Source organism: Schistocerca americana, chromosome 2, assembly GCF_021461395.2.
Source record: "Schistocerca americana isolate TAMUIC-IGC-003095 chromosome 2, iqSchAmer2.1, whole genome shotgun sequence".
NCBI classification, from domain to species: Eukaryota; Metazoa; Arthropoda; class Insecta; order Orthoptera; family Acrididae; genus Schistocerca; species Schistocerca americana.
In genome coordinates, this window is record NC_060120.1 from 674,025,704 (window position 1) to 674,137,766 (window position 112,063).

The window sequence follows — 112,063 nt, forward strand, 5'->3', positions numbered from 1 at the left end:
TTGAAAAGGGAATTAATGTCCAGGGAGAAAAAAGTTAAATCTTTGATGTGTGCTAACAACAAATTAATTCTATCAGAGACAGCAAAGGACTTGGATGAGCAGCTAAGTAGAATGGATAGTGTAATAAAAAGTTGTTCTAACATAAACATCAATAGAAGTGAAACTACAGTAATGAAATGTAGCTGAATTAAATCATTTGATGCTGAGGGAATTAGATTAAGAAATGAGACACTAAAAGAAGTAGAAGAGTTTTCCTATTTGGGCAGCAAACTACTGACCATGGCCAAAGTGAAGTATAAAAGTGCACCACGAAGGAATTACCCAAATGGGGCAGAAACTGGTTGATGCACTGATCATGTACAGACAAACAAATGATTACAATTTCAAGAAAATTGGATGATTTGTTCAAAAGATAGAGATTCAAAAATTGAGCAAGTCAACTCAGTGACATGATGGTCTAGACCTGTGGCCCAAGTGCAAGCCGTTTTTCAGTTTTTTTAATGTCCTCCTGAGAGATAGCATGCCAAATTATTTTCAATTGGTACGTTAGATTGTCAAAATCCCAAACTGGTTGGAGGGCCCTGTCCATAGCGCTACAAACATTCTCAAATAGTGAGAGATCTGGAGATCTTGCTGGCCAGGCTAGGGTTTGACAAGCATGAAGGCAAGTAGTAGAAATGCTCACTATGTATGGATGGGCATTATCTTGCTAAAATGTAAGCCCAAGTTGACTTACCAGGAAGGGTAACACAACAGGGTGTAGAATATCATCTATGCACTGCTGAACTGTAAGGGTGCTGTGGATGACAACAAAAGAAGTTCTGCTATGAAATGAAATGGCACCTCAGAACATCACTCGTGGCTGTCAGGCCATAGGGCAGGTGACAGTTAGGTTGGTATCCCACCACTGTCCAGAGTGTCTCCAGACACATCTTCTCTGGTCACAGGGGCTCAGTTTGAAGTGTGATGCATCAGTGGAGATAATTCTACTCCAGTATAAGAGATTCCAGACCAAATGTGCCTGACACCATTGGGAATGGGCTTGTTGGTGTACAGAGCTCAATGGTAGTCAGCATGACATGCACTGTGAGCTCAGCCCCCTTTCTGTGAGCACCTTATTAATGATCTTTATGATGACTGAAGCTGCAGTTGCATGTTGGATAGCTGATAATGGTGAATCTGGGGCTTTGATTGTCTATTTGATGACTGTTTGGCCCTCATCTTCTGTCATCTCTCTAGGTCGACCGCTTCCTTCTTGACACTGTGTTCACCCATTCCTGTCAACATCGTTGTGTGGACATCATTCTCATTCAAATGATGAGCAATTTACCAACCACTCCAACTGCCTTCTTTGAGCCCAACCACACATCCTCTCTTAAAAACTGACACTTGTGTATATTGTTCAGACACCTGTCTGTGAGGCATAGTTACTGTCTGACTGAATACAAGGAATGAAATTTGTAAAGACTTTATGGCCCAGTATTGACATTTCCCTGTTTACTATCCTTGGCAGATGCATGGTGAAAATGTGCTGCACCATCTTGCATTCATCCATCGCTGCCAAAATTTACAGTTTTGCAATTTCCTTCAATACTAGTACAAATATCAATTTGTGGCCAGTTTGCATATCTTCTTCATGGTGCATTGCTCTTTTTGTGTTAAAATGTATAAATTAAAGTGTTAGGCAGTCTTCTCTGTAGGTATTTGTCTGGAGTGTAGTGATATATGGAAGTCAAAACATGAATAATAAGTATTTCAGGCAAGAAGAAAATAGAAGCTTTTGGAATGTGCTGTAACAATGTTGAAAATTAGATAGGTAGACTGAATAACTAATGAGGAGGTACTGAATCTCACTGAGGAGAAAGAAATTTATGGCATTATTCCACTTAAAGAAGGGGTTGGTTAGCGAGACACATACTGTAACAAACGAATCATCAGTTTGTGAATGGAAGAAATTGTGTGTGTGTGTGTGTGTGTGTGTGTGTGTGTGTGTGTGTGTTGGTGGGGGGGGGGGGGGGGGGGGTTAAGCATTCTAGAGGGAGAAAATGGCCAGAATTCAGTAAGCAGGGCCAAATGTATGTAGGTTGCAGTAGCTATGGAGAGATGGAGAAGCTTACACAGGGTAGACCAGCATGGAGAACTGCATCAAAGCATCATCAGACTGAATACAAAAAACAACAACAACAACAAGAACTTGAGCAAAAATTACCTTACAAGGTCAAGTTACTTTAATTTGAAATCTGTCAATATTATAGACAAAAACCATTACCATCAAGACATTAAAACCCTGCAGGGAGCAGGGTCAAAACATATTGACCATTATGCCACAGAAAGCAATTTACGAAGGTAGTGCTAATATTTGCAAGATCTTGACGTTAGATTAGATTAGATTAGATTTACTTTCATTCCAATTGATCCGTAGTGAGGAGGTCCTCCAGGATGTGGAACATGTCAGAAAAACAACAATACATGACAAATATTTAAACTAAAACAAATAAGCTAATGTACCATTCCACAGGTCCCAAGTGGAATGATCGTCATTTTTTAATGAACACTAAGAGTCATTTTACAAATACTATTGCACTGAATTTAAAATAAAAAAGTTTTATATTTATTTATAAGGTAAGAAACATGTAATACAACTACTGTAATACTTATTTACAATGAACACATTACTGCACTGAAATGGTGCAGAAGTTAGATTATACTTACACACACACACACACACACACACACACACACACACACACACACACACAAATTTTCAGTGAACACATTACTGCACTGAAATTGTGCAGAAGTTATGTTGTACTTATATACAAATCAGTTGGTTTTCCTCAGAAATTCATCAATGGAGTAGAAGGAGTTGGCCACCAATAAATCCTTTAGGCTTCTCTTAAACTGAATTTCATTGGTTGTTAAGCTTTTTAGGACTGGACACTGGAATGTATCCTAATTAGACCCCACAAGCATCACTAAAATGTATTAAGGGTTCACTCTCCCATTCTTGGTAAAGCAGTCTGCTCTCACATAATACCATATTTTAATTTTCTATTGCTTCCAATACTTTGCCCCATTCTATAAAAGCATGAGATAAATTTTTAGATGATATGTTGTTATTAATATATCACATTCCTGTTGCATTATAATCTTACCTGTGTTACATGTAATTGTGTTCGTACTATGAGGCATGATACTACAGTTTGATTTTAACCTAGTTAATCCTCACAGTTGACTGATTTGATTAAAAAGAATGACTTCATGAACACCAGATATTCTAGAAATTTTTTGTTTATAGTAAAGTGATAGTACAGTTTGCTTCTGTGGATATCTGAAAGTTGATTTTTAAGACAACTGGTTTTGGAAGTATGCTATAATGTATCAGTGAAGCTTCTCACTATTAAGACAACTAGATTTTTTGTTTTAATACTATAAAAAGGAACCAGGAGATCCACTTGTTTCTCAGCCACAGTTTGTCAGTGGCTATTCGTGCAGACAGACCGCTTGTTGGTTGTCATGCCCACATAGAACATATCACAGTGGTTGCAACCTAGCTTTTAGATCACATGACTGGTGGACCACCCGGTTGCTGAGCACGCTGCCCTACATGACATCCTTCATTTCAATGGCTGCTACGCAGCCTGTGCCATATGGATACTTCTCACCAACACCAGCTATTCTGAACTGCGCAGGTGGGAAATTTCCCTGTGATATATCCTACGTTCCCACAAGCCTCCTGGCCTCAACCTTCAGAAGTCCTTGTCCTCACTCATCCAACCCCTTTCCTGTCCCCATTCCAACACTACACAGCCCTCATTCCACCATTGCACCCTGTCTTTTTACTTGTCCCCTTTTCCACTAACCTGCCCCCCCCCTCCCCCCAGCCCACCATCTTGCATGTGTGTGTGTGTGTGTGTGTGTGTGTGTGTGTGTGTGTGTGTGTGTGTATCTTTTTGATGAAGGGCTTACTGGCTGAAAGCTTTTTTTGCGACAGTCTTTTTGTTGTGCCTATCTGTGACTCAGCATGTCTGCTATATGGTGAGTGGCAACTTTTCATTTCATAATATTGTTACATTCCATCCTGGATTTTCCATTCTAGATTTTTTGTTTTCTTGATGTTACAAAGTGTTACATCCTAAAACTATTAAACACACTGAGGCTATTGTAACAGATGTACTGTTTACTTGAATGGCTTGTAAAAATAGTTTTGTAAATATGAAAACATGACAGGTAAAGGAATGTATTCATAACAACATTTTTATTAAATCATACAATAAATTTTCTTTGTACTTTTCAATTAATGCTTCAAATTTGATTGTAGATTTGAAAGTATACTTAACTTATAAGATATTGTATATAGTAGGTTCCATCCATACTACATTATTCTTTTTGATATATTGTATATAAAAAGATATACAAATAAAGCAACACTTCATGAAACTATCATCACAGACAGAACATTTTATTGCATAAATATTATTGCCTATCCTAGTTTCTAAGTTATTAAATAAATAAAATTGGATTTCAGTCATCATTTAACTCTGTAGCAAGGGCTTCCAATTTTTCTTCAAGTAATTTTGTCATGTCAGGCTCTGACTGGAGAATTTTTGTTGCATCTTGCAACAGAGTCATTGCTTCTCCCATGATTTCCTAAGAGCAATAAAACAGAAGTCAGGTTACAGTGTTACCAAACTACAAATGAAAAGTAAACACATATGCAAAACATTAAACTGGAATTAATTTTCATACAGTCATTAATGGAACATTGTCAGATTGGCAACATGTCAAACATACCTTTTCAGCAAGTCAAGACAAAACATAAAGCAGCATAAATTACAGGAATGTGTCAAAGTTAATTGAGAGGAGGATCAATATTGAGTCAGGAGGGACAAACAAAACTTCTGAGGGGCTAAGGATTTTTGTGGAAATGCTAACAACAGTGTTGCTGGGCTTATTTTGACTCTGTATTTAGTGGGATGTTGAAAGGGAGTCTAGGGGCTGTAGCAAGGGGAAGAGATCAACTAGGCAGGGTCTGGGGACCATGAGGGGTTGACAAGGAGGAACACTGTGGGTAGGCTAGTAGGCAGCAGGTGCAGAATCCCTTGCACTCCAGCATCTAGAGGAGCATTTCAGGCATCACCTCCACAAGTTAAGCAGCCTGCTAATTTCCTATTGCTGCCTTGGGGCACCACTACCCTACACTGCAGTCCTGTTGGTACTGTAATCCAGATGCAGTATGATGGCTGACAGATGGTGTAATGGCCACATTGTTGCAATGTAATAAAATGGAGTGGAGTAATACGGAATAGCAAATTTATTGTGCATTTCACAATAGACATAGAGTCACCAATGTAGGAAGAGTCGGCCACAGTACAGTAGGAACTATTTCCAGTCATATACAACATGTGTAGCATAATGTACACTTTATTCTCAAGAACAACTTTACATACGTCTCCAGTGAATACTAGTATAGAATGAACTGTATTTCCTCTCACTCTGTCCAAACATCACCCACACTGCACCATCCAGAGACACTCAAGTCTCACACAGAGGTTGATATCACTACATGTTGATGGGATATTCTGTAAAGGACCTTGTATTGCTCAGCTTCTCCAAAAGTATTCTTATTCTCATATACTGATACATTACTGCCATTAATACCAACAGTATCACAGAATAAGCTTTGATCATTCATCTAATCTCTGTATTCTCTTATTCATCATGTTCCATAGAGACTATCATGATGATGAACTTTTAAAGATGTGGAATGAGACAACATATACATCATCAAAGTGAAACAGCTGTTAAGAACTATAGTAATGGCAAACCATCATTAAACTACTACAAACTATATGTGCTTACTCAAACTAAATTTAAACTTGCAAACTTAAAAGGAATGCTGCTACTTGGAAAAGGTAAACCTATCACTGCTGATAATCTCCTATTAAAAGCCTAAAATCTTTAATGAAAAACAGCAACAGAGGTGCGATCAAAGCAGAGTGCTGTCACTGAACTGGAAAACCAGACCATCATAGATATTCATAGGCACTTGCAGAATGTTTGTGCAGATCTGGCAGTGAAGGAAAACACAGTGAGTCATTGGGTAAGGCACCCATCATCATCACAACAAGATCATGCAATCCTGTCTGATTTCTCATGTGTGGACGGCTGCAAACAGCTGTGACTCATGCAGTGTTGGAACATGCAGATACTCTCATTTGAGGTGATCAATAGGATCAAAATCAAACACCTTGCTGCTCAATTGGATGTCCCTGTTGGTAGTGCCGACAGCCTCATCCACAAGTTGGGGTGCTCAAAGGTGTGGACCTATTAGGTTCCTCCCCACCTAACGGAAGATCATAAAGAGCAATGTGGTGCCATTTGTGCAGAGTTGCTTGTGCGTTAAAAGTCTGATTGTGACAATTTTTTGTTAAGCATCATCACAGGTCACTGAAACATGGGTTCATCAATTTGAACCAAAAATAAAATGGTAATTCATGGAGTAGTGTCACAACACCTCTCCTCCAAAGAAAAAGTTCAAAGCTGCACCCTCAGTTGGTAAAGTCATGGTGACTGTCTTCTGGGACTCTGAAGTGTATTGTGCTATCCTTAGGAAATTGAAGAAATGGCTTCAGCATGTTCATCACCACAAAAATTCTAATTAACTTCTTCTTCTCTGTGACAAAGCAAGGCCTCACACAAGTCTGTGCACTGAAGAGCAGCTCACAAAACTTCATTGAATTGTTCTTCCTCATCTGCCCACAGCCCAGATCTTGCACCTTCCAACTTCCAACTTGCATCTGTTTGGCACAATAAAGGATGTGCTCCACATGAGGCAGTATTTGGATGACAGGGAGGTTACTGATGCCGCAAGACATTGGCTCTGATGTCGACCAGTAGAGTGGTACCATGTGGGCATACAGGCTCTCCATGTAATGTGGCACAAGCCTGTCACATTGAATGGAGATTATATTGAAAAATATGGTTTTGTGGTCAAAAGAGTGGGGAATAATATGGTGTAATGGAATCCTGAATAAAACCAACCTGCTTTCTGAAAAAAGAAAAATATGTTTTGCTTTACTTGCTGAACAATCCTCATAGATAATCAGATAATTTGTAGAGGAAGTGGCTCTGGAGGCATGGGCTTAGTTTCTCTTGTTGCAGCCCTTGAGGAAGAATGGGCTGCTATTCCTCTATTAAAGGCAAAGGGTGGACACATCCCATAGAATGTCCACTGTTGATCAGATAGCATATAGTCATTGTGTACATCATTATACAACTAAAACTGATTTTTGATTTGGGACATCAGTCTTATGACTGGTTTGATGTAACCAGCCATGACTTCCTCTTCTGTGTCAAATTTTTCATCTCAGAGTAGCACATCCACCAAAATTCCTCATTATTTGCTGGATGTGTTCCAATCTCTACTCGTCCCTTACAGATTTTGCCCTCTATGTCAAACATGTTAGGACTGATGGCCTCAGAAGTTAAGTCCCATAGTGCTCAGAGCCATTTGAAGCATTTTTTTTTTTCAAACATGTTTCATCATCCTGTTCTTTCTTGTCAGTATCTTCTACATGTAGCTATCCTCACCAATTCTGAAGAAAATAACCTCATTTCTTATCTTGTTAATTCACCTATTTTGCAGCAACCTTTCATATTCTCACACCTCAAGCACTTCAGACTGGCTGGCCTTGGCAGCCAGAGTCAGTGGTCATGTGTGTGTGAGTTGCATTTGTGTGTGTTTTCTTTGTCTGTTTGAGAAGAAGGCCTTGTGGCCAAAAGCTTCCATGTTTAGTAGTCTTTTTGTTGTGCCTGTCTGTGACTCTGCATCTTTGCTATATGGTGAGTAGCAATCAGTCCTTTTCCAATATTGAAGCTGTTTAAAAAAGGGGTTTCAAGAGCTATGTTGATTTTTGGGTTGCTCAGGTAAAGTGTAGCCCAGGGTCAGTATACCACCAGATGAATATGAGAAACATTCCAAAACTGTCCTCCAATTTGTAAGTGCTATCAACTTTTAGCCACCTAACACTGCACAAAGGTAATCCTTGTCATACCAGTTTCTCACAATATTGTGCAGCATACCAATTGGAATGGGAGAGTTCATAGTTCTGTGACTGCATGTGGCAAGGCATTCACACAGACTTTGAAAAGGTCCATATTCTGAAAAATGCATTTTCTTGAATTTCATACCTTTTTCCCTCTACTTTTGTGCAGAGAATGGTATTTTTTCCCTCGAGATTAAGTACAAATGTAAACACCTACAATATAACATGGCTGTTTTCTTTTGAGTATACTACAATAGCTGCTGTGTAAAACTGAATGCAAATCAACAAGGCATCATAGGTTTCTTTTTCCACAGATCAATGGTAAAGTACTGTTGTGCATAAAGGTGAGGGAGTGTCCTTTGGGAATTTAGGAAAGATCACTGGAATGTATACTGCTGCTACATTTATGTGTTGGGAATTTGTGATGGAATCCTTGTGCCATGGAGAGAGAGAGAGAGAGAGAGAGAGAGAGAGAGAGAGAGAGAGAGAGAGAGAGAGAGGTCCCTTCCTGCAGCTCAGTGAGGCCTGAATGAGGAAGACATTATTGCTGCATCATTGTGTAAAGGTTCATATCCATCACATTTGCAGATCAGCACCGAAACTGTAGCCACAACAAGTAATGAAATAATTTTGCATAAACGGAGTGACAATGAGAAAACCAGATTCATGCAGATGGTCAATGCTAAATCTGCAGTTTAGTGGGGTTGCAGACATTGATTGCTAGAAATATAAGAGAATTCAGTAATGAATATAAAATCTGTAGCCAGATTCCAGGAGGAGGTATGTGGTCCCTCTTGTCCCCCTTACAGACACCTATGGCCTTAACCCTCTCCACCTTGCCAGATGGACTCCCCACCACTGGCCACAACATCTCCTCTAGAGGCACACGACTGACTCTCCCTTTGGACCCTTGGCCAATGACCTTGCAGTTCAGCAGCTATAAAGGAACAAACTAGACATGAGCCCAACACTTTGCCTGAAGGTAACAAGGGAAATTTGTTGAAATGTTGTGAAAATGCAATAAGATGATGTCACAACTGCAGATAACCTGAGAAGATTTCATCTCTCAGAGTAAGCTTACTTAATTCAAACAAGGCCATTCTGCAGATGAAGCTGATATGTGACTTAATATGTACCAACATACCAAACCAAAATTTCATTGCTGTCAAATGTACTTGCTGTGCCAGATTGAGAGCTTTATACCTTGACCTCATATTCCCTCAATTACCATATTAAGTCTGAGTGAATTCTGTTACATTTGACTCACAAAGAAAAGTCACTAATAGTTAAGGATACTGAACATTGGTTGTCCATGTCATAGTACAGTGTTTCAAATATTCCTCTAGAGAGGGAGAAATAATTTTATTAATACAGTGTCCAACAGCTTGAAATTAAGGGTATTTGCAACAGTGTCAGTACTTTCAACTTGTTTGTGGATTCAATTTTGTTGTACATCTCTTACTAAGCACTAGGGCCTCTGACTTTGTTTTTTGTACAGAAAATCTATTCGTAGTGGTGAATATGAACCATCTTTTTCTGTATATTGGAATGATGACAATGAAGCTTTGTGCCAGACTGGAACTCGAACCTCGATTTCCCACTTCAGATGAGCAGTTACCTTAACTGCTTCGGCCATTCAAGCACAAATTCCAGCCAGACCAAAACTTCCATATGTCATCATCCATGTGTCACAACTTGCATTCATACAATGAGGAATGAAGCAATGATCCTTTGGACATGCACGTATGTACAAAAGATCATTTCTTTGTACTTCTTAATAACAAGGCACTGCTGTTTCATATTTATTCACCAATTCCAGGCCCCTAACTGTCAACAAATACAGCCTTCCCAGACAGGAATATACATAACATACAAATGCAGGTCATGACATGTCAATGGCAACATATCTGGTCTGGGCAGGATTCATGCTTGGATGGCCAAGCATGTATGTATGTATGTAAAGCAGTTAAGGTGACCGCTCTTGTAAAGCAGGCAATCTGGGTTTGAGTCCTGGTCTGACACAAAGTTTCACTGCCCTCATTCCAACTTACAGCTGTATATTGTGTCTATTGATGGCTATAGTCACTGCAGGGTCTTTGAACATGCGTACTTGTCCAAAGGAACATTGCTTTGTACTTCTTAATAACACGGGCACTAATGTTTTGCATTACTTTTTTGTGTACAAAGGTGTCCTTCATTACCTGTACTAATTTTGCAATAATACAATATTAGCTTACATCTGTATAGATGTCCCTGTGCGTTCATTCAGCCATTTAATCATTCACAGATCATGCTCTGTAAATCATGTGAAATTAGTCAAGTTATGCTGAGTGTTCAGGCTCCTTCTGTAAAGTATACTAACCACAAATTATGACTAGGGATAATTTACTCACACTAGTTATTATGAGAAATAGAAATGCCTTTACTTTTAAAAATGCCACTGCTCTGGCTCTTAAACTAATCAGATGCTGTTTTAGGTGATATTTAAAATAAGCAATTTATGTTACTTACAACAGAATATTATTCGCTGTCTACATACTGGCAAGGTCAAGATCTGTTTAATGCAACCATTACAGCTCATCAGAATTTACAGGCCTGAATCCCAATGTTCTGATAAATAGTAAAATGAGTGGCTAATAAAGTATTCTTCTACTTTGTTATTGAATTTTTGGAGATTTTTCAGTCTCTTGCCTGATCTCTATCAGCAACTTCCTATTAACTTTTGCACCAGAACATAAAACTCACATTCCAAACTCTAGATTGGGATGCTTAGAAATTATTTTTAACTCTAGTATTGTGGGTGTGAAATACATAGTTCATCTAAGGGGAGTTAGAACGGAATTTTTTTTTCACATTTTCAGATTTTTATTTTGTTACAAAATTTGCAATTTTCTGAATGAAATGACATATATATTACTTATAAACTCATATAGGAAGTATTTTATTTTATTTTTTTAAATATAATCTACACCAGTTGAAAATGTTAAAATTTTTACGTGCATTACTTCAAGATCTAATAAAATTGGTATTTTTTTTATATAGAAGGCTGTGGATTGTTGTGTTATAAAGGTCATGTCCAGAAGAGGATGGTCACTAGGTTGAAGAAGTTGAAATAAAGTTTGAGAGACAAGAAACTTTCTGATGGTAAAATCATAAGAGGCAGGCTGACAGACAAAATGATAGACGAAGTACAGCAGTGTTATGGGATGGCCATTAGAAATAATACTGGGAATTTATTGAAAATGAAGCAGGCAGTATGGGCTACCTTCTTCCACAGACTGTCAAATGATGAAAAACCAGTATACCAATTAATGGTGCAATTACTGCAATACCCAGTACTCAAACAGGAAGCCATAAACATTCCATCCCAGCAGCAGTCATGGATATCATAAAACCTATTTACAGAGACCTGGCAAATCCTGAATTACTGAAGAAGTGTCTGCATGGTCAAACTCAAAATCCCAATGAGTCATTCAATAATCTTTTATGGACTCGCTTACCAAAAAATGTTTTTGTTGGAATGAAGACACTAAAGTGAGGGGTCAGTGATGCTGTTATTGCTTTTAGTGATGGAAACACTGGTAGGGGGAAAGTGCTACAGCATATGGGAATTAATCCTGGAGAAACTGCATTAGAGAACTTCAACAGATGGACAAGATTTGCATTGATAAAGCAGATTATGCAGCACAGTTGGCCACTAAGGAGCCCAGAAAGAAGAAAAGAAGAAAAAACTTGGAAAAATATCAAGATAATGATATACAGTATGGTGCAGGGTGTTTCTGAGTGACTAAAAATAAAAAATTAAGCATATGTTAATGAGTTACAGTGTTTTGAAACTTTAGAAGCCGTTCCTGAAAATTTACATTTTCTGTTGCATTTTCCCCCTAAATCTCAGAAACCACTTTGAGTAGAATATTCAAATTTTTAGGTAGTAATAACATACATATCCTGAGTCTGCGGAACTTAAAAAAGAACATAATGTTATGTATAATTGAAATTATTTAGGATAATGTACAAAAAAGTACACAACATTTCAACCATGTAATCAAATAATTGTATTTCCAAAAGGAGTGGCTGAAGCATAATGATTGTAGTTCAGTAGACCCAGAACATAAAGTTTAATGTCCTGTAAAAGTTTCATGTCAATGGCTACAGTGGTTCCTGAAATATAGGGAAGCCAAGTCACTAAATTTAACATTGTTGGGATAGGGTGTTCCAACTCCCCTTAAATTAACTCCTGTTATTAACCAGAATTACCATCAGGGAGAATGTTTGTTGAAAGACATGTGCAAGAACTCTTAACTCTCTGAAGAGACTTTTGCAAGATGTTTGGTTATTTGCTTTACAGAATACTCTTGGCACATACTTCTATATGGTAAATGCCTAATTGATCTTAAATGCATTGTCCCAGAAGATTATGCAAATCATCCCATCAGCAGGTGAACATAGTGAGACACATTTCTAACAAAGGGAACTCCCCATCACTCCCCCCCCCCCCTCCCCCCCGCCCCTTCCCCTGATTTAGTGGTAAAATGGCCCAGTGGATAGCTCACCAAAAACTGAACACAGATCAAGCAAGAAAACAGGAAGAGGGTCTACTGAACCACGAAAAAGAAGAAGAAGAAGAAGAAGAAGAAAAAGAAGAGGAGAGACAGTAAACTGTCAAAGCTCAAGATGTGCAACATCGTGCGAGTTGCAAGAATCATGGTGTTGTGGTTGTGTGATCATGGTGATGGACTACACAGCAGGAGATCTGTGTTCAAATCTCCCTCGTGCCCCCTTTCTCCCCCCTCCCCATCATAAAATTATCTTCCACACTCCATCTCACAAAATTATGAACTTTCAGTTTGGTCATTGATGTATCTTTTCTCCTCCTGTAGTCTTGGCAATTGGCGTATTATACAACATCATGATCACATAACCACGATGCCATTGCAATTTAAACTCGATGAATGTTGCATTTTCACTGTTTCGATTTTGGTTCTTTTTGCAGGGTTCAGTACACTTTCTTCCTGTTTTCATGCATGATCTGTGATCAGTTTTTGAAGGATAATGCACTGGACCATTTTACCGCTAAATCTGAGAGGGGTGAGATAGGGAGTTTCCCTTATAAGAACAAAGTAGCCACAACTGAGGTTATTGGCTAACTTATTCAGGTGCTGGTGCCACATCAAATCATTGTCTATGTGTGTGCCTAGGAATTAGACACACGGAGTCTCATCCAGAATGTATTGATTGATCTCTATTTATGGTACCTGCAAGTCAGTTTTAATGATTTAGTTTCTGATATGTACATGTGTATGATAAGGATAATTTAACTACTGATATTTCATTTTTCTTTTAAGTTTCAGATTTTGTAAGACTCCCTTTGTCTTTATGGATTATACTGTATGAGTGCCCTTTGATACATGTGCTGCTTCTAAGCTGAAAACAATTTCTTTGTCAGTATTAATTCCAAGTGTATTCAAACATATTGCCCTAAAGAAAGCATTGGTAATTTCTGGGACTGAATAAATGCTCTTGCCTGAAGCAATGAGACTGAGACTATGCTATGTGTGGTCTGAGTAATTGTATATGGAGTCCGAGAAGTTCCTGTACCCCTCTTCCCTTTATACAATTGGGGAAACAGTTGTTTCATTGTTATCCCTGCTTTAAAGCCTATTCAAAGCATTATAGTCAGTACTGTATTATTTTCAATATTGCATTGCTTCAGTTGTGAAATTATAACTAAGGTGAGCAGACATAGTCCAATGGTGTGTGTGTGTGTGTGTGTGTGTGTGTGTGTGTGTGTGTGTGTGTGTGTGTGTTTCTTGAGGGGGGGGGGGGGGGAAGAGGAGGAGGGGTGCACTAATTTCCGCAGATAATGGAGAAAATGATGAAAACAATAAGTGGATTTAGAGATTGTTATGGTAAAGTTCTGCTTCATAAAGCAACTCTGCTTGATTGGGAGAAACTTGCATTTACTTCAGACAGGGTCAGAGGCAGTCATATGGCATTTTTTCACTTTGACAGTTACACTAATATATGTTAATGTGTTATGTATACTGGCACAGTGGTAAAATCAACACTAGGGTTGCGTGTTTTCCATTTTACATATGGACTTTACATGTGGGGTATTTCAGTCTGTAGTTATTATTGTTGTGCGTAACTCTCATTGTGGTTGCTATCATGTACTGCTCCCTCCTGCACCACCACCTACACAGAAAAATTATTACCTTCAAGAAATTTACAGTGGCTATGGACCTGCACATAGATAATGTGGAAACTCATGAAGTATGTGTAACAATGTTTCTACTTAAAAAACAAAAACTTAAAAAAGAAAAACAACTCCTAGATCTTACAGTCCATGACATGTAACTAAACTGACTGCAGGGGTATTAAAATGTGAAGAAGACTCCATGGGGAAAACTGGAATATTGCGAAGTAACTGTACACTTTTTTAGATCCTTAAAAGAAATTGTGGCAGTGCCACATACGACAAAGATAACATGTGATGGCAGAAGTTGGATGCTGCTATCACAATTTACATTTTCAACAATCATGCTTCATCCTGGGGTAGTGCTTCACCAGACAGTGCATTCCAGCACCACAGAATACATCGCTCCCACAGTCACAGCCATCCACAGGATAAAGAGGAGTGTCCCCGGGACACCATGCGCCAGAAGCGAGAATGCTACCGCAAGACCACGAGCTGCTTTTTAATAATCACCTGTTAGGGCATCAACAATTTGCTTATTTGCTTGTCTATTTGTATAACGTCTGCTACATCTCAGATCTTGGCTTATTGGTTAATTCATTTGAACTTGTGCATTATGCTAGTGATTGTTTCACACCAGTCTTCACAGCCAGTTTCTCTTTGTTATTTACCAAAGAGTGCTTCTCATGGTCACAATATCCCTGTCCAAGCATGGTTTGTGTAAGTAGCTCCACACCGTACTCATTCCTGAGCACTGCTATTGTTTAAATAAAGCTATACCATGACAATACAATATTAAAGTTGGAATACCAAATGATGATGTTTCTTTGAAATATAAACACATGAAGACAGATATAATTTCAAATTTTAGGCATCAGTTCTGGGGTGTCAAGCAAAACAATAGGTCCTGTTCTACAAGGGACTATTTAGGGCTAAATGAGATTCCAAAAACAACTTATGATAAATTAGTGGTAAACATATTGTATGTGCTGTATGTACCTGAGCTGCAGACTTTGTGATTTTGTCAGCATTGAAGTCTCTCTTAGCTTGAACCACCATGGCAGCTTGTAGCTCATACAGCAGTATACCCCTCAAGCGTGACATCCCTGGTTCCAGAACATCAGCAACTTCAAGCAATTCATTGCATAATTCCACTTTTCTGTTCACTTGTTCATCTGTTAAATCTGAAAATTGCAGAAACATCTATATTATAAAAGCAATATATACATTGTTCAGAAGCTCATGACAAACCAGCTGACTATTTATACAGGATGTTTCACAACTGCTGTTACAGGCTACCAGGAATAAAGTTTTGATAGAGAACCCAACTCCAGAAATGTGTCATTTGGGTATAAAATACACTCGAAGATCAGATCACTTTCATATCTCCTATTTCACAACAGGATACATAATGGTAAGGCTATAAAACACGTGTATCAAGACTGTTTCCTGATTGCCTCAGTCTTTCACATTCCATTTTCATTTAACTACAACAACCTGTTACACTCGCATCTAGGGGAATTCACTGTGGAGCTCCTTGTTTGCACTGAGGATAGTGTTTGCACATTGGGGTTTGTGAACTGTGTGTGTGAAAGCATGCATCACAGATACACATTTTGCAACAGATAGCTTGGTCACCACATGGACCAACTTACGCAGAGCACACAGGTCAGAGCTGATTGTCTCCTCTGTGCACATACTGCAAAGTAGGAGATATGAAAGTGATTCAATTTCAGAACTTATTTTCCATACATTTCAGGCCTTCAAAACTTTATCTACTAAGACCTCTCTACAGTGGTGGCTTGTGACTATACATACTGTGTGTTCACAAATTTTTAGATTCAGATAAATAAGAAAGCACAAAATTAATAGTGTCTGCTGAATAACAGTTATGCTTATCAACATATTTATACACCTACAGCCACTGCCAATAATAATAATAATATTAGTAATAGTAGTAGTGGTAGTAGTAGTAGTAGTAGTAGTAGTAGTAGTAGTGAAAGGATTGTTTTTGTGGAATTTTGTTGTTTTGTGCATAATTAAGTACAGTTTGAGTTAAGATCAAAATAAGATAAAGCTTTTGCTACTCTCTGTTTCACATTTTTGTGTTAGTGGGAGGTTTTGTGCTTTTTTCATTTTTACACACAAATGTACAAGATCCGCAACACATGTATTAGTTAACAAATTAATTTCTGTGCTAAAAATTACACATTCTTATGTTGCACCCACACAACAACTTAATCTTATTATACATTACTTTGTTAAATGCTCGCTTGTAGTCATGCTTATTTGATTTTGTCATTTTCTTAGTCAACAGATCTGGTCTGGGTGGCCCTAGTTCCTTTGCGGCTAATGTTTCCTGGTAATTTTCTTTTCCGTTAGCATTTAAAACAGAGTTCATGTTGACACCACACACATAAGCCAATTCCAGCAAAGTAAACAACCAACTCCAAACACAAACTGCCGTTTGTGGAAATTATTACAGTCAAGTAGTACTGTCTACCTACACGGCCACTTGACTAGAACACAAATGAGCAGCTGAGAACCATATGGACCAAAAGCAGAGCGTCTTAGATCTCATATTTAACTGAATATCAAAGAACTCAGTAAGACTTCTTTTCGTGAATGTTTATATACATACAGGTTAACCTGACCCACCATAAGATCAACAGACGTCAGAAGCACGAGTAATGGCTACAGCCTCACAATCGACGATGACGTGCTTTATAGTTCACTGCACCTCAAATGGATTACTGTATGATAAAATCAAAAATTTAATGCAATATCTAGAGCCCAGCAAAACAGTTTTTCTATCAGTACCGTAAACTAGGTCTACTTTGGGACTGGTGAGGTAAAATTAGGACAGTGACAATTTTGTTTTAAATTTCCTGCTGCTGCAACTTGTGAGATACATTGTTGCTTCTGAGGCCTCTACAGTCTTTGTTCATTGCTGTCATCTACTGGCTGTCTCCAAAAATTTCCATATACAACCTTGCTTTGTGTCATTTTTGACTTCTTGCAAGTTCGCCGCAAACTTTCACATACGCAATTGGAACGACAGTTGGACCACGATAGAAAGGTAAATATAACAAATCGTACATGCTTTAGCTACAATTTCTGTGAATATAGAATAAAAAATTCTATAATTAGTATCTAGTTTGGCTGCTTTTGTCACTAATGAGATTTTCATGGGGCAACTTTGGAACTGTCCCAAAGTTAGCCCACAGATACGTTTTAACTGATTTTGATTATCTCTTTTGTTTTAGGAGCCATCAAAGTATGGTTCAGAAATATAAACGAGCCCTTGGGTCAAGGGTATACAGAAATTATACCGAGGAAGTCTCCAGGAGGTTGTTTAATGCAATTAAAGCGAAAATCCTGATGTACCGGAAGGCGTCTCAAAAGTACGGCATTCCAAAAAAAAACACTTCTACTAAAAAAATAAAGGAATTGGGGAACAGTTGGCAGGCATTGTGTATTTACAAAGTCAGAAGAGGAGCAGTTTGTTTCCCATCTGATAGCTTTATCAAGTTTTGGATTCCCCATGTGGACTTTCGACCTCCGTTACGGTAAAGGCTTACCTTAACAGATGCGGCAGGAAGGAAGCCAGGTTTAAAAACAACTTTCCTGGAATAGACCGGGCAAGGCAATTTATGCAAAGGCACAAAGCTATTTTGAAGCACAGGGCTGCAAAAAACATTTCGGATGCAAGAGCAGCAAACGACGAAGAAATTGTGAATTCATTCTTTGACAATTTGGAGAAAGAGACGGAAAGTGTTTTCCCCTGGGAATAAGTGTAACTGTGATGAAACTAATTTGGTTGGTGATCTAGGGTGTTCAAAAATAATTACTAAAAGGGGAACAAAGTACCCAGAAAACAAATGGAACTCATCAAAAGTGTGTATCTCCTTAATGGTATGTGGTAATGTAGTGAGAACACTTTCCCTCTTTACATAAATTACAAGGCCAACAAATTGTGGGATACATGGATGGAAAATGGGCCATGTATAACAGATCCAAGAGTGGGTGTTTTGACAGTGAGTGCTTTGAGGATTGGTTTACTCAGTTACTCCCACCTATTTTGAAATGACAAGATGATGTTAAGCTTATTATAGACGACGGCCTGAGCTACAGCTGTGTAAAGAGTACCGACAACATAAAATTCGTTGCATTGCCACCGAATGCAACCCATCTTCTGCAACCACTTGATGTTGCGTGCTTTTGACCTTTGAAAGCAAAGTGGCGGAAGATCCTTGGGATGGAAGTGGGCAGCAGGTGCAGCTCTGTCCCCGAGAACCAATTCCCCACCTTGCTTAACAAGCTGTGGAAATGCGTGACCTCAAGAGGGGATAACTTGAAAGCAGGCTTCCAGAAAGCTGGCATCTACCGCTTGAATCCCCAAATAGTGCTGTAAAGGCTTCCATCATTCACAATGGTCCGGGAAACAAAACTCACTTCAGTCATCAGTGACACCTTTATGGATCACCTCGTGCAGAAGAGAAATGAAGCAACTGAGAAGCGTCAAATGGTGAGGCATAGAAGGGTAAATTTCCTGCAGCAAAGAGCATTTCTGCAGAAGGCGTTCTTGCTGCCAGGATGAACGACCCAACCACTTCATGAGTAAAAACTAAAACTGCACAGAGTGCTCCTCACCTGACAAAGACAATAATAAACGAAGAGGATACAGACAGTGACACTGATGAGAGCTCGTCTTCTGTACCTTATACAGAATTAGATGACTGTGTAGGATGTTCTGGATGAGGAAGATGGATCTGAAGACACTGAAGAGTCTGCACCAATCTGCTTCGTTATGCCCCACGGGAACCAAACAGAGATGTGTGTGAGGGGATGTATATAATTGCTACATACAGAAGAAGACTGTATCCAGGACGAGTTACAAAAGGAACAATGATGGGTTATATGGTGTCCGCCATGGGAAAATGTGGAAACTAGTGGAAAAGCCCAAGAAAGATGCTCTGCAATATGCTGCGGAGGACGTTATCCGAATCATCAGCCCGCCGGAGCAAGTTGGTCGTCGGGGTATTTTTTATGTAAAGGAGTAAGGACTGTATGAAATGGACTGAATTTTATCAGATGTCTGTTTTTAGTTTTTGATTTGCAATTTTTTTTCATGATTTTGTATCTGTTCACAGTTTCTTAAACGTGTTAATGAGTTAAATCTATTATATATATTTTTAAAAATTTCTGTGTTCCTAATTACTTTTATGTCATTGTAGTGGAGCCAATACTGGTCAAAATAAAGAGTAGGCAATCTGACATTAGGATAGTTATTTTTATGTATTGACTGCAGCCTGAAAAATGACTAGTCCCAATGTAACCCCAACCGATGGGATAAAATTGTGACAAAATCAGGTGGGGCTCAATTGGCAAGGAACAGTTACACAACAAAATTCCTTTCTCATTCTAAAAGAGGAAGGTTAAATCTATCAAACTACCGATAACTTACATTTAGTCATTTAATGCACTATACGTTTTCAGTTAACAATCCGTCACAAAGTAGCCCATGTTTGCGGTATAACTAGGACAAATACTGATGTCTGATCTAATTTTATTACACAGTGAGGAATGTGCTACCGTCTAACGCATTGGTTTTCAAACTGGATTGGGAGGTCGAAGGAGGGGGGCGCCCGCCCCCCACCCTACAAGGTAGGTGTGGGGAGGTATTACAGGGGGCGCGGCCCGAGCGAGCGGTGCCAACGCACTATGTTATTAAAAAAGTAGCTATTTAATTAAACAAGTAGCTATTTAATCAAGACAAATGTGTTAGTAGTTACGACGAAATGTCTACTGGGTAGCCAGTATTTGCTATGTATTCCGAGATTCATTTTCGTCTTCGATCACCAGCCCGGTAGTAAACGCAGTAACTGACATCAGCCAATCCGATCGGTGGAGTACGTAGCGAACGAGTTCAGCTGAAGTGCGAAAACTTGGCCGATCGTTGAACATCAGCTCGATTCCTAACACTTTGTGCCAACTGTCTTCTGTATAGGATTTCTCGAGTTGTTCAGTCAGTATTGATCAAGCAAGTAGTTTAGTCGTGTGTGCTTCTGATGTGATAGTGAACTGTAGACATGTAATGTTATTTGTTTCTTTATTTCGTCATGCGTTTGTCGGAGAAATGCAAATACAGTGATGCTTACATTAAATACCGTTTTGTTGCTGTACAAGATAATGGCGTTGACCAGCCGCAATGTGTTTTTATTAAGAAGCAGTGGTTTTTATTAAGAAGCAGTGGCGGCCGGTTGGCTTCAGATTAATGGGGCGCAACGTCTGACCAAACAATCGCATGCTACATTTTCTCTCTTCAAAACGTTTCTTGAACGGGGAATATTTAGCATTTAGTGTATTAGCAAGTGACGTGATTTAAAGCTTCATCCAACAAAACTTTTTACTCTGAAACTAAAATATAAAAATTTACTCACAAATATATAGTTTTAAGTATTTTCTGCAGGCAAGACAGTAATTTATGGAATAACAAACATTACAACGACGTTTTTACCTAAATTAATAGTTTTTGTAGACGAAGTCAATTCCGCTTTCCTTCGCTTGAGTAAAATGGCCAATTCCAAGTTCATTGAAATTATGGAAACCCAAAAGTGTTTTTTCTATAGATCAAGTAGCTAACGCACTCAGTCTCTCTTCTTTCATTGTATTTCTTGTGAAAGTCTTTGATTCTTTTCAGTGTGGAGAAAACATCTCTCGCTTTCCGCTGTTGTCATTGGTATTGTACAAATAATTCGTAATACTTTCACTGATTTCGGTAAAACAGCTTCTAAATTATTCCCGCAGATACAGTTCAGAAGTGTTAAAGCTGCGTTTGCGGTTTGGAAATCACTTATACTCTATATGACTGTCAATTCCTGTCCCAGTTCATTTTCGTTCAGGCCAAATAATCTAACTGTTGCCTGAAATTCTTTGTCAGGGAATAACAGCTTGTTTTGGAAACAAACTGTGTTGGAGTAACATAGCTGCTGACAAGTGATTGTTAAATGCGCTCGTCAATATTAGCCTTAATCTTCCTTTGCAACAGTTCTGTGTGAGTCTACAAAGCGGAAACGTTTTGGGCTGGCGATATCTTCTTTTGCATTTACCCCAATGATGATCAAGATCAAGAGAATTTCTCGTCAGTTGTTTCGGTGACTTGAAATCAGAAATATCTCTATGTTGCAGCTGATTAAACAAAATGTCGCAGTGAGGCAGGATCTTACTGAAAAACTCAAGCAAAAAGAGAAACTCTTGGTTCTTGTTGAGAAGTTTCCAAAGTCCAGCTGCTTTCCTGGTTGTCGAGTAGTCGTTGCTGTCATCGTCCTCATTGATCCCAAGACACTCAGCTGTTTCTTTCTTGTAATTAAATACGGTGTTTACACATCGCGTTTTAAACTTCCATCTTGTGTCAGCATTGCTTTTACTCTAGCCTGCACCCCATTGTGCCCGCCACTCACAACTGAAGCTCCATCATACCGCTGAGCTATTAGTTTTTCTGGAGAGTCGGCTATCTTTAATCTTTTAAGTTCGTTGAACACTTCACTACTTATTCCCGCATCTGTATGAACTTTGGTGTCACATTTATGAACCATTTATATAATTCCCTTTTACATTCATATTGAACAATAAATACGAGCTGAGACAAGGTTGCACAATCTGTCGTTTCATCAACTTCAATTGCGCCTTAATCCATTTACGATATTTCTTTACAAATCACCTCACGGCAAACAGCATAAATACAGTCCAGCGGCTCTTCCTGATTTGTTTTGGAAAGCCCCAACAATACGCAATAACTGTTTTTCTTCAATATGTTCCTTCAATGTGGGATTCAGTTCTGCCTTCAGGTTGACCAAACCCCGCAAATTGCAAGGATTCTCTGAAGTATCCGTTTCGTCATGTCCTCTTAGTGCAAGTTCAAACTTCACGCAGAACCGATACAGTCGATCGACTTGCTAAGGATGTAACGAGTCTTAGAAACATCTTCGTTAAACTTCCTGGCAGATTAAAACTGTGTGCCCGACCGAGACTCGAACTGGGGACCTTTGCCTCTCGCGGGCAAGTGCTCTCCCATCTGAGTTACCGAAGCACGACTCACGCCCGGTACTCACAGCTTTACTTCTGCCAGTACCTCGTCTCCTACCTTCCAAACTTTACAGAAGCTCTCCTGCGAACCTTGCAGAACTAGCACTCCTGAAAGAAAGGATATTGCGGAGACATGGCTTAACCACAGCCTGGAGGATGTTTCCAGAATGAGATTTCCACTCTGCAGCGGAGTGTGCGCTGATATGGAACTTCCTGGCAGATTAAAACTGTGTGCCGCACCGAGACTCGAACTCGGGACCTTTGCCGGAGCACTTGCCCGCGAAAGGCAAAGGTCCCGAGTTCGAGTCTCGGTCGGGCACACAGTTTTAATCTGCCAGGAAGAATAATAAAAGCTTACCTAACTGACAGAACCTGCATCATACATGTAGGAAAAGAAAAATCTGAAGCTTTCACCCCACAAGCAGGGGTACGCCAAGGACGAATACTATCGGCCTTACTCTACACATCATATACCGTCGACATCCCCACTGTTAGGACACTAACCGAAAGCGTAGGTCTGTATGCAGTCGATACAGCATACTGGTGCACAAAACTGAAAACAAACACTGTCCAACGGAAGACGTATGACTACCTCACACGACTAGAGCAATGGATGACCAAATGGAGAATTCGCCCTAACCCCAACAAAACACAAACAGTTCTTTTCAAACACAGACATCTGACAATAAAACGAAACAAGATGACAACAAGACGACAACGACATCCGACTAACACTATGGAACACGCCACTCTCACTAAATAACTCAGCCAGATACCTTGGAGTATATCTATACCGACACCTGAACTGGAAAACATACCTGAATCACCTTCTAAACAACACACGACTACGACAAAACTTAATAAGACTGGTGCAAGGACGCTTCCACGGCCGCAGCTATGAAACAGTCCTACATGAGTATAAAACGTTCATAAGACCAATACTGGAATATGCAGTCGTCCCACTCGGAGGAATACAGGCCCACGTAGCGGAAAACTCTACAAAACAGAAAAAAGACTAATACGTAGCATCACCAAGCTAACCCCCACAACCTCCAGCAATGAAGTATACACAGGCATAGAACCACTACAAACCAGAGTGGCCCAACCATGGGTGACATACTCCACACCAGGCCGGACATGGAGGAATTGGAGGAGAAAACAGGAAACCTAAGTATAAATACATTCGACCCTCACGCACAGTAGCCCAAAACACAGCCAAAACATTCCCTGACCTCATCCCAATCCTGCAACCCCTAATTGCAAACACAACAACACCAACTCACCTTGACGAAAGAATAACAAATTAACCACAAACACTCATGCACGCACACACAACAGACCACCACAAGAAACACAAACAATCTAAACAGCACCAAACACCGTACACCCCCTCTCAAGATAAATCAACAATCAAAAACGTACCGACCGAGCGAGGTGACGCAGTGGTTATTACACTGGACTCGCATTCGGGAGGACGACGGTTCAATCCCGCGTCCGGCCACCGTGATTTAGGTTTTCCGTGATTTCCAGGCTGTAGCGCCTAGAACCGCTCGGTCACTCCGGCCGGCGTTAGTTAGGTTTAAGTAGTTCTAAGTTCTAGAGGACTGATGATCTCAGAAGTTCAGTCCCATAGTGCTAAGAGCCATTTGAACCATTTTGTTGCCTCATCGTGCAGTATTGATCTTGTGGCAGTTCATGAATGCACTCCTGTTTAAGATACATTGAAGCTCCAAAGAAACTGGTATAGGAATGCGTATCCAGAGATATGTAAACAGGAAGAATGCGGCACTGCGGTCGGCAACGCCTATATAAGACAACAAGTGTCTGGCGCAGTTGTTAGATCGGTTATTGCTGCTACAATGACAGGTTATCAAGGTTGAAGTGAGTTTGAACGCTGTCTTATAGTCGGTGCACGAGCAATGGGACACAGCATCTCCGAGGTAGCGATGAAGTGGGGATTTTTCCGTACGACCATATCACGCGTGTACCGTGAATATCAGGAATACGGTAAAACATCAAATCTGCGAGATCGCTGCGGCCAGAAAAAGATCCAGCAAGAACGGGACCAACAACAACTGAAGAGTCTCGTTCAACGCGACAGAAGTGCAACCGCTTCGCAAATTGCTGCAAATGCTGGGTCATCAACAAATGTCAGCGCGCGAATCATTCAACGAAACATAATCTATATGGGATTTCGGAGCCGAAGACCCACTCGTGTACCTATGGTGATTGCACGACACAAAGCTTTACGCCTCGCCTGGGCCCTTCATCACCGACATTGGACTGTTGATGATTGGAAACACGTTGCCTGGTCGGACGAGTTTCGTTTCAAATTGTATCAGCGGATGGACGTGTACGGGTATGAAGACAACCTCATGAAACTAAGGACCCTGCATGTTAGCAGGGGACTGTTCAGGGTGGTGGAGGCTCGGTAATGGTGTAAGACGTGTGCAGTTGGAGTGACAAGGGACGCCTGATAAGTCTAGATACGACTCTGACGGATGACACGTACGTAAGCAGCCTGTCTGTTCACCTTCATCCACTCATGTCAATTGTGCATTCTGACGGACTTGGGCAATTCCAGCAGGATAATGCGACACCCCACACTTCCAGAATGGTTACAGAGTGGCTCCAGAAACTCTCTTGTGGGTTTAAACACTTCCACTGGTCACCAAACTCCCCAGACATGAACATTGTTGAGCATGTCTGGAATGCGTAGAACGTGTTGTTCAGAAGGGGTCACCTCTCCGTACTGTTACGAATTTGTGGACAGCCCTGCAGGATTCATTGTGTCAATTCCCTCCAGCACTACTTCAGAAATTAGCCGAGTCCATGCCACGTCGTGTTGCGGCGCTTCTGCGTGCTCGCGGGGGCCCTTACACGATATCAGACATGTGTACCAGTTTCTTTGGCTCTTCAGTGTATGACAGTGCATCGAAATTGGGGCTCCAATAATGGCTTCACGAATCCGTGCAGTATTTACACTGTAGTAGTAACACCGTAGTGACGAGAGAGAAATTAATACATACGTATTTCTCCGTTCATAACCTCCCTCTCCACAATAAGTCTTTACTAATTTCCCTTTTCAACCCCCCCCCCCCCCTCCCCCCAAACACAATGAGATAATAGGTCGCATTTTCAGGTGCTTGCTGTAGTTACAACTGCATTATTACTATGAAGGTGGATTGAAGTGGAGTGTCTATATTTTTAGCGGTAGAGTAGCGCGACAAGCAAAAGTTTGGGAACCCATGATGTAGCGGGATTTATGCTAAGTAAACGAGAATAAAAGTCTGCTTCAGTGTGCCTTACACTTGTAGTTGAGTGGTGAGGGCTAGCTATTCATGGTGTGATTCGTGCACGTTGTTCATCGAATCTGTATGTACACTCCTGGAAATGGAAAAAAGAACACATTGACACCGGTGTGTCAGACCCACCATACTTGCTCCGGACACTGCGAGAGGGCTGTACAAGCAATGATCACACGCACGGCACAGCGGACACACCAGGAACCGCGGTGTTGGCCGTCGAATGGCGCTAGCTGCGCAGCATTTGTGCACCGCCGCCGTCAGTGTCAGCCATTTTGCCGTGGCATACGGAGCTCCATCGCAGTGGACGTGAACCGTATGTGCAGTTGACGGACTTTGAGCGAGGGCGTATAGTGGGCATGCGGGAGGCCGGGTGGACGTACCGCCGAATTGCTCAACACGTGGGGCGTGAGGTCTCCACAGTACATCGATGTTGTCGCCAGTGGTCGGCGGAAGGTGCACGTGCCCGTCGACCTGGGACCGGACCGCAGCGACGCACGGATGCACGCCAAGAGCGTAGGATCCTACGCAGTGCCGTAGGGGACCGCACCGCCACTTCCCAGCAAATTAGGGACACCGTTGCTCCTGGGGTATCGGCGAGGACCATTCGCAACCGTCTCCATGAAGCTGGGCTACGGTCCCGCACACCGTTAGGCCGTCTTCCGCTCACGCCCCAACATCGTGCAGCCCGCCTCCAGTGGTGTCGCGACAGGCGTGAATGGAGGGACGAATGGAGACGTGTCGTCTTCAGCGATGAGAGTCGCTTCTGCCTTGGTGCCAATGATGGTCGTATGCGTGTTTGGCGCCGTGCAGGTGAGCGCCACAATCAGGACTGCATACGACCGAGGCACACAGGGCCAACACCCGGCATCATGGTGTGGGGAGCGATCTCCTACACTGGCCGTACACCACTGGTGATCGTCGAGGGGACACTGAATAGTGCACGGTACATCTAAGCCGTCATAGAACCCATCGTTCTACCATTCCTAGACCGGCAAGGGAACTTGCTGTTCCAACAGGACAATGCACGTCCGCATGTATCCCGTGCCACCCAACGTGCTCTAGAAGGTGTAAGTCAACTACCCTGGCCAGCAAGATCTCCGGATCTGTCCCCCATTGAGCATGTTTGGGACTGGATGAAGCGTCGTCTCACGCGGTCTGCACGTCCAGCACGAACGCTGGTCCAACTGAGGCGCCAGGTGGAAATGGCATGGCAAGCCGTTCCACAGGACTACATCCAGCATCTCTACGATCGTCTCCATGGGAGAATAGCAGCCTGCATTGCTGCGAAAGGTGGATATACACTGTACTAGTGCCGACATTGTGCATGCTCTGTTGCCTGTGTCTATGTGCCTGTGGTTCTGTCAGTGTGATCATGTGATGTATCTGACCCCAGGAATGTGTCAATAAAGTTTCCCCTTCCTGGGACAATGAATTCACGGTATTCTTATTTCAATTTCCAGGAGTGTATTTGGCCCATAAGGCAACTACGTCAAGCCGGTTGCGCACGTGCAAAAGCTCCTTAAAACGTGCACAACTGAAGGTGTACTCGCGACCCTGATGCCAAGTTTCACAGAATCTAGAGGAATACCAACGTAGCATAGCGCGATCGATTTAGTGCTGTGTACCGGCCGTTGTGGCCAAGCGGTTCTAGGCGCTTCAGTCTGGAACCTCGCGACCGCTACGGTCGCAGGTTCGAATCCTGCCTCTGGCATGGATGTGTGTGATGTCCTTAGGTTCGTTAGGTTTAAGTAGTTCTAAGTTCTAGGGGACTGATGACCTCAGATATTAAGTCCCATAGTGCTCAGAGCCACTTGAACTTGAATTTAGTGCTATGTATTTCAGATTACCGAATCTACGTCACGTTGTTGCCGCATCTACGAGGGTCGGTCAAAAAGTAATGCCTCCCATTTTTTTTCTACTTAAAGAAATTAAGTTAAGTGAAAAATTTGAATTTGGCGCCATTCCTCAAACCTTCTTCTGCAATCCACTGCAGTAGTAACTTTCTGTGTCAACAGGTGGCAGCACAGCAGAAGTTTGTAAGATGGCCGACATCGATGTTCGTTTGAGACAGCGTTGTGAGATTGAATTCTTGAATGCAGAAGGTGAAACGCCCATACGCATTCATGAAAGACTGAAGAAGGTGTATGGTGTTGTGACAGTGGATGTCAGCACTGTTAGACGATGGGTTCGTCGTTGTAAGGAAGCTGAAGGGCAAACACCGTTGACTGACGAAAAGCGGAGCGGCAGGCCGGTGAGTGCAGTGACTCCACACAACATTCTGCAAGTTGATGACATCATTCGTGGTGACCGTCGGGTGACTGCAGATGAAGTGTGTCGCATTATTTCTCTTAGTAAAGGCAGTGTGATCACGATTATTAAACAATTGGGGTACTCAAAAGTTTGTGCACGGTGGGTTCCAAGAATGTTAACCAATCAGAATAAAGAGGCAAGGAAAACAATAGCCTCCCAACACTTGCAGCGCTTCCGTTTGGAGGGAGATGAGTTTCTGAAAAAAATTGTGACCGGGGACGAAACATGGGTGCATTTTTTTGAACCCGAATCAAAGAGGCAGTCAATGGAGTGGCGTCACACAAGCTCGCCGAGGAAGAAAAAATTCAAAACTGTGCGATCGGCAGGGAAAGTTATGGCAACAGTTTTCTGGGATACAGAGGGTGTGATTCTGGTTGATTGTTTGGAGCAGGGATGCACAATAAATTCTGTTCAATACGTCACAACCCTCAACAAACTTAAAGCACGTCTTCAGCGAGTTCGCCCAACAAAATCAATGGCAGATGTTCTTCTTTTGCATGACAATGCAAGACCACACACCAGTCGTCACACCTCTGACGAGATTGTCAAAATTGGATGGGAAGTTTTGCCTCATCCCCCATACAGCCCTGACCTGGCACCATCAGACTTCCATCTGTTCGGGCCACTAAAAGAAGCTCATCGTGGGATTCATTTTGAAGATGAGGAGGCCGTCAAAACATCCGTGCGTCAATGGCTTAGGAAGCAGAGCTGTGATTTTTACCGTGCTGGGATACATGCCCTTGTTCAAAGATGGACCAAAACTGTAGAGATGGGCGGAGATTACATTGAAAAATGACAAAATGATCCTCAATGTTGTGGTTTTCAACCTATGTAATTGCATTTAAATTTCCTGACAATTAAACGTAGAAAAAAAATAGGAGGCATTACTTTTTGACTGACCCTCGTATATTACGTTTAATAGCATCCAAAGAAAAATAACCAACAAATCCTCAAGGTGTCAGAAGTTGGGGTGTTCACGTACACTTGCGCTCTTACACAACAGCTGCCACTGCCTTTCTACGACCCCTAGAAATCTATAATAGGAGTTTTGCAGCATCCTGTGTAGGTATTTCCAACACTTGGCACTTGTAATTCATTAACTGTTTGTTGATTTTAAATCTTTGGTAGCCAACTTGCATGTTTTTACTGTACTGATAAGCATTATTCAATAGATGTAGTAAAATACTCGTTGTATAAATTGGCTAATGCTGAGATAAAAAATTAAAAAATGGAACTTCTGAGTAAATTTCATCTTATTGTGGCATCTCGTAAATTAATTCGAATCTAATATGACAATACTTAGTAGAGTACTTTGATATTCAAGCCAAACGAAAGGCTGAAGACAGATTTACTGTGGACATCCATCCCGCGGAACAGTGACAGCAGTATTGCTTGGGGGTGAAGGAAAAGAGCTGAATTTCCACTGGACAAACTCCCGTAACTGATAACTTGTGAATTTGCAATGAAGAATGTACCACATTAAGATTTGTGTCCAACCAACATCAAACTGCTTGTGCAGAAAGAAAATATGGAGGTTTCATAGAAATGTAAAAGACCTTGCAAACATTTCCTGCAAAAATTTTCTAAGGAATTCTCAGCAAAGTATTTTGAAAAATGGAAGTTAAGGTCAGAAATAAATATTTAATTTTTATTGATAATAGCAAATAGCAACTTACTGCAACAACTTATGTTCATGGGAGTTAATCAGTATTACAGCTGCATTATACACTCCTGGAAATGGAAAAAAGAACACATTGACACCGGTGTGTCAGACCCACCATACTTGCTCCGGACACTGCGAGAGGGCTGTACAAGCAATGATCACACGCACGGCACAGCGGACACACCAGGAACCGCGGTGTTGGCCGTCGAATGGCGCTAGCTGCGCAGCGTTTGTGCACCGCCGCCGTCAGTGTCAGCCAGTTTGCCGTGGCATACGGAGCTCCATCGCAGTCTTTAACACTGGTAGCATGCCGCGACAGCGTGGACGTGAACCGTATGTGCAGTTGACGGACTTTGAGCGAGGGCGTATAGTGGGCATGCGGGAGGCCGGGTGGACGTACCGCCGAATTGCTCAACACGTGGGGCGTGAGGTCTCCACAGTACATCGATGTTGTCGCCAGTGGTCGGCGGAAGGTGCACGTGCCCGTCGACGTGGGACCGGACCGCAGCGACGCACGGATGCACGCCGAGACCGTAGGATCCTACGCAGTGCCGTAGGGGACCGCACCGCCACTTCCCAGCAAATTAGGGACACTGTTGCTCCTGGGGTATCGGCGAGGACCATTCGCAACCGTCTCCATGAAGCTGGGCTACGGTCCCGCACACCGTTAGGCCGTCTTCCGCTCACGCCCCAACATCGTGCAGCCCGCCTCCAGTGGTGTCGCGACAGGCGTGAATGGAGGGACGAATGGAGACGTGTCGTCTTCAGCGATGAGAGTCGCTTCTGCCTTGGTGCCAATGATGGTCGTATGCGTGTTTGGCGCCGTGCAGGTGAGCGCCACAATCAGGACTGCATACGACCGAGGCACACAGGGCCAACACTCGGCATCATAGTGTGGGGAGCGATCTCCTACACTGGCCGTACACCATCGGTGATCGTCGAGGGGACACTGAATAGTGCACGGTACATCCAAACCGTCATCGAACCCATCGTTCTACCATTCCTAGACCGGGAAGGGAACTTGCTGTTCCAACAGGACAATGCACGTCCGCATGTATCCCGTGCCACCCAACGTGCTCTAGAAGGTGTAAGTCAACTACCCTGGCCAGCAAGATCTCCGGATCTGTCCCCCATTGAGCATGTTTGGGACTGGATGAAGCGTCGTCTCACGCGGTCTGCACGTCCAGCACGAACGCTGGTCCAACTGAGGCGCCAGGTGGAAATGGCATGGCAAGCCGTTCCACAGGACTACATCCAGCATCTCTACGATCGTCTCCATGGGAGAATAGCAGCCTGCATTGCTGCGAAAGGCGGATATACACTGTACTAGTGCCGACATTGTGCATGCTCTGTTGCCTGTGTCTATGTGCCTGCGGTTCTGTCAGTGTGATCATGTGATGTATCTGACCCCAGGAATGTGTCAATAAAGTTTCCCCTTCCTGGGACAATGAATTCACGGTGTTCTTATTTCAATTTCCAGGAGTGTATGTATTGTTCTGATTAGCCGAGAGGTCTAAGGCGCTGCAGTCATGGACTGTGCGACTGGTCCCGGCGGAGGTTCGAGTCCTCCCTCGGGCATGGGTGTGTGTGTTTGTCCTTAGGTTAGTTAGGTTTTTTAGTAGTTCTAAGCTCTAGGGGACTGATGACCTAAGATATTAAGTCCCATAGTGCTCAGATCTATTTGAACCATTTTTTTTAACATTATAACATTACGGCGGACTATCTCATCCGTTCATGCTTGATGTCTTCCCCAGCGTCAATGACATCTTCTGGCAGGATAATTGTCCATGTCTCAAGGTGGTTTGAGGAGCATGATAGCGAAATCACATTGATGTCTTGGTTACCAAATTCGCCTGACCTGAACCTGATGGAACACATCAAGAACGCTATTGTGTGTCAGATACTTGCCTACAGACCAATGCCCAGTAGTTTATGGGAATGTCTGTTGACGTCTAATGCCACGCAGAGTCGCTGTTGTACTGCGTTGCAAAGATGGATCAATACGCTGTTAAGAAGATGGTCATAATGTCGTCGCTCATCAGTGTCTGTATCAGTACATCATAAGAGAAAACCTGTACATCTTATTAAAATGTTGTGATGGTATAACAACAATCCAAAAATAAAAACAGCTGGCTGAAACCTTAAGTTGATAGCAGTGAAAGTTTTGGGGAACATTTAAGCGTATATGGAAAGGATAGGCAAATGGGATATTAAGGTGGTGTATTTGTCGCAATAGATAAAAAACTCAGATCTACTGAGATAGAAATTGAAGCTGCGTGTGAGATTTTTCGGACAAGACTCAGTGTCAGGGGATGGCATAAAATAATAATTGGGTCCTTCTTTCATCTCCTGAAGTTACAGAAAACTTTAGGGAAAACTTCAGTTCACATGTGCGGAAGCTCCTCAGATATACTGTAATAACTTGTAGAGACTTTAATCATTCAACAATTAATCGGGAAAATTACTGTTTTGTTAGTTGTGGACCTGATAAGACACTCTGTGAAACATTACTAAAGGCCTTCTCTGAAAACTACCTAGAGCTAGTAGTTAGGAACATCGCTCATGATGGGAATATATTGGATCTAACGGCAACAAACAGATCTGACCTCTCTGAGGATGACCGAGCGAGGTGGCGCAGTGGTTAGCACACTGGACTCGCATTCGGGAGGACGACGGTTCAATCCCGTCTCCAGCCATCCTGATTTAGGTTTTCCGTGATTTCCCTAAATCGATTCAAGCAAATGCCGGGATGGTTCCTTTGAAAGGGCACGGCCGATTTCCTTCCCCATCCTTCCCTAACCCGAGCTTGCGCTCCGTCTCTAATGACCTCGTTGTCGACGGGACGTTAAACACCACTAACCTAAGACCTCTCTGAGGATGTCCACATCTAAACTGCTATCAGTGACCATGTCGCGGTTGTGGCAACAATGATTAACAAAGTACGAAGGACACTAAAACAAGCAGAAAGTTCAGTAAACTAGATAAAAAGTCAGTAATATCATATCCCAATGAGGAACTTGAAACTTTCAGCACAGGGAAACAGCATGTAGAGAAACTATGGCTCAAGCTTAAAAGAATAGTTGATCACTCACTGGATAGATATGTACCCAGTAGAACAGCCCATGATGAGAGAGAATCTGCATAGTACATAGTCACTGTAAAGAAACTTCTAAAGTTAGATAATACTGCATAATACACTCCTGGAAATGGAAAAAAGAACACATTGACACCGGTGTGTCAGACCCACCATACTTGCTCCGGACACTGCGAGAGGGCTGTACAAGCAATGATCACACGCACGGCACAGCGGACACACCAGGAACCGCGGTGTTGGCCGTCGAATGGCGCTTGCTGCGCAGCATTTGTGCACCGCCGCCGTCAGTGTCAGCCAGTTTGCCGTGGCATACGGAGCTCCATCGCAGTCTTTAACACTGGTAGCATGCCGCGACAGCGTGGACGTGAACCGTATGTGCAGTTGACGGACTTTGAGCGAGGGCGTATAGTGGGCATGCGGGAGGCCGGGTGGACGTACCGCCGAATTGCTCAACACGTGGGGCGTGAGGTCTCCACAGTACATCGATGTTGTCGCCAGTGGTCGGCGGAAGGTGCACGTGCCCGTCGACCTGGGACCGGACCGCAGCGACGCACGGATGCACGCCAAGACCGTAGGATCCTACCCAGTGCCGTAGGGGACCGCACCGCCACTTCCCAGCAAATTAGGGACACTGTTGCTCCTGGGGTATCGGCGAGGACCATTCGCAACCGTCTCCATGAAGCTGGGCTACGGTCCCGCACACCGTTAGGCCGTCTTCCGCTCACGCCCCAACATCGTGCAGCCCGCCTCCAGTGGTGTCGCGACAGGCGTGAATGGAGGGACGAATGGAGACGTGTCGTCTTCAGCGATGAGAGTCGCTTCTCCCTTGGTGCCAATGATGGTCGTATGCGTGTTTGGCGCCGTGCAGGTGAGCGCCACAATCAGGACTGCATACGACCGAGGCACACAGGGCCAACACCCGGCATCATGGTGTGGGGAGCGATTTCCTACACTGGCCGTACACCACTGGTGATCGTCGAGGGGACACTGAATAGTGCACGGTACATCCAAACCGTCATCGAACCCATCGTTCTACCATTCCTAGACCGGCAAGGGAACTTGCTGTTCCAACAGGACAATGCACGTCCGCATGTATCCCGTGCCACCCAACGTGCTCTAGAAGGTGTAAGTCAACTACCCTGGCCAGCAAGATCTCCGGATCTGTCCCCCATTGAGCATGTTTGGGGCTGGATGAAGCGTCGTCTCACGCGGTCTGCACGTCCAGCACGAACGCTGGTCCAACTGAGGCGCCAGGTGGAAATGGCATGGCAAGCCGTTCCACAGGACTACATCCAGCATCTCTACGATCGTCTCCATGGGAGAATAGCAGCCTGCATTGCTGCGAAAGGTGGATATACACTGTACTAGTGCCGACATTGTGCATGCTCTGTTGCCTGTGTCTATGTGCCTGTGGTTCTGTCAGTGTGATCATGTGATGTATCTGACCCCAGGAATGTGTCAATAAAGTTTCCCCTTCCTGGGACAATGAATTCACGGTGTTCTTATTTCAATTTCCAGGAGTGTAGGTGTAAAACAAAGCGTAGGGCTATAGATAAAGAGATGCTGAATGGAAAGCGTTTGGGTGTCAAGAGAGCCATGTGTGATGCCTTCAGTGACTACCGTAGCAGAATATTGCAAAACGATCTTCCACAGAACCCAAACAAATTCTGGTCGTATGTAAAGGCAGTTAGTGACACCAAAGTTAGTGTCCAGTCTCTAGCGCATGAGACGGGAACTGAAACTGAGGGCATCAAAGCAAAGCAATAGCTGAACTGTTTAACTCGGTTTTCAAATGTTTCTGTACAAAGGAAAACCCAGGAAAATTGCCCCAATTTAATACTCGTAACACTGAAAAGGTGTCTGATGTAATTGTTAGTGTCAGTGGTATTGAGAAACAGCTGAAATCGTTAAAATGAACGAAGCTGCAGAGCCCAATGGAATCCCTGCTAGATTCTATACAGGATTTGCGGCTGAGTTAGCTACTCTTATGACTATAATCTGTCGTAGGTCCCTCGAACCAAACTCGTGTACAGTTCTTGACGAAAACTACAGGTCACACCTGTTTACAAAAAAGGGTAATAGAAGTGAACCACAAAACTGCCGCCTAGTATCCTTGACATCTATTTGTTGTAGAATCTTGGCACGTATTCTGCGGACAAACATAATTAGGTATCTCGAACAGAGTAACCTCCGCCATGACAACCAGCATGGATTCAAAAAACGTCGATCATGTGAAATCCAACTCGCACTTTTCCCAGATGACGTACTGAAATCTTTGGATCAAATCAGGCAGGTAGCTGCAGTATTTCTTGATCTTCGATAAGCATTTGACTCAGCGCCACATCTATGCTAATAGCCAGAGTACTCTAATGTGGGGTAGAATTGAAATTTGTGGCTAGACTGAGGACTTTTTGGAGGGACGACACAGCATGTTTTCTTTGATGGAGAGTCATCGCCAGATGTAGAAGTAACTTCGGGTATGCTCCAGGGAAGTCTGTTGGGACCCTTGCCTTTCATGTTGTAGGGAATATTGATAGTAACCTCAGACTTTCTGCAGATGATGTAGTTATCTGTAATGAAGTACTGTCTGAAAGAAGCTGCATAAATATTCAGTCAGATCTCGATAAGATTTCAAAGTGATACAAAGATTGGCAACTTCCTTTAAAGGTTCAGAAATATAAAAGTGTGCACTTCTCGAAACGAAAAAAAATATAGTATCTTATAACATCAATGAGTCGCTGTTGGAATAGGCCAGCTGATACAAAATACCTGTGTGTAACACTTCGTAGGCATATGAAATGGAATAGTCACATGGGCTCAGTAGTGGGTAAAGCTGGTGGTAGACTTTGGTTTATACATGGGAGGTGCAATTAGTCTACAAAGGAGACTGCTTTCAAATCACTCGTGCTACCTAACCGAGAACATTGCTAAATGGCGTGGGACACATACCAGATCGGACTATCAGGGGATATTGGTTTGTTGAAGCCGTGGGAGAGTGTCACTGGGATATTGAAGAAACTGAACTGGAAGACTTTTGAAGACAGACGTAAACTATCCCGAGAAAGGCTGTTAACAAAGTTTCAAGAAACGGCTTTAAATGAAGGCCCTAGGAATACACTACATCCAGGCGCTTCAGTCCGGAACCGCGCGACTGCTACGGTCGCAGGTTTCGAATCCTGCCTCGGGAATGTATGTGTGTGATGTCCTTAGGTTAGTTAGGTTTAAGTAGTTCTAAGTTCTAGGGGAGTGATGACGTCAGATGTTAAGTCCCATAGTGCTCAGAGCCATTTGAACCCTTTGAATACACTACAAGCCACATAATCGGTCAGACATGGATCGTGAGGATAAGATTAGAATAATTACTGCACGCACTGAGGCGATGACTCATACCTCCCGCGCTCTACACGTGAATGTAACGGGAAGAAACCGTAATAACTGCTACAACGGAGCGTACCGTCAGCCATACATTTCAACGTGGTTTGCGGAGTATAATTGCAGACGTTGTCGTAGATACAAGGTTAAGTAATTTCTCAATAATTACTTAGAACAAATGTTTTCAATTGGTAACTGAATCCCTCCCTGCCAAACGCGGTTCATACTGAGGCGATATGGTGTGCGATACGACACATGATTCGACCTGTGGTACGATGCTGAACCAGCCTGCACTGGCGGGCGCATGGAAATGTATCGTAACACCAAAATATACTTGATGTAGAGTAATGAAATTTCGAGAATACATTAGTCTAATATTTTTTAAGTGATTAACAGTCCAAGATTACAGTTAATGTACGCGCGGGTACATCAACCGCCAAAATGTTGAATGCAGTCATGAAAACGTGCATGCATCGTTTTGTACAAGTGCCAGATGGGATGGAGTTCCATGTCTGTTGCGCTTGGTCGGTCAATACAGGGACGGTTAATGCTGTTTGTGGATGATGCTGGAGTTGTCGTCCGGTGATGTCCCACATGTGCTCGATTGGAGACAGTTGTTGTGATCGAGCAGACCAAGGCAAAATGTCGACAACCTGTAGAACATGATGGCTTACAGCAACGGTATACGGGCGAGCATTAACCTGTAGGAAAACATCCCCTGAAATTTTGTTCATGAATGGCAGCACAATAGGTCGAATGGCCAGACTGAGGTACAAATTTGCAGTCAGGGTGCGCGGGATAACAATGAGAGTGCTCCCGCTGTCATACGAAAGCGCACCCCACATCATAGCTCCAGATGTAGGTCCATTATGCCTAGCACGCACATACAGGGTGTTTCAAAAATGACCGGTATATTTGAAACGGCAATAAAAACTAAACGAGCAGCGATAGAAATACACCGTTTGTTGCAATATGCTTGGGACAACAGTACATTTTCAGGCGGACAAACATTCGAAATTACAGTAGTTACAATTTTCATCAACAGATGGTGCTGCAAGTGATGTGAAAGATATAGAAGACAACGCAGTCTGTGGGTGCGCCATTCTGTACGTCGTCTTTCTGCTGTAAGCGTGTGCTGTTCACAACGTGCAAGTGTGCTGTAGACAACATGGTTTATTCCTTAGAACAGAGGATTTTTCTGGTGTTGGAATTCCACCGCCTAGAACACAGTGTTGTTGCAACAAGACGAAGTTTTCAACGGAGGTTTAATGTAACCAAAGGACCGAAAAGCGATACAATAAAGGATCTGTTTGAAAAATTTCAACGGACTGGGAACGTGACGGATGAACGTGCTGGAAAGGTAGGGCGACCGCGTACGGCAACCACAGAGGGCAACGCGCAGCTAGTGCAGCAGGTGATCCAACAGCGGCCTGGGGTTTCCGTTCGCCGTATTGCAGCTGCGGTCCAAATGACGCCAACGTCCACGTATCGTCTCATGCGCCAGAGTTTACACCTCTATCCATACAAAATTCAAACGCGGCAACCCCTCAGCGCCGCTACCATTGCTGCACGAGAGACATTCGCTAACGATATAGTGCACAGGATTGATGACAGCGATATGCATGTGGGCAGCATTTGGTTTACTGACGAAGCTTATTTTTACCTGGACGGCTTCGTCAATAAACAGAACTGGCGCATATGGGGAACCGAAAAGGCCCATGTTGCAGTCCCATCGTCCCTGTATCCTCAAAAAGTACTGGTCTGGGCCGCCATTTCTTCCAAAGGAATCATTGGCCCATTTTTCAGATCCGAAACGATTACTGCATCACGCTATCTGGACATTCCTCGTGAATTTGTGGCGGTACAAACTGCCTTAGACGACACTGCGAACACCTCGTGGTTTATGCAAGATGGTGCCCGGCCACATCGCACGGCTAGCGTCTTTAATTTCCTGAATGAATATTTCGATGATCGTGTGATTGCTTTGGGCTATCCGAAGCATACAGGAGGCGGCGTGGATTGGCCTCCCTATTCGCCAGACATGAACCCCTGTGACTTCTTTCTGTGGGGACACTTGAAAGACCAGGTGTACCGCCAGAATCCAGAAACAATTGAACAGCTGAAGCAGTACATCTCATCTGCATGTGAAGCCATTTCGCCAGACACGTTGTCAAAGGTTTCGGGTAATTTCATTCAGAGACTACGCCATATTATTGCTACGCATGGTGGATATGTGGAAAATATCGTACTATAGAGTTTCCCAGACCGCAGCGCCATCTGTTGTTGAAAATTGTAACTACTGTAATTTCGAAAGTTTGTCTGCCTGAAAATGTTCTGTTGTCCCAAGCATATTGCAACAAACGGTGTATTTCTATCGCTGCTCGTTAATTTTTATTGCCGTTTCAAATATACCGGTCATTTTTGAAACACCCTGTATGTTGGCTGCAGGTACTCAACTGACTTTTTTCTAACCATCACTGGCACCGAGGCAGAACGAGCTTTAATCAGATAACACAACAGACCTCCACGCTGCCCTGCTCTCGCATTATACCACTAATGTCGCAAATAGTAGTGATTTGTGATGAGTGGAATGCATGCCACAGGGCGTTTGGCTCGGAGCTGTCCGTGACGTAACAGATTTCTAACAGTTCGTTATGTCACTGTAGTGCCAACTACTGCTCAAACCGCTGCTACAAATGCTGCTGCAGATGCAGTAACGATGAGCCAGAGCCGTACGTCGAACACGATGATCGCCCCTCTCAGTAGTGCCACGTGGCTGTCCGCAGCCCGAGCTTCTTGCGACTGCTCGTTCTCGTGATCACCGCTGCCAGCAATCATACGCGGTGACTACGTTCCTTCTAAGTCTTTCTGCATTATCACAGAAGGAACATCCGGCTTCTCGAAGCTCTATTACACGACCTCGTTCAAACTCAGTTTTATTTTTTATTTTATCGTATAGCTAGGGCTCCCCGTCGGGCAGACCGTTCACCGGGTGCCGGTCTTTCAATTTGAGGCCACTTCGGCGACCTGCAGTCGATGAGGATGATAGGATGATGATGAGGACAGCAAAACACCCAGTCCATGGGCGGAGAAAATTCCCCGACCCAGCCGGGAATCGAACTCGGGCCCAGAGGACTGACAATCCGTCACGCTGACCATTCAGCTAGTGGGGGCGGACTTCAATCTCAGTGAGGTGTTGTAGAGGCGTCTTGACTAGTATCAACTCACCACCTCCAATCTCAAAGACAACTAACGTTCACGACAGTTACAGCGTGTATTTAAAGCAAACTTAACCTGCACCTCTAGCGTCTCTCTTATCCGACTGGAGCGAAATTTGAATAGACACCATCTTTCATATGTAGAAATACACCTATCAGCTTTCGTTTATATCGCTCAACTCTTTGGTGTTGCGATTTTCTTGCCGTCAGTTTAGTTGAAGCGACTTGACTGATTCACAACGGAATGACAGCGATTTCACACCAGCACCTGTTTCCGTCACATCACCCGGCACAATACAGAGTGCTGATCCTTCCACACCACTTGTGTCGTACGATACACGGCTAGGGAAATTTAGTCGTCCGATGTGCCTAAAAAATTGTTTCATATGGATGAAACAAAGCTACGTCTGTCGCTGTAGCTAGTTTCTCCTGAAACTGTTACTTTTCGCGGGAAAAATAATAAAAACCAAGTTATTTTTCGTGCGTGTTCTCTGCTATTCTTATGAGTCGATGATTTATTAACTTACGCGTTGTTAAGCTTGAGGCGTTGTATACGAGCTGGTATGAAAGTTTGAAGAACTAGTTTGAAATGAATAACTGGAGATTTTCCTTAGCCCCTACGCGTCGCTCCCGCAGGGATCACGAAGACAAGGCTAGGCAACCACAGCGTTCACAGAAGTACTGTAGCAGTATTCTTCCCGCGCTCCACGCGCAATGTGAACGGGAAGGAGCCGTAGCATGTGGTACAATTCTAAGTACCTTCTGCTCTGCACCTCACAGTAGTTTTCAGAATGTGTATGTAGATGAAGACCTATATAAACATTATGATGCTCTCTGACGACCAAATTATTTTAGCCGGCCGTTGTGGCCGAGCGTTTCTCGGAGCTTCAGTCCGGAACTGCGCTGCTGCTACGGTCGCAGGTTCGAATCCTGCCTCGGGCATGGATGTGTGTGATGTCCTTAGGTTAGTTAGGTTTAAGTAGTTCTAAGTCTAGGGGAATGATGACCTCAGACGTTAAGTCCCATAGTGCTAAGAGCCGTTTTTGAACCAAATAATTTTACAAGAGACCGAGGACAATCTGTCCTAGTCCAGATATGCGAAGACTATACAATTTTAACACTTGTCACAGAAAGATTAAGATTGTGGTTTAAAAAGGAAAATATCTGTTACGTTCCAATGGTCATGCTTCGTAAGTTTCGACTTTCATCTTAGATCGCGATCTAAGCTACCAGCCTGAAAATTTCATACCGATTAAATCAAATAGGTAGCGGATTATGTGTGTTACAATACACTGTACCCTAGACAACAAACTGCAGAAATAAAAAAAATGAAATTTTTTTAGGGGCGTTTGTCTTGATACACGGCTGAGAGCTTTTGGACATTACGAAAGCTAGAGGAAACGCATTTGGAGGGAACTGAAATGAAATTTATGAGATACACGGCAGGTTGCTGTCTGAGGCGTGTGATGAGGAAAGAAGACGTCAGAACTGAGCTGGGAGCCTATACAGTTAATGAATTAATAAGATATAATTATTCGAGTAAAAATTAATTTTTAATACACCATGTTTTTAAATCTGAGTAAAAGTATTAAAAAATTCTCCTTGCCACATAGAGATTCCTTACACCACACAGGCAGTCCGGAAAATTTGTGATTGTGAATTTTTAATAGCTATGAAAATACTTGTAACATAAAAAACGAAATATGTGGGGCGCATGTAGTATTTAACTGAGGTATGACGAATTCATTTCCTTTACCCTACGTTTTTTATTTTAACTTTTGCAAGTATTTTCATAACTATTAAGAATTCGACAAACTGCCTATTGGCTTCTGTCTCGGGTTCTTCGGCCGACGTTCATCTAATGATTTTTCTGACGTTTCGCCAGCACGAGTGGCTGGCATTGTCAAAGCTTCACCCTCCATTGCCGGTGGTGAACTGGAGGCGAGCTCGCGGCCGCGGACTACGTATATATACCTGGCGCGCCAACGTCCGAGGGCTTCTCCGCGGTCATTTCCGGTGCGGTTCTCCTCTTGCTACCTGCGACGGTCGTTCGCTGCAGTACGGGAAGCCGGGATCCGTTTACCTTAAGGCTTTCCTCTTTCTTGTTGAAACTGTTCGCGTGTTTTTGGATTTCTACAGCTTCTCTGAACAAGCGCGTGTGATAGTGCTTGTCTACAGCCAGAACTTCCGTGTCGGCGAATTTTATTACGTGGTCGGTCTCATTCAGTGCGTGCTCTGCCACGGCCGATTTCTCCACCTGCCCCAACCTGCAATGTCGCTTATGCTCTTTGATCCTGGTGTTAATTGATCGTCCAGTCATTCCGACATAAACTTTTCCGCATGTGCATGGTATACGGTATATTCCCGACATTGCAAGTGGGTCTCTTTTCTCCTTCGCCGATCTAAGACACTCTTTGATCTTCCTTGTCGGTTTGAAAATCTTTCAACAAGAAAGAGGAAAGCCTTAAGGTAAACGGATCCTGGCTTCCCGTACTGCAGCGAACGACCATCGCAGGTGGCAAGAGGAGAACCGCACCGGAAATGACCGCGGAGAAGCCCTCGGACGTTGGCGCGCCATGTACATATAGTCTGCGGCCGCGAGCTCGGCTCCAGTTCACCACCGGCAATGGAGGGTGAAGCTTTGACAATGCCAGCCACTCGTGCTGGCGAAACGTCAGAAAAATCATTAGATGAACGTCGGCCGAAGAACCCGAGACAGAAGCCAATAGGCAGTTTGTCAACAAGTGGCCACGAAAGCCTTAACAATTTTGTATTAAGAATTCACTATCACAAATTTTCAGGACTATCTGGACTCAGATGGAAATCTGTTGAGTTAGTAGAAACTATTTCATATTTTTCAGTTCGATTTAAAACTGTGATATACTAAACTTTATTTTTATTTAAATAATTATTTATGGTTGCTTGCTCTTGTGTGCGTGAAGTTTTCAATGAGTTTTAGAAATTAGGAGCAGATTATGCGAGAAACATGTGTTAAAATTTAGGTTTATTTCAATATCTTTTCACCTAATAAATCTGAAGCACAATAGCGCTATACCCACCTACTATTAACATACGTCAGCCTTTTTAATTGTTATTTTCCAAAAATAAAATAAATAAGAAAGCAAAATTAATTTTATCTGAGCTTTTAATTATTTATTCTTTTGTCATCAGTCTTCTGACTGCTCCCGTGTACGCCTTACATGCCAATATCTGCCTGACCATGATGTAATCTGACTGGAATATTCCAATATCTCCTTTCCAAGTATACCTCCTCCTCATTTTGTGATCCTTGGACAGAGTTTTCTCTATTACCATCTGGAATTTATTGCGGAATTCAATTAATCTTTCCCTCCTCTCGTTCCTACCAAGCTCATATACTCATATACTCATTCCGTTCCTTACAACAGCATTCCTATCCCTCATGATTATTAAATTTTTAACTTCCTCTGCACACTGAGTTACGCGATCATTGTCTTCACATGCTTTCTCCATCTCTTCATCCTCTCCTTGCGACGTCAGTATCTTATACCTGAACTACCGTCGTCAGTGTTGGTCTGCTGCCATTTCTGAAGAGAACAACCCTATCTCTGAACTGTTCACAGTAACTCATTCTTTGCTCTACTTTCCTTTTCATAATGAATCCTAGTCCCATAATACAGTTTTCCGTTGTTGTTGATGGCTCTAAATGGCTCTGAGTACTATGGGACTCAACTGCTGTGGTCATCAGTCCCCTAGAACTTAGAACTACTTAAACCTAACTAACCTAAGGACAACACACACATCCATGCCCGAGGCAGGATTCGAACCTGCGACCGTAGCAGTCGCACGGTTCCGGACTGCGCGCCTAGAACCGCGAGACCACCGCGGCCGGCGTTGTTGTTGATTTTGCCCTGTACTCGTCTGACCAGTAATCCTTATGTTCTATCAATTTCGCTTCACTGACTCGCACAATATCCAGATTGAGCGTTAGCATTTCCCTTTCCAGATTTTCTAGCTTCCCCACCACGTTCAAACTCGACTCGTAGAACATCATCCTTTCGCTGATTATTCAATTTTTTTCTAATGGACACCCTCCTATTGACAGTCTCCTCCCAGAGATCCGAATGTGCAACTAGTCCTGAATCTTTGGCCAATGAAGAGATCATCGAGACACTTTTTCAATCACAGGCTACATGTCCTGCGTATACACATTACATGTCTAATGCAGTGGTTCCCATTCCCTTCTGCATACTCTTGCCGTTGATGATGGCTGATTCTTCGATCTTTTTAGGGGCAGTTTCACACCTCAAAGGCAAGAGAGTGCACTGAACCTCTGTCCGCTCCTCTGCCCTCTTTGATACCCCTCGTTGGTAGGATGAGGGTGCCTTCTTATGCTGGAAGTCTTTGGCTGTCACTGCTGACGGTTCTTATCCAAGTGGCGAGGATGGAACGCGGGTTGCAGTACGTTTTGATTACTAGACAAAGACACTACTGTGACCCTTTTTATGAGATTTTTATTTCAGTACTACGTTTATACCTGCAGCTTTGCCCTTGCACATGTACTTCACGTATACTGCAAATATATCCTCATCCCCCTCTCACAGTTCATGTTCTTCTTTCTCTCTTTCTGCCCATCTGCTCCCCGCCTCTCTCTCTCTCTCTCTCTCTCTGTCCATCTTCTCCTCCCCCTCTCTTTGTCCCTCTCCTCCTCTCTCTCTCTCTGTCTATATCCTTCTGTCTCCCTCTCTTTCTCTATCCATCTTCTCCTCCACCTCCTCCCTCTCTCTGTCTGTCTATCTCCTCCTGTCTCCCTTTCTTTCTCTATCCATCTCCTCCTCCTCCTCCCTCTCTCTCTCTGTCCATACCCTCCCACCTCTATCTGTCCATACCCTCCCATCTCTATCTGTCCATCGCGTCCTCTGCCTGTCTCAGTCCACCTCATCCTCTACCTCCCTCTATCCATTTCTCCTTCCATCTCTCTCTGCTTGACTGCGCCCTTTCACATTTATACCAGTGAAATGCATTTAGACACTAACTGCATTCATGCTGATCGTGCAGGGCTGTCAAAATGTCAGGTGTTACCAAACTTTTTTACCCCACACCTATCCCTTCTGAACATACTGACAACAAAACGAGTCGACATTGCAGTATTATCCAGTTCTGAGCTCTGTTTAAAATTTCAAATCCCTAACTGATCGCCGGCCGAAGTGGCCGAGCGGTTCTAGGCGCAACTGCCTGGAACCGCGCGACCGCAACGGTCGCGGGTTCGAATCCTGCCTCGGGCATGGATGTGTGTGACGTCCTAAGGTTAGTTAGGTTTAAGTAGTTGTAAGTTCTAGGGGACTGATGACCTCAGATGTTAAGTCCCATAGTGCTCAGAGCCATTTGAACCCTAACTCATCGAGAACTTAGTTTAAAATCGACTGCAAAATTTGTACCGAACAGACCGAATTAATAAATACATGGTAAAAAGAGAGTAAACAGCTAGTTTGTATCGACAGCATGCGAGAAGAGAGAGTAGCAAAACAAGTACTCAGCTATAAGCCAGAATGAAACGAAATCGTAGAAGACCATAGAAGAGATATTTATGCTGAAAATGGAACAGGTGTGGGTCCCTAATCTTCGAAAAGGAGAAGGAGAAGAATAATTGGCGTCACATCGCGACAGGTGTCTTCCGGTCAGCAACACAACAGACAAGCACTTACCGGCTAGAGAATAACCAGGAGAGTTGCCGTACATCTGCGACAGTGCGTACTTGACCTCGAGCACGTGTCCGTTCTTGGGATGCAGCGCGCCAGAGTACTTGTTGAGGAAGTCCTCCAGTGGATCCGGCCGCGTCTTGTCGAGCGCGTCGATCTCTTGGCGGATGGCGTCGTTGCCCCAGGCGATCTGCCGGCCGGGTATGGAGTGGCCACAGCTCTCGCACTTCCAGACGGCGGTCGAGTCCAGCGGCTGCGTGGAGACGATCTTGTTGGTGGAGTCACGGTCGGCGGCGCGGCAGCGGGAGCAGCTGATGGCGCCCACGTAGACGCCCAGCTCGGTGGGGTCGGCGCAGCGCGCGCACGTGCAGTCGAAGCATTTGGAGGTGCGCAGGTGCGCGCGCCGCGCCAGCGTTCCCCACAGCGTCTGCGTGTAGGTGGCGCTGATGACCTCCCCCTTCTTGATGGGCACCGTGGCCAGCACGGCGATGCGGAAGTCGGGCCCCTCGAACACGTGCCTGGTGTTGGGCCGGCAGTCGTGCGACAGCATGGAGGCGGCCGCGTACAGGCCGCGCGCGCGCACCTCGCCCTCCTCGCGCCGCACGTCGAACGCGTTCGTGTCCAAGATGGCGGCCACGCGCAGCACCGCCTCGTCGTCGAACTGCGACAGGCCCAGCGCGTCGCGCACGAAGCCCACCACGTTGTTGCGGAAGATGGTGTACAGCGTCGTGTTGCGGCGCTCGTCCAGGTGCGACTGCAGCGTCAGCAGCGTCTTGTACTTCTCGGGGTCGCTGTCCTTGAGCAGCAGGCAGCGCAGTGGCGCGATGGCGCAGTAGGCGGATTCCTGTGGGCACACAGGCAAATTAGCTGCGGGTAGAAGAAGGGGTATGACACACACCTCCTTCCCCGTACAACCCCCCCCCCCCCCTTCCTGTCACACTCAACCCCCGCTATCCGAAAAAGCCATTTGATTAGACGGGTTTCTAATTTTACACGTATCACTTTCCAAATTTCACTGATAACTTTCGGAGAATAAGGCAGCATAAAAACTAAGAGTCTCGAAAATGGGAAGGGATTTTAGACATTGCAAACAGTGTTTAGCACAGGACAGCAAAGGATACTTTTAAGTCACTTTCCTGGCGGTAACACATGTCGATGGGCTTGCTGTATAACAAACGGCGAACAGCATTCCAGGTAGACAACAACAATTTGTGAATCCACTTATAAAATGTAATATTAGCACCTGTTTCGATAGCTTAAATGAACTTACATTCGATAATCTAACCATGCAGGCTCATAAAATCCGTACAATTTGTGTAAAAATTCCTTAGATCGTCGATGAGCAGCGACCACCTGATATTTCAAAGAATATCTTACGCGCCACGGCGCAGAATAGGAATTGTTCATAAATTGTATCGAAAGAGATATTTTATGTTTCTTATTTTTTTGACAGCTGAAGAATTGTAATCCTCTTCTGTTACCACAGTCCTGATATATTTTTTAAAGACGGCGGACGCGTATTTGGCGTGGTCCGCAATCACTAATTAGTTATTATAAAATATTACTACTGTTAGCAATACTGACTAAGGTAATTAAATTGGTTATTGTGCTCTCAAATGCTGTAGTGCCTGCTTATTACTTGAAGTATTTCTACGCTATCCATCTCCTATTAATGGCAACAGGAATAACGGTGTTTTTATAGTTTTCATACAGCTACCAGGGGCCGACTGCACGTCGGCAAACGTCGTAGTTAAGGCAGAAAGCGCATTACCATTTACCTTGTTTGTGATTTAAATCCAATTTCTTTTAACGTGTGGTGTAGTACAGCAAAGAAAATTTCCAGCTCTGTCTGGTTCCTTAGATTTCTCTGTTCGTAGTTGCTATGTCTCGGTCGTGATCGAACATAATCACGACACAAATAAATTAAATGGCAATGCGAACTCTTTTCTTGATCTTGAGAACGCTACGCCTTCTGCAAACGATTTCAAGTGACATATAAACTATCACATACAGTACTTAATTTTTTTTGAAAAGTCTTTGCTCTTCTCGCCAAGAAGTGGTGCAAAACTCACAACAGATTTCTGAATCTTCACAAGAGAATAATAATTTAATCAAAATATAAACATTAAAAAAACACTACAAAAACCATGCAGGCCACAGGATGTTGACTAAGGCAAGACAGAAAAGGAAAGACCCACCATATGCAAAAATGAAGACAAAGTGCAACACTGGTTTTCCGAACCTACACGCAAACGACTGAAAGAAACAGCACCCCATCACCTTTGGCCCTGTGTTTACAATTGCAGTAATACTAATAGTGCAGACTTTGATTTTACATTGTACCAGATGAGTACCCGTCGTTGACAGGTTACGTTTTTATTCCAGTTTTCTTAGTCCCTTTGCTCTTTCTCCCTTCTCTGTCCATCTGCTCCTTCCCCCTTTCTGTCTTGTCCTCCCCAATTCTCTCTCCACATTTACACCCCCCCCCCCCAAAACCACGAAAATCAGGTTGCTTGTTCTTCTCTGCACAGTATTTTCTTCCAGGTAAAAAGCTGTGTGCTTACCAAATTGGGTTGAAACCGTATACGCACATACCATATATATTTCACAATTATTTAACGCATTTCACACATATTTATACTCATATTCCATCGCATCTCTAGGGACTTTTCTCGTGACGCTTCTTTTTCACGCAGCTCTACGTTTATGTCATCATATCTCTTGAACTATGTGTTGTACAATGATACAATTTTGCATGTGCATCCAGTGTCATACGTGCACATCTCTGCGGTATGTTTTGGAATAGGGTTGTTAGTACACGAGTCTGAGGCAGCAGTTTTACTGCAACAACACCGAAAATGAAGTAAGCGATAAACTTTTTATTCATATCATTTTGTTGGTTGTGAGCGACAAAAAGACTCGTAACGGTTTGAAATTATGCTGACGGGAAAAAAAATATCAAGGCCAAAAAATAATTAAAGTAGAGTAATTAAATATTGGGAATACATCTATCAGGTAACATATATAAATGATTAACATTGCAAGATCATAGGATAAACAATTGCAAATGTGAAATGTTGGTACATTAATAACCGGTATAACCACCAGATTGTTGAATGCAAGCACACAAACAAGTATGCACTGTGGTGTAAGTTGCTGGATGTCAGTTTGCGGGATGGAGTCCCATGCCTGTTGCACTTGTTCGGTCAATACAGGGGCGGTTAATGCTGTTTGTGGATGACGCTGGAGTTGTCGTCCAATGACGTCCCATACGTGCTCGGTTGGAGACAGATCTGTTGTTCGAGCAGCCAAGGCCACATGTCGACACTCTGTAGACCACGTTGGGTTACAACAGCTGTATGTGGGCCAGCGTTATCCTGTTGGAAAACACCCCCTGGAATGCTATTCGTGAATGGCAGCACAACGAGTTGAATCACCAGCCTGACGTACAAATTTGCAATCAGGTTGCGGTGGATAGCCGTCAGACCGTAACTCCTGGTGTAGGTCCAGTGTCATTAGCACAGAGACAGTTTGGTTGCAGGCTCTCAACTGGCCCCCTTCTGACCAAAACACGGCTATCACTGCCACCGAGGCAGAACCAGCTTTTATCAAAAAACACAACAAACCTTCACCCTGTCCTCCAATGAGCTCTCGTTTGACACCGCTGAAGTAGCAAGTGGCGGCTGCTGAGAATAGAGTGGCGCTAGTAGCGACATTATGAGGATGCAAATCAGGTTTGCTTTAACTACACGCTGTAACAGTCTTCATCGTTAGTTACCTTTGAAATCGGACGTGCCTAGTTGATGTTAGTCAGGAATGCCTTTAAGATGACAAAACGCCATTACAGTATCTCACTGGGTTTGAATGAGGCCCTCTAATTGGACTGCGAGACGCTAGTTGTTCAGTCTGCGATACCGCAGAAAGTCTGTTCATAACTGCTGGTAGCGGTGGTCACAATAATATAAGTCTCACGAAGACTGGGCTCCGGACGGTAACGTGGGACTACCGAGGCGGAAGAATACAAGTTCAGCGTATGGCTCTGGCACATAGTATTGCATCTGCAGCAGCAATCTGGGCACCAGTTGGCTCCACGGTGACACAACGAACTGTTACAAATCTGTTGCTTCGAGGGCAGTTGCGAGCCAAACGCCCTGTAGCGTGCATTCACATACCCCAAACCACCGCCACTACACATACAATGAAGCTTTCACAACCGAATGTTTCAGGTGCTGAGAATTCTTCCGGGTTGTATGGCCGTGGTCCATGGAACTCTTCAATCCCTGACGTTTCGTCCAAGGCTACGTTGGACATCTTCGGAGATGCTCCTTGTTGTGCTGAGTCTTGCCGACTGACGAGTCGGACGTCGAAGAGCGGCCTAAATACCGTAGAAATTGGGCGTGGTCTGGATTTCACGTGATAGCAGAGATAAACCTTGTCAAAGATACAATTTTTATAACTATCGATCATAGTACGTCAAGGATAAAAAGTACTCATCGATTCTGTAGCGCCACTGTCCATATACCGCTGAGTTTCATGGCTTCTTCTTTTCTGTTGAAATTATCCTCACGTTTATATATTTCGATGGCTTCTCTATATAGCCGTGGATAATAGTTCGTCATAGTACATAAAACTTCAGTTTCCGAAAATTTCACTTCGTGATCACTCGACTCAAGAGCATGTTCCGCCACGGCTGACTTGTCTGTTTTCCCTAATCAGCAAAGACTTTTACGTTCCTTCAATCGTGTATTCACACTTCTCTTTGTAGTTCTAATGTAGACCTTGCCACACGTACACGGAATCTTATATACGCCACTTCCAGACAGAGATGCACATTTATCCCTAACGGAACGAAGTGCTTGGCCTATGATCTTAGTTGGTCTGAAAATCGATAGAAGGTTATGTTTCCTTAGAATCTTGCCGTTTTCATCCGTTACTTTTTTTTGTGAAGGGTAGAGAAACCGTGTTCTTCCATCGCTGTGTCCTATCGTTGTAACAGGAGGCCTAAGAACAACTTGTACTTGTTCAATGTACCTTCTGACCTCCTTTTTGCGTTCTGGAGGACGATGGTTCAATCCCGCGTCCGGCCATCGTGATTTAGGTTTTCCGTGATTTCCCTAAATCGCTCCAGGCAAATGTCGTGATGGTTCCTTTGAAAAGGGCACTGCCGACTTCCTTCCCTGTCCTTCCGTAAACCGATGAGACCGATGACCTCGCTGTCTGGTCTCCTCCCCCAGACAACCCAAACAACCTCATTATATTTTATCGCTTGTAACATGCAGGCTGCTAAGAAAAAGTTTTCCGTATTTTGAGATATGGTAGTACAGGCCAAAACAAAGATGTTCAGTAAACATGGGCTCCAAAATCGTTACCCTAAGAGCTATAGGTACTCTTTCATCTTCTCTACTAGGAACACATCTCTTCTACTTCAAGCTCTTTGCTGTTACAAAAGACCCACGGAATGGAGTAAACAAATAAGATCACATTTTTCAGTTGCTGTGAAACAGCAGAGCTTCTAATGTAACCTGCTTCTTCCGTTTGCCAGACCAAACAGAAGATCATGTCTGCCACTCCCCGTGTGGGATAATAGGCACTCATTATGCAGGTAGATGCAAAGACAAAACTAAAATGTAAAAGCACTTCACAAACTTAGAGGGAAAACACAAACTAACGTATATGCTGCAGTTAAGCAGAATTATGGTTAAAAATGGCTCTGAGAGCTATGGGACTTAACATCTGAGGTCAACAGTCCCCTAGAACTTAGAACTACTTAAACCTAACTGACCTAAGGACATCACACACATCCATGCCCGAGGCAGGATTCGAACCTGCGACCGTAGCAGTCGCGCGGTTCCGCACTGAAGCGCCTAGAACCGCTCGGTCACTACAGTCGGCCCAGAATTGTGGATACGATTTACAGCAACAACATTAACAGATGTTTACTGCATGGTGCAGCCATAGACAATAACAGAGTAATGTGCAAATTGTTTGCTACATTCTGTAGATGGTTCTTAATAGCAAGGGGAAAAAATAGCGGATATGAAGTGCTCACAGTTTTGAAGGTACGCATTGCAAAGTCAATGTTCATTGGGCATTTTTGTCTAGTACTGGTCTACACTGCTAACTCTTAAAATATGGTATACATTTTTAACACATTGTATATGCCGACGTGAGAAGCAAGGGGTAGCAATATGCGCATATACGGTTGGCGATGGTATCGCGTACACAGGATATAAAATGGCAGTGTATTGGCGGAGCTGTCATTTGTACTCCGGTGATTCACGTGAAAAGGTTTCTAACTAGATTATGGCCGCACGACGGGAATTAAGACTTTGAAGGCGGGCTGGTAGTTGGATCTAGACGCAAGGGACATGCCATTTCAGAAGCCGTTAGGGAATTCAACATTCCGACATTCGCTTTTTTCGAGAGTGTGCCGGGAATACAAAATTTCCGGCATTATCTCTTACCACGGACAACACAGTCGCCGACGGTCTTCACTTAACGACCGAGATCAGCGGCATTTGCGAAGAGTTGTCAGTGCTAACCGACAAGCAACACTGAAACAATCGCAGAAATCAATGTGGGACGTACGACGAACGTATACGTTAGGAAAGTGCGGCGAAATTTGGCGTTAATGGGCTTGGCAGCAGACGATCAACACAGGTGCCTTTGCTAATAGCACAACATTGCCTGCAGCGCCTCTCCTGGGCTCATGTCGATATCGGTTGACCAGTAGAGGACTGGAAAACCGTGGCCTGGCCAGATCAGTTCCGCTTTCAGCTGGTAAGAGTTGATGGTAGGGCTCGAGTGTGGCGCAAACTCATCGAATCCATGGGCCCTAGTTGTCAACAAGGCACTGTGAGCTTCTGGTGGTGGCTCCTTGATGGTGTGGTTTGTTTTTCCATGAAATAGATTGGGTCCTGTGACCCAAAGGAACCGATCATTGGCTGGAAACGGTTATGTTCGGTTACTTGGAGACAATTTGCAGCCATTCATGGTCCTCATGTTCTGAAATAAGGGTGGAATTTTTGTGGATGACAATGCGCTATGTCACTGGGCCACAATTGTTTGCAATGTGTTTGAAGAACCCTCTGGACAATTCGAGAGAATGATTTGGCCGCCCGTCGAACGTTTATGGGAGATAATCGAGAGGTCAGTTCTTGGACAAAATCCTGCACCGATAGTACTTTCGCAATTATAGATCGCTGTAGAAACAACATGGTTCAGTATTTCGGCAGGATACTTCCAACAACTACTTGAGTTCATGCCACGTCGAGCTGCTGCACTACGCCGGGCAAAAGAAGGTCCGATATGATATCAGGAGGTATCCGATGACTTTTGAAAATGAAATGAAATTTCTGGTAAGATCTTATGGGACCAAACTGCTCAGGTCATCGGTCCCTAAGCTTGCGCACCACTGAATCTAACTTAAACTAACGTACGTTAAGGACAAAACACACACACACACACACGCACACACACACACACACACACACACACACACACACATGCCCGAGAGAGGACTCGAACCTCCGACGGGGGGGAGCCACCCGGACCGTGACAAAGCGCCTCATACCGTGCGGCTATCTCGCGCGATTCCATGACTTTTGCCACCTCACTGTACTTAACGCACACAAATATGCTGTGTTTTACCATTTTATCACTTATAAAGGCTGTTCCTTAACAACCAGTATTATTATCACTGGGGTAAGCAGGCACAGCTCATTTCCTGCCAAACTGTGGCAATCGTTAATCACTGATACCTTCCACGGAAACAGTATCCATCCCACGGAAACACCAGGCCAGAAATAAGTCTACACGTTGTGCGTGAGTATTTCTTAAAGTTCGATGTGTGTAAGTGAAGTCTTGTGTGGCCGTCACCATCTTCCATATAATCTTTCCAAGTAAGTGCGTTCTCACGTTATTTGATAATATCAATGTTTCGGACGCTGTTGGAAGTGGTCGTTCCAGGTTAGTGTTTTCGTTTAAATACATCACTCTAAGTGAGGTGGCTAAGTGGTGAGATACTAGAGCTGTATCCAGGAGAGGAGCAGTTCAAATACCCGCGTGGCCATTTAGATTTAGCTATTCCGTAGTTCTCCTGAATTGCTTGGTGTAACTGCCAGATTGGTTCTTCGAAAAGAGCGTAGCGTTCTTTCTCAGTCTGACCTTCCACTCCGTCTCTACTTACCTCCTCAAGAACAGGACGTTAGATCTGAATATTCCTTCCTCCTTTGAACCACTGACCACCTAAAAGCGAGTCTAGTGGCTTACAAATGCCCCATCTTGTTCGGCAGACATCTCAGCAGAGAATATCTTCATCCCAACAGTGATTCTTCCCGCTCTCTTCATCATGATCATCTTCACATGTCACAGACAACTTCCAAGAACCATCTTCTACTTGAAGGAAACCAGTAATGTGCAGCCACTTTGTGCGGTTCTGCTGGGAAATGTGAACGTGTGCGATATTCCGTTTTCCCCATCTACACTCCTGGAAATTGAAATAAGAACACCGTGAATTCATTGTCCCAGGAAGGGGAAACTTTATTGACACATTCCTGGGGTCAGATACATCACATGATCACACTGACAGAACCACAGGCACATAGACACAGGCAACAGAGCATGCACAATGTCGGCACTAGTATAGTGTATATCCACCTTTCGCAGCAATGCAGGCTACTATTCTCCCATGGAGACGATCGTAGAGATGCTGGATGTAGTCCTGTGGAACGGCTTGCCATGCCATTTCCACCTGGCTCCTCAGTTGGACCAGCGTTCGTGCTGGACGTGCAGACCGCGTGAGACGACGCTTCATCCAGTCCCAAACATGCTCAATGGGGGACAGATCCGGAGATCTTGCTGACCAGGGTAGTTGACTTACACCTTCTAGAGCACGTTGGGTGGCACGGGATACATGCGGACGTGCATTGTCCTGTTGGAACAGCAAGTTCCCTTGCCTGTCTAGGAATGGTAGAACGATGGGTTCGATGACGGTTTGGATGTACCGTGCACTATTCAGTGTCCCCTCGACGATCACCAGTGGTGTACGGCCAGTGTAGGAGATCGCTCCCCACACCATGATGCCGGGTGTTGGCCCTGTGTGCCTCGGTCGTATGCAGTCCTGATTGTGGCGCTCACCTGCACGGCGCCAAACACGCATACGACCATCATTGGCACCAAGGCAGAAGCGACTCTCATCGCTGAAGACGACACGTCTCCATTCGTCCCTCCATTCACGCCTGTCGCGACACCACTGGAGGCGGGCTGCACGATGTTGGGGCGTGAGCGGAAGACGGCCTAACGGTGTGCGGGACCGTAGCCCAGCTTCATGGAGACGGTTGCGAATGGTTCTCGCCGATACCCCAGGAGCAACAGTGTCCCTAATTTGCTGGGAAGTGGCGTAGGATCCTACGGTCTTGGCGTGCATCCGTGCGTCGCTGCGGTCCGGTCCCAGGTCGACGGGCACGTGCACCTTCCGCCGACCACTGGCGACAACATCGATGTACTGTGGAGACCTCACGCCCCACGTGTTGAGCAATTCGGCGGTACGTCCACCCGGCCTCCCGCATGCCCACTATACGCCCTCGCTCAAAGTCCGTCAACTGCAGATACGGTTCACGTCCACGCTGTCGCGGCATGCTACCAGTGTTAAAGACTGCGATGGAGCTCCGTATGCCACGGCAAACTGGCTGACACTGACGGCGGCGGTGAACAAATGCTGCGCAGCTAGCGCCATTCGACGGCCAACACCGCGGTTCCTGGTGTGTCCGCTGTGCCGTGCGTGTGATCATTGCTTGTACAGTCCTCTCGCAGTGTCCGGAGCAAGTATGGTGGGTCTGACACACCGGTGTCAATGTGTTCTTTTTTCCATTTCCAGGAGTGTATGATGATTTTGAATTACTGTCGGGTATTGAGCCACGTGAGACCGCCCAAGTGGTACGATGTTTCGGCGAGCTGTTGCCTTCTTCAGGCCAAACTTGATGACTGTCTTCCGTTGGATGCCGTCTTATTCATCCTGTTCCTCACCCGCGCCGAGATCGACAGCTGTAGGAGTGGATATATATATAAGACCTCACCCAGCGGAAGACAGTCATCAGGACCACCTTTTCGTTCCCGCACGAAGTTCGTGCCCGACTCGGAACGAGTCGGTAGATTTCGTAACGGAAACATTTTGTTACTCACCATTCTTCCTTCCCGCACAATCGTGCCGACTTGGGCGTTATGTATTCCTCCAATTTCTTATTTTCAACAGAGTAGTTCGTTAGTGACATGGTGTACCGAATACATTTCCTTTTTGCTATATTTACCTTCCCGCATGCAATTCGCGTCCTACTCGAGCGGGGTCGACAGTATTCGTAATCCTCTTAATTCCTTCTCTAGCTATTTTTCAGCCGTGCGGCAAATCACCGTCCGTTCCCACTGCAGAGCACTGCCTCACTCCGGCAGAATTGCCGTGTCTGCCTGTAGTGGCGTGTGTGACGTAGTGATGAGGCGATTCATTTCGGAATAATTTTGCTACGGCACCTTGAACTCTTGTCACTAAGGTCAGCCACGGAAACGGTTCATCAGTACGTAGAAGAGAAGAATTTGTTAAGAAATCCACTGAAATGACACGTTCATGAACACGGAATAAATTGCTAGCATAGCAAAAAACTGTTTATTTGTAATGATTGCAGTGGTATTGACGTTCCGTTAGGAGTTGATTGGTTGGTTGGTTTAAGGATTAAAGGGACCAAACTGCAGAGGTCAACGGTCCCTTTTTCCAATATACTAAAAATACCCACAGAGAATAAAAAATGTTCAACAGAATAGGAGACAGACGACACAGAACAAAAGAAACATAGACAAGGACCAGACAAAACGAAATAAAATCACATGGAGTGTGACGGTGGTTGGCCGACCATAGGAACAAAAAAAAATGGAAAAACTAACCACCGAAAACACATTAAAACTTAGTTTAAAACCGTAGGCCAAAGGCCAGAATCAACACAAAACAATAAAATACAACAGAAACACTCAGATTAAAGAATAAAAACTCCCTGCCCTAATAAAACGTAAAACTAAGGCAGCCATAGCAGGGTCATCAGATAAAACGGCAGGGAGCGTATCAGGCAGCGCAAATGTCTGCCTGACCACAGCTAAAAGGGGGCAGGCCAACAGAATGTGGGCCACTGTCAAAGCCGCCTCGCAGCGACATACAGGAGGGTCCTCCCGGCGCAGTAAATAACTATGTGTTAGCCGGGAGTGGCCAATGCGGAGCCGACAAAGGACGACTGAGTCCCTGCGGTTGGCTCGCATGGATGACCGCCACACAGTCGTCGTCTCCTTAATGGCACGGAGTTTATTGGGTGTGATCCGATCGCGCCATTCAGCATCCCAAAGCGCAAAAACTTTTCGGCGGAGGACTGACCGCAAATCAGTCGCTGGGAGGCCAACATCCAGAGATGGTTTACACGTGGCCTCTTTCGCCAGGCGGTCAACATGTTCATTGCCCGGGATACCGACATGACCGGGGGTCCACACAAAGACCACAGAGCGGCCGCAACGCGCAAGAGTATGCAGGGACTCATGGATAGCCATCACCAGACGAGAACGAGGAAAAAACTGGTCGAGAGCTCGTAAACCGCTCAGGGAATCGCTACAGATCACGAAGGACTCACCTGAGCAGGAGCGGATATACTCTAGGGCTCGAAAGATGGCGACTAGCTCAGCAGTGTAAACGCTGCAGCCAGCCGCCAAGGACCGTTGTTCGGAATGGTCCCCTAGAGTGAGCGCATACCCGACACGACCAGCAACCATCGAACCGTCGGTGTAAACAATTCCAGAGCCCTGATACGTGGCCAGGATGGAATAAAAGCGGTGGCGGAAGGCCTCTGGAGGGACCGAGTCCTTCGGGCCCTGTGCCAAGTCGAGCCGAAGGCAAAGGCGAGGAACACACCACGGGGGTGTACACAGAGGCGCCTGGAAAGGGGGTGGAACAGGGAAAAACCCAAGCCCGCAGAGAAGCTCCTTGACGCGTACGGCGATCGGACAACCCGACCGGGGCCGACGGTCCGGCAGATGGACGACCGACTGCGGGAACAGGACACGGTAATTTGGATGCCCGGGCAAGCTAAAAACATGGGCAGCATAAGCAGCCAGTAATTGTTGGCGTCGCACCCGCAATGGAGGGACACCTGCCTCAACAAGGATGCTGTCGACAGGGCTGGTGCGGAAGGCACCAGTGGCAAGTCGGATCCCGCTGTGTAGTATTGGGTCCAGCACCCGCAACGCAGAGGGGGATGCTGAGCCATAAGCCAGGCTCCCATAATCCAGACGGGATTGGATTAACGCCTGGTAGAGCCGCAACAGGGAAATCGGTCGGCGCCCCAGCGGGTGTGGCTCAAGCATCTCAGAGCGTTTAGATGCCGCCAACACGCCTGTTTAAGCTGCCGGATATGAGGCAGCCAAGTCAACCGGGCATCGAAAACCACCCTCAAAAACCTGTGTGATTCCACCACTGAAAGAAGTTCGCCGGCAAGATAAAGCCGCGGCTCCGGGTGGACAGTGCGTCGCCGGCAGAAATGCTTTACGCAGGTCTTGGCTGCCGAAAACTGGAACCCATGAGCTACAGCCCAAGACTGCGCCTTGCGGATAGCACCCTGTAGCTGACGTTCAACAGCTGCAATGCCAGTAGAGCTGTAATAAAGGCAGAAGTCGTCAGCATACAGGGAAGCAGAGACAGAATTTCCCATGGCCGCAGCAAGCCCGTTAATGGCTATTAAAAACAGGCAGACACTTAAAACAGAACCCTGTGGCACACCGTTCTCCTGGACGTGGGTGGAACTATATGAGGCTGCGACTTGCACGCGGAAGGTACGATACGACAGAAAATTTCTGATAAAGATCGGCAGAGGACCCCGAAGACCCCATCCATGAAGCGTAGAAAGGATGTGATCACGCCATGTCGTATCGTACGCCTTCCGCATGTGGAAAAAGACAGCGACCAGGTGCTGACGGCGGGCAAAGGCAGTACGGATGGCCGACTCCAGGCTCACCAGATTGTCGGCGGCGGAGCGGCCTTTACGGAACCCACCCTGAGATGGAGCCAGAAGGTCCCGAGACTCTAGTACCCAAGTCAAGCGCCGGCTCACCATCCGTTCGAGAAGCTTGCAAAGAACGTTGGTGAGGCTAATGGGGCGGTAGCTGTCCACCTCCAAAGGGTTCTTGCCTGGTTTCAGAATGGGGATAACGATACTTGCCCGCCACTGAGACGGAAACTCACCCTCGACCCAAATACGGTTGTAAAGGTCGAGGAGCCGTCGCTGGCAGTCCACTGAGAGGTGTTTCAGCATCTGGCAGTGGATGCTATCTGGTCCAGGAGCGGTATCAGGACAAGCGGCAAGGGCACTGCGGAATTCCCACTCACTGAATGGAACATTGTACGATTCTGGTTGGTTGGTGCGAAACGAAAGGCTCCGACGTTCCATCGGCTCTTTAGTGGAGCGGAAGGCCTTAGAGTAATTCGCAGAAGCGGAACTCATAGCAAAATGCTCTGCTAAGTGGTTTGCAATGACGTCGGAGGCAGTACAAACTGCTCCATTCAGTGAGAGCGCAGGGACGCTGACAGGTGGCCGATAACCGTAGACGCGTCGAATCTTGGCCCAGACCTGCGATGGAGTGACATGGAGGCCAATGGTGGACACGTACCGCTCCCAGCACTCCTGCTTGCTTTGGCGGATAAGGCGGCGGGCCCGCGCACGCAGCCGTTTGGTGATCAGGTGTTCAATGCAGGGATGTCGCTTGTGACGCTGTAGCGCCCGCCGGCGATCTGCAATCGCTGCAGCGATCTCAGGCGACCACCAAGGCACAGTCCGCCGCCGAGGGGACCCAGAGGAGCGGGGAATGGCAGATTCGGCGGCAGTAACGATGCCGGTGGCGACCGATTGAACCACCGCATCAATGTCGTCATTAGAGAGAGGCTCAAGAGCGGCAGTGGAGGAGAACAAGTCCCAGTCAGCCTTATTCATAGCCCATCTGCTAGGGCGCCCAGAAGAGTGACGCTGTGGTAGTGACAGAAAGATCGGAAAGTGGTCACTACCACACAGGTCGTCATGCACACTCCATTGGACAGACGGTAAGAGGCTAGGGCTACCGATTGGAAGGTCAATGGCGGAGTATGTGCCATGCGCCACACTGAAGTGTGTGAAGGCACCATCATTTAAAATCGAGAGATCGAGCTGCGACAATAAATGCTCAACGATGGCGCCTCGACCTGTTGCCACTGACCCACCCCACAGAGGGTTATGGGCGTTGAAGTCGCCCAATAGCAAGAAAGGTGGCGGCAATTGGACTATCAGCGCAGCCAGGACATGCTGCGAGACGTTACCATCCGGTGGAAGGTAAAGACTGCAGACGGTAACAGCCTGTGGCGTCCACACCCGAATAGCGACAGCCTCTAAAGGTGTTTGGAGAGGGACAGACTCGCTGTGCAGAGCGTGAAGGACATAGAGGCAGACGCCACCCGACACCCTTTCATATGCTGCCCGGTTCTTATAATAACCCCGATAGCCACGGAGGGCGGGGGTTCGCATTGCTGGGAACCAAGTTTCCTGAAGAGCAATGCAGAAGAAAGGGCGAAGGCTGATAAGTTGTTGGAGCTCAGCTAGATGGTGGAAAAAACCGCCGCAGTTCCACTGGAGGATGATATTGTCCATGGCTGAGAAAGGCGTGAAAGGACTGGGAAGGCAATTTACGCCGCTTGTTCACCCACTGCCACCGATTCAGTACCCGTACGAGAGGCATCCATGGCGTCTGAGGGACCAGCGAGATCAAGGTCCTCAGCAGACGCTAGAATCTCGACTTCATCCTCAGACGCAGAGCGCGAAAGGTGCGGTGGGGTTGGTGCTACCGCAAGTTCTTTGGCCTTAGAGGTCTTTCTCTTGGACTTCTCTCGCTGAACCTTGGGTTTCACCGGCTGGGAAGGCTTCACCGATTCAGTCTCCGGGACAGAGGAGGATCGTGAAGCCCTACGCCCGGCCGCTGGTGAGGACTTATACCACTGGCGGCCGTCATCCTTCCCGCTGGTGGAAGGGAACTCTTACGGGCGAGAGTAGCCGAAGAAGTTAGACGCTTCTCCGGCTGAGAAGCGGGGACGGACGTCCACGACGGGTGGGAGGAGGTTGCTCCTGAGGTAGGTGGTGCAGGGGCAACCGGTTGGGTAGAGCCCCCCCACGGGCAAGGGGGCAGGAGGAGTCTTACTGCTTATCGAGCTGGCTTGAAGTCTCGAAACTGATTGGGCTAGCACAGTTGTTGTAGCAGCTGCATAAGAAGATGTCATTCTCACGGGATGGAGTCTGTCATATTTCCTTTTGGCCTCAGTATAGGTCAGCCGGTCCAGGGTCTTATATTCCATGATTTTGCGCTCTTTCTGAAAGACTTTGCAGTCAGGCGAGCAAGGTGAATGGTGCTCCCCGCAGTTGATGCAGATGGGAGGCGGGACACATGGAGTATCGGGATGAGATGGGCGTCCGCAATCTCGACATGTGAGGCTGGAAGTGCAGCGGGAAGACATATGGCCGAACTTCCAGCACTTGAAGCACCGCATCGGGGGAGGGATATAGGGCTTGACGTCACATCGGTAGACAATCACCTTGACCTTTTCCGGTAACGTATCACCCTCGAAGGCCAAGATGAAGGCACCGGTAGCAACCTGATTGTCCCTCGGACCCCGATGAACGCGCCGGACGAAATGAACACCTCGACGTTCTAAGTTGGCGCGCAGCTCGTCATCAGACTGCAAAAGGAGGTCCCTATGGAAAATAACACCCTGGACCATATTTAAACTCTTATGTGGTGTAATAGTAACGTTAACATCCCCCAACTTGTCACAAGCAAGTAACCTGCGTGACTGGGCGGAGGATGCCGTTTGTAGCAGTACTGACCCAGAGCGCATTTTAGACAAGCCCTCCACCTCCCCAAACTTGTCCTCTAAATGCTCGACGAAGAACTGAGGCTTTGTGGAGAGAAAAGACTCCCCATCAGCTCTCGTGCAAACTAAGAATCGGGGCGAATAACTGTTACCTCCATCCTGAGACTTACGCTCTTCCCACGGCGTGGCCAGGGAGGGGAACGTTTTCGGATCGTACTTCTGAGCATTAAATTGAGCCCGAGAACGCTTAGAGACTGCTGGCGGCTGGCCACCAGCGAGAGATGATGTACCACGCTTCATTGCGGGTCATCCGCCCTGATGCCACCTACTCCGACCAAGGGCCCTCCCCACGGGCGCCACCCAACCACAGCAAAGGCCATCTGGCAGGATGGCCGTTGCCGGGAGTCCCGATACCCCAGGAGGATAGTCATCTACTCCTTGGCATACGTGGGGAGTTAACGGCGCAGGCATCAGTAGAGCGATCCCTGTGTTGTCAGGGGGCTACAACCAAGAGGGTACATGGCGGCCCCACCACAACGGACTGGCTACCGTGCTGGATCTTAGGTGCAAAAATGTCCAAGGCCGTCGTCGCAGGTAAAAGAAACACTGCAGAGTGCAGCGTGGTAATCGCACCCAGGGACGTATCCTCGCCCAAGAGATCGAAAACGAGCGGGACACCATTGCAACGACGATAAATCCGGCTAAAGGTCTCAATGCACGACGGATACAGTGCACCATGTAAGGCGCCCTTCCCCAATTGGCTCGCTCTTCGGAATAATTTAGAAAGATGGAGGTCAAACCCAAGAGGGGACCATCACATAAGGCCGAAACATTAGTCGCCTCTTACGACAGGCAGGAATACCGCGGGCCTATTCTTACCCCCGAACCCGCAGGGGGCTCCGTTAGGAGTAAGGAGAGTGACAAGTAACGAATAGTACAGACTTTATTATGCATCAATGATCGAAAATCTATGATTAACTGAACACAATATCAAATCAAGCTTTGTGAAGAAAAGACACATAGGTGTTTACTTCGCATTGCTACACATATGTAATGTAAAGTAAATCTATCTGAACAGCCCTGTAGTACGCCTATGACATTTCTTAAAATGAATGGGCCATTAGGGACGCTCAAAAATAATGAGCAAACAGCAAAAACACATTGTGAAGCAGATAAGACTCTCCCTCGCATATCTCATGATGGTGCAAAAAACTGTCAAAAAGCCCAGTTTATTAACTACAGTCCACTTCCCTCACCTACCAAAGACCTATCTTGCTATGTGCGTCACAGGCACCAACGATGCTGCTGTCACGGTAAAACCCTTCTGCGATACAGTGTCAAGACATAAGAAATCCAAGAAACAATCATGCACCTATGTTGCAACATTTGCATCCATTGAGAATAATCAACAGAACAGTAACTTAACGAAAATTAAGGTTGGTGTCTGCTTTTCACGATAAAATCGATGAAGTAGGCTTTTAAATGTGCCTTGGACACTTCTGTCTTTTGATTCAACATGCTGCCCTTGGAGACTTGTGTCCTTGGGTTTAACATGTCGGTACATTCATCTATTAAAGCGTAAAATGTCTCTGTTTCCTCTAGATTTGACAATGGCCAAGCTTTTCCTTCTGGATGCATTACATTCAAATTGTCTGCGCTACTTGATAACGAATGATGCTCATTCTTAAGGTGCTTTGTTACCGCCGATGAACCGTTCTCTTTACTAATTTTTAAACCCTTATAACTTGCCACGAACTGCTGCGCTTGTAAGGGTTCAGTTTAGATCAAACTGTAAACGTAATTAGTTTTTGCGAAACGTTTTCTTTGTCTTTCGTTGCCCTTACAAGAAAATTTAAATTAACCCAGTTAACAAATTAAGCGACTACGACGGTGTTGTAAGAGAGCGAGAGGACATTGAAACTCTCGTGCAGCGAGCATGCCCTCTAGCCTAAGCAGCTTTTGTAGGACAATCTGATTTTCCGGCTTGGTAGGCCGCAAGAGTCCTGCATCAATTTTTTCGTCTCGGCCTCACTTACACTGACCGTTTACAAAAAATGGTTCAAATGACTCTGAGCACTATGGGACTTAACTGCTGTGGTCATCAGTCCCCTAGAACTTAGAACTACTTAAACCTAACCAACCTAAGGACATCACACACATCCATGCCCGAGGCAGGATTCGAACCTGCGACCGTAGCGGTCGCGCGGTTCCGGACTGCGCGCCTAGAACCGCGAGACCACCGCGGCCGGCGACCGTTTACACCCTGTACAGGTTGTTGATACTACTCACCAAAACAAGAACAGAAGTCTAGTAAACATGGGCCCTAAAATGTATACCTTGCGAGATATGAGCACTTGTTTATCTTCCATATTTTGAGACATATATTTTTTACTGCACGATCTTCACTTTTCGTATTCTGGGAGGAGTATTACGGACCAAAACAAGAAAATAAAGGTCCAGTAAACATGAGATCTAAAATGCGTACCTTAAGAGCTATGAGCACTTGTTCAATAGAAGAGGTGTATTTTCCAGTAGCGAAGGTAAAAAAGTGCTCATAATTCTTAAGGTATGCGTTTTAGACCCCATGTTTATTGGACCTTTTTTTTCTCATTTTGATCCATACTATCTCCTACCAAAATGTGGAAAGCAAAGAGCTTGCATTAAAAGATGTCTTACACAGTACAGAGATGAGCAAGTGCTCATGGCTTTGAAGGAGGTCACTTTTTTTCTTTTTGAGTCATGAGTCTCCTGACTGGTTTCATGCGGCCTGCGAGAAACTCGTCTCCTGTGCCAAACTCCTCACACAGAGTAGCTCTTGCAACCAACATCCTCAATTATTTTTTGGATGCATTCCACGCCATGTCTTCCTTTACAGTTTTTACCCTCTGCAGCTCACTCTTGTACCATGGAATTTGTTATTGCGTGATGCCTTAATAGGTGTCCAACCATCCTAGCCCTCCTTCCTGAAAGTGTTTTCTGTATATTCCTTTCTTCGTAGATTCTCCAGAGAGCATTCTCATTTGTTAACTTACCAATCTACATAATTTTCAGCGTTCTTCTGTGGCACCACTGCTCAAACGCTTCGATTCTCTTCTGTTCCAGTTTTCCCACAGCCCATGTTTCAATACCAAACGGTGCTGTGCTCCAAACGCACATTCTCAGAGATTTCTTTCTCAAATTAAAGCCTGTGTTTGGTATTAGTACACTTCTCCTGGCCAGGAATGCCCTTTTTGTCAGTGGTAGTCTGCTTTTGATGTCCTCCTTGCTCCGTCGACAATGGGTTATTTAGCTGCCTAGCTAGCAGAATTTCTTAACTTCATCTACATTGTGACCATCAATCCTAATGTTAAGTTTCTCGCTTTCTCATTTCTGCTAATTCTCATTACTTTCGTCTTTCTTCGATTTACTCTCGGTTCATATTCTGTGTTCATCAGACTATTCATTCAATGCAGTAGAACTCTAATTCTTCTTCAGTTTCACTGAGGATAGCAGTGTCATCAGCGAATGCTAACAATGATATCCTTTCACCTAGAATTTTAATCCCACTCCTGAACCATTTTTTAACTTTTTTTTATTTTCGTCATTGCTTATTCGACGTACAGATTGAAAAGTGGCGGCGAAAGATTACATCCCCGTCTTACACTTTTTTTAAAACGAGCAATTCGTTCTTGGCGCTCACACTTATTCTTTCCTCCTCTTGTACTTATTGTATATTACCCCTCTTTTCTTATCGCTTACGCTGTTCTTCTCAGATTTCGAAAATCTTGTACCATTTTACATTGTCGAACCATTTTTGTAGGGCGACAAATCCTATGAACATATCTTCATTTTCCTTTAGTCTTGAGGCCATGTTTACTAGACTTTTTTGTTTTGTTTTGGTTGGTTCTACCACCTCTGAAAATATTCGACGCAGTTTTTTCAACACCTTGTATGTTCAACAGATAAGAGTACCAATACTTTGTAAGGGGATATGTGTCTCGACAATACCGAATATGGGAGGTAGAAAATTTAATTATTAGTTTTACAATTCTAATGGCAAGAAGTCAGCTCGCAGAAATACCGCTCCATTTGGATGACGGCGTTTGGTTGAATACGCGGTAACATATACAGGGTGGTCGATTGATCGTCACCGGGCCAAATATCTGACGAAATAAACGTCAAACGAAAAAACTACAAAGAACGAAACTTGTCTAGCTTGAAGGGGTAAACCAGCTGACGCTATGGTTGGCCCGCTTGATGGCGCTGCCATAGGTCAGATATCAACTGCGTTTTTTAAATAGGAACCCCCATTTTTTATTATATATTCGCGTAGTACGTAGATAAATATGAATGTTTTACTTGGACCACTTTTTTCGCTTTGTGATAGATGGCTCTGTAATAGTCACAAACGTGTAAGTACGTGGTGTCACGTAACATTCCGCCAGTGCGGACGGTATTTGCTTTGTGATACAATACCCGTGTTAAAATGGACCGTTTACCAGTTGCGGAAAAGGTCGATATCGTGTTTATGTACGACTATTGTGATCAAAATGCCCAACGGGCGTGTGCTATGTATGCTACTCAGTATCCTGGACGACATCGTCCACGTGTCCGGACCGCTCGCCGGATAGTTACGTTATTTAAGGAAACAGGAAGTGTTCAGCCACATGTGAAACCTCAACCACGACCTGCAACAAATGATGATGCCCAAGTAAGTGTTTTAACTGCTGTCGCGGCTAACCGCATGTCAGTAACAGACAAATTGCGCGAGAATCGGGAATCTCAGAAAAGTCGGTGATGAGAATGCCACATCAACATCGATTGCACCCGTACCATATCTCTATGCACCAGGAATTGCATGACGACGACTTTGAACGTCGTGTACAGTTCTGCCACTGCGCACAAGAGAAAGTACGGGACGATGACAGATTTTTTGCACGCGTTCTATTTAGCGACGAAGCGTCATTCACCGACAGCGGTAACGTAAACCGGCATAATATGGACTATTGGGCAACGGAAAATCCACGATGGCTGCGACAAGTGGAACATCAGCGTCCGTGGTGGGTTAATGTACGGTGCGACATTATGGGAGGAAGGATAATTGGCCCCCATTTTATTGATGCCAATCTAAATGCTGCAATGTACGCTGATTTCCTACGTAATGTTCTATCGATGTTACTACAAGATGTTTCACTGCATGACAGAATGGCGATGTACTTCCAACATGATGGATGTCCGGCACATAGCTCGCGTGTGATTGAAGCGGTATTGAATAGCATATTTCATGACAGGTGGATTGGTCGTCGAAGCACCGTACCATGGCCGGCACCTTCACCGTATCTGACGACCCCGGATTTCTTTCTGTGGGGAAAGCTGAATGATATTTGCTATCGTGATCCACCGACAACATGCGTCAATGCATGGTCAGTGCATGTGCGAACATTGCGGAAGGCGGACTACTCGCTCTTGAGAGGGATGTCGTTACACGTATTGCCAAAGGCATTGAGGTTGACGGACTTCATTTTGAGCATTTACTGCATTAATGTGGTATTTTCAGGTAATCACGCAGTAATAGCATGCCTTCTCAGAAATGGTAAGTTCACAAAGGTACATGTATCACATTGGAACAACCGAAATAAAATGTTCAAACGTACCTATGTTCTGTATTTTAGTTTAAAGAAACCTACCTGTTACCAACAGTTCGTCTAAAACTGTAAGCCATATGTTTGTGACTATTACAGCGCCATGTATCACAAAGCGAAAAAAGTGATCCAACTAAAACAATAATGTTTCTTAAGTTACTACAAGAATATATAATAAAATGGGGGTTCCTATTTTTAAAAACTCAGTTGATATCCGTTTGACCTATGGCAGCTCCATTTAAAGGGCCAATCATAGCGCCATCTGGTTTCCCCCTTCAAGTAAGACAAGTTTCGTTCTATGTAGTTTTTTCGTTTGACGCTTATTTCGTCAGATATTTGGCCCGGTCACGATCAGTGGACCACCCTGTATAAATGCGAACACGGTGCGGTACTTCTAGCATGTTAATGTGAGTGCAGGTGCGTCGTGTGGAAGAGGTGGTGCCGCAGCAACAGTGGGCCGCACCTTGTGGCCGTCGCGCACGGGCGGCGCGCCGCGGAAGCCGCGCTGCCTCATGAGGTCGCACTCCGCGCGGTGCGCGGCCGCCCTCTCGCAGGCGGCGCCGCAGACGGGCCAGCCGCAGCCGGCGCAGGCGCGCGCCGACGCCTCGCGCAGCCGGCGCAGGCAGCCCAGGCAGGCGGCGTGCGACGAGATCTTGGGCCCCAGCGCGAGCGGCGGCTCGCGCAGCACCAGCTCGCCGGCGCGCAGGTCTCGCGCCGCCACCAGGTGCCGGCCCAGCACGGCGTCCACGGCGACGCGGTAGCGCGCGCACTGCGCCCGGTGCGCGCGCCAGTGGCGCCGCTGGTGGTCGCGGCCGCAGTAGAAGGCGGCGCGGCAGCCCGAGCAGCACTGCGACGCCGGCGCGCCGCACACGGCGCACGCGCCGGGCGCGCCGCCGCCGGCGCCGCCGTCGCTCTCCCCCGCCTCCGTCTCGCCGGCTCCCGGCCTCGGCCTGAGCCACAAACGACACACCGCCGTCAGTCCCGCTGCAACACCCCCACAGAGCTAGTTTCAAGGATAAATTTTGTAGTTGTTACTGGGAGAGGAATGGGGTTGGGGGCTGCATGCAAATAGCATGTAATAACACTCATTTGTTGTGTAAATTCCGAAATGAGGTTTCCACTCGAGTGTTCTGAGTAATTTCGTTATACTGTGCGTCTCAGGAGGATTGGCCGATATTCAGGGATACTGTAATGTGACTTAATTATTCGTGTAGCTCCGACATACATATTTTTATTCATACTTTATGACCTCATAGTACTCTGCAGGTCTATTAAAACTGAGCCGCATCGTTTCGATAGGTCACGGTACCTTTGCCGCATGCCATCTTTACCTCAAGCCGAGGGTGTGCCGTTTTGAGGTAAATAAGCGGCAGTGTGATAGCGGAGTCGGACGGCGGCGAAGCTCTTGAGGTATCCGCTTTTGAGCCTATGTTTACTGGAGTTTGTTTTTGGTTTGGTCCATTCTATTGTATTGTATTGTAAACCGCGGACCTAGAAACGACGGAGAGGCTCTGTCCCCCCCGCAGCTGCAGTGGTCCACAACCCCACGACGACTACCGCAGTCCACTTCACTCCTCCGCCGCCCCACACCGAACCCAGGGTTATTGTGCTGTTCGGCCCCCGGTGGATCCCTCAGGGAACGTCTCACACCAGACGAGTGTAACCGCTATGTTTGTGTCGTACAGTAATGATCGTGTACGCGTACGTGGAGAACTTATTTGCGCAGCAATAGCCGACATAGTGTAACTGTGGCGGAATAAAGGGAACCAGCCCGCATTCGCCGAGGCAGATGGAAAACCGCCTAAAAGCCATCCACAGACTGGCCGGTTCACCGGACCTCGACACAAATCCGCCGAGCGGATTCGTGACGGGGACCAGGCGCTCCTTCCCGCCCGGAAAGCCGTCCGTTACACAGCACGGCCAACCGGACGGGCTTGGTTTGGTCCATACTACCACCCCTCAAAATATGGAAAGCAACTAGCTTGCAGCAGATTTATGCGTTTTGCATTTCTCACAGCTTGACTGACTCTCTTCCGCTTCTGCTTGTAAGTAATATGATTTTTAAGGGTGCGGCGCTGTTTATATGCCCGATATGCAGCAACTCTTAGAATCATGAAGCGTTTTAGTTCTTCAGTTAGTCAAGGAGCAGGTTTCCTACTTACTTTTCCGGTATTTAAGAAGGCATATTTCTGATATACACTGAAGCGCTAAAGAAACTGGTGTAGGCATGCGTATTCAAATACAGAGATACGCATGTAAACAGGCATAACACGGGACGGCCGGTGTGGCCGAGCGGTTCTAGGCGTTTCAGTCTCGAACCGTGCGACCGCTACGGTTGCAGGTTCGAATCCTGCCTCGGGCATGGATGTCTGTAATGTCCTTTGGTTAGTTAGGTTTAATTAGTTCTAAGTTCTACGGGACTGATGACCTCAGATGTTAAGTCCCATAGTGTTCAGAGGCATTTGAACCATTTGAGCAGAATACGGCGCTGCGGTCCGCTACGCCCATGTAAGACAAAAAGTATCTGGCGCAGTTGTTAGATCGGTTAATGCTCCTGCAATGGCAGGTTATCAACATTTAAGTGAGTTTGAAAGTGGTGTTGTAGTCGACGCTCGAGCGATGGGGCGCAGCATCAAATGGCTCTGAGCACTATGGGACTCAACTGCTGAGGTCAGTAGTCCCCTAGAACTTAGAACTACTGAAACCTAACTAACCTAAGGACATCACACACATCCATGCCCGAGGCAGGATTCGAACCTGCGACCGGAGCGGTCTCGCGGTTCCAGACTGCAGCGCCAGAACCGAGCGGCCACTTAGGCCGGCAGGGGCGCAGCATCTTCGAGGCAGCGACGAAGTGGCAATTTTGCCGTACGACCATTCCACGAGTGTACCGTGAATTTCAGGAATCCCTTAAAACATCAAATTTCTGACATCGCTGCTGCCGGAAAAAGATCCTGCAAGAACGGGACCAACGACGACTGAAGAGAGTCGTTCAACGTGATAGAAGTGTAACCCTTCCGCATATTGCTGCATATTTCAATGCTGGGCCATGAACAAGTGTCAGCGCGTGAACATTCAACGAAACATCATCGATATGGGTTTTTGGAGCCCAAGGCCCACTCGTATGGCGCGGCTCCCTCCGTCGGAGGTTCGAGTCCTCCCTCGGGCATGGATGTGTGTGTTGTCCTTAGCATAAGTTAGTTTAAGTTACGTTAAATAGTGCGTAAGTCTAGGGACCGATGACCTCAGCAGTTTGGTCCCGTAGTCCTTACCATAAATTTCCAATTCTCCCACTCGTGTGCCCTTGATGACAGCACGACACAAAGCTTTACGCATCGCCTGGGCCCCTCAGCACCGACGTTGGACTGTTGATGACTGGAAACACCTTGCTTGGTAGGACGACTCGTTTCAAATTGTATCGATCGGATGGACATGTACGGGTATGGAGACAACCTCACGAATCCATGGACCCTGCATGTCAGCAGGGGACCGTTCAAGCTGTTGGAGGCTATCTAATGATGTGGGGCCTGTGCAGTTGGGACCCCTGATATGTCTAGAAACGACTGTGACAGATGACACGTACCTTAACATTCTGTCTGATCAGCTGCATTCATTCACGTCCATTGCGCATTCCGACAGACTTGGGCAATTCCAGGAGGACAATGCGGCACCCCACAGGTTCAGAATTGCTACAGAGTGGCTCCGGGAACACTCTTCTGTGTTTAAACACCTCCACTAGCCACCAATCTCCTCAGACATGAACATTATTGAGCATATCTGGGATGCCTTGCAACGTTCTGTTCAGAAGAGATCTTTACCCCCTCGTACTCTTACGGATTTATGAACAGCCCTGCAGGATTCACGGTGTGAATTCCATCCAGTGCTATTTCAGACATTATTCGAGCCCATGCCACGTCATGTTGCGGCACTTCCGCGTGCTCGCGAGGGTACTGCACGATATTAGGCAAGTGTACCAGTTTCTTTGGCTCTTAAGTGTATTTTTCCTTAAGTTCGTGTCAGCTTTCACTTGACTGACATTTTAGCTATGATTTGCAAACTGTTCTTCTCCAAGTCTGGGCAGATAAACAATCCTGACAAACTGCTGTAGGCAGCCCTACCTTGTCACTGGAGTTCCTCACTACACACTATCGCCTAGTAAACAAAATACACGTATACGAGATACCCTAAAGGATATGCGACTGGATATGCAGTATTCATGGCGTCAGTTCCCTCGAACACTACTTCAGACATTAGTTGAGTCCATGACACGTAGTGGTGCGGCACTTCTGAGTGCTCGCAGGGGTCCTACACGATATTATGTAGGTGTATCTGTTTCTTTGGCTCTTCAGAGTAGCTTGCAGTAGAACAGATTTGTTTGACAGTGACGAAGATGGGAGAGTATGCATTTTAGAGGTAATGTTTACTAACTTCTTTTTCCCCTTCGAATGATCGTTTCTGTCATATCCCTGAAGATACTACCTATTCTTGAGTGCTGCTCGAGTGTTTGCGATCCGTACCAGGTCGGATTAAGGAAGACATCGAAGCAAACCAGAGGCGCGCTGATTGATTTGTTAACGGTAAGTTCGAACAACACGTAAGTGTCACGGAGATGCTTCGGGAACTCAAATGGGAATTCCTGGAGGGAAGGTGACGTCCTTTTCGAGAAAAATTTAAGCCGTGGCGCCTCTAATCTTGGTGGCATGGCATTCCACTGGCGCCACTAACTATTTAGGTTGCCGGTATGGATTCGATCGTGTGTCGCGAACTAAAATCTTTGGTCGAGGTGTGTGTGTTGTTGGTTTGGATGGGGCCTGAAGAGTCAGTTGGTTGGACGGAACGTGGTTTTTGGGGGATTCCGGCTGTCCGGCGCGGGTCTCGAGGAACCGCGAAAGGTTATATCGGGCGGGGGCAAGCCTTACCGGCTGGCTTAAAGATTGGCAACGGCGGGTTGCGAGAAGACCTACGGACGTGGAACCTGGTTGACAAGTTCCCGGCCTCCTCTGCAAGCTTAAATTTTACGGCACCTTGACGACAGCCTGTAAGGACTGGAATCCTGCAACTCAGGGCTCCTTCACACCTGAGTGGAGTTAAGTATTATTTTCTTATTTTTGAGTACTTGTTATTGTAAGGTCATGTGTGTGTTATATGGAATTGGACCTGTTATATTAACGCGTCTACAAGTGACTGAGTGCAAGATCTTTGGTCGGTGTTACTAATCACAATTTCTGTTCCAGGTCACACGTCATACAAATGTATGAGTATTCCCTGTTATAAGTTCCATGAAGGAAATTAAAATTGTAACATAATCTGTGTGAGAGACAAAGCAGTCTTGGTACAGGTGTATGAATTATTGCATCATCAGGCGCTGATATTTTCACTTCTGAATAAAAGTAATTTGAAGGAGTGTTAAATGTGTAACTTATATCGGTAGCTGCTTGTGCTATTCACATTTTCCACTCCTTAGGCATTCTTGTGTGTAGCCTTAATTGCCCAGATTACTCTTTTGATGTGTGTTTGCAGGGTATCTTTGGCGGCAAAAGACGCGTTCCTGTTCTCTGGGCTCTATTTAACATCTTTACTTGCACTGTCTGCCATTACCGACCGGCGAGTTCATGGCGAAAAGCAGCCAAGTTACGGAGCGCCGCGAAAGAGTACACTCCTTATTGGGGTTTTGGAGGTTAATGATTTGACGTTAGGTAGCGGAAGAGTACGCTAGCCTCTCATAGTAAACACTTGTTGCTGTACGGCTACTGAGGCGAGTCTCGCTGTCACAGAGAAGGGTGTGCCGGCCGGTGTGGCCGTGCGGTTCTAGGTGCTTCAGTCTCGAACCGCGTGACCGCTACGGTCGCAGGTTCGAATCCTGCTTCGGGCATGGATGTGTGTGATGTCCTTAGGTTAGTTAGGTTTAAGTAGCTCTAAGTTCTAGGGGACTGATGACCTCAGATGTTGTCCCATAGTGTTCAGAGCCATTTGAACCCATTTGAGAAGGGTGTTCGGATTCTGAGGACAGAAAGCGAGCTGAACTACGGTCCCCAGCCGCTAGGGCCATTGTCTTCAGCATCATGCTACGAGATTGGTTAGACGGGCCAACATTGTGATCAGTTCCGAAGGGATGCGGTAATAGTTAACTCCCTTCAAGAGCCAGTTGTTCCGTTTCAATACGCCGCAGCCAGGTAGTTCGCTTTTAGCGTGTGCTTTGGCGATCTCACTGAAGTTGGATCCTAATTTTCTGTGTTCTTACTATAATTTACTAACTATACTTACAGTCACTAGTCGTATTCGTGTACTGTCTGCACAACGTTGTATTTATCGTGCCAGTCCATCTGTGGTAAGTTTACAGCTCACCATTAGAGTCCCTTGTCTAAGTATTTAATGTTCAATTGTTTATCTCCGTGGATAACTTAGATGCTATACTTTTTGTTGTTTAGATGATCCTGTAAGTAGGCTGTTTAGGTTTTTTTATCGGTAACGCCACGTAGCGCTCTGTATGAAAATCACTGGCTGTGCTGAGTGTAGTCTGTGGCTGGTTTGCATTGTTGTTTGCTATTGTAGTGCTGGGCAGCTGGATGTGAACAGCGCGTAGCGTTGCGCAGTTGGAGGTAAGCCTCCAGCAGTAGTGGATGTGGGGAGAGAGATGGCGGAGTTTTGAGAGCGGATGATCTGGACGTGTGTCCATCAGAGACAGTAAATTTGTAAGACTGGATGTCATGAACTGATTTTATATGACTTTTGAACACTATTAAGGTAAATACATTGCTTGTTCTTTATCAAAATCGTTCATTTGCTAACTATGCCTATCAGTAGTTAGTGACTTCAGTAGTTAGAATCTTTTATTTAGCTGACAGTATTGGCGCTCGCTGTATTGCAGTAGTTTGAGCAACGAATATTTTTGTGAGGTAAGTGATTCATGAAAGGTATATGTTATTGTTAGTCAGGGCCATTCTTTTGTAGGGATTTTTGAAAGTCAGATTGCGTTGCACTAAAAATATAATGTGTCAATTTAGTGATGATCGGAATAAGTAAAGTGAGAAATGTCTGAGTACGTTCAGTTCTGCTCAGCTGTTTGAAAATCAAATAACGTAAGAGGTTTGTCAGCACAGTCATTCATAAATTTTTCTAAGGGGACGTTTCATAATACTTTTTGTTGTTTATATGATCCCTCCTCTCATTAATGTGTCTGTGTGTGGTATGGTACCTATACTACTGGCCATTAAAATTGCTACCGACGCGAAATTTAACCGACAGGAAGAAGATGCTGTGATATGCAAATGATTAGCTTTTCAGAGCATTCACACAAGGGTGGCGACACCGACAACGTACTGACATGAGGAAAATTTCCAACCGATTTCTCATACACAAACAGCAGCTGACCGGCGTTGCCTGGTGAAACGTCGTTGTAATGCCTCGTGTAAGGAGGAGAAATGCGTACCATCACGTTTCGGACGTAGCCTATCGAGATTGCGGTTTATGGTATCTCGACATTGCTGCTCGCGTTGGTCGAGATCCAATGACTGTTAGCAGAATATGGAATCGGTGGGTTCAGGAGGGTAATAGGGAACGCCGTGATGGATCCCAACGGCCTCGTATCACTAGCAGTCGAGATGACAGGCAACTAATCCGCATGGCTGTAACGGATCTTGTCGCCACGTCTCCATCCCTGAGACAACAGATGGGGACGTTTGCAAGACAACGACCATCTGCACGAACAGTTCGACGACGTTTGCAGCAGCATGGACTATCAGCTCGGAGACCATGGCTGGGGTTACCCTTGACGCTGCATCACAGACAGGAGCGCCTGCGATGGTGTACTCAACGACGAACCTGGGTGCACGAATGGCTAAACGTCATTTTTTCGGATGAATCCAGGTTCTGTTTACAGCATCATGATGGTTGCATCCGTGTTTGGCGGCATCGCGGTGAACGCACATTGGAAGCGTGTATTCGTCATCGCCATACTGACGTATCACCCGGCGTGATGGTATAGGGTGGCATTGGTTACGCGTCTCGGTCACCTCTTGTTCGCAATGACGGCACTTCGAACAGTGGACGTTACATATCACATGTGTTACGGCCCGTGGCTCTACCCTTCATTCGATCCCTGGGAAACCCTACATTGCAGCAGGATAATGCACGACCGCATGTTGCAGGTCCTGTACGGGCCTTTCTGGATACAGAAAATGTTCGACTGCTGCCTGGCCAGCACATTCTCCAGATCTCTCACCAACTGAAAACGTCTGGTCAATAGTGGCCGAGCAGCTGGCTCGTTACAATACGTCAGTCACTACTCTTGATGAACTGTGGTATCATGTTAAAGCTGCATGGGCAGCTGTACCTGTACCCGCCATCCAAGCTCTACTTAACTCAATGCCCAGGCGTATCAAGGCCGTTATTACAGCCAGAGGTGGTTGTTCTGGGCACTAATTTCTTGGGATTTATGCACCCAAACTGCGTGAAAATGTAATCACATGTCAGTTCTAGTATAATGTATTTGTCCGATGAATACCCGTTTGTCATCTGCATTTCTTCTGGTGTAGCAATTTTAATGGCCAGTAGTGTATGTTATCGATGGCTAAACTCTCTTTTTTGTGTATCTGTTGTGTTTATTAAACTTACGGAAAAACGCTACGAACTTATGCACCAACTTAATAGTAAATAATTTCGTTACATCACACATGAGCCAACGACAAATATTAAATTCCGCTTGCTTCTGCACAATCTTTTACACGTCCCCTTCGACAGCCTAAATCGAGGCATGTTATGAAGTATGCACTACACTGATTCCAGCTTGGAGGCAATCTCAGTGGTGAGACTTGACAGAGTAAATTCAGATTTTCACTCTGCAAATTTTCAGTCATTGTAGATATTTTCCAGTAAATGTGGATCGCCTGTTGGTTCTACCAGCAATGATCGGCGTGTAACTGCACGATACAGTATGCCACGTTGGTAGGCAAGAACCGGGGAATCATGTAGAGGGCCTCTTTCTGTACCAGATTAGCGCGTCGGATGAGGCACAATCCGTTGCGAGAATGAGGCTCTGTCTACACGGTGTTCCCTTCCCCCTGGCGCCTATCCAGCAGGTAATAATGTACTTCTCTTGTAACGCAAGGTTGTCGTCGGCGCGAACCAGAATAGCGTTTTCAGAAGTAGGCAGTCGACACGCTTAGCTACTTCAAGAGGAATTTCACCAGGGATGCAGTGGGTTTTTAGCACTTTCAGCGATGACATTCTGCAACTTTTAAGGCACATTACTGTCATTATCATTACAATAGCACCACAGAAAACAATTCGGATGTTTATGAAAGGTTATAGAAATGTTAGTAGTTAAACTTTCAACCTGGAGTAATTCGCCGCTGAAAACTATGTCGGTCCAGGAATCGAAACCGGACCTCTTCCTCTCCCAGACGACACTGTACCATACGGGTACTGTTTGCAGTGAATGAAGCGTTACACTCCACTGAAAGTGATGCAGGTTCCAACTTCGGACCGGTAGGCAGGTTTAAGTTGTGATTCAGGTGCATTTCTGCTCACATCGTTATCTACACTGCATCCTGTAAAGTTTTCGTACTGTGCGTGACGAAGGATCAGTATTATACCAGATTATTTTGCCCCCATTCCTATACCATTCGCGGATGGTGAGCAGCAAGAGAGGCTGTCAGCATCCCTCTGTGGTGTGAACTCGTGCTGATTGCGAGTATTTCTTAACACTCAAGAAAGAGTTTTTGGAATTTTGTGAATTTTTTATTTGCTGTGCGACCTTTAATCTTGAACAACCCCCACCAAAGGGACATTAACCAGCAAGATTGTCTTTCTTGTAACTTTGTTCATTACAAAGATAAGAACAGCAGTACATTTAAAACGTACTACATTTCTTATTCGACAATCCACTCGCTCTCTTCAAGAGAGGTTCAAAGATATCTCACAGTGTACCATTGTAATAAACATCACGTTGTTAAAAACGTAACACAAAATTAATTTTGACACTCCTGTACTGATACAAGGTGTAAGTGTCCAGGGTAACGTTACACGTCCTCTTGCTATAAATGGCAGTAAACAAATGGACACACAAGAAAACTGTACACTGGGTCATTTGGTCAACTGTCTTCTGATTTATTGGTCACTTAGTTACGTATTCCATTGGCTATTTTATACAATAATCATAATTATGTGGAACGAGTCATTTTACAGTCACATCGCAAATTAATTCGTAAACATGGCTACATGTTGAACATTAGTAAGTTTTTTTTTTTAAATGTGCAGATGTGAGTTAGCAATTCCTACACATCACCTTCTACACATTACAACAGACATCCTTCAACAGAACAGAAGCAGTTGTCAACGAGAAACGTTTTCAGTTTGTTTTCGAATTTTACTTTGCTGTCTGTCAGCATTTTATATCACTAGGTAAAGTGATCAAAAATGTTTGTTGCAGCATTGTGCACCCCTTTTTGTGCTAAAGATAACCTAACATGGAGTAATGAATGTCATTTTTCCTTCTGGCATTACAATTATGTACCTCGTTGTTTCTTTTGAAATGTAGTGTGTTACTTACAACAAGCTTCATGAGGGAATAAAATACATTGTGAACCACTAGTTAGCATGCCCAACTCCTAAAACAGATGTTTACAGCATGATCGTGGGTGAGCACCACAGCACATTTTTAAGCAATGAACAGCTTTCTTAAAGATGAGCAACCCCAGAACATTATTCCATATGGCATTATTGAATGAAAATATGCAAAATACATCAACTTACTGATTTCTCTCGCCAAGATTAGCAATGATTCTAAGTACAAGTGTGGCTGAACTAAGTTATTTTAGGAGCTCCAAATTGTGCTTTGAAATGCTCATCAGCGTGGTCGCCGAAGAATTTTGAACTTAGCACCCTATTTATGAATTTCTCAGCATGGGTTACGCATATCACTGGTGTAGCGCCCTTAGAGGTTTAAAACTGACTATATTATGTCTTTTTAAAACTGAGGGTGAAATTATTCACAGAAAACCAATTGCTGATGCTTTTAAGAACACTGCTTACCATTTCTTCTGTTTCTGTATGAGTGCATCGGTTTATTACAATACTAATGTCATCTGAAAAAAGGACTAATTCTGCTTGTTGTATATTACACGGAAGATCGTTTACATATATGAGGAACAATAATGGACGTAAGAATGAGCCTTGGGGAACTCCATACGTGATTTCTCTCCATTCAGATTACGTTCCTTAACTGTTTTGGTTGATTTAATAAGTACAACTTTCTGTACTCTTTTGGTTAGATATGCCATTATCCAAAGGTTGGCTATACTGTCGATCCCATAAAACATCAGTTTACGAGGAGGAGAACATTGTGATTCAAACAGTCAAGTGCCTTAGGTGGGTCGCAGAAAATCCCAACCGGCGATATTTTATTATTTAATGCTTGTAAAATTTGGTGCGTGAACATGCAAATGGCATTCTCAGTAGAGCAACTCTTCTGAAACCCAAACTGTAGTTTGTTTAGGATATTATTGTTGCTAAGGTGAGATAATGTTCTAGATTACATCACCTTCTCAAAGCTTTTGGGAAATGATGCCAGCAGTGAAACAGATCGGTAGTTACTGACATCTCGCTTATCACCTTCCTTAAAGAGGGATTTAACAACGGCATATTTCACTCTGTCTGGAAAGATGCCTTCAGGTAGTGATGTATAACATATTTAGGATAATACTAGGCATATTATTTTGGGAACAACATTTAGTACTCTATTGGAAACACAATTAAAGCCAGATGCCTTTTATTTTTGAGAGAATGAATAATTTTCTTAATTTCGGATGGAGAAGTTGGTGGGATATTCATACGAGTGAATTTTATGAGAGTTATTTTTACAACTTACTACTGTGATTTTTGTCTTGAGTTGTTCGATCTGAAACTTTCTACTACATTTAAGAAATGATTATTAAATGTATTGGACACCTATGACTCGTCATTTATAGCCCTTCGATTCAGTGTATCCTGTTCTGTGGCTGGTTGCCCTGTCTCTCGTTTCACAACATTCCGTATAGGCTTAAGTCTTTTGGCGGAATTACTGATTTCTGACATTATGTGCATGGTCCTTGATTTTTTAGTAATCTATCCTAATAATTCTGTGTAGTTTTCGTAATGTGCAACTACAACAAGATCTCTACTTGTTCCTACCAACAGGTACATTTCCTTTTTCCTTAATCTTTCTAGTGATCCATGGATTTTTTCATGGCTATTTAAAGTTCTGTCTGATTAGCTTACGCGGAAAGCTATTTTCAAATAATGATATGAATTAATAATGGACAAGATAAAATTTTATGTTAGCAGTTGGTTCGTTATAAATTTTATCCTAGGTCATCTCTTGTGAAGTGCTCTTAAAAACATTTGTCCTGGAGTTATTAATCAGTCTTTTTTTTTGGGGGGGGGGGTTTAGGGTGCAAAACATCTAAGGTCATAAGCGCCCAGTAAAGAACCACAGAATGCTGAGACCGTGAGGGGAAAAAACCTTTACGAGGTCCAATACAAAAGCGAAGAAAAAAACAAATCTAAAACATCAAGACATTACGGAAGAGTAACTAAAAGACGTCGACAAGACACCGGAGTCACCAGGTAGAAATCAAATCTCTTTCGCCATATTACTGCTTTTTAAAAATCTTAAAAACGCGAGCCACAGCTCGTACATCATCTGCTAAAATGTCCGGCAAAGCGGGCGGCAGCCCGATCCCGAGACGTAAGTGGCTAAAATAGGAGCAGAGGATCAGGAAATGTCTGACTGTTAATGGCTGGCTACAGAAAGGACAGCTGGGTGCAGGGTCGCCACTCAACAAGTGGCGGTGACTAAAACGGCAGCGCCCTATTCGCAACCGAGCTAACATTACTTCCTCACGGCGAGACGGCCTGGAGGAAGTCGACCGGGCTGTTGGGAGAGGTTTCACTTCTCTGAGTTTGTTCCCATGAAGGGAGCACAAATGGTCATGCCAAAGTGACGTGATATCCTGATAGAGAAAGTACAAATATCTTGTGAGGGAACAGAGTAAGAGGCGGGCCGACCCAGGTGGACGGCGGCCTTGGCTGTAGCATCAGCAGCGTCATTTCCAGGCAATCCATCATGGCCAGGAACCACAGGAACATCACTAGGGCTCCCCCATCCGGGAACAAATGGAGGCAGTCCTGGATCCGTCGAACGATGGGGTGGACTGGATCGGGATCATCCAGACTCTGAAGGGCACTGAGGAAGTCAGAGCAGACCACACAGCGAGCGAGCTGGTGCCTACGGACGCAGTGAACAGCCTGATAGAGAGCAAAAAGCTCTGCTGTAAAAATTGTGCACTGCTCGAGAAGCCGGTATTGAAACTTATCAGCCCCGACGACAAAAGCACAGCCAACGCCGTGGGCGGACTTCGAACCATCAGTGTACAAGAATATGCTATTGGAAAGTTGCGAGCGAAGTTCGAGAAATTTGCAGCGATAGGTCAGCTTGGGAGTCGAATCTTTCGGGAACGAGCTGAGGTCAAAACGAACACAAACCTGTGTCTGATGCCAAGGTGGTGAAGGGCTCTCCCTCGTTCGGAAAGTGGCAGGAAGTGTGAACTGCAGCCGTTGAAGCAGGTGACGAAAGCGGACGCCGGGAGGCCGCAGAGAAGAAACGTACATCTGGTACTAGCGGTCAAGAATGTCATCAAAAAAAGTGTAAAAGGTTGGGTGGCCTGGCATGGAAGAAAGCCGACACGCATACCTACTGAGTAGGATGTCGCGCCGGTATGACAGTGGTAGTTCACTGGCTTCTGCATAGAGACTCTCAACAGGGCTAGTACGGAAGGCACCAGTGGCGAGACGGATCCCCAAATGGTGTATTGTATTTAGACGGCGTAAGATAGAAGGCCGTGCAGAGGAGTAGACAATGCATCCATAATCCAACTTGGAGCGGACAAGAGATCAATAGAGACGGAGGACAGTCCGGTCAGCCCCCCAAGAGGTACCACTTAATACACGAAGGACATTGAGGGACCAGGTGCAGCGTGCAGCCAAGTAGGACACGTGGGGAGACCAGCTGAGTTTCCTATCGAACGTAAGCCCTAAGAACTTCGTTGCATCCACGAACGGGAGAGCATTTTGGCCCAGTCGCAAGGACGGTGGAAGAAATGCCTTGTACCACCAGAAGTTGAAACAAACGTATTTGGTAGCAAAAAAGCGAAAACCATTTCTGACCCTCCACGAACAGAGACGGTCCAGACAACGCTGAAGACAGCGTTGCAGGAGACACTTCCACTGGGAGCTGCAATAAATAACAAAGTCGTCCACGAAAAGAGCCTGAAATGCCAGCTGGAAAGCAGTCCATAATGGGGTTGATGGCTATGGCCAAGAGGACGGCACTCAGTACGGAGCCCTGAGGCACCCCATTCTCCTGTGAAAAGGTGTAGGATAAGGAGGAACCCACACGTACCCGGAAATCTGGGTCCGTTAAAAATTCCCGAATGAAAGTGGGAAGACGACCGCGGAGGCCCCATGTGTGTATAGTACGTAGAATGCCTGTCCGCCAACAGGTATCATAGGCTTTCTGCAAATCAAAGAAAACGGCCCCATTTTGTCACTTCTGCAGAAAATTACTCATGATGAACGTCGACAGGGTGACGAGATGATCAACCGCGGAGCGGCACTTTCGGAACCCACACTGAACATTAGTGAGAAGATAGTGTGACTCCAGCCACCACTCTAATCGACCATTGACGATGCGTTCTATCACATTAAAAATACTGCTGGTAAGGGAAATTGGACCACTGCTGGAAGGAACAGATTTATCTTTACCAGGCTTAGGTAGGGGAACAACAATAGCTCCACGCCAAAGCGTGGAAATACACCGTCAGTCCAAATACGGTTGTAGGTATCGAGGAGAAAGCGTTTTCCCACAGGAGGAAGATTCTGCAGCATGAGGACGTGGATTGTATCAGGCCCAGGAGCAGAAGACCTGGATGAAGTGAGAGTACGCTCGAGCTCCCTCATAGTAAAAAGAGTATTGTAGCATTCTCGATTCAAAGAGAGAAAAGAGACTGCACGAGCCTCCTCCACCTATTTCCCAGGAAGGAAGACAGGATGGTAGTGGGTGGAACTTGAAACCTCCGCAAAGTACCGACCCAAAGCGTTGGAAACATCGACAGGGTCGACTATGACGTTTCCCGCCACAGTCAGACCAGAAATCGGGGAGTGGGTGGTAGTCCCGGAAAGCAGACGCAGGCCACCTCAAGCGAGAGAGGACGGAGTGAATCTGTTGAACGAACTGGTGAAGAAACTCAGCACGCTTTCTTGCTTTCCTTAATAGTGCGAAGGCACTGCGCACGTAGTTGCTTGTAACGGATGCAGTTCGTTAACGTAGGATGACGGTGAAAGACACGAAGCGCAGGTGGTCGGGCACGAATCTTATTGCTGTACTCCACAGTCCATCAAGGGACCGGGACCCGACGGGGAGAAGCAGTAGTACGAGGGATAGAGGATTGGGCAGCCGAGAGAATAGCGTCCACGAGGTGCTCGACCTGATCATCGCAGCAGGGACACGGTCGGTCGTCGAAGACTGCCAAGGAGGAATATAGCCTCCAGTCAGCAAGAGAGAATTTCCAATGAGCGGGCCGCTGTGGCGGGGTACGATTGTACAGGCGAGTCACACAAGGGAAGTGGTCACTCGAGTAAGTATCGGAAAGAGCACACCACTCAAGACGTCGAGCGAGTTGGGCAGAGCAGATCGACAGGTCTAAGTAGGAATATGTCTTTGTGGAATCAGAGAGAAACGTGGCTTCGCCGGTCTTAAGTCACACGAGATTAAGATGATTAAGAAGATCCGCCAAAAGAGAACCTCTCGGGCAGGCGACAGGGGAGCCCCAAAGAGGATGATGGGCATTGGTGTCACCGAGGAGCAGAAAGGGTGTAGGAAGCTGAGCAACAAGCTGCATCAGGTCCGCTCTAGTGACAGTGGAAGACGAAGGGATACAGATGGTGCAGAGCGAAGAGATAAATTCGGGAAGGAAAACACGGGCAGCAACAGCTTGCAGGTGGGTGTGCAAGGCGATAGGACGACGACAAACATCATCTCGTAGAAGCAGCATGACCCTACCATGAGAAGGAATCCCTGCCGTAAGGGGAAGGTCCATCCGCAGTGAAGTAAAATGGGAAAGAGCAAAATGGTCTTGAGGACGTAACTTGGTTTCTTGGAGACAGACTACAAGCGGACATTGCGATCGCAGGAGCAGCTGGAGGTCCACCCTGTTAGACCGAAGGCCACGGATATTCCATTGTAAAAGGGCCATAAAATTTAGGAACACCGGAGAATGGAGAAGAAACACACCTCGAGGGCCGCTTAGGGCGAGCCGTCGAGTGAGGACGGCCCTAGAATCCACAGGTGGAGGATCTTCGTCCATCAACTCAGCGGGATCAATGGAGCTTCCCCGGTGTCGGTCAGTTGAAAGGGACCGACGAGTCGAAGAGGGGGAAGACTGTTTGCCTTTGGATGATTGTTTTGGCTTTTGGCGATTGGCAGAAGAGCCAGACGGCTGCGAACTCGGGGTACGCAAGAAATCTTTCCTGGAATATTCCTTTTTGAATTACGGTTCGCTGGCTGCGTTGCAACCGTCTTTGCCGGTGAGGGCGAAGAACGGGTAACAGAATATACAGCCCGGGAAGGGGGAGATGGAGTGTCAGCTTGAAGGCGATGTGACTTTGCCACCATCGAACTGAACTGTAAGTCACAAGTTTGCGTAGCCATGTTTTTCATGGGACGGGGAAAAGCTAACACGGTGCTGTAGCTTCCAGACGAAGTTTTACGGCTCGCCCACAGTTTCCGGGCAACAGGAAAAGATACCTTCTCCTTCACCCTTACCTCCTGAACAGCCCGCTCGTCTTGATAGACGGGACAAGAACGAGAAGCAGCAGCATGGTCTCCATGACAATTAACACAGCGGGGGGAAGGAGGCGGACAGGCGCCTTCGTGTGCATCCCTGCTACAAGTGACACATTTGGCTGCGTTTTTACATGACGTGCTGGTATGATTTAAGTGGTGAAATTTATAACACCGCAACGGATTGGGAATATAAGGGCGCACAGAGATGACTTCATAGCCTGCCTTTATCTTGGTAGGAAGCAGCAGCAGTTTGGGTACCAACTCGGCAGCTTCCTTTCTCATAACTCTACGAACAGCAGTAACGCCCTGATCCGATAGATAATCAGTTATTTGGTCCTCCGTCAAACCATCCAACAGCCGTGTGTAGATAACACCGCGGGACGAGTTAAGTGTCCTGTGAGCCTCCACTTTTATAGGATATTCGTGGAGCATTTGGGCCTCGAGTAGTTTATGGGCCTGGAGAGCACTATCAATTTCCAAAAGCAGAGTACCATTGTGGAGACGAGAGCATGACTTCACAGGGCCGGCGATGCCATCCACGCCTCACGCTTTTCTGTCTAACGAAGGGGTTAACAGTAGCAAAAGTCTGGTTTTCGTCTAAACGTGAGACTACTAGAAATCGAGGCGCAACAGAAAGAGGCATTGAGGCAGGAGCCTCATTCCACTTTCGTTTATGGGAAACATTCGGAGAAAGAGAAGGAAAGTCAGTCATTGGGAAGAAGTCCCCCATGATTGCCAGCGTCTCCGATGGCGCGCTCCTTCCAGCAGGGGCCCTCCAAAGAGGAGCCCCCCACCTTAGGCGATTGTCCCCACCTTAGGTCACACCTCCCGAACGACAAACGGAGGTACCAATCGGCAGAGAAGGAAGGTAACAGCTCAAGCAATCACCCCTCCCCTGGCCTGGCCTGTACCAGGGGGGTACGTGTGGGCCCTACATGCCAACCCAGCACCTGTCAACCTGGGGCTGGGAGTTACCCGTTACCCAGTCTCCTGCTAGGAAGCAAACGCGTGGGTGGCTGTCAGGCACACACAGGGAGGAGAAGAAGAGAGAAGAAGTAAAGGAGGAAAGAAAGAATGGCCTCAAACGCCACAACGGAGGAAAGAGAGATCGGAACAAGGAAAGATCCGAACAAGGAAAGTGCGGAACAAGGAAAGAGCGGAACAGGGATAAATGAACAGGGAAAAAGGAAACAGGGAAAGAGCAAAACGAGGAAAAAGCTGGACATGGAAAGGGCAGTACAGGGAAAGAACGATACAGCAAAAGAGCAGAGTAGGGAAAAAGCTATACAGGAAAAAAAGCAGTGTATGGAAAGAGCGTTACAGGGAAGGAACAGTATAGGGAAAGAGCAGTACAGGAGAGAAGAGTCCTACAAGTAGACCAACGCAAACGAGCTTCAAGAACCCATGGAGGCACGAGACATCTCCCCAAGATAGGGGAAAATGACAGGAGAGGAGGAGACAAGCAGCACTGAAAGAGAAGCGGTGCTGCGAGGGCTGGGGCCCCGTGGTCGTCAAGCATGTCCTCCAATGTGCGATGAGCCCCCTGGAGGGATTAATCAGTCTAACCGATTTCCCCTGAGGACTACTCATAATGTAAGGAACTATGTTATTTATCCTATCTAACTCTGCATCATAGCCGGAGGGGGCATTTTTTACTGGGTAAACATTTATTGTCTGGCTTTGAGTTTCACTAAAGAAAACATCCATTAGGGTCCTTCTGCCTACCCACCCGTGTTGGAAACTAATTATTGAGATGTGATCGACAGTATGATAAAAGTTCGTGTGAGTGCAATGCACGTCAACTAAGAGAACGTAAAAATACTACTCATCTACGACAAGCGCGCGTTTCCCTTGTGTTTCCACTTGCTTACTGTCGTCTCCAGCACATGGACGAGGAATGTTACCCCGGATAACTACACTTTGTGTCAGTACGGGAGCGTCAAAGTTGATTGTATATTATGTTTTTAATAACGTCATGTTTATGTGACTGGTACACTGTGATTAGTTTTCGAACGGGTCTTGAGGAGAGGAAGTGGAAAATTGAATAGAAAACATAAGTTGCTAGTTTCAAAAAGACTTTGTGTCCTTCACATCTTGGTAACGAATATTCACAGTTACAAAAGGGCAGTCTTGCTGGTTAATGTCCCTCTAGTAGCTAAACAATATTTTCATGACTTTTTTTGAACAAAATTTTGATTCTGGATAAGAAGTTATTTAGAATGATAAAGTTATGTATGTACTACGAGTATATCCCGTTACCGTAACTTGGTAAGTATCTTAGAAGTAAACTAGTGGTCAAGAATTAATTGTTATGGGATCCTGTAAGAGACGATTTGATGTAGGCGTTATACTACTGTAGGATTCTTCCAGTCAACGTTAGTCAGACATACATCTTCCCAATGCCGGATTTATGTTTTCGTTTCCCCTTAAAACAATCGGAACACAGATGCCTAGATACTAGACGACTGTGATCAATTCTGTAAGTATCGGATCTTTCCGCCTACTTACTCTGTTTTGTCATTCTGTTCATGTCTGTTTAGGATTAGTGGTCAATCTTTGTAACAGGTTGATCATCTTCAAGCGTCCCTGCATTCTTCATTTTGTAATTTATATACTATACACTAGGAAAAGCATCCAGACCTCTGTTTGTGGACATTGAAATGGGGTGTATCCACCCTTCGCCCCTGAGACTGCTTGAACTCTGCTGGGGACACTTTCAATGCGGTGCCAATGTCGGCGGAGGAATGGTGGCCCATTCTTCCTCAAGAGCCAAAACAAAAGAAAATATTGATGTTGGACGCTGTGATATAATTCATCCCAAAGTTGTTTCATTGTTCTCAGGACGGAACTCTGGGCACAAACCCAATGCCTCACAGATGCTGGTTCATGACAGGGTACATTGTCATTACTGATGCAATCATCATCTCAGATCTATGCATCCTCTGTAACCAGTACAGAATTCTGTAAAATGTGTTCACATCTTTCCACATTTATTGTTTTTTAAGGAAAATAAGGGGATCACACCCTAACCACGAATATCACTTCGATACCATACCACCACTTCCTCCATACTTCACTATTGGCAAAACACGTGATGATGGGTAACGTTCTCTAGGGATTCGCCAAAACTAAATTCTTGCAGTGGATCGTTACACGTGTAGCGTGATTAATCACTCCAAATCACTAGTCTCAAGTCATCCACTCTCCAATGGTATGACTCTCTACACCACCTCAAGCATCGTTTAACATTGGCTACAGAAATTTGTGGCTCTTGAGGATCTGATCAACCACTGTATCCCATTATTTTTAACTCTCTACACACAGTAATTGTACCAGCTGGACTGCTGGTAGCACTCTGGAACTCACGAGTGATTTCTTCCGCTGATTTCTTGCGATTTTTTTACAACCACTCTGCGGAATGCTCGACGCTTCGTGTCCATCAGTGCAAGATGTCTGCCTGCTCTTGGTGTAGCCGTGGTGGTTCCTTCGCATTTACACTACTCGATCTCGTCACCTACAGTCGACTTGGGCAGCTTTAAAGGACTGAAATGTCCCTGATGGAATTGTTACTATGGTGACGTCCAATGACAAGCTCATGTTCGAAGTCATTGACGTCTCCTGACTGACCCATTCTGCTGTCATTGCTTCTCTACTGACAACACGATACTTCCCGCCACATTTTATATTAGTGAGTCCGCCAATCATGATAACTAGTAGGCACCTTTACAATAAAAAGGGGTATCCAGATACTTGCTTCGCATCTGATGACTCTCCAATATAGGGAACGATGTACTGAGTGTTGTTGGGAAATTTTGAATCCAGTCGCATATCCTTTAGGGCATCTCGTATACGCGTATTTTGTTTACTAGGCGATAGTGTGTAGTGCGGAACTCCAGTGACAAGAGATGGCTGCCTACTACCACTTGTCAGTATTGTTTATGTGCCCAGACTTGGTGAAGTACAGTTTGCAAATCGCAGCTAAAATGACAGTCAAGAGAAGGCTGACACGAACTTAGGTAAAAATACACTGAAGAGCCAAAGAAACTGGTACACTTGCCTAATATTGTGTAGTGCCCCTGCGAGCACGCGGAAGTGCCGCAACATGATGTGGCATGGACTCGATTAATGTCTGAAGTAGTGCTGGAGGGAATTGACACCATGAATCCTCTAGGGCTGTCCATAAATCCGTAAGAGTACGAAGGGGTAAAGATCTCTTCTGCACAGCACGTTGCAAGGCATCCCAGATATGCTCAATAATGTTCATGTCTGGGGAGTTTGGTGGCCAGTGGAAGAGTTTAAATTCAGAAGAGTGTTACTGGATCCACTCTGTAGCAATTCTGGACGTGAGGGGCGTCGCATTGTCCTGGTAGAATTTCCAAAGTCCATCGGAATGCACAATGGACATGAATGGATGCAGGTGATCACAAAGGATGCTTACGTATATCTGCCGAAGTCGTATCTAGACGTATCAGGGGCCCCATATCACTCCAACGGCGCACGCCACACACCATTATAGAGTCTCGACCAGCTCGAACAGTCCCCTGCTGACATGCAGGGTCCATGGATTCATGAGGTTGTCTCCAGTCCCGTACACGTCCATCCGCTCGATACCATTTGAAACGAGACTCGTCCGACCAGGCAATGTGTTTACAGTCATCAAAAGTTCAATGTCAGTGTCGACGGGCCCAGGCGAGACGTAAAGTAACAGCTAGTGCACTGATCAAAGATACGCGAGTGGGCCTCCGGCTCCGAAACCCCACATAGAGGATATTTCGTTGAATGGTTCGCACGCTGACAATTTTTGATGGCCCAGCATTGAAATCTGCAGAAATATCCAGAAGGGTTGCGCCTCTGTCACGTTGAACAATTCTCTTCAGTCGTCAATGGTCCAGGTGTTGCAGGATCTTTTCCCGGCCGCAGTGATGTCGGATATATGATTTTTACCGGATTCCTGATATTCCCGGCACACTCGTGAAATGATCGTACGGGAAAATCTCCACTTCATCGCTACGTCGTGCACTGACTATAGCACCACGTTCAAACTCACTTAAAGCCATTGTAGCAGCAGTAACCGATTTAACAACTGCCCAGACAAGTGTTGTCTTACATAGGCGTTGCCGACCTCAGCGCCGGACCTGCCTGTTCGCATATCTCTGTATTTGTATACGCATGCCTATACCAGTTTGTTTGGCGCTTCAGTGTAGTACTGTAGTTAATAGGAATGAAAACGAAGACAGGAATGTCTCAACGGAAAGCTTAGACAGAAGTGTAGACTTGAAATATTAAAAAAGAAAATTTTCAGTAATGCACAGTGGTATTGCTTCTTTGGTGGTACAGTTTTTGAGAGGTATTGTTGAATTGAGTGTATCTGCCAATAACCATATTTTTATATGTTGACGAAACGTGCGTAAACCAGAGTCATAGTGAGTTGTCCCGTGAGTCAATAGTCTTCGCGGGGGTTGGATAGCAGCGAATTACAAGAACAGAACTGTACGGAGCCGAGAGAGGATTGGGGGTAGCAGGCGGATCGTTGCAGGACGAGCGGCACATTTTGCTCTTGCCTTCCAGGTCCAGGGTCGGTAGCGGCCAACAACTTGCATCTCGAAGCAGACTTCCCGCGAGCATTTGTTTAAGACCGGGTGAGCAGTTTCTGGGACATAACGCTAGAATTTAGTTACGCACTCTTTCTTGTGCGTCTCCGCCACTGTGTTTGTCTAAGTGCGAGCTTGCTAATGTACGGTGTTTGAGAAGTGAGCTTTTCTGACGGCACGCTGTTATTATAGCGACTGAGAGCTGTCGTGTTCGGCTAAGCAGGCTCCCATGGGGAAAATACTGGCTTGCCCCTGATATGTATTACAGATTCAATGTGCTCTCATTGGATGTCCTAGCACCTAGCGCTGAAATTTAAATGTTCTTAGCGCTCGTGCGGAAGTTGTTAACTGATTATTAAATAACCTTCTGTTGGCTCCGTATACGAAAAGCATTCTGTTGGCTATCGACCAGTAACTGCACTTTCTAATCGTATGTTTTGGGTACTCTCGTGGTTGTTGAATTCTTACTCATGAGTGGAAATGTTTATTGAAGAGTGAACGTTGTATTTAGTGTACATAATGGATTTTCTTTCTGAACTGCCGAAAAAAAATTGTTTGGCTTAGCCTGTGGCTGACTGAGTTGGCATATTTCTGCAGTATGATAATATGTACCTGCTCTTTGTTTTAAAACTTGTACTTTGTGTGTTTTGAAAGCAGATAATTTGGGTTTCTCGGCTAAACTATGGTGAGGCGTCCAGGTCCCCAGTGACGTCAGGACAATGTTGTTTGCGCTCCTCGACTCCTGAGTCAGCCTGAGAGTTTAGTACTTCATTTTGAGAAATCTGTTACGATTTATTAATGTTTTAGTGTTTATTGTTTAATTCAGGATACTGAAAGTACTTTCTGCTCTGTTGAAAGCTGACTGCTTGTATTGCTTTTTGAAAGAAGAAATGATATTAGAAATTTAGATTGTGCTGCAATTTTCCCGTTTGATATCTCACAGCAGCACACTTAAAGCTAATTTCTGTTCAGTTTAAAATTTAAAGGATCAATCTTAAACAAGAAATCTGTTTCTTGATATTTAAATACTCACTATTCAGTTTGAAGTTTAAATGGCTGTTCCTGTAATTTAAAAAAAAATACTGCATTACCACTTGGCTCCTTGTTTTGTAATTGACTTTTGTTATAAATAAATGTTGTTCAGTCTTGTAATCATTACTAATGATGCTCAGTCCGCCACTCACGCAGTCCTTCCACGTCCTATCCCGTGAGTGCTACATTTGGTATCAGAGCTTGGTTACCTTTGGGAGAATGGATTAATTGACTGAACAACCTTGGTCAGCTATGTTGCAACAATTTTGATACTAGTGATTTTGGTAATATTTTCTTATTTTGTCAGAATATACTTGTTTGTCGACTTTTTTTAAGGCGAACTCGGTGGTGATATGGGGTGTTGTCTGGAAATGGGAGTTGGCTGTCTGAGGGAGGAGCAACTCAAGTACGAGTTGCATATTCATTGCCAATTGGAGGACGGAGGCATTGGTGAACTGTGTTCACATTTCCGTCGAGCAGCGATGCTTCCAATACAGGTTATTGGGGAACGTATTGGTGAGATTAGTGCCGCACTGGAGTGATGCACCTTTCCGATCTTAAGAAAAATCTCACACGGCCCTAAAAGGTAGCTTCTGTGTCGTCCGAACAAGACACAGCCAGGGCAAAAGCGCTTCAGGCGCAAAGATGCGAGCTGGTCGCCATACCATATAGACTCGCCACTTGCGCGAGTTCCACCAGCACCACGGGCGGCGCTGAGGATGAAGATATCGACTTCACCTCCGCCAATTGGCGGCCGAGTAGAATCCGCCAATGACCGGATGACAACGGACAGAAGCCTACTCGGAAGATAGAAGAGCAGCTCTAGGCCACTTGGCTATACATCATCGTCCAGGGCTCTGTTAGACAGGGAACGTCGTTAAGGGAACTCTTAGAAGTGAACAGGCAGTTGTAAAATTGCATTAGCCATGTACTGTATAGTCTACCTACGACTATTTGCACTTAGCCATTGAGGGCTTTTTTTGTTATATTACAAGCAGTGTTGACTTAAGTCACAAGTATAAGTAAACCTTTTTAACTGATTTATATGACTTTGTTACGAATTTGTTGGAGTGTTGTAGAACCTTCGTTCTCCTATCCTGTTACCTCACCCTGGGGGATAGCTGTGTAATAGTTGCACCACAAGCCATTTCACGAACTGACAAACTCGGCCTACCGTAACAACAGTGGCAACTCGGTCGCCACAGCAGTAGCGAAACCTTTACAAAAGCAGCCACCCGTAGCAAGCACAAGCGTTCTGAATGCAGATGCGGATTATGCACTGGTTTAACTGAATTGAGCATTTACGGCTGGTAGTACCGGATTTACAATCAAAGGTGGAGGTTACGAACTGCAAACTAAAATAATGCAGTTACAGATGAAACTGGGTGCTTTAGAATGGGCAGGGGGTACAGGCGAGAGTGAAGAAGGCAATGCTTTGTTATTAGAGAAATCGGGAGATTCTTCTAGCACAGAGACATGGAGTGTGGACAATGAGACATGTCATTTTGCTTAGTTGTCAGATCCACTTTTAAGTGTGTCGAAAGGAATGGAGTACCTTTCCATCGACAATGTGCAACAACTAGTAAAGTTTTTATGGTTTTCTGTAAATTTAGAGAGGCAAATTAATGTGTTCAAGGTTGCATGGATTCTAATTTTTCACGTGTTGTATCTATTTTGTCGAGGTTCATTGGATGACATTTTGAGTGCTGTCCTGGAAGACCATGAGTTTGGGGAAGTTGCACACTAGGATTCTGAGGTAACATTTGTCGGCCAGGCTTAAGAGCAACCTGATTAACCAACGTATTTTTCGCGTTTAACACATGGGGAGTCATTGAACGAATACGTACGGGAGGTTCGAATGGCAGCACTTGCTTTTGATATCCAGCTGTCAAGAGTCCGTGGGGGTAGCCACTATTGTGCAGGGCACTGAAACCAGAGGATCGATCCTGTGTTTTATTCACTTACAGCGACTTAGACTGTTTGATGACTAGCTTGACAGAAGGTATGAGGCGTGGGCGAGATGAGGGATTAGGAAATTTGGAAATTTGTGGTAAGATCTTATGGGACCAAACAGCTGAGATCGTCGGTCCCTAAGCTTACACACTACTTAACTCTAACTTAAACTAACTTACGCTAAGGACAACACGCACACCCATGCCCGAGGGAGGACTCGAACTTCCTACGGGGTGAGCCGCGCGGACCGTGGCGAGGCGCCTAAGCCGGCGCGTCTAACTCGCGCGGCGATGAGGGATTACTTCAGTTAAGCGGCAATGACGCTGGTAAAGGCGACGCAACCGGTAACGCTAGTCGTTTTAAGGGATATTGCTATCGCTGTGTCGAGACGGGCAACCTCGCTCGCGATTGTCACGGCGAGCAGAAAAAGGCAGTCGAAAAGATGACGCTGAAAGGGACGCAAGCAATTTGTCTTGCGTTTTGACGACTGCTCGCAAATAGGTCAGAGCAGTGACTGACAGCCCACTTCACTTTGTCCGCGTGACTCTTAATCACTACCCAGTCTGTGCATTATTACGCTCAGGGAGAAGGATTTCTTTATTAAATTATGACTGGAACCTCAGGTATCGTACTGTTTGGAAATTTTCCGAATTACAGTCCGTCACGCGAACCTGTACCGCGTTTAACGGCCAACGTCTCGCTTTGACTGGTTTGTTGCGTGTGTCCTGTAGGATTGGTGATTTCCCCTGGTCATTGGAGGGTTTAGTGGCGAGAGAATTGGGGACTGATTTGTTGTTAGGATGTGATTTTGTTAAAAGGACTAGGTTAGTTTTGGATTATTCACAAAGGTTTTCCATTTCAAATTCAGTAAGATTTTGCTGCTGTCGGCATGATAAATTCCAGGGTGATTGTTTCAGTAGCAACCGATTACGGTGGGTTTGATGTGACTGTCTTGTCGAGCGAAGAATCTCAAGAATTACTGAAGGTGGTACATAAGTTTCCAGAGGTTTTGAGAGATAGAGTATGGGTGACCAAAACATTTGAATATTGTATCCAACTGTTGGATGAGATGCCTGTTAAGACCTTGCAGGCTGTCGTCTCCCAAAAAAGATGTTGTGTTCGACAGTGGAAAATATGTTGAGTAAGGGCGTTATCTACGCCTCCTTATGTCTTTCCGATTTTCTTGGCGATAAAGAGGAGTGTCGGAGGACATAGACCAGTATTTGATTATCGGGCTTTGAGCCGTAAGATAGTTCTGGCGTCCGTTCCCTTTCCAGATTTACATCATGCTGCACTTCGTTCACCAGGGCACGGAATTTCATGGTGCTACATTTGAACCAAGTGTGTTACTAATTCCCCTGGCGGAGGATTCCAAGTGGCCGCTGCATTTACCACGGATTGGAACTTGTACGAGTTCAGTCGGCGGCCCTTCAGTTGTCAACGGGAGCGGATGGTTTTATCTCTACTCCTCGATTCGGTGTTGGGAGACATTAGGTTCCGATTCGTGTGCAATTACCTGGACGATGTAGAAGCTTACCTTAGATCTTTTTCTGAACATCTGTAACACTTTCGTCAGGTCCTGTCGCGACTACGGAAGGTGGGATTGACAGTGAAACCCTTCACGGTCAATCTGGCGCGTCAGGAGATATATTTCCAGGGCAATTTGGTCTCGGCCAACGGGACGAGGAGTGACCACTCGCGAACTTGGGATGTATACAAATTTAGGCCTCCCAAAACTAAAAAGGGAATAGCGAGGTTAGTGGGGATGATAAATTTTTTGGAGAATGCATTCCCAAGTTTGCTGAACTGGCGCGTTGGAAAGGGGGACCCTTTAAATTGACACAGAGCCATCAGGCAGCCTTCGATGCCTCGAAGACTGCATGCTCTGGTGTTGGCTGTCCCAGATTTCGACCATACTTTCATCTTACAGACCGTTGATTTCAACTCAGGGATAGCGCCAGTATAGTTCGATGAGCAAGACAGAGCTTGAGGAGTAGCGTCGTATGCCGATCCTGCCTTGGAGGCGGTTAAGTGGGAGATGTGTCTCAGAGCTGGATAGTGACAGATGGTGACGCGAGACTGGACGCGCACGTAGTTTATGTATTAGCCGGTGGAAGACAGTATTGGTTAGGGGACTGTGATTTAGTTTCGATTGTGCTCACAAGAGTGCACTAAAGTAATAGAATGTTTTTCATAAACTGTTCTAGTATTTTCATAAAGTATTATTATGTTTTTTTGTGTACGTAAAATCTTATAAAAGTGTTTTAGTAGTATGAATGATGCGTGAGTGTGGTTTAAGGTTAATATGAAGATAATTGTTTAACGAGTTATGTAGTGGGATTTAGTGTGGGAATATTTCGAAGAAGTATGAATGCGGACGAAGGGGATTTTTGTAGAATAGATTTGTAAAGTAAGTTTATGGTAAAGGGAAAGTTAATTCAGGTATAAATAACAATAGTAAATAACTTTATGCATAAACAAAACTTCAGCATATTAGATAATTACGTCGGTAAAAAGTGAAGTGGTTAGGTTTACTATTTTGCGATTGGTTATTGATGAAAAGTGCGGACTGACGCGGGAGAATGTTGTTTTGCTATTGGCTGTTGAGTAAACTGACCAATGGTAAAGCAATATTCTCCGCGCGCCTTTCTCTGCTGGTAGAGAAGACTTAGAGTATTCTAGAGGAGTCGGAGCCTAGCCATGAAACAGTTCGGACGTGTGTAGTAGTAGTTCCGATGGAAATGATAATTTTCCGGATCTAGCAGTGTTTCATACATCAAAAGTGTTGTAAAGTGACGGCATAATTATTCCGATGGGTGTGTAGAAATTTCGGAATTTTTAAGTGAATTTTGTGACTAGAAAAGACATAAATTCCGCGTGGCGTATTGAGCAGGTCGGTGGCTTAAAACTGTGACAGGATTAGGTACCGACATACTTAATATTTGTCGAGCATTCTCAATCAAAAACAATCCGTATTTTTGTAGCTATTACGTTTTCGGGAAATGCAACACCACAAACTTGCTAACGTGAGAAGATTCCGTCGCAACGAAACACGCCTTTCTTTTAATGATGTCCAGCCGAAATCCTGTATAATTTCTGTGACGCTCTCTCCCATATTTCGCGGTAATACAAAACGTGCTGCCCTTCTTTGAACTTCTTCGATGTACTCCGTCAGTCCTATCTGGCAAGGATCGCACACCGCGCAGCAGTATTCTAAAAGAGGACGGACAAGCGCAGTGTAGGCAGTCTCCTTTGTAGATCTGTTACAAATTTGTAAGTGTCCTGCCAATAAAACTCAGTCTTTGGTTAGCCTTCCCCACAATATTTTCTATGTGTTCCTTCCAATTTAAGTTGTTCGTAATTGTAATACCTAGGTATTTAGTTGAATTTGCGGCCATAAGGTTAGACTGATTTATCGTGTAGCCGAAGTTTAACGGATTCCTTTTAGCACTCATGTGGATGACCTCACACTTTTCGTTATTTAGGGTGAACTGCCAACTTTCGCACCATACAGATATCTATTCTAAATCGTTTTGCAAAATGGTTCAAATGGCTCTGAGTACTATGGGACTTAACTTCTGAGTTCTCTAGAACTTAGAACTACTTAAACCTAACTAACCTAAGGACATCACACATATACATGCCCGAGACAGGATTCGAACCTGTGACCGTAGCGGTCACGCGGATCCAGACTGTAGCGCCTAGAACCGCTCGGCCAACCATCGTTTTGCAATTTGTTTTGATCTTCTTATGACTTTATTAGTCGATAAACGACAGCGTCATCTGCAAACAACCTAAGACGGCCGCTCAGATTGTCTCCAAAATCGTTTATATAGATAAGGAAAAGCATAGGGCCTATAACACTAGCCAAAACATGCTGTACTTCGTAAACAAAAGGATTCATGGTACTGACGGAGAACTCGTGCCGAACTGCCCGAATCCTGTAGCGCTCCACAAACCACAATCAAAAAGTTACGAAACTGATTGTATTGCATTGGAACAAGGATGTACGGTTTTGATGATGATGGTGTTTGGTTTGTAGGGTGCTCAACTGCGTGGTCATCAGCGCCCGTACAATGTTCCAATTTTTCCACAATCCAATCTTTTACGCAGTCCAATGTAGCCACTATCACTAATGATGATGATGATGATGATTAAATGATAAGGACAACACAAAGACCCAGTCCCCTGGCAGGGAAAATCCCCAACCCGGCCGGGAATCGAACCCGGAACCCCGTGATCCAGGGGCAGCAACGCTAGCCACTAGACCACGAGCTGCGGACGTACGGTTTTGTTCGTATCGACGTATCATTATCGGTACGGTCTAACTGAACTAATGTGGACACAAGTCAAAGGGCACGTTGGAGAATGAAACATTTAGAAGTACTGACACAAAAAGCCCATGTCACTAAGACAATGACTGAAAAATTGTGCCGGCGGAGGTTCGAGTCCTCCCTCGGGCATGGGTGTGTGTGTGTTTGTCCTTAGGATAATTTAGGTTAAGTAGTGTGTAAGCTTAGGGACTGACGACCGTAGCAGTTAAGTCCCATAAGAATTCACACACATTTGAACATTTTTTCAAAAAATGTTTCATTCAGTTATCTTGATCGCATTGGACGGACTTGAGAATAGGTCGCCGGTTTCTATTCTTAAGAGTTGTGACAGTTCCTTGATGCCCCAGGATGTGATCTATCTACCGATGACTTCTTAAAATCAAGTTTTACCATAACATTTTTTTCTTCCTAATTCGGTTCGGTATCTCCTCATTAGTTATTCTATCTACCCAGTTAGGGCAACTGGTTATTGTCCATGTTTCACTTCCGTACAAGCCTAAAATCCAATACCTTCAGAGAAGACTTGCTAAGATTTAGATATGTACTGGATGTTAAAAAATTACTGTTTAAAATAATTCTCATTTATTATTCTGTGTCAGTTGTACACTTTTAATTAGGTTACATGTTTTGATCACTCAGAATCATCTTCAGAGGTCCGCCCCTTGTAGCTGAGTGGTTAGCGCGACGGAATGTCATACCTAACGGCCCAGGTTCGATTCCTGGCTGGATCGGAGATTTTCTCCGCTCAGGGACTGGATGTTGTGTTGTCCTTATCATCATCATTTCATCCCCATCGACACGCAAGTCGCCGAAGTGGCGTCAAATCGAAAGACTTGCACCAGGCGAACGGTCTACCCGACGGGAGGCCCTAGCCACACGATATTTCCAATTACATCTTCAGATCTAAGTAGTTGCGTCAGTAAACAGATTAGTCTACCGAAAACGGCATGTCAGAGTACTCTATGTGGTTCTGAGCATACCAGACAGGTTGCTGATGCAACTACTTAAATATGAATATGTGCGACTGAGACGGAACAATAAATGAAAATTATCTTAAATATCAATGCAGCTGATGTTTCTCACAAGACGAATACGTCGGCTCTTGTGAAATTCCTCTTTGTCAGGAACGCTTTACATCCTATTTACTTTAAACGTCATCAAAAAATGTTCAAATGTGTGTGAAATCTTATGAGACTTAACTGCTGAGGTCAACAGTCCCTAAGCTTACACACTACTTAATCTAAATTATCCTAAGGACAAACACACACACACACACACACACACACACACACACACACACACACACACACACACACACATACCCAGGCCCGAGGGAGGACTCGAACCTCCTCCGGGAGTAGCCGCACAGTCCATGACTGCAGCGCCTTAACCATTAGTTATCTTTCTGCCCAAGAAGCTAAACATATCCACTAATTTTAGTATCTCATTTTCTAATCCAGTTATTTCAGCGTCACTTAACTATTCTTCATCAGCCTTGTTTTACTTGTGTTGTTGTTCATCATATAATTTCTTTTCAAGAGACATTCCATTCCACTTGTCACACTGCAACACAGCACTTAACGCTATAAAGCAGCGTTATTACGGAAATATTTAGTTCTATTCTTTTTCACAAATGTGTATTTTTTAAAAATTTCTTTTTTATACCGGGTTTCCCTCCTAAGAGTCGTCAGGTGCGTTATCGCTGGTGTTTCAGCAAATATTAGAAATTCCGTTTTTGCGATGTGTAGCTGGAGTAGGCCCAAACAATTACTGCACGTCACGTCTTTCATACGACGCCAAGTGTCGACGGAGAATTTTACGAGCCTGTTCGATACAGCGCTCCGAAATTGTTCTAGTTCGGTATTAGTTTCATCGACATGTATTAATAGAGAGCATAACACAAAGAATAGCCAGTGCTCTAGCAGCGACTCAATGCGCTCCATGATTGCCGGTAGGAGTTAGCGCGGGCCAGAGCAGTGCTCTCGCTGCTAAAGTACTTGTTACTCTGAGAGTTTTACTCTACCTTTCAACACATATCGGTAAAACAAATATCTCACTAGACTAATATGAGAGTGCTCTATGGAATGGACATGTAAAATACCGCTTTAAATATCATTTTGTTTGTAATGGGAAACAAACCGACGCTTTCTGTTGACACTGAGCGTCGCATGAAAGACGTGACGAGCAGTAATTGTTTGTGCTGACTGCAGCTACACACTGCAAAAATGAAATTGCAGAAATCTGCCGCAACACCAGAGAAACTGTGCGTGGCGGCTCTTAGGGGAGACACCCTATATACCGGGTGATCAAAAAATCAGTACAAATTTGAAAACTTAATAAACCACGGAATAATGTAGATAGAGAGGTAAAAATTGACACACATGCTTTGAATGACATGGGGTTTTATTAGAACAAGAAAAAAAACACCCCATATTGCTAGACACGTGAAAGATCTCTTGCGCGCGTCGTTTGGTGATGATCGTGTGCTCAGCCGCCACTTTCGTCATGCTTGGCCTCCCAGGTCCGTGCGATTATTGGCTTTGGGGTTACCTGAAGTCGCAAGTGTATCGTGATCGACCTACATCTCTAGGGATGCTGAAAGACAACATACAACGCCAATGCCTCACCATAGCTCCGGACATGCTTTACAGTGCTGTTCACAACATTATTCATCGACTACAGCTATTATTGAGGAATGATGGTGGACATATTGAGCATTTCCTGTATAGAACATCATCTTTGCTTTGTCTTACTTTGTTATGCTAATTATTGCTATTCTGATCAGATGAAGCGCCATCTGTCGGACATTTTTTGAACGTTTGTATTTTTTTGGTTCTAATAAAACCCCATGTCATTCCAAGCATGTGTGTCAATTTGTAGCTCTCTATCTACATTATTCCGTGATTTATTCAGTTTTCAAATTTATACTGACTTTTTGATCACCCAGTACAATCAGCTTCAGTATTGTTGTAAACTAAACACGAAAAATAATTTTTTTATAAACAGAATACTTTTTGAAACGATTAAAAACAGCATTGCAACATTTGTACAAAAGACATATTGGCAATGTAAGGGAACATATTACATCTTCATTCTAAATCACTGAGAGGTCAAAAGAAACTCACTGGCGTGTGAACACTTAACAGTGGGCGTGGCATGGGAAGACATGGCATAACTGCGTGTGAGGAAGGACGCAGGTGTTAGTTTCTCTCGCGCAGCGAACATGTGTGCGACAGTGTCCTGTAGTTGCGGGCCCGGATAGCCGAGCACGTTAACGCGCTACTGCCGGGATTCCGGCACACGAGCCACATCCGGCTCTAATTCTACCTCGCAAATGAACGACGAGGACTGGAAAGACGGCGAGCTTGGGTGTGGTTTTTAGGCGGTTTCCCCTATCAAACTAGGTGAATACTGGGCTGGTACCCATGTTCCCCCTGAGATTAACGTTACGAGTAAAGTTTCGGAAACGTTCTCACACTTGGACATGTGATGTCCTCTAGACGCACAGTGGGGTACATAGATTCCTTCCTCGGGGACATGGTAGTCATGTAGCACATCCGGTCATACCGTATCACTAACACGCCCAAAACCAGTATAACAATGCCGAGCATGTAGAGAAAATGGAAAAATGTATGAGACGTAGAATGTTCTATGGTTGCGAAAGGCTAGGCCCGCCGTTAGGGTGGTGGGGGGCGTAAGCAGAGTAAAAGCGCTGCGGACCCAGCCCTGCAATCGGGGCGCGATGGCCGAGATGCCTTACTAAATAAAAACCGAAAGCAAGTTTTAAAATCTGCCTTTATGATTTTGACTAAAAGGCCTTGGCCACGGCATGTACACTCCTTCCACTTTTCGGCTTTACCTTCTTTGCTTAGTACTGGCTTGCCACCTGAGTTCCTGACATTCACACAGCTGCTGCTCTTTTCCACAAAGGCCTTGCCTTTTCCTACAGACAGCATCTACCTTTCCCAGTGATGCATACTTCTGCGTACCTGTGTATCGCGTCTAGGCATTCTTGCTTTGCCATTTGCGCTTCCTATCACTCATTTTTTTAGACGTCTTAATTCACTTTGCTTGCTTCATTTACTGCATTAAAAATGTTTTCGTTTATTCTTCCTTTGCAATCGCTCAGTATACTAGCATATCGTAAGGACTGCGGGACAGTTCAGTTGTATTAGTGCTGAAATGGAGGCGGAATATCCATAGTAAATATCTCAAATTAAATTTTATTCAAATACATAGATTAACAAAAAATAAAAAAAATCCATCCTCATATCACTACTAAAGAACTCTTGCCGAGATTACGCCCATCGTCGCGAGAAGCCGCACACAAAGATTTTTCATACAGGAGGAAGCGAACGCAGACGTGTGCGGCCTGAAACGGGTTGTGTTTTTCAAGTGCCACTGCTGACTGATCGTGTCTGGTAAGTCCATACATCAGTAGAACCAGTCTTATTACTTCTGTGTCTGGACTCTTAGTGATTGTGCCAGCAGAATAAAGGACTTGGAGTATTTCTCTTTATTCAATCACTCTTGATGCGGCGAACAAAGACCTTAAATTTCCTGACCTGTTGTCTAATGATTTCGACCTCAATAATACTCTATACGTAACAAATATTACTAAAATAAATGATTATGAGGGTATCTCAATAGCAGACATGTATATATTGCTAGGCTATGTGTTTTAAACTTTTTACTAGTTTTCGATATCTTGTTTATGATTTGCCTCCAATCGATCATCTAAACGACGATGTGTATAATACGCCCTGTTACTTTCTTGGAGAATGAGCATTTGTGCTATGACTTGCGAAGACTCCTGCCAGTACATACTTCGTAATTCATTGCTACGAAACAAATTTCAACAGCGATCAACCTCTGCGCTTTTAACGCCCAGATTTTGACATTTGTGAAGTGCCCCACCATCTCCATTTATCTGACAGCAGGCGATAAAGAAGTCACAAGACTGTGTTATCTACACTTGTTATCATTATCGATAATGATATCTGTACTTCTTATCAATGCACAAAGGGACTGCTCTCTTACCGTAACAATATGTGTCACGTCTAGAGACCAGTTATTCAGTTATTCACAAACTGTTCTGTTTTACTAAGTTTATGAAACCATGTTTTGAGTTGCGAATGACAACGTTCCGTGTCAGTGCAAATCTGTGTGCCCTGTGACAAACAGCGATAGAGTGCGTGCCCCCATAGCAGCTACCCTACATTGTGGAAGATATTGTCGCTCACCTATTTTTTACGCCGCTTTCAATTGGCAAGTAATTTATCGCGCCGTGGTTTGCTGTTCATTGTTGCGGTCCTTGATAGGTGTAGGTGATTTCTTTCATCAGTAGGCTGTACCCAAAGCCGCTGACTCTTTACCTCGTATTTAGGTAGAAATCAGTTGTTAAAAATATCTGTACAAGTTGCCTCGAACTGCGAAAAGATTCCTCGTAAATAGCCGTACGTACAATACATCACGAGACTGCCGCAGATTATCAGCTACTGAGAAGCGATTCGTGGCACAATCGACTGGAAACTAACGAACTAATTAATTTACTCGTTTGCAGAGGATCATGACATCTGGTGATGAAGCCCAACATGGAATAGCAGCACAATAAACAGGACCACAATAAATATAGGTCTAACCCAGGAAAGAGACGAGCATTCGTCAGCGAGTAGTCAATATGGGCATAGGAGTATTATATGGAAATATGCAACACTTTTTGTGCTCATGTACGAAACGTTAGGCGAGTTTAAAAAGTTGGAATAAATTTAGCCAATAATTCTTTGTGTCAAAACGTGCTCTTTATATCAATGCACATTGACAGAGCGTTAAACAGCTAATTAACCGTGTTCATGTACCGTGACGCTAAGTAATGAAATAGCTCTTAGTTTAATAATAACGTTACCGCTCTCAATTGCCTTGCCTAAGTTCTGGAAATGTAGGAGCGTATCGTCTCGTTTTTTCTTAAGAATTGCAACAATCATGGCCCTAGATATTACAGTAACTGAAATTTATAAGGCGACACTGTACCAATAGACAAATGACATCATTAACATGGGGAACGTTAAATGTTACGAAACAACTAACGATTGACGTCACTAAAAATACGAAAACATTAGTTATTTCCACCCTCGGTAGATTATAGTTGCAACCTTCCACCATGATATGGAACGAATGGAACGAAAATATTGTAGATTCTCTGAAAATATGGCAAAAACCTGCCCATTTACGTGATTATTAACGTCTTTATTTTTTACACACATTTTCAATGGCTCTCTTTCCCTCTCTTACACACACACACACACACACACACACACACACACACACACACATACAAACAAAATCGCACTACTACAAAAGATAACAAAATAAAATCAAACTAATGGGAACACCACGGAGATTGGGGACTGGGGCCGAGACTTTCCTGTTATTAGAGCTGTGGAACATGTTAAGAACTTATTAATATCACACTACAGTGGGAATAGTGGTTCTGAAAAAAAAAAAAACATGAATGAAACTCTGGGATGAACAAGCCAAAGATTGGTGTTACACATTCGTTGACTTCACCCATTCACAACTAAACTGTCACCTTCCAACCTATCCTAGACCTCAGGCTACACTATAGTTCAGTATGTCGTCGCCACCCCATCGAGAAGAACGTACATATGTCTAGTATAGAATTGTCCAAAACATATTTCTGTTCAGTGGATCACCATTTCCACTAGAGTAAATTTGTTTTACTTCATGTCTGCGCTCACAAATTTTTTGTCATCAGGCGACCGGTTTCGGTCTAAAATGACATCTTCAGATCTGTTTTATAAAAACATGTCCTACTACACTGGAGCCATAGTGTCATCGTCAAATGCTAAACACATGCCAATAAGGTTCCAGTGTATTAGGACAGATCTGAAGATGGTCATTATAGACCGAAACCGGTAGTGCGATGACAAAAAATTTGTGACCATAGTAGTGAACTAAAGAAAATTTATTCTATGTTCGGATCACTGTTCAATTCGCGACCATGTCGCAGCTTGTGATTTCCACTAAGCCTATATGAATCTTGTAAACAAAGTGATGTAAGTCACCACATACAGGAAATAAACGACATATTATAAACAAAACATAGACTGACATTTAAAACCGATACATACAGTCACATCCGAGACGCCACCTACGTAACATATGATGTCCCTCTTCGGAAAACACATCGATGGTTTGCGTTGTTCACGAGACCTCACACATAATTCATAGAAATCTAATATGTGTGAAATGCCTACCAGAACAGAACCTGCAGTTATTTTGATGACATTTGTTGCCTTCGCCAACTCCCAACCAAACTCTCACCTCTCAACCTAAACTGGACATCACACTAGGTTATAGTTCCGTCTGTCACAGTAACGTACATTCGAATAAATAATCTAGAAGCAAAAGAAAAATTGTCAAAGTTCTTTTCTATCTCTTTCTGCGCCCGGTTAACGTCATACACCACAACATCAACCCACCGGTTACTCTATTCTGTAAACATCTGTGCAGGCCAGTTAAAAATGGTTCAAATGGCTTTGAGCACTATGGGACTTCACATCTGAGGTCATCAGTTCTCTAGAACTTAGAACTAGTTAAACCTAACTAACCTAAGGACATCACACACATCCATGCCCGAGGCAGGATTCGAATCTGCGACCGTAGCAGCAGCGCGGTTCCAGACTGAAGCGCCTAGAGCCGCTCTGCCACACTGGCCGGAGCAGGTCAGTCGCTACAGTTCATTTTCACTGTGTTCGTACTAATATTTTCTACTAATGTAAACAGGCACATCCACAGAGAAGTTTGGCGAACTCAGGTCCATTCACCGATACGTAAACACGGGACCGGTTGCCCGAGCGTCACCGCAAAAAGTCGGACGTGAGGAATGCGAGCCGGCACGCCAGTGCAGGTAGCCCTGGCGTCAACAGAACAGCTGAAGGGGGCAGACGGCGCTCGGTACACTGAGTTCCCTACCTGGCGACGACTTACCCGCGCGCGCGGCGTGCCTGCGAGTGAGATGCCGGCAGTCGGCGAACCTGCGCCGGAATGCCGGGTTACGTCTGCGGGCAGCAGGTGAGCGGCGAGCGGAACCGGCCGCGTCACTGGCGGCGCGGCGTCGCTGCTGCTATCTCCGCTCCTCGATCCCTGCCCCGGCAATTCCGTCCGGCCCCGAGGACGTGAAAGCCGCCGCGGCCGAAACCGGACCGCCGAGATACGCCAGATAGCGCCGCAGTGCGCGGCTTCCCACCGCCTCTCCTGCCTGCTCTGTCACTCAAATAAGGCGGCAGTATTTCTCGTACTAGCAAGAGCAGTAGCAGTGACTGCTCCCGAACTAATATTTACATTCGAGGACAGTCGGGACGTCCTATCTCGCTAAAGTTAAATTTGTTATCTGTATGTACCTTCGTCTCTGGAACTGCTATAGCTGGAACTTCGAACTTTTCCACACGCATTGTTGTTCCACTGAACTACTGTGTGGTTGCAGTTGCAGTTTAGCTGCGCGTGGATGTTCATTGTGGGTTGCAGTTCTCGTATGGCAGCAAATCTTCGTAGATGTGCTAACGCGGAACCGATTTACGTTGGAAAAAATCAGTTCCAGTCTTTACCACTAGGTGCAAACCTGGCGTTGTAGCTACAGCATTTGTACGTCAATATCACATCCACGCTGTCATTTGACAAGCCATAACGTGAGTGAATATTATACGAGATGGGACAACACTTCTTGTCGATCGTCCAGTGAAAGATCTGCTTAATGAAATCTCCCACGAACGTCTTATCTCTTGAGATTTTTCAGATGCATGCTTTACAAGATCATCTGATCCGAGTCCATGTGACTTTTGGTGGTGGGCATATCTAAAAGAACACATTTACCAGGACACGCGCAGTCTCCACCTGATCTGAAGCCCAGTATACAGGAATATGTTGCTCACATTCCTCCGGAACTGCTGCGAGCAGCTGTTGCTGACGGATGCAGTATCTCGTCGATGGGTCCGGTGCTCGTATGGAACAAACTGTAAGCGGCAGTTAATAATAAAATCAACATTATGTCCTTCTCACTCGTTTGACCTTTTCTTCCCAGGTCCCGTTCCTAATTCATTACATCTAGAAACATTTCTTTACATCTTTTATGCATTCACACCATCAGATTTGCAGATGGTGACCAAAACTGGAACTCATTTTTCTCCAGCAGAAATCGGTTCCCCATAACGCATTAGCATAGCTACCAAGTTTCTCTGCCATACGATAGTTACAGCCCACACTCGACTTCTGTGAGCAGCTGCACTTTAATTGTAACCATATAGTAGAATCAATCAATACTTCTTTCTTGTAGGTAAAACATTTGTGATTTTCTTTACCGCTAAGCCAATTTAATTGGGAAAAATCTCATTAAAACTCTGTGATTCAGATAATAAGGCAGTGAAGCAGTTCTTGTAATGATTCTAGGTCGGTGTTACGTTGAACTATTTTGCAACGTTTCTGAAAATTTGAATATGGGTGGGTAACGGTGAGATAACGGTACATAAATATCAAATGGCAGAAAATAAGATTAAAGTAACTTACAACAATTCACAAATCACTCTGATTACATAATCGAAAGAGCCCTGCAGAGTAATCAAGGTCATTTCCTGGTTCTTTTTCTTCGCCTAGAAGCTTCTTCTTTTTGCTGCCCTTTCATTCTTGTTAAATAAAAACCCCTGTCGTCCAAATGGGGACAGAGGACCTAAAACTGAATGTGGAATCCTAACCACGTGTCGTTCCTGGCGACTTCCCATTTCTCTAAAAGGAGAAGGCTAGAATGAAAGCAGACCAAAAATTTTCGCTGTCCGACCAGGATATGATTCCGCGATCTCTCGGTTTCCAGGCACACGCTTTACTACTTTTTTCGTGTTATTTTATGTTTTTATTTCGCTGTTCGCGTGACAAGGGATGCAAGCCATCTAAAAATTTATTATCTTGTATCAAGTCATAAGTTTTCCAATACACTACCAGATCCGACATCAAGATGCTTTGATGATATTAATACCAGTAACAATGCTAACCCCTTCCAGCACCTCTAATCTATTCATTTGACCATTATTAAATGAAATAACAGCATCACTAATCGCTCATATCAAAGTTTTTAGCCCAACAAATACATTCTTAGATACACAAGTCCATATGAGATTGTTAAATGATTGTTTATTTTTCTGGTTACATCCATGAAATTTTCTTAGAAGATCAGGAGAATTCAAGTCCCTTAATACTGGTTTAATTGCTCCCATAACAGTCATTGGGACAGTATTTTTATGGTGGTAAGAAACTCCAGTAGCCTGAGTTATTCTGTATTTGCAGCACAACTGAGTACTGCGTGGATCATCTGATGATCAGTGTTAATATGATGGTCATACAGCTTACTCATTTCCTGTAAATTACTTTCGTTATATCTTACTGCCATGCCGTAGCGTTGCTGAAATTTATTTTTAATTGTTGTATTTTGATGAGTGAGCTTTAATGAAACTTCCTGGCAGATAAAAACTATGCGCCGGAGCGACATTTGAACTCGAGACCTTTGCCTTACGCGGACACGTGCTTTACCGTCTTTTTATTTTATTTTACATTAAACAAACTTTACCTTTCTTTGAAGTTACGATATCATCCTCCGGGTGATCTTCACTAATGAGATGATGCGCTTTCTCGAATAACTAAGGAGGAAAGAAAGAGAAAAAAAGAAAATCTCCGCTGGTGAGTGAGCGTAAGAGCGGTTCTCTCCGGAGCTTCTGCCTCCGGGCACGTCGTCTCGTATAAATAAAGGAGATAACCGTTCCGTCATGGTCACTGTATGCCTCTTCATCGTGTTCAAACTCAGATTTTCATACCCTGGACGTTCCAGCTGCGCTGAGGATCTCGTAACGCACTCCCCAGAAAATTAGAAAAGTATGGTTGATATTTCTGGTTGCACACAATCGCCGTATGTCTTTGATGCAGGAGGTTCCACAAGTTCAGCACCTTCTCCGGGCCGTCGCTAAGCAGATAATGCACCGCCTGGTCTCGCAGCCATGTCACCGCCTTCGTCTTGGTTCTGAGCTACCCAAGCACGACTGACGACCCGTCCTCGCAGCTTTACTTCCGCCGGTACTAGGTCTCCTACCTTCCATACTTTACAGAAAATCCCCTGCGAAACTTGCAAGACTAGCGCTCCTGGAAGAAAAGATATTGCGGAGACATGGCATAGCTACAGCTCGGGAGATGTTCCCAGAATGCAGCGTAAGAACGGCAAAACGACGCAAAGTTCGCGTCCTCACGTCCGGTGTATACAGTCCCCTAAAGCAAACCAAATCCTGTGTTTCATCTTGTACTTCTTGATTTTTTCGCTGTTGTGAAGGTACTTTCCCAGAAGCAAAGGTAATTATGGTAATAAACTGAGTAACGAGCAGCGGAGGTGATGGACCCTTGATACCAAAATCATCAGAAGGTATCCATGAACAGTTTCTGAAAGTTTGTCCGTGGAGTTCTGGTTCATCCTGTATATTACTTGATGTGGCCCCCGTCATAATGTAAATCATGATTTACGTATGGTTCATGACGACCATTTTGTCTTTAGGAAATGTAAAAATGTCATGAGGGAGGCTGCTCTGATATTTCGGCTGATAACGGAAGCAAGACTGGAGAAAAATCAGGAACTGTCGACTTGGTAAAGACGTTCGACAGTGTTAAATAGTGCAAGATGTTCGAAATTGCGAGAAAAATAGGGTAAGCTATGGAGAAAGACGTTTAGCACACAATATGTACAAGAACCAAGGGCGAGCAATGATACTGGAAGACAAAGAATGAAATGCATTAAAAAGGATGTGAGACAGTGATGTAGTCTTCCACCCCTAATGTTGAATCTGTACATCGAAGAAACAATGATGTAAATAAAAAGAATGGTTCAACAATGGGATTACAATTCAAGGTGAAAAGATACCCATCATAAGATTCGACGATGACACTGCTATCCTCAGTGACAGTGAAGAAGAATAACAGGATGTGTCAAATGGAATGAACAGTCAAATGAGTACAGAATAAGAATTCAGAGGAAATCGAAGAAACCCGAAAGTAATGAGAAGTGCAAAAAGAGAAAACGGCAAGGAACTTACCAACATCAGGACTGATGACGTAGACAGCAAAATAACCCATGACGGACGGAGCAAGGAGCATATAAAAAGCAGACTAGCACTGGCGAAAAGGGAGTTCCTGGCTAAGAGAAGTCTTACTAACATCAAACATAGGCCGTAATTTAAGGAAAAATTTTCTGAGAATGTACGTTTGAAGCATAGAATTTTATGGTGGTGAAACATGGACTGTGGGAAAACCGGAACAGAAGAGAATCGAAGCATTTGAGATGTGGAGCTACTGAAGAATGTTGAAAATCAGGTAACTGATAAAGTAAGGAACGAGCAGGTTCTTCTCGTAATTTAGGGGGAAAGGCATATTTGTAAAACACCCACTAGAACAAGGGACAGGAAGACAGGACAATTGTTAAGAAATATGGGAATAACGTCCATGGTATAAGAGGAAGCTGTAGAGGGTAAAAACTGTAGAGGAAGACAGAGACTGGAATTTATCCAACAAATAATTGAGGACTTAGGTTGCAAGTGCTAGTCTGAGATGAAACGTTCGGCACAAGGGAGGATTTCGAGGCGGGCCGCATCAAACCAGTCAGAAGACTGATGACTACTGGACTAAGATCTCAAACACTTGTAAGTGCTGTGTTACGTTAGCATTCAGAAAACACTTTGTGTCATGTTAGTAATTTTAAAGTAACACCCATTTGGGGGTGACGATGTAGCTACCTTAAGATTGCTACATAACTAAACGGTGTATCAGCGGAGGTTCAAAAATAAACGTATGTTTCACTCTAACTAATGACAGCGAGAGCGGCGGGGCGTTGTCGTTCAGAATCTCGCGTAGCTTAATTGATGGAATGTCAGCTTGCGGTCCCGAAAGATGAGCCAGATCCAGATAGAATACACTCTGTCTGTTATCTGGAATACAGGCCAGACTGTGACTTTTAGTTATCACATCTGTATAGTCAACTACTTCTCGTCTCTACCACATAAGAATGTCACACTCAAAGCAAAACACGAAACTACAAGGTGCGTCTGAAAACTTACGTGAATGGTCACGATTGTTAAAAACTGAGCTGGTCAGGACGAGGCATATGTGCATGCGCACTAGATGACGATGATATTATGTCTGTGGGGAGCTCAACTGCGCGGTTGTCAGCGCCCGGACAAGTGCCCAATCTTTTCACTGCCCAGTCTTGCCGCTTTTTCCCAACGATGATGAAATGATGAGGACAACACAAACACCCAGTCCCCGTGCTAAGAAAATCCCCGATCCGGCAGCGAATCGAACCCAGGATCCCGTGATCCAGAGGCAGTAGCGACAGCCACTATACGACGAGCTGCAGACGCGTACTGAGAGACCAGTCAATAACCGCCACCAATCGTGCAAATAACCGAGGTGAATCAGTGGTGTTCGCTGCTAACAGCGTCAGTGTGAGAGCTCGTGTCATTGGAAAATGGAGCGCAAAATGGAAAAAAAAATGGTTAAATGGCTCTAAGCACTATGAGACTTAACATCTGAGGTCATCAGCCCCCTAGACTTAGAACTACTTAAACCTAATTAACCTAAGGACATCGCACACATCCATGACCGAGGCAGGATTCGAACCTGCGACCATAGCAGCAGCACGGTTCTGCACTGAAGCGCCTAGAACCGCTCGGCCGCAACGGCCGGCTGCGCAATATGGAGCATCGGTGTTAACATGAAGTTCTGCTTCAAATTAATGGCGATGGAGATTCATGCAATGTTGGTGTAAGCATGCGGTGTTGAAGCAGTGAGTGAAAAGTGTGTTCTTTTAGTGGTTTAAAGGTTTAGGTACAGAAGGAAAGTGTTGAGAAAAAGCTGCGTTCGGATCGACCGTCAACAAGCACAATACCAGCCAGTATTGAAAGAGTACGACGGATGTTTTCGCATGATCGTCGGTTGTCTTTGAGAATGATAGCATAAGAGTTGAGGTTTTATCGACATGGCTGACCGGAATCCGCAGTTTTCGAAACTATGACCACCGGAGATGAGACCTGTTGCCAGCAGTACGATTCGGAGACCAAGCGACAGTCAATGAAAAGCTGTTCATCTTCTCCGCTTCCAAAGAAAAAAATCGGCTGACAAAAACCAAGATTAAGACGATGTTTATCGCGTTTCTCGACAGCAGTGGCATGAATGTCTACCCAAGGGTCACTCCGTCAACGCGGAAGTTTACTATGGAGTTTTGACACGGCTAGTGCAACACATCCGGCGGGTTTTGCCGGAACTGTACAGGAATGGAATGTGGAATTTCCTCCGCTAGAACATCCGTCCGCACACTGTGATCCGCGAGGCCAACTTCCTCGCTCAAAACCAGGTGACTGTTCTTCAACAACCTCCTCATTTTCCAGATTTGGCGCCAGCAGACTTCATTCTCCCGTCTTAAATTAGCCTTAAAGACCTACGCTTCCCAGTCGTTGCGGATATCCAACATCGCTTGACCACGGTGCTTCGAGCAAATCGACGATAATTTGCTGACAGTATCCAAGAGCTTTAAAACCGATGTCAAAAGTGTGTCGTAGCTAACGGCAATTACTTTGAAGATCAATAAAGGTATTTTGATTCTAGCTCTTGTTTCCCCTATTTTATGACACTTTCACCTAACTTTTCAGACGTACCTTGTCCCCAAAGACAATCTACACGATGTACAAATAGGTGCAGTGCACAGCTTCTGCTTTTTAGATTGAGGTGATGGTGTGGCGACATGAGAGCATCGGAACAAACTCATAAAGGATGATTCGTGAGGAAGGGCCTTACAACTGATTCATTACATAAAATTATAGTTCTAAAGAAAGTGTAATTCATCAAACAACAAAAGCTTCATATGTTTATTTGTTAACTACCGATTATGAAAAATACTGCTCATATAATATAAAGCGATTGTAAGTATAGTTGTTGGCCGCTGAAAACGAGCATTTCACTTCTCTCCGGTCAGGATAATTTGTGAATAAATAACCTTTTAAGCGCATTTTGTCTATGTCTGAATTTTACTGCGAGTACATATAGGAAATGACTGCGTATACGCACAGAAGCTCTTACGGACGCCTACCAAGTGGAGTCCGTCCCTCCAACAGCAGCAACGATCTTGACACGGCCTCCAGTGGAAAGAAAGATATCGAAGGATTGGCCATGCACCGTCAACCATGGCCACACACCTATCTGCCTCAGATAGGAGATTGTGATGTGAGGTGACCAGGGCGCGTGCACTAGATGCCTCATATCCGTAGAGCTGTCTTCAAACGGAATTTTGGAGAGAAGTGGTGACGCCCTGCCTTCCGCAAGGTACAGCTTGCTTGCCGTGTGCTGTAGACCGACAAAAGGTTGCATTAGATCGATATTGCGGCTGCACAACATTCCGTTTCCTGTACATCACGCTCGAAAATTTACCCTATTTTCGAGAAATAATCTTCCAGATAAGCCAGCAATCAATCTGATGTCGAAATACAAAACCCTGAGTTCTAAATAAGTTCTCCGAAGAAAAAGACCTTAATCGGTTTTCAGATGGTGTTGAATTCGGGTCTTCTTGATTTACTGTATTAGCCGCAGAAGTGAATACAATACAATTTGAGAATAACCGCCTCTGTAACTAACATTGTTATGACAAGAGACCACACATCTATTACTGACGACTTTCTC

The 112,063-nt window shown here is 44.9% G+C and overlaps 1 protein-coding gene across 1 annotated transcript; it reads right to left on the reverse strand.

The window, feature by feature from the left end:
* Positions 1 to 4,241: 4,241 nt before the first annotated feature.
* On the reverse strand, positions 4,242 to 67,401 carry LOC124594327 (SET domain-containing protein SmydA-8; the record flags this gene model as incomplete). The annotated part of the gene is made up of 4 exons (XM_047132689.1): positions 4,242 to 4,650; positions 15,244 to 15,428; positions 44,982 to 45,819; positions 66,970 to 67,401. Coding segments are annotated over 4 exons (1,581 nt in total), but the record flags the coding sequence as incomplete, so codon positions are not given.
* Positions 67,402 to 112,063: the final 44,662 nt, after the last annotated feature.